At 33.4% G+C, this 144179-nt stretch overlaps 2 pseudogenes; one reads left to right on the top strand and one right to left on the bottom strand.

Annotated features, from left to right (window-relative positions):
* The first annotated feature begins 36588 nt into the window (after nucleotides 1-36588).
* Nucleotides 36589-130747, top strand: LOC149536432 (uncharacterized; annotated as a pseudogene).
* Nucleotides 127041-129549, bottom strand: LOC149536433 (uncharacterized; annotated as a pseudogene).
* Nucleotides 130748-144179: the final 13432 nt, after the last annotated feature.

Raw genomic sequence — 144179 nt, 5'->3', positions numbered from 1 at the left:
TTCCTGCCACTCACCATAATAGTTTGATAGCGATAGATCAGTATTTGGCACGGGCTTTTAGGGTTTGTCATGGGCCTTAGAATAGTAGGGAGACAGGGGCTATGGTATGGGCGTGGGTAGCAAGCAATGGAATGATATCTGGACCCTCTACCCCTCACCCTGCAGGGTGACCATAGAATAGTAGGGGTCCATTTGCATCTCAAAGAATCAAGAAACATAGGGTTTTCAGTGCATGACCCCCAACATCAGAGCTTTCTGTGCCTTTTTAAGAATACGGTCTACGCTGTTGAAGATTGATGCCGAGATCTACTCCAGATCCACCGCTTCAAGAAACTTCAACTCTTCTGTTAATTCTCCAGTTTAGTTTAAATAAAGCATGATTGAATACATGGAATAGTTTGGTTTAGTTTCATTAATTTAAGGCAATGAACATTGCAGTTAGGCTTAGTCAATGTAGTGGTTTTGAGAGTCTACTGTAGATTTGCATGAATAAAGGTAGTGATTAACGGCTGTTACAAACAGTCCATCTCTAACATAGGTTTTAAATAGACTTTTTGCATTTAATAAAGAGCAGATTATGTGTCATCTAACTACAGTAACAAGCAGTTATGCCTAGAATAGCCATCATAGGTTTCTCCAAGAGATATTCTCTTTGTATGTGTACTTTTAACTAATAAATACAGAATGCTGTAATATGTTTTTTGTAACCAAGATCAAGCTGCAACACAAATTTAGTGCTCGGCTGTGGAAAAACAGAATTATTCTCTTCTTTCTTATATTTCTTGTGTGATTCAACCATCTTTGTTTTATTGTAAATCAGTGCATTTATTTGAGTACTATTATTACTCTTTAGATCTTTCTACATTTGGTATCAGAGCTCAAGGTATTTGGAAGACAGTAGCATAGCAAACAATTTGCAAATCCCAGATTTTGATGGAGTTGATTACCAATATTGGTTAATGAAGATGAAGTCTTTTTTTATTGGAAAAGACTATTGAGAGATCATTGAATCTGGAGATGAAGAGCCTGTAGACTGGAATACTCTCCAATCTAATGATAGGAGATTGAAGAAAGAAGCTGAGAAGAGGAATGCAATGACATTGTTTCACATTTAGATGGCTCTTGAGAAGAGCTTGTTTCCCTGAATTGCTAATGCACAAACAGTAAAAGACACCTAGAAGACTCTAAAAGATGCTTACCATGGCAATGATCACATCAAGGTTGTGAAGCTACAAACCTTGAAAAGAGAATATGAGAACTTGAAGATGAAGAAAATAGAGAATGAGGGAGATTTTTGTGTGAGTGAAAGATGTGACTCATAAAATGGCCATTTTTGGTGAACCTATGACTCAAGAGCATGTAATACAGAAGGTATTAAGATCTCTAACCCCGAGATGGAATACTATATCAATTGTCATGGAAGAAAGCAAAAATTTGGCTACCAAGGAGTATGATGAGCTGGTTGGATCTCTCATATCACATTAGGATAGAATAAAAGGCATGTCTATGAGTGTTAATGAGAAGGCTTTTGCTTCCCAACTGCAAATTTCAAAGAATGATGGTGTTATCAGCAGCAATAACAATAACAAAGGCTCAGGAAGGGGTCAAAATCAGAATTTTTAAAGAGGATCTAGAGGAAGAGGAGGTGCTCAAGGAGGAAGACGTAGAGGAAATTTTGATAAAAAGAACATCCAATGCTATCATTGTAATAAATATGGACATTTTGAGAGAGAGTGTGTAGACTGAAATCAAGTAACAATAATGCAAATTATGCTAAATGAGATGAGGATCCTTCCTCAGGCAATTTATTTTTGTGTTATGGGAAAGGTGAGAGTAATGTAAATGATGTTTGGTATTTGGATTCTGGATGCTCTAACCACATGTGTGGTAACAAAGAAATATTTTCAAAGCTTGACGATAGTTACAGATCCAATATTACTCTTGGCAATAATAATATAGTGGATGTTATAGCCAAAGGAGCCATGGATGTTCAAACAAAAGAAGTTATGAAAAGTGTTCAAGATATTTATTATACTCCCAAATTGAAGCATAATTTATTGAATGTTGGTCAGCTATGTGAGAAGAATTATAGAGTGGTATTTGAGGACATGAAATGTACTATTTATGATAAGAATCAGAGAAATAAAGTGATTACAGTTGTTCCTATGACAAAGAATAGGATGTTTCTTTTGTAGTTTGGTGAAAATGGCAATCAACTTGTCAATATGGCTTATGAGGATAAAAGTTGGTTGTGGAATCTCAGGTATAGCCATTTGAATTTCAATAGTTTGAAGAATCTATTATCAAACGCATTGGTTCTTGGATTGCCTAAGGTTGAAGAGTATAAACAGATTTGTGAAGGGTGTGCAAAAGGGAAGCATGCAAGAAAATCATTTCCAAAAGGCAATGTATGGAGGGCCCAACACCCACTTCAGCTTATTCATTTAGATAGTTGTGGTCCAATGCAAACACAAAGCTTGGGTAAGTCATCATATTTCATTACTTTTATTGATGATTGCTCATAGATGTGTTTAGTATATATATTGAAGACTAAGGATGAAGCCTTTGATTCATTCAAGAGATTTAAAGCTCGTGTAGAGAATGAGAAAGGGAACATAATCAAGTGTTTGAGAACAGATCATGGAGGAGAGTTTTTCTCAAAAGATATTCAGAATTTTTGTGAGATGAATGGGATCAAAAGACAACTCACAACTACATACACACCCCAACTAAAAGGAGTGGTTGAAAGGATGAACCATACTATGGTAGAAATGGCAAGGACCATTTTACAAACCAAGGGTTTGAATAGTTTTTATTGTACTGATTCAGTTGCTATAGCCGTATATATTCTCAACAGAAGTCCTACAAGTGCTCTAGACAAGATGACACTATATGAAGCATGGTATTAGAGAAGGTCTAATGTAAATCATTTTTAAAAATTTGGTTGTTTGGCTTTTGTTCGCATCCCTGATTAGAATAGGCAAAAGCTAGATCCTAAAAGTGAATCATGTACTTTTGTGAGCTAGAGTGACGAAAGAAAATCTTATAAATTATTCAATTCTATTACTAATAAGATTGTTGTTTCAAGAGATGTGATTTTTGATGAAGGAGGAGTTTATGGTCATCAAAAAAAATATGTTGAAATGCCAAAATTAGTTTTGAATTATGATTTCATTGCTGATAATGATAATGAGCAGTTAACTAATAGTTCTATTTCAAGATCACCAAGCCCACCAAGAAACCCCTCACCAATCCCAAGAGCAAGTCCATCCTCAAGTCCTCCAAGAAAAGTAAGAAGATTGAGTGATATCTATGATAGGTGTCAAAATCAAGCACATGAAGAAGATCCAATAGCTAAGACAATAAATTTTACATTATTTGCTAAAGCTAATTTTGAGCCATCATGTTTTTAAGATGCATGTGCTAATAAAATTTGGATGCAAGCAATGAATGAAGAGATGGATTTCATTCATAGGAATGAGACATGGGAGCTTGTCGATCTTCCACATAAGAAGAAGATTGATACAAAATGGGTCTACAAGACCAAGTATAATAGTGATGGGAGTTTTGAAGGACACAAGGCAAGATTGGTTGCTAAAGGTTTCACTCAAAAGTATGGCATTGATTATGAAGAAACATTTGAATGAGTAGCAAGACAAAAAGCTATTAGGATGCTAATCTCTTTTGCAGCTCAAAAGAAATTGAGTATTCATCACATTGATGTGAAAAATGCCTTTTTGAATAGATACTTAGAAGATGAGGTGTATGTGGGATAGCCACAAGGTTTTGAGATTCAAGGCAAAGAAGATCATGTCTACAAGTTGAAGAAGGCTTTGTATGGCCTCAAGCAAGCACCACATGCATGGTATGCAAGAATTGATGGATACTTTTAGCAGAATGGTTTTCAAAGATGTAAGAGTGAACCTACCCTTTACTAAAAACAATAAGGTAATGATATTCTCATTGTGAGTTTGTATGTTGATGATTTTCTATATATGGGTAGCAGTTCAAAGATAAAAGATGAATTCAAAGTTGCTATGATGAATGAGTTTGAGATGAAAGACTTAGGTGTCATGAAGTATTTTCTTGGCATGGAGGTTTATCAAGGTAAAGATGAATTTTTTATTTGTCAAGAAAAGTATACAAAAGATATGTTGAAGAAATTTGACATGGTTGATTGTAAACCACTTTCCACTCCAATTGCTCATAAAGTTGCATTATGTAGAGATGATGGTGCTGAAATTGTTGATGAGACATTATATAGGAGCATTGTAGAGAGTTTGATGTTTTTAACTCACACAAGGCTTGATATTGCTTATTTATTTTCATTGGTTTCAAGGTATATGACAAATCCATTAGAGGAACATATGAAGGCAGCCAAGAGGATTTTGAGATATGTGAAAAGAAGAGTAGATTTTGACGTTCACTATTCTTCTAATAAGTATGAGCTTCTTGGCTTTAGTATTTTAGTTTGGGGAGGTAGTTTGGATGATCGAAAATCTATATCTAGCAATTGTTTTTATTTGGGTACTAGTTTAATCACATAGAGTTCAAAGAAGTGAAGTATGATTGCTCTCTCTTTTACAGAAGTGGAATATGTTGCGGTCACTTCAGCTGGCACATAAGCTTTATTGCTCAAAAAACTTTATGAAGAAATTGGAGAGATATAGATTCAGCCCACTGTGACTTTTTGTGACAACATAAGTGACATTAAATTCGCCAAGAATCTAATTCATCACAGCAGGACCAAACACTTTGATCTAAAACAACATTTCATTAAAGATTTGGTACAAAATAAAGTGGTTGAGTTGAAGTGCATCAATACAAAGGAGCAAATTGTAGACATCTTCACAAAAGTTGTTGCAAAGGATCAATTTCTCACACTCAGAGATCAAATTGTGAGTCCTCTCAGCATCAAGGGGGAGTATGAAGATTGATGCTGAGATCTCCTCCATATCCACCGCTTCAAGAAACTTCAACTCTTCTGTTAATTCTCCAGTTTAGTTTAGCTTAAATAAAGCATGATTGAATACATAGAATAGTTTGGTTTAGTTGCATTAATTTAAGGCAATGAACATTGCAGTTAGGCTTAGTCAATGTGCTGGTTTTGAAAGTCTACTGTAGATTTGCATGAATAAAGGTAGTGATTAGTTGCTGTTACAAACAGTCCATCTTTAGCATAGGTTTTAAATAGACTTTTTGCATTTAATAAAGAGCAGATTATGTGCCATCTAACTACTGCAACAAGTAGTTATGCCTAGAATAGCCATCGTAGATTTCTCCAAGAGATATTCTCTTTTCATGTGTATGTTTTACTAATAAATACAGAATGCTATAATATGTTTCTAGTAACCAAGATCAAGCTGCAATAGAAATTTAGTTCTCTGCTGTGGAAAAACAGAATTATTCTCTTCTTTCTTATATTTCTTGTGTGATTGAACTATCATTGTTTTATTGTGCATCAGTGTATTTGTTTGAGTACTGCTGTTACTCTTTAGATCTTTCTACAGCTGTTAGAAATCCGATTTGGATTTTGAAGAGCAGATTTTAATGAACTGAAGAGTTGGCTATTTCTCAATGCTGTGTAAATGATTAGATGCATAGCTTAATAAAGAGTTGTTACAAATATAGTTGTGAAATATAGTTAATTCATGTTTTAATTAAATCACTTGAGTATTTGAGTTGTGTTGTTTTTCAATATTGGAATTAAATGACTTGAATGGAGGGAGTGTCATAGTTTTGGGAGAGCCGTAGCGTTGAGAGTGTAAATTGGTGAATTAAGGTATCTCTCAACATTTATCTTCGAACTTTTGGTGCAGCCACAAATACTACCTGAAATTGGTATCAAAACCCTTGGGTCAAGGATTTAAGTCTCCCTTAAGGTGCTATTTCAAATTTTCGGTTATATAAATTTTGGAGCACCCACAATTTTGTAAGATTCTCCAATCTCAATTATTGCCGCTACTCTTACCTTCTCTGTAAACATCTGTAAGCGGATTTATTTTCCAGCTGTTGGGCTTGGCAAGAAAGAAAGAAAAATAGTTTTCCATGATTGCGTGGCTATGGCATGTTTTTCACTGCAGGGAAGAATCCATGGGTCTCTTTTCGGGCAGTAGAGAAAGAAATCTGGTAGAGAATAGGAGGTTATTCTATTCTTTGGACACCGTGCGGAATTGAGAAATGAACTCCAGTGGTAATTTTGAAAATAATCTTTCCATTCACAATATGTGATCTCTGGAATGAATAGGGCAAAGAAGATAATCGACACTGATACAGATGAATCACCTATATTACCATTGTTGCCTTAAATATATTTGTTCTTTTATCTTTAGGTAAGTCTTAATATAGATATTGCCTATCATATCTTGTCCTAACCCTAAGTTTCCAGTCGCCCCTATTCACCTGATTTGTTTTAAATTTTATTCTAATGAATAAAATAAGTTGTCAAATTTGTTGATATGGATGGGTTGGATAGACATCTCCATGTCATTATTTAATCTAAAGTTTTAGCAGCTAGAGTATCTTTATAAATTTTATCTTCATTTTATTTAGAAATTTTATTTAAAATTTCATTTCAAATGCAAGCCATTACAAACAACTAGCTAATCCAAATCCATAATTTCTTTATTATAATTATATAAACTAATTTAGCTTTTAACTTTAAAATAAACTTTTATAATTTATTTAGTTAAAAAATAACTAAGATTTCTTTTCTTTTAGAAATAGTGTACCAATTAAAATACAAGAGCAAGGATATAAAAAAGATATTTGAAATTATACCATTTCTAGTCATGGTCGTTACTTCATGTAAATTGGGTGATCTCATCCATCTCCATAGTAGGAGACTTCCTCTTGGATACTGTTGTTGTTTTCATTGTTATTGCTCCTATAGGTGGGATTATAAGGTCATCTCTGTAGAATGAAAAATCCTCTTGATTACTATTAAAACCAAAGCCACTAGTGTCCCTAGTCAAGTTTGCTCAAGTAACTTGGCAATTATGCTATTATTGTCTTCTTCCACAATATTAGGTCTTGGATCCTACTACCCACCATCATTATAGGAACTAGTACCAGGGTATGAAGCCACAAAGTTGGACATCTAAATGCCCTGCTTGAAAATGATCATGTGTCCTTCCTTGACTACAGACAAGGTAATCTCTCCTTTGACAATTCCAAAATGGTTATGACCTACAATTATGTGCTAAGAGGGTGTGTGTTTTAGAAAACTCAATAAGTCCCCACTTCAGGTTGAAATATTTTCCCATTGCTTTGGTTCCAGATGAACCACAACACTTCATTAGTAAGAGGAATCAAACTTATCAACCAAACCAACAAAGATTTTATGCCAAGACAGGCATTGCTCACGATTCCACTTAACAAGGTCACTAAAAGACAAAGACCAAATCTTGTAAGCAAAACTTCATTGAAAAAAATGTTCAAAGGATTCTAGACAGTACCATAAACAACAAGTAATAGGTTGGTTTCCCAAAGGGAAAAGAAAATAACTAACAAGAATTTTGTTGAGAAACAATAGTTATCTAAATAAAACATTTTTTGGGTTCAACACAAGAAGTCAAAACAAATCAAAGTCAAATTTTCTTCTAGTGCATGACCAACTAAAGCCCTAGGCTTGATTGATTCTATTAATGATAACCATATCATAATTTATCAAGTTATAGATCTTTTTGCAAGAAGAATCTTTTAAAAAATTAATTAATCAACAGTTATTATATAATGAATCATATTATTTAACTAACTAAAAACATTTGTCACCCAACAAAAATCAGAAAGGGCACATTTTACATCGTTTGTAATGGAAAAAATAACAAAATTCTATCAGCTATTCTCACCCAATTTAGGAATCAAGAAATGGATTACCCAATTGAATTCAGTATTTCCCTAGTCTAGGCTTATCTCGAATGAAAGAGTTATCCCCTTTCTTCAATCGATCAGCCTTGAGAAGCAAGAATATCACCACTCCCAAATTGGAACACACAAACGACCTTACACATGCAGAGGAAGTGGAATCGTGCAGAAGCGACCAAGAAATATAGTTTTGGATTTTAGTGATAGCTTCTTCTTTTTTTCCATTTGTTGGGGTAAGAAGAATAACTTGGTGTCCAAAATATAGAAGGATTTATAGGCATTTCATTGATCTCCAGCGCTTCTTGGATTCAATCTTCAAGCGAGTGATTTTTTTCCCTTTGTTCAAAAATTGGTCATTTGTTATACGATACTCATTTACCATTGTTGTTCAATAGCGTTCAATATCAAACTAGAGTAAGGTTGACACTAAAGGGTTAAGCGCAACATATGAAGGGGATAATATACAATGTGGAATCTACATTGGATCATCCATAGATTGATATTGAAAAGGTTAAAAACAACTTAACAAAGGTTTCAAATTTAATGTTTGAATCAACAATAGATCTACTTAAGATTGAGGCTGAAAAGGTTAAGCTTAACTTAAGAAAGATATTGAATCGAATGATGCATGTTGTATCATTAAATTATTTGGAAGTTGAGATACCTAAGCACAACTTGGAAAGGTTCCAAGTCTAACATGTTGGATGCTGCATCAGCTAAAACTAGCATATAGACTACACTGCTTAAATCAAAATTGAGTATGATAAAAAGTGATCATTTTTTCTGTGTTTGTGTTCATCATATTTAACATTCAATGAATTAAGTGTACAATAGTGTAAAGCTTTGCATTGGATTAAAACATAAAGAAGCAGTCTTGTGTGCAATCTTAATTGTTTATTCATAAAATGTTTATTTATCATATGATTGATTAGTTTTCTTTATATGTTTCTAAATAAACTAATTTGTTCAATTATTACCTTTGGCCAAGGAGAAAACTGAAGAAGTTGTTTCAATTATTTGGTTGTTGGTTTAATATAGTTCTAAACTAAAAAAACTTAATAGTATGCATTGATCAAATAAACACAAAAGAAGATTTGAATTGAAGGAAATATTTGATCATTGCTTAAAATCACAAGATTAACCAAATAGAAATGATTAAATAAAATAACAAATAAATAGTCATATAAATCATTAGATAAGTAGTCACCTATAATCAATTGAATTTTTTTTAACTAAATATAAGTCTTAAAATACATAAGACATTGTTTAAATATATTTTTACAACCTTGGAAGTGATCAAGTTCTAATAGGTGATAGTGATATCCATGCAATAAAAATAAAATTGCCCTTAAATTGTAGTGCCTCACTTGTACGTAGGCCTACCTATGCCCTTTTCCTCAGTGAACCCCATTTTTTAGGTTGATGCTTGTTCTTGTTCTTTTCCACCCTTATATTCTTTCCATGTGCCTAAATGTCTCAAAATCAATTTTTTTATGAATGCCTAGTATCCTACCATATTGGAGAAATGAACTTTTTCTTTGAGCACCTAGTCATGATGTCTTCTTATTCCCCAAATCTCACTTTGTCTTCTCCATTGGGACTTCCAATGGGTACACGTCAATATCTCTTCCATTATCTCCCCATGCCTTTTCAATATCTCTTGTCCCCTTTTAGGCTTTCTAATTTTCTCTTAGTAACATCCCTTCGACTCTTTCTTCCCAAGTCCTTAACTTCCCCAATTTTTCAAATTCTAGATGTTGATTTCCCAAATTGAATGAACTATGAGGCTGAATTCTAGGTGTGGCATACTACAATAGATGAGGAAATATGCATATCCTCGGTGAATTTGGCCAAAGAGGAAAATTTATGTACCTAAGGTGAAGGGCACTACATAAAGGAAATTTATCAAGCAAACACATGCAAAAATTAAGAGAAGAATGAAAAACCATCATAGGAGAATATATCAATGTGATAGTTTGAAAACCTTAAATACTTAGATCTACAAATAGTACATGCCAAATAGTGCTTGTTATGCTTCATGTTGTAATCACAAACTTAGGCTTCACTAAACTTTATATCTAGACATGCAACACGTCCAACAAGGTCATGGTCCATATATTCAAACACAAGATAAAGACTACAAGACATTCTCGATGTAACCAAACCCTCTAGCTTGACAACATTTCGATGACCAAGTCCATGTAGAACTTGTATCTCCTATGCCATGAACCAAACACTTTAGGATCCAAATTATTAAATTGCACCTTCTTTAGGGAAACTACCTTCATAATAAATAGCCACTGCCAAGACAATACCTAACCATTTTCTATCTAATCACTATTGAAACTAACTATTATCCCAAAATACAATCCTTATCACTATGTTGGTTTAATCCTTTTAGAGTTTGAAGACTCCATGAATGTGTGACCACCACATACCTTCCTCGTATTGTAAAGGTGTCATATATTACCCCATGTCTTCTTCCTAATACCCTTGGAGACTGCAACCATATTCATTCACATAAAGATAGTTTATTGTCACAGTGCAATCAAAATTTCCCTCATTCAAATAGGGATAGTCAAATGAATGATGCCTGTAGAGTGATTGAAATGGATCTATGGACTTCCCCTGGTATCCCTCTTAAAAATTTTAATCCAAAGACATATTACATGCCTAATTAGGTTCTGACCTTTTACTAATTGATGGCCAACACTACCATTTTTTGTAGAATGATAGAACTAAACAATAGATTCAATAAAGTTAGAGTTGAATTTTTTTAATATATTATAGAATTACTTATTCTCTAATATTTAGATGATGTATCTAACTATAGAATGCTGAAAGAATTTATAAATCTTGTCTAATAATTATATGTCCCTTTCTCAAAGTGCTCTCTATACTCCACTTCATATGATTTAGATCAGTTTCAATCACTCCTAATTGGTGGCAGCTATGAGATATATTCATCTCAATTACTTGTTTTAAAAAAAATCTACTTAGGATTGACTAACTTTAGAATGCTTAAAGAATTGATAAGTCATATTTTTTACCTCACTAAAAATCAGAAATACATCCAATCCGAAATAGAAGTGACTAAAGTCACCTAATTCTCTATCCTATACTTCTACCAACAGGATATCGGCCATATCTAACTATTGCTAGATTAATTAGTCACTCAAATAAAAGGCCCAGTCATTTCACAGTTGATAGAAATATAGATAAGCTACCTGCATCTAAAGAACAACATTACTAACTGAAAGATGGAATTGATTTTTGATCAAACTAATTTTTAATCACTTGGTTACAAGTTGAAAGAAACGGGATATTATATTAGAGGCTTAATTTAGTTTTATGTAAAGGGTATAGATTTATTGTTGGGATACGCTTGGACCAGCCAAATATTGCTAGAAAGTAATGAATTGAGTGATTTAAAATTTGGGTTATTTTTAAGCCCTTAGAAAACTAGTTCATTTTTATTTTTTTCTTGGTGATGTTCGAGCAAATTCTACATTTTTCTTATGGGTGCTCCGAAGGAAACACACAATTTTTAAAGTTAGAAAGAGAGGTGTTGTATTTTTCTTGAGGGCACGGGAAAACAAACTCTCAATGGTTGTGTTAAGGATGAGGTCACTATTCAAAAAAGAGGGAGGGAGAGGCAATTTTGTATATATAAGCTTTTTTTTCTTTTAGTTTTCTTTTTTCTTGAATTTTTTAATTGAGTGGATAATATACTTTTAAACATATCAATTGTTTACCATCCATAATAGTTCTTTCTATTATTTCTAGATTTAATTGTGAGTATTTTTGCATCATTCTTTTGTATTACACTCTCTAATCAAGAGTAATAGAGTGTTCAAGAGTATAATTTTTTTATGATAACCACAAAGTGAGATTCAAAATATTGGTGCAAAAGTACATATAATTGAAACCAAAATCACTAAAAGCAGTTATCTAAACTTGATATGATTAACTTGGTTTGAGGCTAAGCAAGTTTTTTTTAGTGTCATATAGTAATTATATTAATAACATCATAGTTTGATTTCATATCCACTGGAATTATGTGATACCTTTTAACTATGAGGTATCAAATTTCTCAAATAATGAAATTATCCATTGCACTTACTTTATAAACTCTTCTTACACATAGAAAACTTTCTTTGTTGTTGAGAAATATATAACTTATTTGGAAACTTATTTTTGCACTAAATTAACTTGATCTTTTACAATTCTAATTTATTTGATTTTCTTTTCTTCTTTTCATGTGCTTTCATATTCTCATTGATCTAGCTTTTTTTCTAGGGCTTCTTTTGATCTCTCTTTGTGCCAATTATCTAGTTTGATTGTGAGAAAATAGAAATTCACATTTAATCAAATGAGCAAAAAATTCAAAAAAATTGGGCAATTGAGAGATATCTATTTTTTTGGGTTTATTTGTGATTTAGGAGTTCAAAGAGGTGGTAATCTAGGACCTCTAGAATAGGGTATAATTTAGTGGCTAATATTTGTAAATTGGCTAATTTTAGAATTTTTTGGCTAGTATTTTGGCTAATAATTTAAGATTTGATACAACCTAAATCGCCATAGTTTTATAAAATTCAATTCTAAAATATTTAAAATCGCTCAATAATTTATTTTATTGAAAAATTTAAACTTAAATATTCGCCACAATATTCATTACATGAATAGATTTGAGTAACCTAAATATAATATATTAGTGGAGAAATTAATTATCATAATTATTAGTTAATTTAGGGATATATCACCAATATTTATTATTCACTATTGATTTAAAGTATATGTAACAATTCTCATAACATTCCACAAGGTAAAAAAAATTTCAATTTTGATTTGTAATATTCCATGGTTATTAATGTACTTCCTATTAATATTGAGATTCGTCAATATTTTATACAAAAAAAATTATGATTCAAAAATAATCGCCAAAATTAATCATATTTAGAATAAAAAATTGAGAGTTTCACCAATATAAATAATTCGCCAATATTTTATATCGTTTTTTGGAGGTGGCTTTCTTAAAGTTTACCCTGCTCTAGAATCTGGCTTAGGAACTATGCCATTCTAAGCATTATGAGATTGATTGATGTGGTTACAGCTAGTTGAGGATTTGAAAAATTTAAAAAGAAAAAAAAGGGACTTATTTGTTTTAATCATCATGTTTCATGTTTAATTGTAGGAAATTAAATCCTTAAGGGAAGGGTTGGTGGAATTTTATGGATTATTTTAAAAAGTCACTTTAGTGACTTGTTTATTTTTGTTGTTTAATAATTATTTATATCCCACAAGATGGAAGTTTGGGAAGTTATATTTAAAAAGCTTTATAATTAAAGGCACATTGGTAACAAAGTCCAAAATGAACTCTTAATAATATTATTGTGATTTTATATTTAATACTTTAAAATTATTATGCTCTTGATTTTCCACTATATGAATCATTTGTTTGGTCTTTGGTCTTTTGAAGGAAGTTTCTCTTTCTAGTGAGATATATTAGAATTGTGTAAGAGAAATGAAGTCTTGAGGAAAAGATGTACCGGATGAGAAGAAAGTGAACATAATCAAGAACAAAGATTGGAAAAGGGTTCACTTACACATTGCGTCACACAATAATTTCCCAACTATTGCCATCTTTGCTTCTTCAAGTGTTGGATCTGCTTGTTTAAGTTAAAAAATTATTCCTAATTATTGATTATGGTTATATATGTGTTAGATACTCATTTTCTTCCCTATAAACTTTTGTCTTATAAATGCTTGTGCTGGCTCTATTTCAGTTTATGGCCTTGCAAAGTTAATAGATAGTGAGGAAAGTTATTAGGGTTACTTTTAAGCTATAGCTCTATTAGTACACAAGAGTTGTCAATTTCTAGAATATTGCTTTAAACTATTTGTCCTTTCTTTGTTGCAATTTGTGACCTTGAAAAGTTAATGGATGTTAAAGAAAGATATTAGGGTGAATTTTTTGGCTATAGCTCAGTTAGTACACAAGAGTAGTCAATTAATATTCCTTACAAGTTTATAGAAAAGTGTTTAACACAACAAAGCCAAAGCCACACATAAAAGTATTGCTATAATTAGTTCCATATCACTATATTAGCCTAAACATAACTAGAAGTAATAAACAATTCCATGTGAAATCTACAAAGAACCATTGCATCTCCAAGTGCATCTTTGTTTTGTTTTGTGACAAGTGCTTTTGTTAGCTAATGTGGTACTAGGTTAAGTAAATTTATTTTTGCTACCCCATAGAAAATCCCTTACTAACCTCTAGTGACATTTTAATCTTTAGGACACATCCTATATATAGTGTGTTAGAAAACTATACATTCCAACTAACCCTCATTAAGTTGTTGAGGAAGGTTGCATTGAAAAACAATAAAATGAACAAACCTATAGTTGAGCTACACAATTTTTTTTGGTCTAGTAGTAGTATTTTTACCATTAAGAGAAGAACCAAGATTAGTTCAAATAATATAATTTGTAAAAGCCATAAAATTGTATGACTCAACATGTGCTTCTTTAGCTTCATCACTACAATTTTTTGATCCTTTCTTGATAGGACTACTAATTATTGTCCCATGTCCAATGGCTTGAATTTAAACCATAGTATGTTTCTATAGGAATGGGATGCACAAGCACCTATGTTGAAGACTTAGAAATAGTCATTGATAATAATGATGAAGAGATCAATTACCTTGGTGATATTGTGTTTTATCATAACACTGGTAGAATTCATTCACTTGAAGATTGTTTTGTTTCAACTAGTGAATCAATTGATGTAAGTGGTGAATTAGGTAAATTGTAGGTAATGATTGTAATTATGAAATGGGAAGAAAATTTATTCACATGGGCGACCAATTATGAAGATTATGTTGATGATAGTAGCCTTGTTGATTTAGATTCACACTTTTCTTTGTTGAGAATGGTAAGGGAGAACCACAAGTGACTTTAGATAGCTTTGAAGATCTTGACAATAGGTATGAGTCTATTTATGATTTTTACATGTTACTTAACAACATGTTCTCACCTATGTGTGATCATGATTCAAAAAGAAAGTTCTTGGTATGCACTAAAAATTGACAACAAATTTTATGGAGTTTGGATGGTGCACATAGGCAACTTGGAGACATAATCCAGAGTGCATCAAGAGGACTAAATAAGCTTAATATTTTAATTACTGTTTAGCACAGATTAAAGAACTCTGTGGAAAAAATTAAAATAGCCTCCTTAAACTTGATGCATACTAAGTATGTTTCAACCAATTTTGTAGATAAAACTCTCTTTGACTAAGTAGTTAAATGGTAGAGGTTAGTGAGCTCACCATTGAGCTTGATTCAGTTAGGCTTTCTTTAAAGAGCTCAAGAGGTACTTCTTGATGCGAGTGATCAACTCTATGAAACCAAATATTTTAAAGGACATAATAAAAAATTGCATTAGGAAATGGAGGATCTTGATTGCATTTAGGAGGAGTATGGTCTTGCTCTTTGTCCCATAGGATTAGAAAAAGTGACTTTGGAGAAGAAAAATGTTAAGTTGAAGCATAAGAATTATGATAGTAATAAGCTGATTGATAATCCCTCGATTGATGTAGATGCTGATATGACTTTTTACAATCCTCTCTTCAAGATGGATGATAGATTTTTTCCCGTAATTTTAATGACTGTAGTAGGGTTGATTACAGAGTTCGGGATTTGGGTTCAGTTTCTAGCAGTGAGTTGTTGATTCAAGATTGGAGTTGTGGCACGATTTTAGGGCTGGTTCATTTTTTCACCTTCCAATCAACACCTATAGGACTGCAACTCTTGGCTAGCAATGAGTTTGTGTGCATTTCAATGAGTTTGTGTGCATTTCAATCTAGCAAATTATTAGTGCACAATTGAGGATTGATGGTAGAGGAGATTTTCTTATTGGAGATGATTTTTTAGCCACTTCCATTTTAATGACTCCTATGTACTTCATGAGTTTTTTGATTAATCACCAATGTCTAAGTTTTCTCACACAGTTGATGGACACCTCAATTTTGGTATAGTCTAGTTTTGAACACTTGAAGTTTTCGGTACAACCATGGAAGATTCTCTGGACATAGTTCTATTATTTAGTAATTTTTCTTAGGATAGTGTAGGACATTGGAGTAATTTCATGGTGGCATGCATGGTTATTCAAATATAGAAACCCAGATTGACATGTCATTATTTATGCATTTAACATTAAATGTTTCTATATATACATATTATTTATTACTGCATTTATATCCAATTGAGGGCACATAAGAGGGTTGATAATTTTTTGGTTCTGAGATCAACTGGACATAATAGGTTTAATGATTTTGAATTTAGTTGTTACCCAATGTTTAACAACATGGTAGCACTAACAAAAATGAAGTGACCTAGGCCCTACATTAAAATTTGGTATAAAGACTAGGATAATTTATGGAATAGAAGTCTAATTTGTGACTTGGCACTTGTGGATATAGGTCCCTATTTTAGAAGAACAAATCATGGAACTGGTTAAAAAGTTATCCATTATCCTTCTAATTAATTAACACACTTTTGCATGGAACCTCAAAAGAATTTTCAAGAAACCAACAATGTCCCATCTTTGAGTTTTAAAGCTAAAAGCTAAACTAGATAGTGATTCTTTTAAGACTTAATAATGGCCCATCAATAAGAATATGATATGTATTCTCACTGATGTAGCATCAATATTGTCCCATCTATAAGTTTTGAAGTCAAACTGGATAAGGATGCTTTTGAGGTTGCTCAAGATCTCTTTTCTCTAAATAGAATTTTTTTAACTAAATATTACACTTGAGCTTTCCATTCACTATTTTAGTACTAAATCAAAGGATATTATAATATAATTCCTCTTGAGCTTAGAGCCCATCACGATCTTTCCTAAGCCATCGAACAAGATCATGATTAGTACGAGCCTTCATTATAATAGAATCCACACATCTCTTCAGTATAGGCAACCTTTTCCAATTATGGTATGAATATTTCAAAGCTCTACAAAGTTAATAGAGAATCCTTCCAGCTCCAAGGCACTACTTAGATGAAAAAACCCATTATATTTTTGTAAAATATTTCCTAAGCCTTCATTACATTAGAATCCACACATGTCTTCACTATTTACAACCTTTCTACTTGTGGAATGAATATTTCACAGCTTTGCAAAGTCAACAAAGAATCCTTCCATATCCAAAGCACTACTTAGATGAGAAAACCCATCATATTTTTCTAAAATATTTCGTTCTCTAAATTCCCCTATCATTTCCAAATAATGTTCAATATAGTACAAGGAACCTGTATTAATAGGTGTTGTAATGTCCTTTCTTCTTGATCAAATATTTTGATGCTAAAAATCTCTAGTGTCTCTTAAATCTATAACAATGACTTTTCTTCTTAATACTATTATTTTATAATCTACTCATTAAATATCATAATGACCCATGCTTATCTAGATTTGAAAGAAAATCTATATAGAAATATTATGCATACCTCTTGAAAAGACAAAAAATATATCCAAAAACACCACTAATTATGCCCTAAGAACATTATAACCCTTGTCACATATGAGCAGCACAATTTATGGCATTGACCTTTTTCGAGATGACTTTCCAACAACACTAAATTGCAGCACAAATGCAACCCCCTAGCCCATTTGTATAGCATGCCCATTCCATGGCATTTGTATATTAATTTAGTATATACTATGACCCTAAGCCACACACCATGTAAAAATTTAAATGCACAATGTATATTTAACAAAAAAATACATATTCATGCCCTAGCCTATAGTCCTCTATTTATTCTCTTCAAGCCCTTCAATTCTAGCTGTTGTTTGTGATCTATTCTTTCAAAATCTTCTACAAAGGTTTTCCAAACAAGTAGATGATAAATCATTTTGTTCAACAAGTTAGGTGATTTGGTTGCACAAGAATAAAACTATAACCTGAAATTCTTGGTCATCCACCTGTAAATCTAAAAAATTCCACCAGCAAATGAGTCATTCATATCAACTATTGCAAATACTCTAATCTCATATCATACTTCAACTAAAATAAGTTTGGTAGCTCAGCCTTAAATCCATCCAGTCTATGGAAATGACATTCTTGAACTAATTTCCTATACTAAACTTATGTTGTTCATATATTCGCATACAACATGTAGTATGTTTCTGTTGGCCATTTTTTCTCCCATTCAACCAATCAATGATAGTCAATCTAAGAGATCTTCAATGAGCTAGATTCTTTGTTTTCGATTAGCACGCTAACATTTTGTGTTATCCATTTTTTCCTTTTACCGAGTTAGCCTGAATTATTCATTAACCAGGCTATCTCAGTTTACTCTTTGCAGGTGACTTAGTTTTCACTCGATTCCTCCATTAACAAAGTTGGCTCAATTTCCAAGAAATTTTATTTTAAGATTAATAAGGAAAAATACTATAAATACATATGTGAGAAAAAAAAGGTTTAAATAAATATATTTGTATCTTACATATATAACTCTGATTGAAATCTATTTAATATTAATAGGAAAACATCTTTTAAATAAATATATTAGAATATTAAATAGATAACATGTCACCACACTTGAACGGGTCTAAACTAAAATCACATCGGCTAAATCACAATTTAAGCGTGAAGAAAAAGAGCTCAACCAGATCAATGCGAGATGGACAAATGCAAAGCTCTCTGAAAACACACACACACACATTCTAAATTTTAAGTGCTGGGTGATCTTCTCTAATTTTCCACAGAAAGTTGAGTTGCGGAAATGAAAAAGAAACTAAAAGAAGATGGAGATGATTAAAAGAAGTAGGAATTGATACCACAACATATACTTGAGATGTGCACATGTACTCTTCTTCTACTTCAATCAATTTTTAGTTTAAGCAAAGTTAGCAAAAATGTTGAAAATTGAACGTTGAGAGCCTGCAGGTTGTCCTCGAGCCCCATGTCCATCTACCTTTTCAGTTTGTTTCCCACAGGCATCCATGGATGGTAGACATTTATTTTGGTAGGTGATTTTGAAATTTGAACATTGAGAGAGAAAATAGAATATTACAAAAGGAATGTTTTCTAGATTCATTCATTCAAAGAGAGTTAGTTCAGCAGAGCAAAGAAGATAGAAGTTGTAGAGCAGAGAAAAGAAAAAGGAAAGAGATCAGTAGATCTAGTTGGCAAGTGTTTCCCTTGTTCACTCTATAAGTTTTCTATTTTTGGTTTTGTCCTGTTCAAGCAGTGATTTCTCCAGGCACCATTATATGCAGCCATTAGAGCTGCAAGTTTAAAGTTCATTGAAGTTTAAAGTTTTACTAGTTTAAGATTATTTTAAGATTTTCTGGTTGAAGCTGAATGCTCCTAGATTTTTTAATATTTTTAGTTAAATTGAATAGAAAGCAAGAAAGCATACTTGAATCCATTGCTCCTCCTCTATTCATTGTTTTATGAGAAGTTTATTATTGAATACTTCAGCTTGGCTCTCTGGTTTAAGTGATAAAAATATTAAGTATATGAAACAGAACACTTGGCATCCTCTCATTGTAGTGATAACTGAGCATTTTTCTTTTGAGTTCCAAGCTTTTCTTGTGTTGAGCTAACTCAACACCTACTGCCTGTCACTTGACAATAGTTTGTGTTGAGCAAACTATCACTCGACACCTTCATGTGCCAAGCACATTGCCACTTGACACCTTCATGTGCTGAGAAAAACTAGCACTCCACAATTGTTAGTGCCGAGAAAACTTTAGGTTTAGGGTTGATTGTGACATTTTGATTTATATTTCTCACATGGTATCAGAGCCTTGAAGCCCCACATGCAGAGTAAGTTAGGGCATTTATATTTTTTGAATATTTGACATTGTAGTAGATACAGGAAAGATATGGCAACAACCACCATCCTTTAATAGGCAAAATTATGATACATGGGAAAAGAAGATGAAAACCATAATGGTTGAAAATGATTTATGGGACTTTGTTATAAATGGGTTCAATGATCTGACAGACCCAACTAGTATGTTGCCCTCACAAATGCACAAAAAAATCATTTGAAAGAGTCAAGGAGGAAAGATGCAAAGGCATTAAGTTTGATTGAAGCAGCAATGATAGAGATAGTATTCCCAAAGATTGCAGCAGCAAATTATGCAAAGAAAGCATGGGATATCCTTGAGATGAATTTCAAGGGGATTGAATAAAGTCCTACTGTAAAGTTACAAAATATAAAGAGGGAGTTTGAGAACCTTTAAATGAAGGAAAATGAATTAGTTGCAGATTTCAGTTCAAGGACCTCCAATGTGATTAATCAACTGAAATCAAATGGAGAAGACTATCAAGAGCAGAGGATAGAGGAAAAGATATTGAGGAGTTTACCTCATAAATATGACAATTTGGTCATGACCATAGAAGAGGCAAAAGACCTCACTATTTTGACAATGGATGAGTTGATGGGTACTCTTCAAACCCATGAACATAGCATCAATAGATCTACATCTTCTTCTTCCAAAGAGAAAGCATTCAAGGCTCAGTCAAATCTAAGAGGAAGGGTGAGAGGAAGAAATGGCTCAGGCAAAAGCTCTAGAGGTAGAGACTGAGGTAATGGAAGACAAAGAAATGCTGCAGCAGAAAGCTCAGGAAGAACAGATGAAGCAAGTAGCTCACAAAATACTTCAAGAGGAGGTAAAAAAAATTGCAACTCAAATAAAAGTAATGTAGAATGCTACTATTGTCATAACTATGGACATTATGGAAGTGAATGCTGGAAGAAGCAAAATGATCAGTTAGGACAAGCAAATGTGGCTGATGTGAACATGAGAAGTGGAAACAATGCCACTGCCTTCATCATGTGTAATGTTGGTGAAGAAGGAAGCCCTGAAGTTTGGTACCTCGACAGTGGATGTAGCACCCACATGACTGGTAATGAAACCTTTTTTTCATTCATTGACAAGAGTTTCAAATCTAAGATTAAAATGGGTAATAATAGAGCCCTACCAGTTGTGGGCAAAGAATCTATTATGGTCTGCACCAAGCAAGGTGAGAAAAAGGAAATAAAAAATGTGTATTTTTCCCCTAGTATGAAGCACAACTTGATGAGCATTGGTTAGCTCATTCAAAATGGATAAAAAGTGTTAATAGAGAATGATAATTGTGTCATTCATGAAAAGGATGGGAGCAAGAACTTACTTGCAACAGTTCAAATGATAAAAAACAAAATGTTTCCCTTGAACATAGAGACATGTTTCTCATCTCAAGTTGGTGCTACAGCTCCCACACAATCAGATCTAAGAAGTGTGATTGAAGACCCCTCACGACTATGGCACCTAAGGTATGGTCATCTTGGTTATGCTGATTTAAACTTGTTGTCAAATAAAAGAATGGTAGAAGGTTTTCCACATATAGAAAATTTATGTGACAAGTGTGAAGTTTGTATTTTGGGTAAGCAACAATGGCTTCCCTTTAATTTTGGAAATTCTAGGAGGGCTAGATATCCACAAGAGTTAGTGCATACTAACCTAGTCAATCCTATGCAAGTTACTTCCATTGGGGGGAGTACTTATTTTATAACATCTATTGATGATTTCAGTCGTAGGACATGGGCGTATTTCTTAAAGAATAAATCTGAAGTATTTGATAAGTTTCTCGAGTTCAAAGCCTAGGCTGAAAGAGAATGTGGACACTATATCAAAATCTTAATATTAGATAGAGGAGGGGAGTATACCTTCAATTCTTTTGTAAATTTTTGCAGGAAACATGGTATAAAGAAAGAGCTCACAGCCAGCTATACACCACAACAGAATGGGGGGCTAAAAGGAAGAACAAGACCATTGTTGAAATGGCAAAGAGCATGATGAAAGAGAAAGGTCTCTCAACTAAATTTTGGGTAGAGGTTGTGGCAACAATAGTTTACCTAATAAATAGGTGTCCTACAAAGGCAGTTCGTAATAGAATTCCAATGAAAGCATGGCCATGAGGAAGATGGACAGTTGAACACCTAAGGGTGTTTGGATGTGTTGCATATGCACATATGCCTAAAGAGAAAAGACATAAATTGGAGGACAAAGGTGTGAAGTGCATCTTCACAGGGTACAACTTAGAATCAAAGGCATACAAATTGTATGACCCATTGAACAAAAAAATGATTCTCTCAAGAGATGTAGAATTTCTTGAAAATCAATCATGGTATGGACTGACTGATGAATCACCAAGAACCTCAAGTAAAGTGCCAATTATGAGTGAAGAAGATGCTAATGAATAGAAAGAAGGAGCAAATATAAGAAAAGACAAATAGCCTCAATCATTGCCAAGCTCCTCTAGGCATGATCGAGTATCAGTTCTGACTAATATTAAAAACTGAGCTGGTCGAAAAAGTAGCAGTAGTGAAGATATTGATCCCACACTCTCCTCCCTATTACCAAGAGAGACCAAGAGTCTTGGAGAGATATACCAAGATAAAAGGTATGAAAATTATGATGAGAGTGTTAATTTTTCATTATTTTCTCATAGTGATCCAATATATTTTGAAGAAGCTATTAAGGAGAAGAAATGGTGTAAGGCCATGGATGAGGAGATAGATCCTACAGAAAGGAATGAGACACGCGAGCTAACTAATTTCCTCCCAACAAGCAAGTGATTGGAGTGAAATGGGTATACAAGACCAAATTCTATGCTAAAGGCAAGATTGATAGGCATAAGGCAAGGCTGGCAGTCAAGGACTACAAATAGTGGTATGGCAGAGATTATGATGAGACATATGCCTAGATTGCAAGAATGAAAACCATGCGTGCTGTCATAGCAATTGCAGCTCAGCACAAATGGAAGGTATTTAAAATAGATGTGAAGTATGCCTTCCTAAATGGTATATTGAAAGAAGAAGTCTATGTGGAGCAGCCACCTAGTTATGAAATTACAAGTGAAGAGAATAAAGTATATAGATTAAAGATAGCTCTTTATGGGCTCAAGCAAGCTCCAAGGGCATGGTACAATAGGATTGACTCATATTTGATGAGCAATGGCTTTAGAAAAAGCAATGGTGAGCCACTCTTTACATCAAGGAAGAAAATGAAAATGTGTTGATTGTTGTCTTGTATGTAGATGATTTGATTTTTACTGGTAATGACAAGGCTCTAATTGGTGAGTTCAAAGAGGGCATGAAAAATGAATTTGAAATGATAGACCTAGGTCTCTTGAAATACTTTCTAGGCATAGAAGTAAAACAAATGCATGATGGCATCTTCATCTCTCAAGAAAAATATGTAGGGCACATCTTGGAGAGATTTAAAATGAAAAATAGTAAGCCAACCCCCACACCAACAGCAGTAGGTCTGAAGTTAAGCAAGGAAGACTCTAGCAAGAGAGTGGATCCAACACTATACAAGAGTATGGTTGGAAGTTTAATGTATTTGACTGCAACTTCGCCAGACCTAATACATGCAATAAGTTTGATTTTTAGATTTATGGGAACACCAAAGGACTCCCATTGGCAAGCAAGAAAGAGGATCCTAAGGTATGTGAAAGGTACCAAGGGATTTGAAATTTTGTATACTACAGCAAATGAATTCAAGTTGGTAGGTTATACAGATAGTGATTGGGCTGGAAGTATAGATTATAGGAAGAGCACTTCTGAATACATGTTTTATATGGGATAGGATACAATTTTATGCACATCCAAAAAGCAACCTATCATTGATCAATCTATAATAGAGGCTGAATACATAGCAAAAAATGCAGCAGCATGTCAAGAAACTTGGCTAAGGATGATCTTGACAAATTTGAATGAAAGGCAAGAGGATGGAACCACAATTTATTGTGAGAACATTTTATCAATTGCATTGTCCAAGAATCCAATCTTCCATGGGAGAAGCAAACATATTGAGATCAGATATCACTTCATCAGAGAGTTGGTGGAGAGATCAAGATAGAATTTTGTAAGTCTAAGCAACAGTTAGCAGATATTTTCACAAAGCCATTGGCATTGGAAGTTTTTTACACCTAAGAGAGTGTCTTGGTGTAGTTGATTTGGATCAACAGTGATCCTTATTTCTGTGTCTCAAGACAAAGGGGGAGTGTTGGAAATTAAATGTTGAGAGCCTGCAGGTTGTCCTCGAGCCCCATGCCTATCTACACTATTTTTTGCAGGCATCCATGGACGAAAAACATTTATTTTGATAGGTGATTTTAAAATTTGAAAGTTGAGAGGGAAAATGGAATATGATAAAAGGAATTTTTTCTACATTCATTCATTCAGAGAGAGTCAATTCAGCAGAGTAGAGAGAAGATAGAAGTTGTAGAGAAGAGAAAAGCAAAAGGAAAGAGATCAACAGATCCAGTTGGCAAGTGTTTCCCTTGTTCACTCTATAAGTTTTTGTTTTGTCCTGTTGAAGCAGTGATTTCTCTAGGCACCATTTTATGCAGCCATTAGAGCTACAAGTTTAAAGTTCATTGAAGTTTGAAGTTTTACCAGTGTAGGATTATTTTAGGATTTTCTAGTTGAAGCAGAATGCTCCCAAATTTTGTAATGTTTTTAAATAAAGTTAAATAGAAAGCAAGTAGGCATACTTAAATCCATTGCTCCTCCTCTATTCTTTTTTTTTTGAGAAGTTTATTATTGAATACTTCAGCTTGGCTCTCTAGTTTAAGTGATAAAAATATTAAGTATATGAAATAGAACACTCGGCATCCTCTCGTTGTAGTGATTGCCGAGCATTTTTCTTTTGAGTGCCGAGCTCTTCTTGTGCCGAGTTAACTTGGTAGCTACTGCCTATCACTCAACAATAGTTTGTGCCGAGCATCAGCACCTTTACATGCCAAGCACATTGCCACTTGGCACCTTCATGTGCCGAGCAAAACTGGCACTCAGCAATTGTTAGTGCTGAAAAAATTTTAGGTTTAGGATTGATTGTGAAATTTTGATCTATATTTCTCACAAAAAAATGGTATAAATTAGTGTTTCCCTTACCACAAGGAGTGGAAACCCTACAAGATGAAAATAGGTCTCGAGCATATGTTGTGTATGTAGTTAACTTTCCATTTTATCTGGTGGTGGCAAAACAATCCGACGAAAGATCTCTTTGGAAAATGGTTTAGAGGTGAAAGGAAGTTCTAAACATGGGAAAATTAGACAAATTGGTTTCATCAAATTTGAGATATCTTCCTACAATAGTTCCAACGGAAGAAAATTTCATCTCTTATTTCTCGCTGAAGAATCACAGTATGTTCATTTTTATTGATTCATGTGTAGAAAGTGATATCTCTACTAATAATCTTTATTTGAGCCATTGTCATTTGATAAAAGTATGGACCATTATTAAGGATATCTCAAGTGATATGTTGTTAATTGAGAAGTTAGACATTCAAATTCACTTCCAAACTATATGAAAATGTGAAGCATTCAATCTTGATATGAATATCTCTAGAATAAAATGGGTATAGACATTACATTAAATTAGCACTGATGAATATGCATTGTCACATTCCTGGTAAATATGAATGCACAAACTTGGAAAAGGAAATCTATATTACGATATTACAATTTGTTGCTTTTGTCGATGTATATGTATTATTTTGTGTGCTAATAATTTGGATATTTGTAATTTTTTTCTAATATTATTATTTGACCAAGGGATGGTCAGCATCTCCCTTGCATCAATTAATCATAGGCGACATTATGGGTGCAAATTCACCTAGTTAAAAGCCCTCTTCTAGTCCATCTCAAGCATAATAATAGCCTAAAATGTGATAGAATTAACATCGAAGACCATATTACATTGGTTAATAAGGGTAGGTTTTGTCAAGGCTATGGAGAGGAGTCTCATAAATCCCTATATCAAAAGAGGGGAAGGGTTAGCTTATGAAGGAGGATTATCAATCCTTTAAGGGAATCCTATGTAATAATATTATTAGGTAATACATTTTCTTGTTACCATATGGTGTCCTACCAAAGCTGGAAGCATTACTTTGGCTTGCTTTAAATGTAATTGAGTTCTAACTAGTTTTTGTCTTTAAGATATAGAAACTAATAATTATTTCTCCGTGACTTCATACCTATACTATATTATAGAAGGTATGAAAAGTCAGCCCAACTTAAGAAACATGGTTCTCATGAAGATGAAACTCTTATTTATAATTAGCTCACTCGGTTGTAGCATGAGAATAGTTTGCATTAGTTTACCACAATGAATGATGCATTCCCAATGTTTATACTAAGAAAAAATTAGGACTATCCTTCTATTCCACCTTGTTTTGTTAGTCACAAACTATTGCAGATTGAAATGTATTGGTAGATGAGTCAAATTAGAGATCAAATGACACTTCCTTTCCTATTGGCATTGATCATTACACATGTAACACACAAAAAATGCAAGGAGTATAGAGATCAATTCTAAAAATAAATTTGTACCCATACACTATGTAGTTCTTGATGACAAGAAAGGCTATGTGATCAATAAATTAAAGCCAAGTTTTGGATTTAATCATTTTCCATCTCTATAAAAATTTTTGGGAGATTATGAAGATGATTTTGAAGTAGAGAGGAGATTGGATGAAGCTTACCATAAAATAGGTGATAGACATTATGGTTGTTATTGATGTGATAGGTATAGATGATGATTGTTCATTGATTGATCCTTTCTATTATCAAAAGATTCAACTATTAGAGATTTCATCTAGTGACTAGTCTATTCCATAATTTAAAATGTTAAGGAGAGGACAACCAAAAGATTCAACTATTAGAGATTTCGCCTAGTGACTAGTCTATTCCATAATTTGAAATGTTAAGGAGAGGACAACTTGTGTCAATAAAAGAATGGAGGAATGGACAAAGAAGAGAAACATAAAAAATATGACAATCGTACCTCTAGGTAAAGAAAGTAACACTTCCAAAAGGAATAGAAATCAAGGATAATTGTAGATATAGGAAGATTTCTAAGAGTGTGGGGTGAATTAATAATCACCAACTTGAACAATAAACCTTAAACTCCAAATTATTTTACATTTTACTATAGTAACTCCTATTTAAGTATAATTGTATAATTAGCTATCTAAGCATTAAACATCCATTAAAAAAAAGTAGATAGACACACAAGAATAAAAACCATATTTATCTTGTGAAAACATGATTAGGTTCAAAACCTCAATGTGACATCAGTGTCCAAAAATTATTGTACTCTTCTAGAATACACTATCTTTGGAGCTTTCCCAGTTAAGGGTTAAAAAAGCACTATTATGTGCTAACTGATTAAGGGATTTCCTAAGAGACCCATTAGAGTTTTTACCCTATTAGGAATAAAATTATTAGAAGATTTAGACACTCTAATGATTCCATCCTATTAAAGGATTTATAATAAAATTGTTAGGGTCACCGAATTGGGGATTTTAATAGAGAGCAATAATTAATAATGATTTTTAGTTTGCACTAACATTATAAATCAGATCCACTGTAGCTCGTTAACATAATAATACATCATTACATTTCTCTAATAAAATTTGTACCTTTTTTATGATTGCAAAAACCTTTCTTCAATCAATTCCTTTGTTAAGTCCATATTATCTTCCTCTCACCACTATCCTTCACTTCTTTGTCACAATACTAAACTTTTTATTTCTTTCTCCTCCATGTAGAAAAATCCAAAGTGAAAGTGATGATGAATTAGGATTTGTAGTGATTAAAGAAGATGATATGAACAAGTTTGTTAAGTTCAAGAATCATGGTGCAGGTATTGTTAGAGTTGGTAACAATATAAACTATCACATTAAAAAGATAGGATCCATTACTTGTGATGAAAAGACTTACACTAATGATGTTTACTTTGTTGATGGATTAAAGCATAATTTGTTGAGCGTTGGATAGTTGGTGGACAAAGGATATCAGTTGCAATTCACATAGAGGACTTGTATTATTAAATATAAAGATGGTAACCTGATTGGAGCATGAACAAGATTTAGAGGTAATATATTTTAGATGAATCCTACTGAAATGACATCTTTAGTTGCAAAAGTGGATAACAATTGGTTATGGCATAGAAGCATCTTCCATATAAGCTTTGATAATATTGTGAAGGTTAGTAGCACATTTATAGTTAGAGACTTTCCTAAGATAACAAAGACTACTAATGTTGTTTGCAAATAATGTATTCTAGCAAAGAATAAGAAAGTATCATTTCCCAACAATAAATTCACTACTACAGAAAAGCTAGAGATTATATTTGAGTGGTCCCTCAATAACAAGGGGATTATATGGGGAAAGATATGTCATAATTTTTATTGATGATTTTATTAGAATGATGTGGGTAGCATTTCTTAAAGAAAAGTATGAAGCATTTGACAAGTTTAAGATATTTAAGAATAGAGTTGAGAATGAATCTGGTGTTAACATAAAATGTTTGAAATCATATAGTGGAGGAGAATTCACCTCTAGAGATTTAGCATATTTTGTGATGATAATGGAATCAAGAGACAATTATCTTCACCTAGGACACTTGAGCAGAATATGATTGCACCTAGGACAACTAAGAACCCCTGATACCTCCTATATGGGGGAGTATCTATAATGAGTTGAGTCATTGAGGAATCTTGGTATTTTGTCTTCAACAGTGTCTTTGGACACTTGAGTTGGTTGAAGTGGAGTAGTAAATTGACATAATGAGGCCTTTGTCATTGATGTCAATTGGGGAGAATATGCATAAAATACATCTCTTGAGTATGTGTATGGGGAGAAGAGTGCATGAAAATCTCTACCTTATTAGGGAGATTTAGAAAGATTCATGTAATAAAAGGAGGAATATCTCTATGGGGGAGATATACATCATGAAGATACAAATTAGAGAAGTGCTTTAGAAGATTTCAAATTTGATTCATGAAGAGAATTTGGAAAGATGAGAACAATAAAAATGGAGTATTATTTTTGTATTCTTAAAACTTAAATATTTTCATCTATGTTGTCATCAATGTCAAATGGGGAGATCATTAGGATGAATGCTGGTGGTAATACCTTGGGGGAGTATCCTAAGCATGAGAGAGTATTGACATATTGTATTCATGACTATGTTTGTCATTAATGTCAACATAGCAATAAGTTTGTGAAGACAGGTTCATAGTAAACATAGATCTTAGTTGTATGGACAATGTTTTTATTTCTGATGATGCATAATTAGAAAGTGACAGAGGAGAGTCTAATGGTGACATCAGCAAATATGTAATTGTTGAAGTCACACATTATGTAATAGTTTATATAGATTATGAGTGAATAGTTCTATTGCAATTATGAACTAATTAATTATCTTATAATTATTAACTAGGAAAACCAAGAGGTGGACTTAAGGAATTATTTGGAAGATATGGAATAAAGGAAAGATGCTTTCTTTGATTGTAGGAAATGAGATTTGATTGGATCATGCAAGATGATCAAGGAAGTGTAAAAAGGAGCAGAGTGTTTAATGAATGCGAGTAAGTGATTGAAGGGATTATTGGATACAAGATTTGTGATCTGGTTACAAGATCAGAAGGAGCATAGGTCTTATTGATAGGACTAAGAAAGAGGATGGAATTACAATTCATTTCTATTATTCTTCAAGGAATAATATAAAGATCATTTTAATAGTGAGTTCATTGGTCTTGCCCTTGAAGCTATTTGGATAGTGGGTCAATCTATCTTCCACAACTCCTAACAAGGTTTGAATCTCCTAACATGGATTGATATGTACTAAATTTATTTATAGACTACTAACAAGGTCCATCCTCTAAAAGGAAACTTTATATTAGTACAAAATTTTGTGAGTACCATCCCCATCGAGGTTTTCCCTCTGATCAAGGGTTTCCCTAATTAACATATCTAATTAATTATGGAGCTTGATCTAAGAAGACTGGACAAGTGCTAGTTGGAGATCTACTCGAGGTGACCTTATATATAAGAATCATTGCACATATTTTTGAGGAGAAGAGACTAAAAATAATTTAGTCTTTGGGGCAACGAGTGGTGAAGAAGCAATGAAGTTTTAGGAGCAGCAACCATTGCTAGTGAACTACCCTGGTGCTTAGCCACATTTAGCTAGCTTGATTTTTGAGACATTTAGATTTCAAGCTTGCTACTTACTTTGTAATAAGGGGTCCGACAAAGTTTTTTTGGAATGATCACATCTTGGGGGCATCTATGTTTGTGAATGCAACATCCTATCCATTATTACTTGTATCTATTTTCCACTCAATATATTAGATATCAGGGAAATTTCCCCACCATACATCTTGGTCCATGTTATTTCTTTTGGCACCATTTTGCATGCCTTTCTATTTAAAACTATTTTGATACAATTGACAGTAATCAGATCTAATATATAGGCATTCCACATTGACATTTAGGTGAAGGGATAATCTAGTATCTCACATGTGAGCTAGGCTTACATACTTATTCCACATGGGATAGCCAGTATTGCATGGGATTCTTCCTAAGTTTGCGATAGTTGGTATCAAAGAAAGTATGATCTTAGAGAATTTGGTCTTGAGACATTTCAAGTCAGAAATTTGATAAAGAGTTGCTCAACATTAGGTCTGGGAATCAAGCAGAAGCATGGACGATGATGATATTTGGTCTGACTTGGACTCGATACAAATTGAGCATCAAGATGCGAGGGGTAAGACTCTTAAACAATGGGATTGGTTGTTAGTGTATGATGCAAGGCTAGATTCTTTAGAGACTTCTAATTTGGAGGACAGATTAGAAGAGAAGATGAATACCAAACTAACTAGTCTTGGCTAGCATATAAACTCTTTGAAGGAAGACTTTTTTCCTTTAAAGAGATCCAATAGATCTACCATTCATTGATACAGGGAGGAGAACATGCAAATAAATCTTTTAGGATCAATAAGTATGATAAAGATTAGGATGAAACTATCCTATACATTTTCTTTTGGGATGTGGAGGAGTTTCTAATAGGTGCACCAAACATAACTAGTGAAGGTCAAGTCAAAGAGATGATGACCCACATGATTAGGAGTGCTAGGTTATGGTGGAGAATACATCAATCAGATACAAGTGCTGATAAACCTATCAAATAGATCAAGGCCTAGGAGGATTTGAAGTGGGCTTTCCAAGACCAATTTAGACTTGGTAACTTAGATTGGATCATTGAAATGAAGATGGAGAACTTGAAACAAATAGGCTAGATTAGAAATAGTGTCAAAGCATTTCAAGTGTTGGATTTGGAGTGCACCAAGCTAGACAATTTTGAGCATTTGTACATATTCACTAAGGGGTTATAACCTTGAGAGAATGAGGAGATCCAACATAAAAAAGTTTAGACTCTTAGCAATGAGATCACAGTAGCTAACAACCTACTTGACTAGAAATGAGATGTTACTAAAATATTTGGACAAGCTCATGAGAACAAGGGTAAATGGTTTCGCTAGAATGACAAGAAGGATGAGAAATCTCCTAATAATGAAGGCGATCACAAAGGAAAGAAGAAGAAAAACAAGACAAATGGAAAAATCAACAACAAGAACAAAGATATGGACCTATAAGAAAAGAAGAATTGAGACTTGGGTTGTTTCATTTGTAGCAAGGATCATCATTGGGAAAAGGAGTGTTTGTACAAGAGTAGGGTCAAAACAACTTTGGGAGAATAAGTGAAGATTTTTGACATGAGTAATTTTCAACTTCTCAATTCGATGCACAAAAAATCTAGTGCTTTTGCGACCAATGAACATGAGTTATACTATTTGGAGACTTTCTTTTGGGGAATAAATATTATAGCTATGGTCAACTCGAGGGTAACACACAACTACCTATTGACTAAGAAAGTCAAAAGATAGGCCTTAAAATGAAATAAACATCAACTCATTTCAAAGAAGTCACAACACCCATGAAGAGGATGGCCAATGAGATCCAAAAGGAGGTTATTGAAAATGGACCTTGGCAAGGTGCTATTGACATTGTAGCTATTGATGTGAATGAATCTGATCTCATCCTTGGGTAGGAGTTCATAAGAATAGGGTCATTAGCACTGGTGTCATACATGAGTTGCATTTTGGTACTTGATTTGGAGCAGCCTAATTTTATCCTGATGGTGAAGAGCAAGGATGGTGAAAAGGTTCTAAATACCTTGTGTGAAGCAGATTTATAGTAGTGACCAAGATGAGCTATACTTAGCTACATTGTTAGGTAGATGGGATGAAGGAGAGTCATTTAGGACTTCAACCACCTTAGTTTTCCAAGATATCTCACTAACGTATGTCGATCTCATGCTTGAGAAGCTGCCATCATTTTTTCCACCACGTAGACATGTTGATCATAGGATTGAGTTAGAGGAAGGAGCTATAATGCCTATGAAAGCCCCATACCATTTTAGGACCTGGCATGGTTGAGATGAAGAAGTAGTTGAAAGATCTTGTCAATGCTAACCATCCCTTGCTCAAATAATAATGTCAGAGAAAATTACAAATATCCAAATTACCAGTGCACAAAAGAATACATATAGATCAACAAAAACAACAAATTGTAATTTCGTAATATAGATTTCCTTTTCCAAGTTTGTACATTCATATTCACTAGGAATGTGTAAATGCATAATCATCTCAGTGGTAATTTAATGTTCGTACCTTTTTTATTCTAGAGATATTCCTATCAAGATTGAAAGCTTCATATTTTCATTCAGTTTGGAAGTGAATTTGAATGTCTAACTTCTCAATAACAACATATCACTTGAGATATCCTTAGAAACGATCCATACTTTTATCAAATAATAATGACTTAAATAAAGAATATCAGTAGAGATAATCCCTTTCTACACATGAATCAATAAAAATGAAAATATTGTGATTCTTGGCCGAGAAATAAGAGATGAAATTGCCTTCCGTTAGAACTATCGTAGGAAGATATCTCAAATTTGACGAAATCAATTTGTCTACTTGTTAATTTCTTACACTCTAAATATTAGATTAGTATTAGTTTATTTTTTATAGTTTGTTTTTAGTTTCGACAGTTTTGTATAACAATTTGTAACTGTTATTGTCGTCTCTTTTATAAATTTGTTGTATTGTTTTGATTGAGTAGAACATCGAATAATAAATGGCTTCCACTTTCTACATATTTTCATCTTATTTTTCAGTCTGTGCCTACAATGGCATGCGACCATTGGAATTAATCTATGTGCAAAGCTTATGAAGACTGGAGTGTTTTTGAAGAAGCAAAATAAAAGAAAGTGGATTCAAGTGCAATTGATTTAATTTTGATAATTTTTTTATAAATTGATTACATTGCTAAATTTTGGCAAGAAAATTTCAACAATCATTTACAATTTTTGCAAATTGTGTTTCTTTCTATATTCACAATGCAATCTATCGTTTCATTAATTGGGGAGACATTATTTGGAAAAGATAACTAGATGGAATGGCATAGAAAGGTGGAAAATACACTCATATTTAATGATTTATGGTTCAAAATATGTGATGGAAATACTCACCCTATAGAGTCAACTGATGCTAAAGAAAAAGAGATATGAATATATAAAAATTCAAAAGCTTTAGCTTTGATAAGGGATTTTGTTAATGGAGAAGTGTATCAACATATATAGGGATGCACACTTTCCTGGGATGCCCTTGGTAAATTGAAAAATTTATTTGATTCTCATTCAGAGTTAGAGTTTATTCAATTGCAGTTAAAACTATTCAATCTTGAATTGAAAAATGGTGATTTTATGAGTCTAGCTTTAGAAATTAAAGCTATAAAAAAAGATGTTAATGCTGCAAGTGGGAAAGTTGATATTTATCTCACAGCTTTTATTAAAGCACTTCTTCCAACACATTCCACATATCTAGAGTCTCTTCAGACAAGCAATTAATTAAAAACTATTACTTTTGATCTATTGGTTGAAAAGTTAGCAGAGCATGAGAAAGCATTTGGAAGGAAAATAGATAATCCAAATGAAAATGTTTGTCTTGATTATCAAGAAAATCCTATAAATAAAATAGCTTCAAGAGGTGATCATAATGATAGAGGAAAAGGCAGAAGTCAATGGAAGAAAATTGATAATCAGAATGATAGACAATTTTTTATATTGTAAAAGATGTCGTAAAAAAGGTAGTCATGAAGCACATGAATGCAAACAAAAAGATAAAACCAAAGTTTATAATAATGATAAATCTTCAGATGACAAAATTTTAGGTACAACTCAATTTTCTTGTGATAATGATGGTGATCAATATGTCCTTACTATTTTAGAATGTGCATCTACTTCCTCATGGTATGATACTTGGATTTTAGATACTGAAGCCACACAACACATGACATTTAGACATTATTACTTTGAGGAATTTAATAAAAGTGATTGTAGTCCAATTTACTTAGCTGATAAATCAAGTCTCAAACCTATTGGAAAAGGAACTATTCGATTTAAGTTGCCTAATCTTCTAGATTTTGTGCTTCATGATGTTTTATATATTCCTTAGTTACAATGCAATTTACTATCTCTTGTATTGATTCATCAACAAGGTTACTCTATTCTATTAAAAGATGCTTAGGTTGGTTCAAGAAAGCGATATAATAATCAAATTGTGTTGACTAGAAGTGAGGATGGAAGATTATTAAAATTAAATGGCACTCCCGCTCTTTCTAAAATTTTATCTTATCTTATAGAGGAAGGTAATCTATCTACTACTATGTTGTGGCATGCAAGATTAGGTAATATATGTTATGATAAAATTCATATCATGAAAAATAATGGTGTTGATGGCTTACCTATTTTGCCTAAATGTGTTGAAAAGTGTGAAGCATGCATTCTTGCCAAGCAACATAGAAATTCTTTCCCTTGATCCAATTGGAGGGCACAGAGAAAATTACAACTTATCCATTCAAATTTATGTGGGCCTTTACCAATAAATTTTGTGGGAGGATTTAAGTATTTTATGTTGTTCATTGATGATTATAGTCGTATGACTTGGATTTATTTCTTGCAGCAAAAATCAGAAGCTTTTGAAACTTTTAAAAGATTTCATGTTATGATTGAAAATCAGGCTCAATGTAAAATTGGTACTCTTTGAACAGACAATGATGGAGAATTTAGTTCTCTCATTTTCAAAGATTATTTATGTCAACATGGGGTTCAACTTCATCTCACTGTACTAGGTACTCCTCAACAAAATGGAGTTGTTGAACGAATGAATAAAACCATCATGAATATGGTTAGAGCAATGTTATACTTTAAAGGAATCAAGTTGTATTTTTGGGCTAAAGTAGTAAGAACTATAGTTTATCTTCATAATAGGTCTCCATCATCAGCACTTCACCAGGAAATTCCATATGAGGTTTGGTTCGGATATCCTCTTTCTATTCAACATCTTATAATTTTTGGGTCTACTTGCTATGCTTTAATTCCTAAAGACAAAAGAAATAAGTTGCAACACCATAGTTTTAAATGCATCTTTCTTGGATATTCTGAATCCTCTAAAGCCTATAAGTTGTATGATGAAGCTAATAAAAACCTCATGATTACATGTGATGTAACATTTTGTGAAACTTCTGAAAATGTTGAAGATATTGAATGTCAACATCTAGAAGAACTATCGAAATCTTCTCCTTGGAAAGAAACTTCCTATGAGATTATACATTCTAGGGGGACCCAACTTATTTAGCCTCAGCTTTAATGGATTCACATGTTGCATCTGTACCTCAAAATCAAGCTGATCCATCTATGAATGAACAAGAAGAAACTCCATCAATCAATGAGCCTGAAATCTCTCAACCTTTAGAAACTACTATAGCTTCTTTTGTGCAACCAAAATATTCTCATAAGTGGGAAAAACAACTCCAACAAACTCTAAAAGATGTAAGACCTGATGAAATAGGAAAAATAGGTACAAGAAGTTCTTACAAAGTGAGGCTAGCAGCTCAATCCAATGTTGTAGATAATATAGAGTCTATTGATGAACTCAATCTTGCAAGTGATTTTGAACCAACTTCCTATATTGAAGCTAAAGATAGTGAAGTTTGGAGGCAGGCTATGCATGATGAATATGATGTCTTAATAAAGAATGGTACATGGGAGTTGATTGATCCACCACTTGGTTGTAAACCTATTAGTTGCAAGTGGATTTTTAGAAATAAATATAAAGTAGATGGCACCCTTGAAAAAAATAAAGCTTGACTTGTTGCGAAAGGATATTCTCAAAAAGAGGGAATGGATTTTGTTGAAACATTTGCACCTATAGCAAAATGGACCACCATCCATGCTTTGTTAAGTCTTGAAGCTCAAAATGGGTGGAAAATTCACCAAATGGATGTCAAAACTGCATTCTTAAATAGTGATCTCAAAGAAACTATCTATATGACTCAACTTGAAGGGTATGTTAGCAATGAGAAAGAACATCAAGTATGCAAGCTCAAAAAATCTTTATATGGTTTCAAACAAGCTCCTCGGGCTTGGTATGAAAAACTTACTGAGCATCTGTTGAAGTTGAATTTCCAGCATTTTGAGTTTGATGATGCAACACTTTTTGTTAAAAAGGCTGATAACATTATTATCTATCTTGTTGTTTATGTGGATGACTTATTTATCACTGGTAGTGATGAAAATACTATTCAAGATGTGAAACAAAAATTGAAGTAGGGTTTTGATATGATTGATTTAGGTCATCTTCATTACTATTTAGGTATTGAGATGATTCAAAAACCTTATTCTATTTTTATTACCTAGCAAAAACACATTGGCGATCTTTTGCAAAAGTTTGGCATGGCTGATTGGAAACCACTTAGTGCTCCCATGGAGAAAAATATCAAACTCACATTAGATGACTTCTCAACATTGGTTGATGCAACTTTGTATAGGAAACTTGTTGGTAGTTTGATTTATTCCACAACCACTCGTCCAGATATTGCTTTTGCTATTGGAGTTCTTTCAAGGTTTATGCAACAACTCCGCCAAGCTCATTGGTTAGCTGCTAAAAGAATTCTTCAGTATTTGAAAGGCACACAACCTTATGAGCTGAAATACTCTAGAACAAAAGAGTTTTCTTTCATTACTGCAGGTGACCCAACAGATGGTAAATCTACTACTAGTTTTTTAATGCACCTTGGGTCTGGTGCAATTTTCTAGAAATCTAAAAAATAATTAGTCCCAGTTGTCTCTTCTTCTGAAGCTAAATATATTGCAGCATCTAAAGCAACTCGAAAAATTTTATGGCTTAGAAGGATTCTTGAAGACTTGCAAACACCACATATTTCCTCAATACCACTCCTCATTGACAGTCAATCTGCTATCAAAATGGCTAAAAATCTAATCTTTCATGATCGCACCAAGCATATCAACACGAAGTATCATTTGATTTGGCATCATGTAAAAGATGGCAGTATACAGGTGAAATATTGTCCCACTGCAGATCAGCTAGAAGATATTTTTACTAAGGCATTGGGCAGAGAAAAGTTTGAAAAATTTAGAGGAATGCTTGGTTTAATCCCTTCAGATTAAGGTGGGGATGTTAATATTAATCTTCAAGTTTCTTACACTTTAAATATTAGATTAGGTTTTCTTTTGTATTAGTTTATTTGTTATAGTTTGTTTTTAATTCTGGCAGTTTTGTATAACAGTTTGTAACTATTATTGCCATCTCTTTTATAAATTTGTTGCATTGTTCTAATTGAGTAGAACATGAAATAATAAATGGTTTCCACTTTCTACATATTTTCGTCTTGTTTTTCAGTCTGGGCCAACACTACTTTTCCCATGTTTACAACTTCTTTTCACTTTTAAAACATTTTCTAAACATGGAGATAAATCATCCTTCAGAAACTTAAATACCTTATTGATCCATCGGATTGTTTTACCACTGCCAGATGAAATGGAAAGTTACTATAGAAAGCTAATGGAAAGGGAAACACCTTTTTCAACAAGAAATATTTAAACAACTGATTGCACCTTCTCCGTAGTAAAAATGGCCTGAGAACTGCCCATGTGTATACCAGTTTATACAATTTTTTTATAACTCTGCTGAAATTGAAAATAGATTGAAGCGGAAGAAGAGTACATACGCGCGTCTCAAGTATGTTCATCATCTCCATCTTTTTCATAAACATGACTGGTAGTATCAATTCCCACTTCTTCTCTTCATCTCCGTCTTGTTTCATTTTCTTTTCCATTTCAACAACTCAATTTTCTGTGGGGGAATCAGAGAAGATCGCCCAGCACTTAAAAGTGTTGTATGTGTTATTTCAGAGACCTTTGCATTTGTCGATCTCGCATTGATCTAGTTGAGCTCTTTTTCTTCACGCTTAAATTGTGATTTAGCCAACGTGATTTTAGTTTAGTCCCATTCAAGTGAGGTGGCATGTTAACTATTTAATATTTAAATATATTAATTTAAAACAAGTTTTTTTATTAATATTAAAAAGAATTCAATGAAAGTTATATATGTAAGATACAATTATATTTCCTTATTAATGTTAAAATGCAATTTATAGCAAACCAAACAAGCTTGGATAATGGAGGAATCAAGCCAAAATTGAGTCACTCGGGGGAAGAGTAAATTGAAGTAACTTGGTTAATGAATAACTTGAGCTAACTCGGTAAAAGAAGGAAATGGATAACATGAAATGTTAGCTGTCAACTTTTAGCATGTTAATTCAAAACAAAGAATCCAACCCACCTCATCAATGATGGGCTCAATGGGGAGAAAAAATGACCAACATGAACATATTACATGTTGTATGAGAATATATGAACATCATAAGTTTAGTATAGGAAATTTATTCAAGAATCTTATTTCCATAGACTAGATAGACTTAAGGGTGGGCTACTAATCTTGTTTTAGTGGAAGTATGAAATGAGATTCATTTGTAATCTTGGATATCAATGACTCATTTGTTGGTGAAAATTTTGGTTTTTGCAGGTGGATGACCAAGAATTTTAAGGTACAGTTGTATTCTTGTGCCACCAAATACCCTAACTTATTGATCAAAATGATTTATAATCTACTCATTTCACAAACTATTGTAGAAAATGTTGAAATAATAGATTGCAAACAGTGGTTGAAATTGGAGGGACTGAAGTGAACAGATAGAGGGCTATAGGCTAGGGTATGAATATAATTTTTTTGATTAAATATACATTGTGCATTTACATTTTTACATGGTGTGTGGCTTAGGGTCATAGGATATACTAAATGAATATATGAATGTCATGAAATGAGCATGTTGCATAGATGGGCTAGGGGGTTGCATTTGTACTCCAACTTAGTGTTGTTAGGAAATCATCTTGCAAAGGCTGGTGCTAGAAATTGTGTTGCTCAAATGCCACAAGGGTTATAGTGCTCTTAGGGCATAATTATGTTGAGATAATGGGTGTTGTACACATTGCATAATATTGTTATTTTATTATTTTAATTTATTATGTAATGTTGTGCCTAGATGGACGTGCACCATGTAAAGATTCCCATGGAATATACTTGATGAGTTGTATTGTAACATTGTGAAAATATTTCATGTAATTATTTAATATTGGGAAAAATAATTAAATGCCCAATATTAAATGTGGGGTCAGTGGGTTAGGTAGCACATGGTTTTAGCACATGGTTTATGTAATACCACTTGGTGGTTTTGTGGGACTTGCTACTATATAAGAAGCCACAAGGGTAGTTGTTGTAGTGAAAGAGTGACAAAGAGTAAGAGTGAGAAAGGCAAGAGTCGAGCGGGACAAGGCTTGACAGGTTAGCCAAGGGAGCATTTGTGAAGGTTGAAAGCATGGCATGAGATGTGTGGATTTATGCTTGTTCACATAGTTTTCTCGGTTGTGGCTATGGCCATGAAGGCTTCCATGGTTGTATGGCAATGGTATTTTTTTCTGAATAATACATGGTGATGGATGCTTTTGGAAGTTGGGTTTTTTCTCTCAATGAGGGTTTCCCAGGGTATATCTTGTGTCACAATTTTGTGGGTATGTCATCTATTCTCTTGCATGTGGATTTTAATTCCATGTTTATTTCAGATCTATTATGGGTTATGTGGAAATAGCTATATTCTTTGTTGCCAAGTTTCCTTACAAGTGGTATCAGAGCTATGGTTTTATTATTGTAACCCTAGATTGAATCCATGGGAATGCATGAGAGGATAAAAGAAAGGGTAAGATATATGAATGATTTATTGCAGATCTGAGGGTTTTGGGTTTGCTGTTATGATGGGATGTTAAAAAATTTGGGCATGTGAAATTTTTGGACAAAAATATTTTTTTGGATGTTTCATTTAAATGAGGGTTTTGGGGGGTAGCTTGCATAAATGACCTACTGGGTAAAAAAAAAAAAACCTCACCATTGGATCCGGGTCAACATTTCCATAAAATTTGATATATAATATGCCCTAGCTTGGCCATGTTCAGAGGAAATGAAAGAGTTTTTTAGTTTCAGCCCATGATGGCCGTCAAATTTAATCCCGTCAGAATTTTCGTCACCGAAAAAATAAAAAATGAAAAATCGTACTGAAAATGGTAAAAAGACTGTCTTAATAAAATGGCCATAACTTTCTCTCAGAATATCAAATTTCAAAGTTCTTATCAAATTTCAAAGTTCTTATAGGCGTTGGAAAGCTAATTCAGAGCACTATAAGATGGTGTAGGTTTGGTTCTATGATTTTGAATTTTTGTCAGGTTTTAAGAGCCCTAAAGTCAGATGTTTTTTATTTTGAGCATGAATTGGGGCATAGCTTGGGCATATGGAGTTGGATTTTGGACTTCAAGTAGTCAACGGAAAGCTCTTGGAGAGCTCTACAAATTGGTTCAAATTTGGTGTAGGTTTGGCATGATATATTTGTTGATATATTGATCTGAATAGTTTATAGGTATATTTTGACTATGGTAACATTGTGAGTTTATGGCATTGAAAATTTAAGATTTGATGTCATTGTATACTCAGTTCATATTTCAGATTGGTCTCATGATGATATGGTTATCAGTGTTTGGTTTGGATATGCATGATGACTTGTTGGGTCTACAAGTTGTGCAGTGTTGTAAGCAGTCTATACTTATAGGTTGCATTTATAGCTTGGTTATGGGTTATCTTTGCCCATTGATCTTTCATTATTGATGCATATTCAGATTGGTGGCTTGGATTTGGGTTGTCTATGCCCTAAGTCACATGATTTACTATTTTCTTCATGTAGAAGGGATGAGATATTGTTACCAGGTACAGTCATGGTGGAGGATTGTGGTTGACTATGCTGACAGGTTGGACATATTGAGAGCCAGATGCTCAGTTCATGGATGTGATCATGGTGTCATGGATTTTGGAATGACATGATTGGTTATACAGGTACATCTTTGATGTTCACTAGCTTGGATTTTTTAATTTGGTTATGGTGGTATATCTTCTTGGTTGAGGATCATGGTTATTTAATTTCTTTTGAGGAGCTCATGAAGTGCACTTTGAGTTCTTTGATGGTTTGATGCCTTGGTTGATTCTCATGGTTAGAGGATGGTTATTTTTTCGTCATTATGTCATGGATAGCTTGGATACATGGTTTAGTAGGAGCTTGTGACAGTGATGGTATGACAGTGCAGGATTAGTTCCTGGTTTGGTTTGGATCTTCAAGTAGGAGATGGATTTTATGATGCCATAGGTAACTTGGTACCACAGTTGAGTGGAAGTTGTTGCCATTGATATATTTATTGAGTGTTTGCAAATGTTGGAGGTTTGTCTTAGATCCCGTTGTTGCAGAAGCGTCTTTGACATTTGCATGGTGCACTTGTTATCTTGATGGTGTGTGAAGATGGTTAGATCTTGAGGACTCATGGAGTTCTTGGTTATCTTCATGGTATGTGGAGATGGTTTTCTTCATGGTGCGTGGAGATGGTTGCATCTTGAGGACACACAAGGTTCTTGGCAAAGGTGTGGTTTATGCTTTTATTTGGCATGTTATCCTTGGGGTGAGGATGGTTTTATTATTATGTCATGGTATACTCTTGATACGCGTTTAGAGTTGTGACATGTTATGGTATGTTCATGTGGAGCATGTTATCTCTTTAGTTGAAATGGTAAGATCATGTTGTCATGTTTATGTTCCTAAGGCCATGGTTGGAACTTTGACATTGATCTTGGTTTAGTTTCTTGGTATTGAGTACATTGATCATAAGATGGATACCTCATGATATTGCTATGTTGCATTTGGAGTTGGCATGGATTGATTGGTTATAGGTGCTCATGGATACTTAGAGATGGTGGTGATGCTGATTTCTCTTGGATTAGAGAAGTATTTTTTGGGACGGTTGATGGTTTCAGTAGGAAGTCCGAGGGGCAGTCACCTGATATGGACTTGAGAGGAGATTGTTCTTAGATGAGTCTTGGTTGGAGACTTGGGTATCTTGATGAACATTCTCATTCCCCACTCTTGGTCTACTCGACAGTTTGCTACTTGAGAGGTATAGCCCATTGTTTTTTCTTAGTTGCATTATATTTATGCTTGTCTTTCATGGATATGGATCTTGAGCTATGGTACATGAGCTAGTTCTAGAGGGTTCATTTGAGAGATGGTTTAGCATTGGTTATCTCCATGTGCATATGTTGTTATGCTGGTTGAGTTTGGGAGATGGTTTTATAGTGGGCATTTTCCTTGGATTAGGAATGGTTATTCCTTGGTTTAAGAATGGTTTATCGAGTTTGATCTTCTTGTGAGATGCTTACATCCATGATTAGTTATATGGTATGGTTTGGGTGTTGTTGAGGCTTCTTGTTTGGGTTTAATGGAGGAGATCATACTTGCACAGTTTACATCTAGAGGTGTGTGTAGAAGGACATGATACAGGTTATGATTTGCATAGTTTCTCTGGTCTTGGTTATCTTCTTGGATGTTTAGTTTTTCCTACATTGGATTTGAAATTGGTTGGAGATTGTGATCACTGGTTTGTGCTCATGTATGTCATGTGAGATGTGACATGGTTATTCCTTTATCTCTTTCCTTTGTTGGTTGTGGAGAACTTGGAGACTATTGGAGACTTGTTATGAGAGTTTTTTCTTGCAGGATATTAGTTTATGTATTGTGGATGTCCTTGATACTACATGGATTCACTTCTTTGAGATGTGTTGAGTGGATTGGTTATAGATTTGACATTATCTTTTGCAGTGGGAGCTTCTTGGTATATATGTGGTAGGTATTGCTCTTGAGGCTTGTGATTGCAGTTTATAGATTGGATATGTCGGTGATATAAGATTCACTTGTTATACCTTTGAGGTATGGATAGTTGGATGGGTTTGGCACTTGTTGTGGGTGCTATTTCAGCTATGGATATTTTTGACAACTACAGATACATGTGATTACTTTTGGATCAGGTTTTTTGTGCTTGGAATTTTAGTTGGTACATGATTTTATGATCTTCTAATGCGACAGGTTGGGTGGCTTTCTCTTTGGATGGCTTCTATGTATGTCCAGTGGGAGTGGCATAATAGGAGGTGAGATCATTCATGTTTGAGATGCTAGATACGTTGATTTTGTTGCGGATACCAGGATGGAGCACTTGGTGTATTTTGATCCATAATGGTGGATGTGCTGGGAGGGATTGTTCCCTTGTTCATTTATGTGGCTACGGATTGACCCTATGCAATGTATATAACAAGTGGGAGATTGTTGAGATAATGGGTGTTGCACACATTGCATAATATTGTTATTTTATTATTTTATTTTATTATGTAATGTTGTGCCTAGATGGATGTGCAACATGTAAAGATTCCCATGGAATATACTTGATGAGTTGTATTGTAACATTGTGAAAATGTTTCATGTAATTATTTAATATTGGGGAAAAGAATTAAATGCCCAATATTAAATGTGGGGTCAATGGGTTAGGTAGCACATGGTTTATGTAATACCACTTGGTGATTTTGTGAGACTTGCTACTATATAAGAAGCCACAAGGGTAGTTGTTGTAGTGAAAGAGTGACAAAGAGTAAGAGTGAGAAAGGCAAGAGTCGAGCGGGACAAGGCTTGACAGGTTAGCCAAGGGAGCATTTGTGAAGGTTGAAAGCATGGCATGGGATGTGTGGATTCATGCTTGTTCACATAGTTTGCTCGGTTGTGGCTATGGTCATGAAGGCTTCCATGGTTGTATGGCAATGGTATTTTTTGCTGAATAATACATGGTGATGGATGCTTTTGGAGGCTAGGTTTTTTCTCTCAATGAGGGTTTCCCAGGGTATATCTTGTGTCACAATTTTGTGGGTATGTCATCTATTCTCTTGCATGTGGATTTTAATTTCGTGTTTATTTTAGATCTATTATGGGTTATGTGGAAACGGTTACATTCTTTGTTGCCAAGTTTCCTTACAAATTAGTGGTATTTTTAGATATATTTTTTGTGGTTTCAATGGTTATGCTTAATATTTCTATACAGATTTGCTTCCAAGCCTAGATAAGGATGGGGTCATTACAATATTTAAGGAATAGATTATAAAATAATAGTATTATGTGTTGACTTTGTAGAGTTGTGAAATATTCATTCCATAATTAGAAAGATTTCAAATAGTGAAGAAATGTGTGGATTCTCTTGTAATGAAGGCTCGTACTGACCATGATTTTTTTGGATTGCCTAGGAAAGATCATGAGGGGTTGTGAGTCCAAGAAGAAGCATATTATAATATCCTTTGATTTAGTACTAAAATAGGGAATGGAAAGCTCAAGTGTTATATTTAGCAAAAAAAGTTCTATTTAGAGAAAAGAGATCTTGAGCAATTTCAAAAGCATCCTTATCCAGCTTAATTTCAAAACTTATATATGGGACAACATTGATGCTACAACCTTGAGAATTCTTTATTTTTCTCTGTTATTCTATGCAAAGTGTGTAGATAATGGTGAGTACCTATCTATATTTTTTATTTTTCAAATTTCAATTTCACCAAATGAAATAAGTGCCATGTTTTCTTTAAATTTCAAGTTTGGGACATTGATACTTATGATGATACTAGCTCACATACATATCATGTGTGTAGATAATGGCGAGTACTAATCTATATTTTTCTTTTCAAATTTCAATTTCACCAAATGAAATAAGTGCCATGTTTTCTTCAAATTTCAATTTTGGGACATTGATACTTATGACACTGGCTCACATACATATCATATTCTTGTTAAGGGGTCATTGTTAAGTCTTAAGAAATCACTATCTAGTTTACTTTTTAGCTTTAAAACTGAAAGATGAGACATTGTTGGGGTAATAAACCTGATATTTCTTTAAAAAATTGTTGAAGTTCCATGCAAAAGCATGTTAAGTAATTAGAAGGATAATGGATAACTTCTTAAATCAGTTCCATGACTTGTTCTTTTAAAATAGGGACCTATATACAAAGTTTTTTGTAGGGCTTAGGCCACTTCATTTTTGTTAGTGTTACCATGTTGTTAAATATTGGGTAAATACCAAATTCAAAATCTCAAGATCACCAAACCTATTATGTCTAGGTGAGCTTAGAATTACAAAAGATTCAACTCTCTTATGTGCCTCATTTGATATAAATAATGACATGTCAATTTAGGTTTATATTTTCGAATAACCATGCATGCCACCATGAAATAATAGAACCATGTCTAGAGATTCTCCCATGAAACTAGCATGTATTCACCAAACTACCCAAGTTACATTGAGAAACTAGGTTAAAGATAAGATATAGTACACATGGATTGATTATAGTTATCATCAAGCACCTAGTAAAGGAAAGTTAAAGTTTAGTTTTAACTAAATAATTCTTTTTTTAACTAAATGATGTATTACACAAGTAAGTTCCAATGTTTACAAGTTTTGAACAAAAATGAAGAAAAGATTAATATGAGGACAACGTTTGAGGAAACTTAAGAAGTTTGAGAATTTCAAACGATAAGGTCAAATTTAGTTACAAGATCATGCAAAGTAAAAGAAAGAGTGTGAATTAGCCCAACAAAGATTAGAAGGAAGAAGATAGAGAAAATAAAAGATCAGAACAAGAAATGTAGTGTGAAACCTAGCAAAAAAATTGATTTTTACTTTCTTACCATTAGTGGAGATAAAATCTCTTAACCAAGTGGATCTAACAAGTAATGATAAGGTCTACATGATTTTTTAAAAAATCCTCTAACCAGGTCACACCAAAAATGTGCATATAACCTTTTAACAAGGTCAGCCCCCTAACATAGCTCACTTCAAAATAGTAAAATATTTGGATTGTAGGTCGAGTAGCTTTTCCCTTTACAAGGTTTACACCTTAAAATATTTGTGTCAAATATATGATTTCTCATATGTTGCAAGTTGATTTTCATAGTATTCTCTTATTGATAAAGCTCAATATAAGCTAAATTAAATATATGATACTAGGTAATCAATAAAATAATATTTTAATGCTAAAAGATTATAAGTTGAATTTGATAACTTAAATGAGGTTATCAATTCATTATAATGATAGTTTATTAAGTTTAAATAGATACAAAATTGTTTAAAATATCTATAAGATAACTAGGTATAACTGATTGAAACACCCATCAAAATTCCATATGTTTTACATTATAAGAAGTGTTCTCTACTCTGTAAAATACTGGAAGACTTGATTATATATGTGTTCATTGTTTTTACAAAGGTAGAAAGGATCTACATCTTATATGTGGGCATCAAGTTCAAGAGTCACGACCAATACCAATGACTCATAGTTGAGTCACATCTATTGGTGTGACTGTTATTAATGATAGGTAAGTTAATAAAAATTTAATATGCCGACACCCATAATATATCGATATAAATCATTTTATTCATAACTTATTTATTCATATTTTTATATTAGAATATCTGCACACACACATATGAATATACTAAATATCTCATACATATAGAATAATGCAAATATGAATATAAGAGTTATTAATAACATCTTAACTAATCTATGCATTAATACTCCCTCTTAGATTAGTAAGATAAACACACGTAAGAGTTCTTTGATCAAAAGACTTCTTTTGTATAATGTGAAATATAAGTGTTGATTAATATAATCAACTTATATATGACATCATATAATATGAGAGTTGGCCTATCAAAATATCAATAGCATGATATTCACCAAGCTCTCTAGAGAAATGGCCCATCAGAAACATCAAATTGATGATGATCACCAAGTATTTAGTATGGTACTAGCCTATTAGAATATTAGGGAAAGATATACACCAAGTACCAAAAACATATCTATAAAAGCAATTTGTAGATAATCAAATTAATGATATCAACTGCCTAGTTGTTCATTTATAAGATAAAGTCTTTACATGAAACACTTTCTCAAGAATGAATCATGCTACAAGTTATTATAAGGACATCACTTTACAACTTCTCCTAATACAAGTGAAATCAGCTTGAAGTCATCACTTCTTAATGATTATCATGGGTTTTATTTATAATATATATATATAAATGTAGAATAATCAATTTCTCTGAGACACGTCCTCAAATTTTACAACCATACCATGTTCTTTACAAAAAGACTCCATTTTTTTTTTAGCAAGTGGTTTGGTAAGAGTGTCTCCAATTTGATCCTCTATATTAGTATATTCCAACTTCATTACATCCTTCTCAACCATGTCTCAAACATAGTGGTATGGTATCTTGATGTGTTTTGATCTATTATGAAACATGGGATTAAGAGATAGCTTGATGTAGCTCTAGTTATCATAATAAATAGTAGTAGGTGGAAGTGGCTTCCCAAATAGTCCAAATTGAAGTTTCCTCAATCATATAACTTCTCTTACTCCCATAGATGTAGCTATGTACTCAGCTTCTATAGAACTCTATGCTGCTGAAGACTGCTTCCAACTAAACCAAGACATTGTTGAAACTAAGGTAAAACAACATCCTAACGTGCTCTTGCGATTCTCTAAATTTCCTACCCAATTGGAATTTGTATATCCTCTTAGATTTAGTTTAGATTTAGTGTATTTGAGACCATATCCAATTGTACCACAAAGATATCTGAGAATGTGTTTTTCTATTACTAAATGAGTTTGTTTAGGTTTGCACATGAACTGATTGAGAACATTTATGACATAACAAATGTTAGGTCTTTTATTTACCAAATACATTAAGGAACCAATTATCTATCAATATAGAGTAGTATTAACACTTTCACAATCTTTAGTTGCTTCTTTTAATTTTAGGAGGTTTTTTTTCATAGGAGTTTCCATTGCCTTGCTATTCAACATGCCAAATTTGTTGACTAGATCAAGAGTATACTTTCCTTGATTTAAGAAGATTCTTTTTGAATGCTACCATACTTCTAGTCCCAAGAAGTAGTGTGGTATTCCTAGATCTTTTATTTCAAATTTAGATATGAGATCTTGTTTACATTTTTCAATTAGATGATCTTCTCCTATAATCAAAAGATCATCAACATATAAAACCATGATTAGCATATCCCCTCGTATTACCTTGTAATATAAATTTGGATCTACAGTATTTTTAGAGAAGTTGAGTTTAGTTAGATGCTGATCTATCCATTCATACCAAGCTTTGGGAGCTTCTTTCAATCCATAAAAAGCCCTTTTTTAATTTTCATACATGATATTGTTTATTGTGTACTTCAAATCCTTCTGGTTATTCAAGATAAACTTCCTCTTCTATAACACCATTCAAAAATGTAGGCTTTACATCCATTTGATGAATTTTCCATCCTTTGGATGCAACAATGGCTAAAATAGTTTTGAGTGAAGTATATCTGGCTATTGGAGCAAAAGTTTCCTCATAGTGTATTCCTTCCTTTTGGTAAAATTCTCTTGCTACAAACCTTGCTTTGTACTTGTCAATACTTCCATCTGTAACATGTTTAATTTTAAATAGCCATTTTGAGGAGACAAATAATTTATTTTTGGGTCTAGGAACAATATCCCAAACATCATTTTTATGTATGGAGTTATATTCTTCTATCATGGCATCTTTCCAGTGTTGATGTTTTACAGATTCTTTGACATCAGAGGGTTCAGATTTGGAGATCACTCATTAATGCAATATAACTTGAGTATATATTAGGATGTTTCCTTTCCCTAATAAAGTCTAAGGGAATGAATTTGTTTTCTTCAATTAGCTTTCTGGCTCGTAGTGGTCTTTTCTTTTCCTCAGAGGTGTGAATAGTTTCCATGGGTCTAATTGATTTATCTTCCTCCAATAGAGACTTCCTCTCATTATCAGAGTTTTGTTCTTCTAGATTTTCTTCTAAATTTGATTCATTTTCATCTTTAGATCTTTTTTAGGCCAACTCTTCATCAAATATTACATCTTGACTTAGTTCAACATCTCTGTGTCAAAGGATATAGATGTGATAAGCTTTGGAAGTTTCATTATAACCTACAAAGATTTCTTTCTTTCTTGAGGGCTTTAGCTTGGTTCTTTTCTCTTTAGGAACATGTACATAGATAGGGAAACAAAAAATTATTAGGTATTTAAGATCAAGTTTCTTCTCGGTAAATACCTCTTCAAGGATCTTGAATTCAAGATAAGAGTGAGGAAACCTATTTTGAAGGAAAAAAATAGTATTTGAAGCTTCACCCCAAAGAAAAGTTTCAATATTTTGATTATGGAGCATTGCTTTTTCTGAATGAACTATAGATCTATTATTTATCACATCTATTCCATTATATTGAGGATTATAAGGAATAGGACACTTCCTCTTGATCCCAACAATTTTACAATAATTTATAAAGATGTCAGAAATATACTCTTTACCATTGTCTGGTATCAAGACTTTTATTTTCTTTCCAAAAAGGTTTTCTACAAGGGCTTTAAATTCTATAAATTTTGTTATGATTTCTTCAGATTCTTTACTTCTAAGAAAATAGATCCAAGTCTTCCTAGAGAAATCATCCACAAATATGATATAGTATAGATAACATCCTAGAGAAGGAACTAGCATATGACCACATAAGTATGAGTGAATAAGTTCTAGAACTACTTTGGATTTGGTTTGACTATTTTGGATCGTAATTTTAATAATCTTCCCTAGAGTACAACCTTTACAAGTTCCTTCGTGGTATGGATTAAGTTTAGGTATACCTATTACCATTTTTCATATAGATGGTAATAGAGACATCCATGCCTAGAGCCAATTTTGTATGCAATTTTTATGTTAGAATTTTTAGGCCAAGCTAAGACCTTTCCTTCCATAAATGTAATTCTGAATCCTTCATCTTTAAGAGTAGAGATAGAAAGAAAGTTCCTTTTTTATACTAGGTACATATTTTACCTTAGTAAGTTCAATTGTTTTTCTTAATTTCAAATGAATAGTACATATTCCTATTCTTATTATAGGATAGCTTGTATCATCTCCAATGGTTACTTCATCAAAATAGTCTTCTTTTAGAGAGTCTAACTATCCTTTAAAACCTCGAATATTTCAAAAGGCTCCAATTCAATTACCCAAGTACTTGATCTCGTTGATGCTTCACTGGAGAGTGCTGAATAGAAAGCATTATGTTTAGAATTTCCATTAGGATTTTGAGTGGTTGCAAATGAAGTTTGAGGCTTAGTTCTATCAAGACATCTAGATGCTAGATGTCCAGTTTTATCACACCTATAACATTGCATTTTGGAGAAGTTACTAGATTTCTTTTTCCTTTGAATTTCCTTTTCTTCTTATTTATTTGAGTTATGAGAACTTGACTTTGACAATTTACATACACTCTTATTGTATACAATCAACTTTAATTCTTTCAAATTAAGGTGGTTTTTATTGAGAGCATACCCCTTGTCTAAAGGTATCCCATGATGATGTAAGTCCTTTAAGAGCCATTATTGTTAACTTCTTTCCATCATATATGTGTCCTATGGAAGAGAGTTGATTTTGATGACTAGTTATTCTCATTAAGTAAGAGGAAATTTTCTCTCCTTTATTCATTTTAATATTTGACATTCTATCCTTTAATGTGATGATTTGAATAGTATTGTTTATCTCAAACATATTGTCAAGAGCATTGTACATCTCATGTGTAGTGTCTAGTTCTAAGATTATAGGAAGTAGATGAGTTTTAACATCATCCACAATAATTTTCATAGCTTTATTGTTGTCACTCTCCCATTTTTGTAGTTCATCATTTCCTTTAGGTGATGGGTTAGATTTTTCAATAAACTTATTTAGACCATGTTCTTTAAGTATAAGTTTCAGATGTAGCTTCCAGCCTGCAAAATCTAAATAACCTTCTAATCTGTCTTCAAGCCTCATACCATTCACCATTTTGTTTTAAATAATATTTGTTGCTTCTATAACCTAGATATTGATATCAGGATTACTTCTTTAAAATTTCTCTGATACCATGTTAAAGTAATAGACGGAAGACTTTATTATTATTTGAAATAACTTACTCAAGACAGGATATAATATAGAACTGAAGATGGTATAAAGATCTGGTGAACTGCAATATGTATATATATTGAAAACTAATAAGATGTGTTCTCTACTTTATAAAATATTGGAAGAATTGATTATATATGTGTTTGCTATTTTTACAAAGGTAGAGAGAATTTTCATCTTATACATGGGCATCAAGTTTAGGAGTCACGACCTATCATTAATAATAATCATGCCAATAGCCATGACTCATAGTTGAGTCATGTCTATTGGCATGACTGTTATTAATGATAGGTAAGTTAATAAACATTTAATATACTGACACTCATAATATATTGATGCCTAATAATGATTAGACATCAACTTATTAATATTCATGAAAGAGGTACTAATATATATCGATGTAAATCATTTTATTCTTAACTTATTTATTCGTATTTGTATATTAGAATATCTATAGACACACAAAGGAGTATATTAAATATCTCATACATATAGAATAATACTAATATGAATATAAGAATTATTAATAACATCTTAACTAATCTATACATTAACAATATTATTATCACTAACCTTTATATTAAAAATAGATTAGTTGATTTGAATTAATTGTTTTTAGCCATGTTTTTCAAAATTCTACTCATTCAAGCAAGGTAGCATGTTCTCTATTTAATATTTGAATACATTCATTTAATTTTGGATCATCCACATATAAAGAAGCACAAAGTATGAAGAATGTCATTGACCTATATACACAAGTTTCAGGTCAATGTATCAATGCAACTAAATCTAAAATTTATGTTTTTAATATGTCCCAATTGGTTTCTCAAAGAATAATCCATCTTCTTAGTCTTCCCCATGATCATTTACCTTCTAGTTATCTTTGTGTTCCCTTTTTAATGGGATTAAACAAACCCTCTTAGTGGAAATTTGTGATTGATCATATCAATGGTAGAATTAATACTTGGAGGAATCGTTGGTTATCCCTCTCAAGTAGAGTCTTGTTTATCAAAATTGTTCTTGCTGTCATTCCTAACTATTACTTCTCCATTCTACAAGCCCACTAAGGTATCATCTCTCAAAGCGAAACTTTAATCCACACCTTTCTTTGGTCAAATAATATGAATGGTCAAAAGAAAATATCACTAATTTCTATTCATGCAATGTCAACCCTTATAGAATAGGAGGTGTCAGACTTCCCAATATTACCAATAGGAATAGAGCTTTTGGTGATAATTTTTTTTGAAAAATGTATGAAAAATCCTTTTCCAAATGGTGTCACCTTTTGCAAGAAAAATATTTAGATAACTTAGAACCTTTTAGAGTTCTTGTTGTACTAGACTTGCCAAAGGGGTCTATCATTTGGGATTTCATGATGGCTTCTCAAGAAGTTATTATTTCATTCATATCTTGGCAAGTGAACAATGGGGATAGTGTCAATTTTGGGTTTGATTCATGGAATGGATTCCAACCCCTGCCATTATTGATTCTCTAAAGGATTTTTAAAACATAGTAACTCAAGCTTTGGGGACATCCTTTTCTACTTATGTCTTAGCTATTCATAGGTTCATAGGGCTAGCTATTTGGAAAGACTCCTCATCTATTCCTACATCCCATAATTAGGTTGCTTATTTTAAACAAGTACTAATTGAAAGGAATTCCTTTATGTCTAATCATCTAGATTGCCTCTTTTGGGTTTGAGCTAAAGATGGTAAATACTCTAGTAAACTAGGATACCTAGCTCTCTAACACAACCAATGTAATCAAGCCACATATCATGCTTTTGAATTTTGCTAGAATAGATTAGTTTTGACAAAAGTAGAATGCTTTGCATGGCTTGCACTAAAGAACCAAATTTTAACTAGTGATCATCTTCACAAATTGAACATTTCTAATCCCTTTAATTGTGTGCTTTGTATGCAAGTTATATAAACAACATATCACCTCCTTTTAAACTACCCTTTTGCCCCAAATTTTTGACATTTAGTCCTTGATAAACTTAATTTCTATATTCCATTACCTAATTCTCTATGGGATTTATTACAAGCATGGCCAATCTTATACTCTAAATCAATATTATCATGTCTTTGGAAGTGCATCCCCGCATCTATAGTATGGGCAATTCGATGGGAAAGAAAAAAGAGAATTTTTAGATAGATGCCATCTCCAATACCTCAAATTTTGAAAGGATTAGAGAGATCAATTTTTCAGCTTGTTAATGCTTTAGTAAGTAAATATAAGGGTAAACATGTTTTTTGACCTTGAGATTGCTATGTTATTCAGCAGTGGAAGGGTTTACTTTTTCCTTATCTTCCTGTTCCATTGTGCCTGTCCAAGATTCCTCTTATCTGAGCACAATCCAATTGGATTCCTCCAAGTAAGGATTTTTTGAAACTCAATTTTGATTGGGCCTCTAGAGGAAATCGAGGCAACTTTGGCTATGACATAGTCATTAGAGATTTTAAAGGTCATGTTATTGTAGCACAATAATCTTCTCTCCCTCAATGTACTAATAACAAAGCTGAGGCCTTGGCCTTGCTTTTTGGTTTGGAATTTTCAAAATCAATTTCTATATCTAAGTTACATGTTGAAGGGGATTCATCCATTATTATTAGTGTGTGTATTAAACATCATGTACATAATTGGTCCATACAGTATATATTACATCATGTATGGTCTCTTCTTGATTCAATATTTGAATGTTACATCATGCATACTTATAGAGAAGGCAATATTTTAGCTAATTGTCTAGCTAATTTGAGTACTAATGGGGTTTATATTAACTCTTTACTTTCCCCACTTAACTTTCTTGATCTGCACAACTTGGTAAATATTATGGCAAAAGAATATGTTTAGAATAAGGCTAAGTCCTCCTCATATTTATTTGATATTAAATCATGACTTCTCTATGATTTTACATGTTTTTTTCTTTTATGGATCTCACTTGTTCTTTTGAGATATTATATGTAGGTCAAGGTCTCTGATTACACTTGTATCAAATGGCTTTCTAATATCATGGTCTTAATTGAAGTTTTGGATATAGATTAGTGATGGTATCTCTATGATAGTTTTTGGTTGGGCTCTAGTTCTTGTCTTTGGCACCAATCAATGAATTGTATTCAGATGAGTTTTGGGCTCTTTTTAATTACTATATTATGATCTAGGAATCTCTAAGACAAGATTCATTAGTGTTGATAGATACTCTCTCTTCGTGCAATATTTCTTCTTTTGTATCCCTTTTTTGTATCAACCAATGAGCAAAGTTTTTCTTTTCTGGTTCTTTTCTCCAAGAGCTTTTTTGAACCAGTTATTATTAATATAAATATAATATTTCACCAAAAAAAAAAGCTTTCTTATTAATAATAAAAAATTCTCAATTAAAGTTATTCATGTTACATAAGAATATATTTATTTAAACTATGTTTCCTTATTTCTCACATATGTATTTAAATTATATTTCTTTATTAATCTTAAAATATAATTTATAGCTATATATATATATATATATATATCTGTGTGTGTGTGTGTGTGTGTGTGTATGTATGTAAAAGATATTTTCTTATGATTCTTCAAAGTTATTGTACTTGCATGTATTCACTATGAAGGATTAGTGAATTAGATTAACATCTTTCAATCAAGCATAAAGAATTAGTTTTTATTAATCAAATATTTATGAAGTTTATATATTAATTTACTAATCTTATTTATTGTTAAAATTAATATGATTGGTTTATTTGATTTGGTCTTATATGATTTGTTTTATAATGCACCCCCCCCCCCCCCCCCCCCCCCCCAATTTAGTTATGTACGGTTATATTTTTACTAGTTACAAAGTTTTATTAGTATTCGATATTTCTACCATTTCCATAAATTTTTTATGAAATTATTATCATTAGCTTTTATATTAACAATAGAGTAGGTGATTTGAAAATTTTATTTTTAGTATTGATCAATTTTTATTTATTAATTGTCATTAATGTAAAAGCAGGTTTTATTGTCTAATTAAAAAAATGGTGATCATATTTTTCCAAAAAAAAAAAAAAAACTTCAAATATGTACATTATTTCCCCCCAAAAAAATGGAAAACTAGGAAAAAGGGATTATCCATATAAACAAAACAATTAAGAACTTAAAGGCTCCCAAGTTCTCATGATGGGATCTTCTCATCCATCACTATTAAATAGGAGAGGAGAATCAACATTAAAATGTAGCAATAGCTTCATGGTTTTATCCAAACTCCGTCAAATTAGGGACTAGGAATTAATCAAAGCATCAAGAGACAAGTTCTATATCAACATATAGATTCGAAAGACAAGCACTAGACCTAAGGAAAAAGAAACTACAAAGATTCCTCCAAGAATCTCTAGAGCTCAAACAACAACTAATGAAGGATGGAAAATTGTGCATACTAAGAAGAAGGCCAAGGCACGAATCCCTGTACATTCTAAGGAGTAAGCCTCAAATTTTGATGTTGTAGCTTTAGATCCAAACCTTGAAGAGAGAGTCTAAAATACAAATCATAGTCACATCATCCTTGGAAAGGAAGATCATATTATAGAACCTACAAAGCATCAAGAAATTTCCTTCTAAAAAGATAAGTATGTAAAAGATGGATGGGGAAGACATGAAACACAAGAAATGCTCCAAGCAGATCCTCCAAACTACTCCCACAAAAAATGGTAACATATCAAGCAAGCCCCATCTCTTCTTTCCAAAACTTAATAAGAAAGATAGGCTTCCCAAATCAAACATGTCCTACCTCTAATAGGAGCCCTATCCCTAGCATATTGTGCCCCATGTTTATCTTTGAAGATAACAAAATCAAAATGTCAGGAAATCATCAAGGAAAATGTTTATATCCCTCCAAAAAGACAAGATCTTCCCCACTCAGATGGCCAAAAGATATCTGGATCTAGCACTGAATATAAAACTTTAGCAAATAGACCACCTAGAAGCACCTTTAATACACAACATAGTGTGAATCTAAATCTTGTAGTAAGTTCCTTTTCCCATTCAACATCCAATAGGAACTTTTATCTAAAGAAACTTAATCAAAACAACACAAAGAATACCTTCTTAATTAACACCAACTTTAGTGAAAATTGATGGATAAAGTGTGAGTAGTTGGGGTTATATGCCTATTGGAACAAGCCTAAAATCCAAAAGAACTCGTCTAATAAACTAGTTAAAAGTATACTACGAGGAACAGGTAATTATATCCACCATTTTAAAAAATTTGTGTATATTCAATGTAAAAAAAGTATTAGGAATAACTTTCTTTAAGTCTTGTACTATTTTTATAAAGGTTTCTCTATGGGAATAAAAATTTACTGACCCCTTGGCTAAGAAACATATAGCTCCTATTTGAGTCATCAAAAAAGCATTTCTTCCTAAGCTAAATCATATTCAAATTTTAAAATGAAAAGGAGAAGATACTAGATATCTCATAGGAGTAGAATCAAATTTTTAGATATTAGATGACATCAAATTTATGTTAAATATGGAAATATGTCAAAATAAATTTCTAAATTTTTTTAATAACCAACATATCAATTTACAACTTATCATTTAGTAAATATAAAGTAAGAATAAATAGAATTATTTAAATAAATCCAACAAAAAATCTAGACCATTAATCCATTAAAAGGATGTCAAGTCTTAAAGATTATCTTAAGATTGATTTGTATTAGAAACTTGAACCTTGACCTTCAAATCACTGATCCAAAGTGGAGCAAGAAATGCAACAAAATTCCTAGCAAAATTGAAAAAAGAGAAAATATAGAAGAAGAGCAAGAAGAAGGAGAGATATGAGCATTAAAAAAAAAATGAATTAGAAAATCAACTAAAAAATATTCAAGAACATTGAACTTTGGAGAGTGACAACATAGAACTAAAGAATGATGCAGGCCTAGGCAACTATAGCAACTTTGATTTTAGGATATCCATAATGTTGCAATATGATAAGTGTTTCAAGGGAAATCTACACATAAGAAACAATATAAACTATTATAATTGGTTATTTTCACAATCTCCTTCTAATTAAAATTGACATTCATGATCAGATTACTTTATGGAATCAATCCCACAAGGAACACCTCCAAAACTCAGTTGAGTGTAAGGATCAAGAAGATAGAAAAGAGCATAACATAGCAAGTGAAGAGACTAATACTCAAGGAGGATAAAATAAGACAATATCCCCAAGTAGTTAAGAAAAGACTCAATATCTAGAGGAAAACCAAAAGACCAATTAAAAGGTAAAGGAAAGTAAAACAAAGAGATCAACAATGATAGAGAATCTAGTTGATAAAATTTTAAAAACAAGAGAAGCCACTAGACTATCAGCAAATGAAAAAATAAAATTCAAGCCCATAATAAGATACAAAAGATAATCCAAGTAATAAAAAAGAGGAATTTCAAACAATGATACAAAACAAAGACAACATTCTCATAATAGTCTAAAAAGATTAGAACAAAGAAGGAAATTGGATAATAGAACAATAAAAAATAATGGAAGATAATTGGGCAGCCACTCCAATTTCAACAATGTGTGACAAATAGGAACAAAGGAGTGAAATACCTCATACAATATGGAACCAATGGAGACATGTAACTATCAAGAAAAGATGAAAATAACCCATAAGAAAAAAAAACAAATTCTAGCAAACTAATGAGAATAGAAAGGATCTATTTGAATCAACTCACTCAACAATTAGCCATAAGGAGGATGATAACACAAGAAACCATAGTAAAGATCTTATTTTGGTAGATGTTGGTACCTTCTTAGATAAACTTAATAAGGTAAGTGAAGGAAATATACATAAAAGCAAGGAGGAGGATATTATGGGTCAGCTGGAAACAAACATTGACCAAAATTGAGAAGAATTAAAATTTCTAAAGTCATTAGAACTAATCAAGGAAAATAAGGAGCTAGATGTAAAAATATGGAATACAAAGAACTAAATAATGCAATAGACACTAAAAAAATGAACCTAAGTGATTATCTAGTTAAAGAACTCACAGAAGATGAGGAGGACAATGCAAATGAATAAATTTAAAATAACATTAAAAATGTAAATGAGCACATGAAAAAACTAGGGATAGATAAAACACATGAAGGGATAGCTACACCAAGATATTTTAAACAAATTTAGAAGATAGGGAGAAAATCTATCATTAAGCTGAGAGCTGAAACTAGTAAAGAAGGGAACCAAAGGAAAATTAAGGATATTTTGAATGTAGTGAAGGGGAATTTGCTTGGATAATGCATTAGGATCAAATGCATGATGGGTTATATTGTGCAAAATACAAATGACATCTACAATTTTTTGAGGTGCCAATATGTCATCCTCCCTCATCTATTGGCATAAGAAGAAATATATTAAGTTAGAAAAAAATGCTATCAATACAACAATTCCATTCTTTACAAAGTTTTGGAAGAACCCAACAAAAAAAATTCTCTTAATAGTATCATGTATGATAATACAAAAAGTGTTGCAAAAATACAAATAGCTTGTCAATAAAATAAATAGACTTTCCTTAAAGGTAGGTAAGGTTACTCAAAATAAAACCTTTGCACCTTCATTGAACAAAACATCCCAAACATGCATTGTAGTCTCTAGTGGCATCCACAGGAGCATAATTATAAGACATGTGAAGAGTGTATATGGCATAAACATTGCACACAACAAAAACTTGACACTCCCTTCAGATGCTAAGCTCTTTACAAGTAGATAGAGAAACCATTATGTTTCTACAAGAGAGACATCAAATTCCAAATGCTCTAATTGTGCAGAAACTCTACCATAGGATCAAAAAAGTAGAAAAAAGAAGGATGCAAGTCAAGAAATATCCTAGGAAAAGAAGGTTTCTATTTTGAAAATTCCAATCATTATACAAGAGAGTTCATAATATTTACCTAGGCATTTTTTTGCTAGGAGGTCTCTAAATACCCTCTGTTCAACATGGCATCTGGATAGGTTTTCTCTATAGCAGTCATTTAATAATACATTCTCCAAAAGCATAGAAAGCATCCAAAATAAATCCTCCTTAGTTTAGCCTTAGTCATGTCTCCTAGAGCTTAGTAATACTAGATTTAAACTAATGACCAAATGCATATAGTAATGGTTTGTACACTTGACTGCTCAATGTTAGGATTTCAATTGTTGAGTAAACATGTGTCATATTATCACAAAACATATATTTATAAAATAATTGCTAATCATACATTTAAAACCTAATTTAGGTTTATGTAAATGATTCCAACTCAAAATAGTGCAAGACTAAATTTAGTAATGTCAATTGTATATCTAGCTATTCCAGTTCTCTGTCAAAACTCAACACTAGTATTTTTTTCAGAGACCTTATCTTGTAGATGAGATCTTGAACATTCAGTCATGTGACCATTTTTTTTGAAATAAAAGATGGTCATAATGTTTAGGAAGTATAGATGTAACAAAAGCTCCTCTAATTTTAATTTGTTGGCTAGCTTTTTATCTATTTTTTGTTGTTTGGTTGTTGTATGCATAATTTTTTTGGTACTATATTTTGTTAGAATTTTGAATTCTTTGTTAAGCTATTTGGATATTCTATGCAAATGTAGGTAGCACACAACCTTTAATTGAAATGCCTCTAACTTGGAGCTTAGAAATCATTAACTTCATCATGATTATAGTTGACTTCTGTTCACATGCTATTTAGAGTGGATCTATGATGAGGAGATATTTAGCTTGTACTTATTCTCTAATATATTTTTTATTCCTATGTGTTATGAGAGGGAACTGCTATTGCCAACAAGAGACCTTTTGTTGCATGCTTCAAGAATTTATTATAAGATTTACTACAACATGAGATGTATGCCTTTAGAAAAAATTTTAAAAATAAAGATGCTTTCATAACATGTTTAAAATGAAAGAAGCCAATAAGAGGGGTCACTCTCTAAATAAAAGCAAGAAAAGGGGATTTGATAACTAAACGGATGTCCTCAAACATACAATCTTTACATTTATGAAAAGATTTATCATATTTTCAATGCAAAGTATTTATTTATATATTTTTGCAAGATCTCCCACACACTTTCCCTTCACATCATTGGCTAGATAGTCTAGATGGACATACAACATTGTGCAAGGTGCTTGTGGGGTACTCTTTTCATGACTCTCTTGTTGGTTATTGTTAAGTATGGCTATTTTTTTTTGACTTTAATACTTATGTTTTTTTTGGAAATGCTAACAAGAACTATTTCCAAAAACGTGTAATGTTCCCAAGTAAATTTTAGTAATGAAAGTATTGTAAATATTATCTTCAAGATATACTTAAGGGAGAAATATTGTTCCTCAAATAGGGCTTGAATTATGTCGATGCACTTTTACTCCTTGTGATGAAACTTTTACTGCTTGTGATGAAAATTGAGGAGGATGTAATTTGGATGCTTCTCATAATTTTAAAGAATTTATTGGTGAGTGACTACTGCAAAAGAAATTTTTCATGATGACATGGTAAATAGAGGGTATTTAGAGACCTCCTGGTAAAAAAATTGCTAGGTAAAGACTAAGAACTCTCTTGTATAATGATTAGAATTGTCAACATAGAAACCTTGTTTTCCTAGGATATTTTGTGACCTATATCCTTTTTTTTTCTACTTTTCTAATCGTACAACAAAGTTGCTAAACATTTGGAGCATTTGGACTTTGATGTCTCTCTTTTACCAACATAATGGTTTCCTTGGAGCTTTTGGAACTTGATGTCTCTCTTGTACCAACATAATGGTTTCTTTGTCTATTTTCAAAGAGCTTGCCATCTAAAGTGAGTATCAAGTTTAAATCTTAAATTTTGTGTTGTGTGCAACAAATTTTTTTTATACCATATGTGCCCTTCACATGTGTTATAATTATGCTCCTATGGATGCCACTATAGGCTACAATGTGTGTTTGGGCTATTTTGTTCAATAAGGGTGCCAAGATTTTATTTTGAGTAGCCTTAGTACCTTCAAGGAAAGTCTATTTATTTTATTGAAAAGAAATTAATATTTTTCCAACACTTTTTGTAGTATCATACATGATACTGTTAAGAGAATTTTTTTGTTGGGTTCTTCTAAAACTTTATAAAGAATGAAAATATTGTATTTATAGGGTTTTCTTCTGACTCAATATATTTCTTCTTATGCCAATAAATGAGGGAGGATGACATATTGGCACCTCAAAAAATTAGAGATGTCATTAGTATTTTGAACAATATAACTAATCATGCATTTGATCCTAATGCATTGTTGAAGGTACAAAATAGTCCCTTAGGTCATCACAAGAACTGACATAACTCAACATGTCCTCTGTACATCTACTTTACATGTCTTTTTCTTGCTCTTGACATTGGTATTATTATGGTGATTACATTTTCTCATTACAAGAAGTGACTCTATTTTTGCAATGAGCACAAGAAAGTCTCAATTGTTGTAGAGACTATGAAAAGAAAAATAGCTAGTGGACCTACAATGGCATGCATATTATTCACACAATAATTCTCACAATAGTTCTTTTCCCTCAATTGCAAGTCAACTATCCATTTCTCCAAGCTTGTAATTCATCTTCTATAACTACTCTCAAATATCTTATAGAAAATGATTACATGATGTAAAAAATGCTTTCAAATAATCGCATTTGCTTTGAAGTTTTCTAAAATTTCAAGCCATTGCCTACCAAACTTTACTAGTCCATTATCTCCTTTTGTTATAGGTTTTTAAAATTTTTTTATCATAAATATATTATTTAGAGCTTTGTTACATTTATGAGTTGGCACCACTTTCCCTATTACTTGGAATAACCTAATTAGAGATCATTGATAAAAACTTTCTTTTCATTTTCCTTATTTTTATCAAATTCCTAGTTTTATGTTGTTTGTAGACTAAGGTTCAATAAATGTCAACATGAGCTATAATAAACATTTTTACCACCCACCTTAGCATAAGGAAGAGGAAATACTTGATCATTTGGAACCTCCATGTGTTAAAAGTGAGTATTTCAATTAGTTGTGTTTTTCAATTTTTAATACATTTGATTAATTAATGGGGTTTGATTTTTTTATTTAATGCAAAGGTTTATTTTCTTGACATTAATTGCATAATCATTTGTATCTTTTTCAGAGAAGTTAGCACAAGAAACAATATTTGTGTGTGGCCAAAGTGCTTGAAATTATATTTTATAAGAGTCTATCACTACAATAATTTAGAGATTTAGATTTTTTTCCATAATAACTAAAGCTTGTGTTCTTTGAGAAGAGTATATCATGTTACAGTGACCATTATCATGGTAGATCTAATGTTGGGAAAAAAAATTGTAAATTTTTTGCATTATTCTTTAAAGGGTACTAGCTGAAAGGAAGAGGAGCTACTTTACAAGTAGGAGGATGGTGTGTCGATTCTATCATGCTCTAATATGACTCAATTAATGACTAAATAAATTACCAAATAAACTACCAAACAAATTACCAAATAAATTACCAAATATATAACCAAATATACTACCAAATGTACTACCAAATAAACTACCAAATCAAATACCAAATATACAACCAAACAAACTACCAAATATACTACCAAATAAAGCACCAAAACTACCAAATAAACTACCATATAAACTACTAGGTAACAACAATAAATGACTAAATCAATGATTATAGTTTAGTCATAAATTTGGTTGGGAGATAAATGTTTGGTAACAAACTACCATTGATCACATGATCAAAATTAGTCACAAATCTGCAAGTTTTAGTAGTTTATTTAGTAATATATTGTTGTTTTTGTGCTAGTGTTGGAAATAACTAACTACTCCATGAATATACTCTACTCAGCACAAACTGACCATGTACACTTATTACAACTTGGCCTCCATTGTGGCTTTATCGTAGTGTAGATCGACCAACTTTGCCTTATGAATAAGTAAGTGTTTTGCACTAATATACAGTAATAAGATTGCCTTTAAGGTCAACATAATATTTTTTTGGTTATTAGCCAGACCTGTGGCTACTCTAAGTTCAATTAATAATTTCCTTCCACTTTTTTTGCTTTGTTTTCCTCATTTTGGGTGTTCTATGCCTTCCAAATTTTCTATAATACTAAGGTTATCTATATTTTTTCTAGTGTTCTTCACACTTGTAGCTATAGATTCATCTTCCTCTTAATTTAAATATTCCTTTTCTAATTCTTTCAAAATTTTGTTACTAATTCCTCTATCATCCCCATCCTTATGTCTATCTACTATGTTCTTATTTATATTATTTGTTCTATCTATTTTGTCCATAACTTGTTGATAGATTTTTTTTGTCCTAGATCTGAAATTCCTCCCAATTCTAGATTTTTCCTACTTTATTCCCATCTAGCTTATCCAAATTCTAATTATCTAGAAACATTTTTTGATTTATCAATTTACATTCTCTTAAAAATGTCTCTACTTGAATAGGAATATATCTACAAGATCCTTCTCATTTTTCTTAGTTTTTCTCAAAAGATTGGAATGGATATTGTTTTTAACTCTTTTATTATTATTATTATTATTAGTATTATTATATCTAGATGTTTACCTTCCCCCAATCTTAATTGAATTTCTAAGGTTTTATTTTTATCTGATATTGATACACTATATTCTTTATTCTTGCTAAATTGTGTTTTTCTATATTATCCTCTAAATCCTCATCAGAATCAATTCCTCCATACCCATTTTCGTGATTTTTTCAAGTATCCAACTTTTCTCCTTTATCACTTCTTCACTTTTTTCATCTTCTAATTTATAATCAAGGTCCCTTAAAAATTCTTCTTTATCTAAGTCAACTTCATCCAAAAGAGATTTTGAAACCATGTTAGAGTTGTGTTTTTCCTACAGTATTACTATATTGTTTTCCAATATATCTATCATAAAATCTATAGTTTTGAAATCTTTTTCTTATTATCAGGAAGCTTTGGAGAACTTATTTTATTAGTTATTTCTTAACTGTGATTTTTAAATCTATCTTTGGATTGAAAATGCTCACTTTTAGACAATCTCCTTTGAATGGCCATATTCTCCATTAATGTTGTATGGGTTTGAAATAATAGATTCTCTTTGTGTGCTTCCTCCCATAAAACTATTTCATTTATCAAATCATTTTGAATGAGAATTAAATCCTTAGTCAAAATTTTTATAAAGCTTTAGATTTCCTTTAATGTCTTCAATAAATAATTGTTGAGTTTTGCATTGTTCACACTATTGGAGTTTCTTGATATTATCTTCCAAGCTAGTGATTCCATCTTTCTCAAATCTATTATCACTAAGATTTTCCTTTCTTCTTGTGATATTTTGGAAATCTACTTGATCTCCCTCTTGGGATTTATTCTTAAGATTATTACGGTTAATTGAGTTATCATAGTTCTCTTTCTCTATTTCTTCCACTATTTCTCCCACTTAAAGCACTTCTTTCATGAAATATATTTCACTTGCCAGACTTCATCCTTTCTTGCCTATTTTTTTTGATCTGGTGTTGCATGATTATCAAAAGACTAAGATTGCATATTTCCTTGGATTTTTGTTGTCTTATCATAGTTTCTCTTGGCAGGATTCATGATATCTAATTTAATATTCGGTATTTTTCCTATATATGTGAATCTTGCATTATTGTCATTCCTTTCTATTAGCACTATGTCATGTATATGGCCTTAAAATTTCACTATTTGAAAGTTATGTTTAGATTGTTAGTAAATATTTTATGGGTTTAGAATTATGATGATTTAGTTTAATATAGACTAAAATCTTAACATCATTTTCTTTTCTTTAATTAGCATTTATGTGATGGAATTCTATGATTGTAGACCCTATACATTTGATAATTTAGAATTTTAGTAGTTTAATGGTATGGATTTAATTACCACCCAAGTTGGTAGATTATGGTGTTTGACAAAATCCTCAGCAAAGCTAGGGGACTATTATATATATATATATATATATATATATATATATAACTCTAAACCCTTTATAAATGAAAAGAGGACCTAACAAAAATTTGTCTCTAATTATTTCTACAATAAAAATAAGCCAGATGATTTGACATGGAGGATATACTTACCTATTGCCTACAGAAGATTTCTAGTCATTTTGTTAGTTTAGGATCCCTCATTTGAGGTCTATTGTAGAATGGAAAAAATGCCTTGGTCCTTGCACTCAAACCAACATTCTTCATTGTGTATATTGATAATGATTAGGAGATTCTCTTATAATTTCTTGTTAATGTGGTGTGATTCCTATCCTTTATTTTCATGATTGGAGGTCTTGGAGGATTATCTTTTGGGTTCTTGCACTAGTCTTTCTTTGAATATTTGGTTTTTATAAAGAAATTTGTTTGCTTTTTTATTGCATTGTCTTCCACTTTATTTTGGCTTAATGTAGTTTTATAGATGGAGGGATGAAAAATTATTGTTGTTTTAATGTTCTAGATAGCATCATCAATTTTTTGGAGAAATTCAAGAATTTTTATGATAAGGTGAACAATTTAGCATATTTAATTTTATTAAAGTATACATATGATTTCACATCAAAATTCTCTCTATCATATTATAGAGCCATTTTCCCTCTTTAGGTTATGTTTTTATAAGCATGTGCAAGAAGAAAATTATTTGATGTGTTATTGGACACCAATCTTGTAGAGTTTTATTTAGATGTATGTAGATTTGTAACTGTAAAAATGAAGTAGTGTAGGATGGATGTCAAAACTTTTTAATCATGGAATAAATCCTTTTAATGTGATGTTGATGTTTATATTTGAACTTTTTTTGGAAGGTATTTCCTTATAATCATGTGTCAAATTTGTGCTAAAATTTGTGTTGCAAAAAATTTCTATGATTATCAAGTGTGCATGGGTTACTCACAATCAATGGATCTGATTGTTTGCAATAAAACTATCTGTAAACTTCCCTAATTCATAGTTGGAGGGGTTTTCTTCTCTTTGTCAATGGGTTAGTGGCTATGTATAGAAATTATTGCTTATTTTTTGGATTACTTAAGATCACACATCCAATTAGCCAAGTAAAATAAATCATTTCTAATGTATATATAGTTTGACCGCCAAATCACTTTCAATGCTTTTTGTTCACACTTAGTTGTTGGTGGTACAGATTGAGAATATGTATTTCTTTCTTTTGCATAAATATGAAATTTATTCCAAACATAGAAGTTGTAGATTGAATATGCTACTAAGCCATACAAATTCATACACTAAACACTAAGCCGCTAGCCTCTAGATGTAATAACAGGTTGTGCTAGAATCTCATATCTCCAATTTATAGTGATTGCAAGCTTGAATTTTTGAAGCACTATCCCTAGGAATGACCATATACATTTATTGATCTGTTACCCTATCCCTACTAGAGAAGAATCACTTCTTAATTGGCAGAAAGCTAACTTTTTCGTACCATTTTATTCTTAGTAAAAAAAAATTAATATTTTTTTATCTTATCCATAAATAAAATTACTTCAAAATAAAGGTTTTTATCAATAAAATAATTTTAAAATAATAAAATAAAATTTAGCAACAATTATTTTAAATAAACTAAAAATTATGATTACCTTATATTTAATTTATTATGTATGAATAAAATGATCATTTTAAACAATTTCCATTTATTATCTATCTCAGTATGATGATTATTATTTTCTTTATAAATTATTTTGATTTATTAAAAATTTGATTGGTGGTTTCAAGAACAAATGCTACTTTTGGTTGGCCATGGTGGATACCCTTGTTCACCTATGTTTGTGGTTGCCTTAGTAGACAAAGCCCATCACTTCTCTTCTTCCCTCATTGACCCTCCTATCCTTCATGTTTTCTCTATTGAGAAGGTGTTGGGTATTCTCTTGCCTCCCTAGGTAAAAGCTCTTGTTGTCTCTTTGGTCATACCATCTCTTTTCCTGATGAGATTATTGATATAATAATGAATTATTTAGGGCTTACCCTAGTTAGGAAGTTCCCCCTATTTAGGCCTTTAGTGGAAGAACTCAACCAGTTGAAAACTTGACTCACTCCCTTAAATTGAGTTTTAACATTAGTACCCTAGTAAAACAACTATTTGTTTTCTCCTTTGTCTACCAAGAGGACCTCTCTTATATTCTCACAAAAAACCATTCGTCTCTCATAGGGAACCTAGGGAATATGCTTAATATTCACAAATGGAAACCTAAGATGGACCCAACCCTTGAGTTGGGAAATCATGCCCCACTGTGTAAGACTGCTAGGTTTTCCCTTGCAGTTGTGGAATAATGAGTTTTTTATAGGTATAGAAAATTCCTTCAAATCACTTCTAGAAGTTGAAAAAATCACCCAAACGAAAGCTTGTCTCTTATTTTCCAAGATGTGTGTTAGTGTCACAATTAATCAAGTTCTTCCTACAAAACTCACGATTGAATCCAAGCCAACATCCTATGTCCAAAGCCTATTCTATGAGAAGGCATATTTTTTCTATTTGACATATAAAAAGTTCAAAAATTTGGATGTGAATTGTACTGCCAAATTGTCTATGTTAGAATCTCCTACTATGGCTCTAGCTAATAGATCGAGGGAAGCTATTTCTAGCCCACCACTGTAGATGTCCCAACCTCAATGAGGATGGAGATTCCCCTTTTCCTAATTTCCAAGGTTTTCATGTCTATCCTTGCACCCTATAAAACCCTTAGGGCTCAAGGATATAATCCCAGGGACCATATTTCCTTACACTCTTCTAAGTGTTAGAACCTTCCCTTAAAAGGAGATAGATGTTCTTTGTTGATCTAGTAGACCAAGCCCATCACTTCTCTTCTTCCCTCATTTACCCTCCTATCCTTCATGTTTTATCTACTGAGAAGGTGTTGGGTATTGTCATGCCCCCCTAGGTAAAAGCTCTTGTTGCCTCTTTGGTCATACCATCTCTTTTCTTAATGAGATTATTGATATAATGATGAGTTATTTAGGGCTTACCATAGTTGGCAAGTTCCCCCTATTTAGGACTTTAGTGGAAGAACTCAAGTAGTTGGAAAACTTGATTCACTCCCTTAAAGGGAGTTTTAACATTAGTACCTTGGTAAAAAAATTATTTTTTTTCTCCTTTGTCTACCAAGAAGACCTCTCTTATATTCTCACAAACAACCATTGGTCTCTTGTAGGGAACCTAGGGAATATCCTTAATATTCAAAAATGGAAACCTAAGATGGACCCATCCCCTGACTTGGAAAATCATGCCCCAGTGTGTAAGATTGTTAGGTTTTCCCTTGGAGTTTTTTAATAATGAGGTTTTTATAGGTATAGAAAATTCCTTCATATCACTTCTAGAAGTTGAAAAAGTCACCCAAACAAAAGCTTGTCTCTTATTTTCCAGGATGTGTGTCAGTCTCACAATTAATCAAGTTCTTCCTATAGAACTCATTATTGAATCCAAGCCAACATCTTATGTCCAAAGCCTATTCTATAAGGAGGCATATTTGTTCTATTCGACATGTAAAAGTTTAGGAATTTGGATGTGAATTGTATTGCCAAGTTATCTATGTTAGAATCTCCTACTATGGCTCTAGCTAATAGATTGAGGGAAGCTATTTCTAGCCCACCACTGTAGATGTCCCAACCTCGATGAGGATGGAGGTTCCCCTTTTCCCAATTCCCAAGGTTTTCATGTTTATACTTGCACCCTATAAAACCCTTAAGGTTCAAGGATATAATCCCAAGGACGACATTCCCTTTGCACTCTTCTAAGTTTGAGAACCTTCCCTTAAAAGGAGATAGATGTTCTCTATTGACTTAGTAGACCAAGCCCATCACTTCTCTTCTTCCCTCATTAACCCTCCTATCCTTCATGTTTTCTCTATTGAGAAGGTGTTGGGTATTCTCGTGCCCCCCTAGGTTAAAGCTCTTGTTGCCTCTTTGGTCATACCATCTCTTTTCCTGATGATATTATTGATATAATAATGAATTATTTAGGGCTTACCCTAGTTGGGAAGTTCTCCCTATTTAGGCCTTTAGTGGAAGAACTCAAGCAGTTGGAAAACTTGACTCACTCCCTTAAAGGGAGCTTTAACATTAGTAACTTAGTAAAAAAATAATTTGTTTTCTCATTTGTCTACCAAGAGGACCTCTCTTATATTCTCACAAACAACCATTGGTCTCTTGTAGGGAACCTAGGGAATATCCTTAATATTCACAAATGGAAACCTAAGATGGACCCAATCCTTGACTTAGGAAATCATGCCCCAGTGTGTAAAACTATTAGGTTTTCGCTTGGATTTTTGGAATAATGAGGTTTTGATAGGTATAGTAGATTCCTTTAGATCACTTCTAGAAGTTGAAAAAGTTACCCAAAAAAAAGCTTGTCTCTTTTTTGCTAGGATGTGTGTCAGTGTCACAATTAATCAAGTTCTTCCTATAGAACTCATGATTGAATCCAAGCCAACATCCTATGTCCAAACCTTATTCTATGAGAAGGAATATTTGTTCTATTTGACATGTAAAAAGTTTGGGAATCTAGATGTGAACTGTACTACCATGTTGTCTATGTTAGAATCTCCTACTATGGCTCTAGCTAATAGATCGAGGGAAGTTATTTCTAGCCCACCACTGTAGATTTTTCACCTTGATGAGTATGGACATTCCCCTTTTCCTAATTCCCAAGGTTTTAATGTCTATCCTTGCACCTTATAAAACCCTTAGGGCTCAAGGATATAATCCTAGGGACCATATTTCCTTGCACTCTTCTAACTGTGAGAACCTTCACTTAAAAGGATATAGATGTTCTCTATTGACCACAATGCAATATATCGGCACCAGATACTTGTTCCAGCAATGTGTTGGAGGAAGAGAAAAAAAATTATATATATCAACATCGACTACTTCATTTTGTGAATCTATATTCACAAAAAATTTCCTACCATGGGAGTCGGATGCAGGAGCATCATGCATCAGCAAAAAAAAAATGTGGAAGATTTGTATGTTGGTTTCCTTGTCCTTATTGAGTTGGAAGCTTGTGGTGAAGATGAAGATGGTTCTATATCTTTCTTTTGGCATCAAAGTGTGGGACACACTTTTCTATCTACCAAGGGAGTCTGATGCAGGAGCATCTTGAATGGAAAAATTATTTATTCACAAAAAACAAAAAAAAAAGATAAAAGAAAAAAGAAAGGAAAAAAAAAAAAAAAATTGTGGAGGAGAGAGAAAGTGACGAAAATAGAAGGAAAAATAATAAAAATTGAAAAATGGAGGAAAAAAAGAGAAAAGAGGAATTTCTCTTTTCAAGGTGCATAGGTGGCATAAATAGAAAAATAAGAAAAATAATTGTCATTCCATTAATCGAGGTGTGTAGGTGAAAATTCTAGAAGATTTTGGATAAATCATGTATTTAAATTTTGGATAAATCATGTATTTAATATTTGTTGGGTGCTTAGTTGTATTTGAGTGGGAATTTAATATTTATTTAAAGGTAGTTGTATTTACCTTTTATCCCACATTGGTTGTGTTTGTAATGTCTTGGGTTAGAAGTGCCTATTTAAGCAAGGCTTATTATCATTTGTAATCAAGTTGGAGAAATAGAAGCTCTTCATGTAGAAACTCTTTGTATGTAATCTCTTGTAAGGAAGTTCGAGAAATGGAAGCTCTTCTAATGGAAGTTCGAGAAATAGAAGTTCTTGCATTGTAAGCTCTTCAAATGTAATCTCTTCTAATGGATTTCAAGTATTAATGGATGCTTTATGAAGCATTTTTTTCATCTCTCTATCTCCATATTATTGTGATCTTGGTTGTGAGTTTGTAAGGGTGGTGTTGGCCCTTCATCAGTGGTATCAGAGCATACCTTTGTTAGTGGTAGTAGAGCAGTCCTACATCATATTTTGGTTGGGACTTGATAGGATTCCTCTTTTGAATGTATTGGGCCAATAAATACCTCATCCCTTGTTGGATCACCTATTGGAAAATCCTATATTTCTATGGTTATCCCTAGGATAGTATCCTCTTTTTGAGTGCCATTTGGTGGTCACGTTTCCTCAAACTTGAAGGGACCTAAGCTAGTTTATCCTAACACAAGAATGGGGACATATGGTGATTATGATTCTACAATGTTGGAAGAGGCATTTTGGATAGTGGTTGACAAGAAAAACAAGAGGAATAAAAAATATGTGGGTAATGACAAAAGAGTGGAAAAAAACTAGGAGTGAAAGGACCTACTAAAGGGATGAGGGACCCTAGAGTATATTGATAGGCAATGGGGCCCCTCTTGGCTGTAAACCAAAAGTTTGGGCCAAAGGGTTTTGTTGTTTTAGAAACTAGACAGGTTTTCCTTTTGTTATCATGGTAAGAATACTTTTCTTGAATTTGAGAGGATTGAACAACCATGTTAAGTAGCATATGCTGAAAAGTGAATTAGTTGATTCTAAGGTTGATATGCTTCTCATTAAAGAAACTAAGCTGAGTAAAGATAATTTGGACAAGGCAATGCCCTACATATGGCCAATAGATTCTTAGGTCTCTTAGAAGGCCAATGGTGCTTCTAGAGGTTTGGCTATCACTTGGAATGTGAACAAAATTTCAAGTACTCTTTTTCACACTAATGTGAACTCAGTTATTTTAGTTTTCCATGATATTATTATAGGTTGGTACTAGAATTTAGTGAACATACATGCTTCAAACTCTAAGGGAAAAGGCAAGAAACAATAAGAATCCCTAGAAAATATGATGTGGAATAACTAGCATATAAAATGGATGCCTGGTGGTGATTTCAATATTCCTCTTCTCCTTTTAGACAAATTAGGGGGCTCTAAAGGCTTCACTAGTAGTATGGTAGACCTCAAAGACTTCTATCAAGTGTCTAATTTATTAGATCTAGACCACAAAAGGGTGAGGCTTACTTTGTCCAACTAGAGACAGGTCAAAAGCCTTATCTAGGTCTGATTGGATAGGTTTTCTCTATCACCTAATTAGAGTAATATTGATGACTTCTTCCTATAGGACAAACATAGAATAGGGTCAGACCATAGTGCTCTTCTTATTGAAAAGAAAGTAGGAAAAAAGAAATTTGACCCTTTTAGATTCAAGATAATGTGGCAATCCAATGGTAAGTTAAGAGACCTAATTAATAGATGGTGGAAGACCCCAACAAATTCTTCTCCTCTTTTAAAATTTAAATTTAAGTTGGATGTTGTTACAGATAAGGTTAAGAAGTAGAATAAATTATCCTCTGGAAATGTTTTTGAGAAGAAAAAGGACTTGCAGAGATACCCCTGATCTCCAAGAAGAAAGTGTGAGAAAATATAAATGACTTGGACTCCCAAAATTTGGAAATATCTTATAGATAACAATGGATCTCATTCATGGACAAAGAAGAAACTTTTTGGAGGAAAAAAATTAAGATCTAATGGCTTACTAAAGGAGATATGAACACTAGATTCTTCCATCATACAACATTACAACACAAGAATAGAAATATAATCAAATCCCTTAAAGTGGATTATGATAAGGTTGTTATAGATGAATTTGATATCAATAATGAAACCATTAATAACTTTCATCAAAGGGGTGGTCCTAATGATGGTGTTGAAGACTCCTATGATCTACTAGATTATATTCATGATCTTTTTTCTCCCAAGGAAAATAAACTAAAAAGGTTGAGTATGCAGAAGTCAAAATTGTTTATTTCTCCCTCCAAGGCTTTAAATATTTGGGCCATAAGGGGTTCCCTCTAGCTTTTTTTCAAGGGGACTGAGAAATTGTGGGAGAGGATGTTTTCAAATATTTCTGTCACTTCTTTAGAACTATTAATATAATTAATAAAACTAATCAAACCTACATTATGCTCATTCCAAAAAAAATGACCCCTGTTGTATGGAAATCTTTTTCCTAATTAGTCTCTATAACACTATTGACAAAAATATTGTCAAGGTTCTGGTGAACAAGATGAAATCAATCTTGAGGAAAGTCTTTTAAACATGCTAGAAAGGCTTCATTAATGTGAGGAATATTATCAATGTAGTTATTATGACCCATGAGACCTTACACTCTATGAATTCCAATGTTAAACCTATAATGGCTTTCAAGCTCAACATTTATAAAGTGTATGATAGGGTGAAATGGTCTTTCCTTGCTAAAGTGTTAACTAAATTTGGCTTCTTTGGTAAGTTTCACAAGATGATTATGACTTGTGTCACCTTTACTAGCTATGTTGTTCTTGTCAATAGTACCCCATCAAGATTTTTCACCACTAGTAGAGGCCTTGGACAAGGAGACCCCCTTTCCCCTTACCTTTTTATAATTGTGGCAAATGTCCTTAGTAAGAATCTAAATAGACTAAAACTCTCCAAGGCTATCTATTCTATCAAAGTAACCTCTAATATCCCCACCACTACTCATGAGAAATTTGTGGATTATACTATGCTTTTTGGAGAAGCTAATCGGAAAACCCTGTTAGATAACTATGCCAATTTTTCTAGTGAATGTATAAATTTTCATAAAATAAAACTCTTCTTTTTTAATACTCAACAATACATGCAAAGAATCATTTCTTCAAAATTGGAATTCCAAATCCAAAGTCTCTCATATATGTATCTCAACCTCCCTTTCTTAAAGCTTACCTTCAAAGAATTCTAGAGTTTACCTCCTATATTTTTCTATAATGCCTACAAAGTTGGAAAGTATCCTAGAAAAAATCAAAAAGAATTTTTATGGTCAGGAGTTGAGGAAAAGAGGAGAATGACTCTCATCAACTAGAATGATGTTTGTGAGCCAAATGTGAATGGTGGTATAGGTGTTAGATTTCTCAAAAGCATGAATAAATATCATCTCTAAAATAGGTTGGTTAAATCTTGAGGGAGATAAATAGTGGATGAAAATCCTAAGGGTTAAATATTCATCTTGTGAGCCTTCTTGTTCTTACCTCAACAATAATAACCCAATGGTAGTTCTGTACTATGGAAGAAGATTCTGAAAAGCATAAGCCTAGTTAGAAGAGGTAGTCATACCCAAGTAGGAAATGGTAGAAATAGCCTATTTTGGGAAGAAATTTTGAAGGATGAGGTTCCTATTAAGGAGGTAGTGAATAACCAATATTTTAAACTCTAGTTAAGCTCTCTTTTGGTAGCATGGATAGGAATTGATAATTGGGGATTGTTATTCTAGAATTACTATTCTAGAATTATTATTGTAGAATAGGAATTTGACTTCTCTATTTGGTTACACAAATTTGATATTAGAATTCACCTATCTAGGAGCCATTAAATATTTCAAAGTGATTGAATCATCTAGATTGATATATCCTGATCAAAACCTATCCTTGAATAAACTGGAATAAAACCCACTTAGGATTGAATCGAACAAAAATTTACACACAACATCATTGTACATTGATAATTATTTAAAAGCTTGGCATGAAAAGTACAAAATTCCTATCTATCATCTTTATATTTATTTTTTCCATGGATTACTTACTCCAAATCGAATCAATAGTAATCAACTTGGCAATTTTCTTGAAATCCTTGATCTATATGGTCTGGGATTTTATAGTGTCTCTAGCTACAAGATCCACAACCCAAAAAATCAATCCATTTGAATCCTTCCATAAAGAATCTATTCAACTATATTAGTATTTTTATTTGAATAAAATTTATATCTCTAATACCTACAATGATCTCCCAAATTGGGAGCATAAATTGTGATCATCACTGGAATTGTGACTTTAACATACCTGCAACCTCTCCTCTGATCAAAATAGAGCAACATGAGCATCACTATAGATTTAAAATTTTGATTAAATATTGAAATGAAAGTAGGAATGAAAGTTTCTAGTCCAATAACAAGTATTTTTGCAGAATTAACAAATGCTTTCTTTGGGTCAAAATGGGAAAATAACCTATAACCTGCCACAAAAAATAAACTATTTTTGGTGGCTTGTGGCTCATGGGAAAATCCTCACTTTCAATGTTCTACCTAAACATGGGATCCAAATTGGCTAACAGATGCACCTAGTATCTATATAATACTATATAATACTATACTACTCCCCATACATATATCTCATTTATACACATATCTGATAGATTATAGTATACTTCTTCTCCTTTACCAATACTACTCTCCCCTTTTTATCTTTAATATAGTATTCTTCCCCTCTTTGACATAAATGAAAAAGGTTAATAATATTTATAGGTTAATACCAAAATGTGACAAGAACTCAGAATGTACTTTTAAAATCAATGTCATTGTCTTGTCCCAATTTTCTTCTAATATATTTCTAGCATGAAAGGTAATCATAACTTCTGTTGATAATGCCATGATGTGGTCAGCTATGGAGAAGTTGTTGTCATGGATGAGAGTCTTTTCATGTGCAATTTTTTTCTACAATGCATTAATGTTGGTAAGAATCATGCCCTGAATCTCTATAAGTGTGGCCTTGATTCTAACTTCTTCCCTTAATAATTCTTCCTATAGATTTTTTAGATATCTAATCTTTGAGAAATGTGCAGAACTATAACTTGGGTCAAGTGATAGCTAGTGTACACTTTCCTTCATATATTCATCTATCCTGGATAGTTTATCCTTAATTCCTTTAGTGAATATAGATGTCTCACACAACTTAACAAATAATGAAATGACATTATTAATGGATGTTTCCAATGAAAAAAGAATAGTAGAATACTCTACTTCATTTATTGCAATTTTCTATTCAACTTGTTCCAATACTCTATTCTCAAATTTCCTTTCAGCCTTTTGTAGTAGCTTATCCTATCCATTTAGATCTTCATTTAATTTTTTTACAATTTCAGTAAGCTAATCAAGAATAGGTTGTGTACTATCAACCTCAATACTCATAGCATTTACAAATATGTCTTTTATATCCTCAAGAACTTGAGTTTTTTCCCCTTTTCTTTTCTAAGCTTTTGTTCTTAACTCTCTTTTGTAATAGTTCACCTACGTTATTCATTTGATTAGGTGCGAGGGTAGAGATATCCCAATTTAGAATAACTATGTCGTCATCTAGAATAATTTCTTCTTATTTACCCTTTTCTTTTAGAATGGTAGAAAAAAACTTATTTTCCTTTATCTAAGACTTTAATGCTCAATTGAGACTTGTTCTCAATTGTCACTATACTACTTGGAATAGAAACAATATTGGAAATAGATAGACTAGAAAAAATTGTAGTGATGGTATTAAAAATAAGAATTCCTTGTTGCTACTTGGTCAAGCCTAAAGATGGAGGAACTTGCTACTCGATAGATGAAGTGTTGGGAACTTCAATCAATGTAGCTCACTGAGTTGAATAGGTCCAAATCATGGCTGGATGCTTGGTGTAGAAGTGGTATCCACAACCAACTAGGTAGAAGCTCTCTCAAAGCCTAATTGCATTAAGGCTAGTCTTGGATAGTGAGGAAATGAAGCCATGAATGCGGCTATAATTTTATCTACATCTAATTCCTCAATACCTTGTATTTCTAGAAGGATTCTTCTAGCAGCATCCTATTCTTCCCTATCATCAAGTTTTACATCATCCATCTCATCATATTTTGTTTCTACTTCTTCTTCCTCATTATCATCATCCTTGTCATCAACATGCACAAAATAGTCATTGGGTTGATGCAACTAATAGATGTTTTCCATGTATTAGTAGTTGTCTTAACCATAAATTCAACATATTTAAGCAATATCATGTATGTGTTCAATTTGAGAGCTCATCTAATGAATACACTAATACATTTGGCATAATTTTGTGATGGCTATGTGTCACAATTACGACAGAAATGTGTTACCACTGCGAAAATCATAGACATCGCTATCTTTTAGTTGCAAATTATGATGTCTATCCTATACTGTCACAATCACGACGCCTATTTTCCACTATGCAACAACTTTATTGTGATAGCAACCCCATCACAATGCTTGTGGTTGATGTCACAATTGCAATGGACACCCTAGCAATTGCGATGGCAATTGGGCATCACCGCTACAACAACCCTGCCTCAATGCTTGTGGCTGATGTCACAATTATGATGGACATCTTGGAAATTGTGATGCTAGTTGGGAATCACCTCTATAGCAACCCCATCACAATGTTTGTGGCTGATGTTTCAATTATGATGGACACCCTTGCAATTGTGATGGCAGTTGGGCATCGCTACTATAACAAACCCATCACAATTCATGTGGTTGATATCACAATAACAACAGAGAAAAAGTAAAACAAAAAAAAAAAAAATTGCTAGCTTCCAACTATGTCAAACCAAATCAAACCTCGTAAACCCTATGTAACTTCATTTGGTCACATCTTATATTTGAGCAGGATGGTGTCTTATTGGTGCTCCTTCCATTATTTTATGATATATTATTATCAAGCCATCCAATCAGCTATAGGAAAAAGATGATTCTTGAACAATCAAATTAGCAATACGATCAATCTGCATTATATTTGGACACTTGGTTTGAGGTTCATCTCATCAATTCCCATTCATCAAAAGATCTTTATCCGATTAGACCTCGATAGAAAATATTGAGATTTCCTGAGCCCCAAGCTCAAATCATGCAAGCTTCAATCTCCACATATCATAAAGTCGACATATAGAGTTGACCATCCACTAGCTAGAAGCTTCACCTACATTAGCTCTCAGATGGTGTGAGAATGCTCAGCTCTATATACAAGCTTTATGATATGTGGAGATTAAAGCTTGCATGATTTGGGCTTGGGGCTTAGAAAATCTCAATGTTTTCTATCGAGGTCTAATCAGATAAAGATCCTATGATAAATGGGAATTCATGAGATGAACCTCAAACCAAGTGTCCAAATGCAATATAGATCGACCGTATTGCTAATTCGATTGTTCAGGAATCATCTTTTTCCTATAGCCAATTGGATGGCTTGATAATAATATATCATGAAATAATGGAAGGAGCACTAATAAGACACCATCCTACTCAAATATAAGATGTGACCAAATGAAGTTACGTAGGGTTTAAGAGTCTTGATTTGGTTTGATGTTGGAGGTAGTTGAGAATGACGTTGCTAGAAGCTTCATCTCCCTTGTCTCCTCCCTTTGCCTCACTTCTTCCCAAGCCTTGATATGTCATATTTATGTTGCTTAAATAATTGAGTATTAACGATTTTGCTAGAATTGATTCCTTAAATTTCTATTTTTAGAAGCTTTCTTATAAAGATAAACTATGATAGAAACAATCTCTTGAACATGCACACACTTTTCCAGCTATGGTGGATTAGGAATGTGCAATATATATTTTGTGCACTACAATATCATGTAGTGAAATAGATTATACAAATATAGAAGTAGTGAAACCATGGAAGCAAAAGCCATTAAAATTGGGAAGGTTCGATGAAAAAAATATTATGAAGAAAGATTGCAATGATGTGGCATTAGATTGAATACACTGATATATGTAATTGGATCAAATTTTTTTGAGATGTGCAACATCATAATTTTATAAGATGTATGTATTGATCTCATCATTCTTTATTTAATTAATGTCACTTGAATGATTTCAACAAAAACTTACACAAAATAATAAAGCTTCTTTGATTTTTAATCCATGTCACTCAGGTAGAAGAAAAATAGAACAAATTTCTTTTTTAATATGTATAGCATACCTAAAATGCACCCGTAAAGCCCCATCTCAGTTGATTTGTTGTCAATCTTGGGATGACAACATAAATTACTGGCATAGTAGGCTTGTACTTCACAATCAACCCGGGGAAAATAAAACGTAAATATCATGATGAGAATTAGAATGTGTAGATGTCTTATCTGTATATCAGAAAATCAAATTCAGATATAGAACAAACCTTAATTGCATCATGAAATTTATTTGAAAGTTCCAACCATTTCTATTGCCCTTCTGTTGAGACCTTTCTACATTCTTCCTGTCAAAAACAAAGCCTAACCATCAAACTATCATGATAATACTTTAAAAATTTACTATTTAGTTTTTAACTTCACATTTTAGAAGTTAAATCACAACAACAAAAAAACAAAAATCCATTTTGTGAATTTCATGAACACCCTTGAATCTAGAGGGGCATGCTTGGGTAGTAATTTGTTCCCTATCACCTTAGAACTGAAATAAGAAACTAGTTTGTGTTTAAAAGAAACATTGAGACCATAAACAGAAAGCATGACAAAATAACACAAAATTCAGATATTATAATTTATTATCATAGTTTGAAATAGCAAAATTTCATAACAACAAATGATTAGGGAGCTCCATGAAATTTGGCTTACATTTGCTTTTTTTTAAATGTAATTTTATATTAGCCCTTTGCAACTTTCACTAAAATAAATACACAAAACATATCAAGATACAACCCAAGCTAACTTCAGTAAATAAACAAGAAACAATGTTTAAGAAAGCCATGAACAATAATAGCTCTTTTAAGTAAAAGTTGTAAGAAACGGCTTGTATAAAATACCTTACTAGGAAACTATGGTGAAATTTAGAAAAAAAAATGAGGATACAATTCATAACTTTGTTGAATGCTAAGGATACAAATCTAGTTAGGATAGGCTTGAATGGGAAGATAGTTGGATCGAAAAGATTAAACATTGAATCCATATTGCAATATCTTGGACTCTCTTGGCACAAGCAGTAGTTATGCTTAGTGAACTGACAAAGGGCCCATTCGATATAAAATTTAGAGAGTATGGGTGGGAAGATTTGGAACTTGGAGGTAAGCTTTGTATCTGACCATGAACTCATGGATACAATTGATTTGAAGCCCAAGAGTTAGATATATTTTTTAGGAAAGCTATCTAATATGATCAAATCCTAATTCCCTTTGCTTAAAATAACCTCTTCCAAGCAACAGCATATTCAAATAACACAGTCCCAAGATAGTGCTGAGATCCAAGGATGCAATTAAAAAGCTACAAGTTTAGAATGTCATGATAGTTCAAAGCATGAAGCCTTAGATGCAAAGGAAAATAGTATAAACATAGGACAAAATAGAGAAATATTTAGTATCTTATTGAGCTTCACTTTGTTTCGAGAATATTTTAATATTCTCTACTAAACAGGGCCAACCATGTGAAGGTGGAAGGTCATTTGGCCCCACTCCCCTGCCCCTAACATCACTCTACATTCTCCATTAACATCTAACATTCATTCATTCTTTCAACCATTAATAAAATGTAACATTCAATCAATATCACATGATAACATTCATTAACACATTAGATTCATTAACATGCAACATTCATCAATATTTTGCATTAAAACATAATTCATGAACATTCATTAGCACATAATTAAATTCATTAAGACATAAAATTCAGTCATTATCAATTAAGGTATGTAGATGACAATCATTTCTTTTTTCTATGTAAGCTCTAAGAGGAGCATTAGTGTGATCATCAATTCCCCCCTCATTAGTTGTTTTGTTCTCTGTTCTTGATGATCTCAAATTCCTATGCTATTGTAAAGGGGGGTCCTCTGCACTAACAAATAAAAGAGTTAAGTTAAAAATAATTTATTATAATTGTTACAAGTATTTAATTATTTTAAATAACATACCTGTGGTACTCTTTACCTGATTTGACCACATCATTTTGTCTAGACTCAACATCAACTCGCTCATGAACATCGACCCTTCGATCCTCTACAACTGCTATACAAAATGTTAGGTTAATCCAAACACCAATTGCAATTACATATAAAAAATTTAATAGCAAATATATACCTCCACCACTGGAATGCACATCATGGGAACCTTCAACATCCATAGATTGTGTAGAAGGATTGGCAGGTTGCATTCCAACATCCTATGTATTGTTATCATTGCTTGCTTAAAATAGATATACTCACTTTATATTGGGACTTGACATCAAATAGACTAATTGGTAAAGTATTGAATTTGAAATAAATTTCATTTAGCTTATTTACCTATGGCTCAAATGCATCATTGTTAGAACCTTCCACATTGATTTCAGCTCGTAGCTGTTCAGCCATGCCTCTATAGCCTTGTTGGAAGCCAATTCTCTTATCCTCTTCTGTGAGGCATCTCTTGAACTCTGAGCCCTACATTTTTGTGTGGTATGGTAAATTTTACTTGCATTGTTTCATCAAACAATGGAGGGTAGTTAAAATATCAAAAGGAAATACAAAAGTTGCCAAAACACTTGGTGTCAAGATTCGGTGTATGAGGCCTTGAATGGTACAAGGGAGAAGTAACTAGTATGTAGCCTTATGTGATGAGTTGGGTCCATGAATTAAAGGAGTAGTTGTAATAGTAGATTACTTCCTTGTTTGAAGGTGAATCAAGCCTTGATTATTCTTGTGGAGAACAGGGGACTGGGGTGATAACTTGAATTTCTTAGTTGTTCCAAGGTGCTAGGAGTTTGTTGGTGCTTCCAAAGCATGTTACTTTGCATCATATATTGGTGTGGAGGAACACTGAGATCCAAGTTGAGGATCAAGAGCATAGACAAGCTAGTCTATCCTAGCATTTCCCATCACAATATATAAAATAATTGATATAATTTTTCATTTACTAATACTTACAACTCGTGCTTGAAGTTTTGAAAAACCACTAGAGTGGAGCTTGTGTGTCCCATTCTTTTTCTATTCTTACCTTTGTTTCCTTTGATGTGTTAGGAAATCTATGAAAAGTTTGAAATATGTTAGATAGTATAAATATAGAGGTTGATTAGTACATAATTACATTCTCAATAGTATCACATACCTTTCTGTACTCTCTACTGGTGTAATATTATTTTTCTTGTCAATTTTATACTTTCCATCAAAAATTCGAGCTTGCCACTTAGGCTTAGGAACATAGGGTAGATGCTCATACCTAGGGTTATTCTATAAATTTTTCTATACTGGTCCCTAATATACTTCAAACATGAACCCGCTTTTTCAAGGACCTTATTTCTCTCGAATGCACGAGGTCCAAAGAGTTGGGTCATGCTCTCTATAAGATCATCCTTCAACTTTTTGTCTTGGTTATTCCACCTTTTAAGTTAAAAAAACATGTTAGACTCATAAATGAAGTGAAGCTACCTTTAATATAGTTTAAGAAATGGATGAAAAGGAAAACTATTCTAGCAATGATATGAAATCAAAATAGTGGTTCGAGGTTTTAGTTAGGATATGATGTTCCACCAGGTACGCAGGGTGGGCCCAAATATTTGCAAACACTCATCACCAAGTTTTTTCCAAAAAACATCATTCCCTACAAAACAATCATGGGATCATTAGTTGATGAAGAGTGATCAAAAACTAAATTACTATTATAGCACTATAGAATAATAATAACTTTAAAGTACTTGGAATTTTGGCTACTTTTAATGGAATGCCTTCATTGTTTTTGACGATCAATATGACATCCTTCACCGTTCCTATACTAGGAACATAGGAACATCAAGGAAATGATGTTGTAGCTCCTATTACAAAAAGTTTCATAAGTTTCATAAGTCTTTGTCATGAATTATAAAAGAAAAAATGATAATTGATGTTAAAAAGTTTTTTTAAAAAATTGTTTGTTGCTATCATAAGATAGTTATGAAGGGCAGTTGTGTCCAAGGAGTCTTTTTTCAGTTTGATGAGTCAATTAGATGGGAAAAAGGCTTGAAAAACAAGGTCTTTATAAGACACAAGTGTTGTAGTTGAGAAAAGGGGTGTGCATGTACGAAGAAAAGATATAAATAAAAGAATTTTGCACTTCACTATCACAGGGATAGTTTTCTAACTTGCAAGATTCATACTGGTAAATCAATAAGGTTCTTGCCATTCAAAAGTTACTATTTTTCCTGTTGAAGAGATTTTCATGTTTGGTTAACTTTATGCAAGGTTTTTTTAAGTTATTCTCAAGAAAAACTACATTTTAGATCTCTACTGTCATAGGAAATGTGACAGTTTGTCACTATTTTGAAGTAATTTGGGAAAATGTGCCTCTCCCAATTTCTATGATTAAAATGTAACTTTTGGGAGAGGTACTAAGGCTTTTAAATATGATGACTTCAACATGATTTAGATGTAGGTGACAATGAACAAAGAAAGGAATGGCAAGGTGACTGTTGAACCAAATAGTGAAGGTGCATTTGCAAGGCACCACATAGTGAATATGATGATCTGAGGATTGGAATGACTAAATACTACTTGAAAACATCTGAGAGGGTTTGTTTAAAATTGTTTGAGCCATTAGAAAGATTTTATAAGTTGATTTAGGGCCTTTTCTAGGAAGCCCTAGGCTAGAAACCCTTAAAGGGAGGGTTAGATGGAAAAGTATCTAGAAATGCATGGAGGGTTAAACAAGTTGAGGAATCCTACTATTTATTAGATTCCTTAAGGTTTTGTAAAGTTTTGGGAGGTTGATAATAAGCACAAAAGGTAGTTTCTTTGTTAGGCAAGGGCTAATTAGGCATAATTGATTGTAGAGATGGCCATAGAAGGGTTCATCAGTCACAAGTTGAAAGGTTGATATTTGTAGGGGTTTAAGAACTCATTAAAGGGTATTTGAAGAGGTGGAGAAGCTACCATGGTGTTTGAGAAATTTGGAAGAAAAATGCAATTTTCTTGCAAGACAAGGCTAATAGGACAGTCCTACAAAAGGCAGTTTTGAAGATTGGTATAGAGTTGATGCTTGGTAGGGGTTGGAACTCCTTAGTTATGTTGTTTGAAGGTTATTGAGGCATTGGAAGGATCAGGAGAATCCTTGAAGATAGAGATTCAGTGTTGATTGCATGAAGGGTGAATTAGGAGTGTTCCTAATGAAAGGGAAGTTGAAACATGGACAAAGTGAATTGAAAGTTGTTCAAAATGAATCAAGGCAGTGAACCTATTATAGAGGAGTGTTTCGTTGATATCCTAAAGCTAGGGACTTCTTATTGATCCTTGAGTTGAACTCTAGTTCCTTGAGTGGATTCCAAGACATTGTTGAATCCTCAAGTAACTTATGAGGGTGACTATTGGGAAGACAGAAAATTAGATATAGATCAAAGCCAATAATTACAACATAGTTTTGGCAATGGATATATATATATATATATATATTGAAGATGATGAAAGAATTGATTACTACTAAGGAAGATCAAAACAAGACAACTCCATTTATCATGAAGTAACTCATACACATTAGAAACAGAATCATACTTGATGTAAGTTTATAAGGCTCATCTGAAATATCAACTACATCACTATAGATTTAGTATCCCATTAACCATTCTATCAAATCAAGGACATTATATTAGACAATTATTTCATCAATAAAAGAAATATTTATTCACATCTCATTGCATGATCAAGCACATGAATATGGTGCAGGGCACCTAACCTAAGAGGCAAGGGAACAAGTACCTAGGAGGCAGGAAACCTACCCACTCCATGGAAGGGTGGATTCAAGCAATTTAGGAAGTTTTAACAAGGTTTGGTCCATACTTTAGTAAGTTGGCCCATGTTTGGTAATATTTTGTAATAAAGGCACATGTAAGGCCCATTAGCACTTTGGTGTGGTTATAAACCGAGTGACTCAAATGGGATCAAAAGGCCTTAGAATAGGGTGTTTGAGTCAATATAGGCCTAGAGAAATAACCATGCACTTGTTAAGTTCATTAGACTTACCAACTTGAAAAAAATGCAAAAATTGCCTAAAAATTGCTGACAGCTTTTAAAATGTTGATTGGTAATTACAAAAAGTTGTTGTTTGTTTGTTTCATGGTTTGAAATGGCTATTTGGTTGTTCCAATGGTCATATAGGCCTACAAATATGTTATTTTAGGTCTCAATTGGAGGGAGAGATCAGGTTGTAGCAAATGCTTGGAGAAAATGAATAAAAACCTCTAATTTACTGGTAAAATTGTTGTTACAGTGTGTTGTATGGTTCTGTATAGTACTTTCATTATTACTCTACAAGTGGATTAGTGGTGGATGTGTGTTCAAAAGGTTTTGGATTTGATTTGATTCAATTTTCAATTGTGGTTTGTGATTTATTAGCATTTTTGTCCTGAGAGTTCTGAATAGCCATGTTTTCTAGGGCCTTGTACAAATGCATCCCTAACTTGAAAATCCACTGGTGGAAATCTTTGAAACTAAGGGATATGCAAGTTAAGGTACCTATCTACATGATTCTAGGAGTTGGAGGTGTGGTGAGTAGGGCAAGTATTTTTCCAAGCCAGCCCTAGGTCAAGCAAGACCATGTGCTTGAGTAGTTTTCGCTATTATTATGGTGACAATCATGTTTGGAGGCACTTCTGATCTATGTGAATGCTAAAGTTAGATACATTTAATGTGTTTAGGATTTCCATAAGTTATTGGGGTCTTTGGAACCCACCTAGTCCATCCTTCCTTGAAGCCCTAGCCTAACTTGATCAACTAGGCCTAGGTACCAAGCAGTAGTTTGGAGGGTGTTAGAAAAAGATCATCCTAGAAGCTTTTGGGATTCTAGCAAGTGTATTAAGAGGTGCCTGAAAAAGTGGAGAAGTCCCTATTCCATAGAGGGATAGTTGGTGAAAATACAAGAAAATGGATTGGAAAGGCTACAAGGATTGTAGGCCTAGAAGTGCAAAGGATTGTTGTGGATTTGGTAGATTCCAAAAAAACTAAGGATTATGGTTGGACTGAAGGTTCTAATTTCTATCACCGTTTCTTGTGTTAGTGAGTGAAGTTTTTGAAGTGGATTGCCCCATTTTGGCTTAGCAGGTTTGTATACCTGGTGTGGGTAAGAGGACTTATACCAAGTCCTAGATCCAAAAATTAGATTGTGAAAGCCTTCTGAAGGCTAGTAGAAGAGGTGGCTGCTAGACTCTACATCAGAATATAATTGCGATAATATACTACAAGAGAAGATGATCTTCAATATTACAATATTTCATAACTAAAGAAAGCTAATTGAAGTTTGACTTATAACATAACCTTGTATATCCAAGCTATGAATGGAGTCAAGTTCTTATGGTTTGGAATCATAAAATTGTGAAAAAGTTTAAACGTTGAGTGACTACCAAAGGGGGGTCATTACAATCTACATCGTAAACACATAACACTTAAACACATAACAAAAGAGAGAAAAAGAGGGATTTTTTTACCAGTAGATGGTGCAACAGTCGATGCCTATAAGCTATGTATTGTCAACTCAACAGTTGGAAAGAGATTTGTGGTTGTCCTGGATGGAAGCAGCATTGTCATAGGATACAATTGATTTGAAGCTGAAGAATAAAATTGTTAGAGCATGCATAAATATAGAATGCGTGGACTAGCACGGACAAGATTGTTAGAGCATTAAAAAAAAGGATTGTTCGAGCATGTATTGTCAATGATTATGATCATTCTTATATATATTTAGTGGAAAACACAAGTGGGGAATGGAACATGTGATCTACATGAACCACCTGTATCACCCTCATCATGGGAATGGGGCTTGAAATCATGCAAAAAACTCTATAAAGACAACACATCCATATTTTAATTAATGCCATAAAAGAGCATAACATAAAAACCATTATTGAACTATTGTTATAATTAAAAATTTCATTAATACTTGCTTTTAAGGTTTTAGAGGTGTGTAACAATTCAGATCCCCTATCTTTTATTCCCTGAGTAGTAGGCTTTATGGTTGGCAAATGTATAATTTCTCTATCAATTTTCTTTAGCACATTTTTAATCGAATCGATCAGTTCATCGATCTTTGCTAAATGAATATAGAAAGGGTCCTCCTCAGGGAGGGGCTATTGAGGGACTGTAGGTCCCTTTCCCTCCCTCTAACCACTGGCCCTCTGTGACAACAATACTATTAGTATTATCAAAATTGCTCCAAAACAATAAAGAAAACAACATTAAAAAAATAAAATTTTGCTTCTAGCTAGTTTGCACAATTATAATGAGTTTCACTTGCTCATGTGTAGATGAGCCGAGAACATCGCCAGCATCCCCTCTGAGTGGTTGCTCCATATTGTGCCCCTTTTCAAAGATCAAGTATAAAAATGTTAGCCAAAAATTTATTGACTAAATGGTATGTTGGAGTCATTGATTAGAGGTTGGTTTAATATTATGTACCACCCCCATGATAGTATCCTCGTTTGTATCTATGCATTTCAAATTGTAATCAATAAGAAGCTCTTCCCTTGCACGTATTGATTTTATCGCACAGATGAATACACGATTTCCCTTGCACACCTCAAATATGGAATTGGGTTGCTTTATAGTTGACCCAGGTCATGTACTACTTATAAAATTTGCAATATTCTTTGTTGCTTTTGGCCTTCCATCAATGTATATAGTGAAAATTTTACTTTGATTATTGTCTTGCTGTTGTATATAATTTTCCGAGAGGGAATACCTATGCATACCTTTTTATATTGAACAATATGCATCCAACTTTTGCAATCGTAACATGGTCCAACATACTCCATCAATTCAAAAACTTTTTTGTAAGACACCTTTATGCCATCCATAGAAAATAGGATCAAACCATGTAATGATGATGGTGCTATGCGATATATCCTCTCGTTAACACAAAAATCAATGTTTATTGGAGGAAGTTCCTTGGGTACCCAATGTTTTTGTAGATGTTGGTACCTCAAGGGCACCTCGATATTGCCTTCCATCTCATCATCATAAGAACATGACCCCCCTTGAGCAAGGAAAAATTTCATGCATTTATTGAATTTCTTTCTAGTCCTTTGACCTCTAGTTAATCTCACTGTTCTAGATAAAATGCATGTCTCACTCTCCTCTTCTATTCCTATATTTCCCTCACTTGAGGAAAACACTTCTGAAAAATACCTATTCACTGGTACCTAAAAATGGGAGAGATCTTAGAAGACATCAATCTTACTATTGATAAGTGTATTAAATAGACTATCTATAAGGAGTATTGACTTATACCTGTCGATCCATGAGATTGTGCAGGATGCTCCTGAAATGGGTTCAGTTCCCTGCAAATGTAATTCAATTATCATGAGCATAATCACATCATAATCATGATCACATCCATCATAAGCATCACATAAAAATTAAAAACATTAAAAGGTACACAATATAACACTTAAATCAGGCTCACATTATAAGCCTACTAAGGAAGTAGGCCTAGTGAAGGGCTAAAATTGGGTTTTTGTATCAGCTGATGAGTTGAGGGCTTAGTCACCTTGGGGACATGCTATTTGAAGTTGTTTGATGTGTGTGGAAGTTGAGGAAACACCTAGTTAAGATGAAGTCAAGTTTGGTGCCTATTGAGGCATTGTGAGTATTTGATAGTTTATTGATTAGATTTCTTGGATGAATCCATTGGATGGATTGAGGGACAGTCATGGGATTATTCCAAAGATGTAGAACCTAAGGTGACATAAGGATTTGGTGTGCACTCTGATAGGTTATGGATTTGGCTTTGATCAAGGAGAGGGATCTTATGAAGATGCTTGGTTGGTGTTGTGAGAACACTATGGAAGTCCCTCTTGTTATGAATGATTGCAAGTCCACCTAGGGTCTCTGCATCACCTATAGAGGTAGAATTATTAAGCAAAAAATTGGGTAAGCACTTATATTATGTTTTCCCTATGAATTTTATTCTAGGCACAACTCCCTTTTATAAATATTTAATGAACTCCCTTTTCTAAACTAAACACTTACAAATGCTTTTGACCTAAAAGAAAATAAGGCTCAATAAATTCATGCATCAATATGTGTTTTAAATAGTTTTATTTAATTAATTTAGATTAATAGTTATTTTAGATTAGTAGTATTCTATTTGTAGTTGACACTTGTAGCTTTTAAATAGATAATGAATAAACTATGTAACCATATAAGATAAATATATTTATATCAAGAAATGAATATTAAATAGATTAAGGATTGATGTCATACCTCTAAATTTCATCATCATCATCCTTGTCATCATCATCATCATCATTATCATCCTCCTCGTCATCATCATCATTGTCGTCATTATCATCATCTTCGCCATCATCATCATCATCGTCGTTGTCATCATTGTCGACATCATCGTCATCATCAACATCATCATCATCAACATCAACATCATCTTCGTCATCATCATCATCAGTAGCAGCATCATTGTCATCATCATCATCTTCTTCTTCATGAAAATTTGTGTCAGAAACATCATCTAATAACTCTCAATCATGATCACGATCTACATCATCTTCTACTTCTTCAGTATCTTCTTCTTCCATCACATTATACTTTATTAGCCTTCCTCTCGGTTCATGTCTAACAACAAATGACCAACCCAGTTTATGTGGAACCTCTGAGTAAAATACCTGCTCACATTGGCTTGGAAGAACATAGGGCTCATCCCCAACTGGCTCAAACAACATTGTATTAACCATTGTAAATCTATTATTATGTTCAATAATAGTTATATCAGGATCATTTGGATTAAGTTGTAGCCTGTACCATTTAACAATGAAGAGTACTAATTTGAAAGAACCAAAGTCACACTCAAGTATATCATCCAAAATTCCATAGTATCAATTTTCAGACTCTCAAGGATGTAAATTAGTTCTAGATGAAATATTAGTCACTTGAAAGCTTTCTTCATGTCATCCAAAACTTTGACATGAAATTTTTGACCATTACAGAACATAGCCTTGTGGTCTTTAACCTACAATAATATGTGAAACATGTCAAAATTATTGTATCATGAGTTGACAAACATATGAGTGATTAATAAATTTGTATGTACTTGGAAATCTCTTAAACCACATGCTAAATCTATTTTCCTTTGCGTAACATTGAAATCTCCATTACGATAAGCTTCTTTAACCAATGAAGATACACCTTCCCATGTTAATGTGCGACTAGAATGTTGAAATCATTCAACCCATACCATCATCCAATCAAGATTGTTTGCAATATAAAAATGTAGTGCATCCCACTCTCGAGCACCTGTAAAAAAAAAAAAAGACAACTTACAACCAATTTATTTTGAAGATTAAGAAATAATTTATTACAATAACATCTTATAATTTATTACCTCTCACTTTCCTCAATGTACCTTTCCCCATCAAGTACTCCCCTTCTAATTTTTTAAAAGGCTCAAGATCCCAAATGCAATCTACATGGATATTTAATGCAAACTTAGAAAGATATTTACTAATGTACACCATAGTCTAGTATACCATATATCTCTCTACCATAAAACCCTTAAGATATGCTCTTTGTCAAACCAAAGCATTCAAATATTTCAAGTGCCTCTCAACCATCCATATTGACCTAGTGTGTATAGGTCCACACAATTCAATCTCCTCAACTAGGTGTATGAGGTAGTATTCCTGTGCATTGAAAAAAGTTGGAGGTAGACACTTTTGCATTTGACACAGTAAATGAGGAATTCTTCTCTTTCAATAGTTTATATCTTCTTTATGGATTTCTTTAGATGAAAATCACCTACATCAAGAGATTCAAGTCATAAAAAATATATAGATACAAGACTTTACAAAATGATATACAATAGATTACATAGCAAGAAAAAAAAATCATGAATATAATAAATATATACAACAAATTAAACAGATATTACTACTTACCTCATGTATTTTCTAATATCGTATATCACTTGTTTGATGTTATTGTTGAAGTGCTCTGAGAGAGATAGAGGAAGCACACATTGCAGTAATTATAAACCAATCTTTTCATTGTTTTCTAACATAACATAATGAATAGTACACGTAGTTTATGAATATATTGTAAATATAGAAGAACATAACTTACCTTGATGAAAGTATGCCGATCATGCATTTTGAGCCCTGGCCAAAATTCACCTTTTTTTAATATGAGATTGTTTATGTTTGTAGAAAACCCTATGGGAAATTGAATTTTTTGTATGACTTCTTTTATGGCATCACTTTGCTGCTTTGTTAATAACCAAGGAAGGGCACTTATATTAATCTGATCTCTATTGCTATTTGAGCAAATGAAATTTTTCAATGCATGATTGGATTCATGAATGTCATTACAAATTTTGACAATTTTTTCTTTGTCACACCTTCCATCCAATATTTTCTACAATGTCTCTATTATATTCTTTCAAATATGCATAGTATTAAACAAATGCACAATTTGTAAGTGCTCATAGTAGGGCAACCTACTAAATTGTTTGGGATAGCTTTTTAGTCCCTTTGCAAGGTTGTCATTACTACCTTGATGACCTTCACGATCATCAATTACACAATTAGTAAACAAAAATCACAATAGAAATATATAAATTACAAACATAAACCATTAGGTGGAATGACATTACCTCGATAATTAATTCTATTATATTCCAACTTTTATAGGTGAGGTGTCATTCTTCGTGGCTTTGATGTAGTCTCTTCTTTCCCATTGAGAAGATATTTTTCCATACTTCAATACTTATGATTCCTATGGAGGAAGTGTCTACACTCATCAAACACCTGCTTTCCTAAACTTTTTGAATGACAAGATTTCATCTTTGGACCACAAACTAGACATGCAAATTTTCCCTTTGTTTGAAGACCTACAAGATAATGATATAATTGGATTATTAAATATGTTGATTTTTATAATTAGAATTATCGTGTGCAACTTGAATTCACTATAACATACCACAAAAATGTGTTAGCCCTGGGGCATCATGTATTGCCCATGTAAGTATTGCACAGAATTGAAATTGTCTTTGTCCTATTGGTCTAGACACATCATACATAGTGACACCATTCCATAACTCCACCAACTTGTTGATAAGAGGCTCAATATATACATTCATATCTTTTACTTGATGTACCTACTTGAATGAATACTAACATTACATAATTATTGTGACTATTTTACTACAAGATTTGTAAGTACATGTAAATTAATAACTATCAAATGATAAGATACCTGGAACAATCATTGCCAACATAATGTGCTCCCTCTTTATTGACATCCATAGAGGAATGTTATTGTTGATAACAAAAATAGGCCACATCGAGTAAGTAGATCTCATCTCTCCAAATGGATTGACACCATCTGCTGCCAATGAAAGCCTAAGATTGCGAGGTTCTTCTTTCAAGTGTTGCCACTTTCCTCTATGTGCATAAATGTCAAACAATTTACAGGGATTTGAATAATGTCATCTTGACTTCTATTGCATGTATGATAATCCATAAATTGAGCCAAGCTACTACACCTGAATAATTGTTGCATCCGTGGAATAATGGGATGTAATGAAGAACCTTTTGAGGTACCTTTTTTGTTAGTCGATCTATTCAATATCTACTTGTATAACATACAGGGCATTGTGTTGCAAATTCATGTTGTTTACAATATATAATATAATCATTGGGACAAGAATGTATTGCTTCATACTCCATTCCAATATCTTTCATAACAATAGATATATCTCGATATGAGTCAGGTAGAATATTTGATGGTGGTAACAGAAAATCACCTATCAATCTATAGAGAAAAATATAAGTTGTTAATATAAAAAATATTAGTGGTACATTATTCACCCTTTGTTAACTATAAAGACATATATGACATACCTTAACATACGTGACATTGTTATGTTGGATAAACCATTCATAACTGTTGTCACTTAGGATTGCACCCTTGTCCAAGGCCTATGCGCGAGGACAACCTAGTGAAACATGGAAACAACCTCCAAGCTGTGAGACTTGAACTGAGAGGTTGAGTCTCTAGAGAAGGTCGGCTTCCTCTTACTGTTAGGGCGTACCTATATATTCTCAGAAGGGAAAGGGAGAAAGAGAGCATTAAAGCAAATCTACCTAGTCTAATCTAAGGTGGTGATGCACCAAAACAGAGTGTTTAGACTCATTTCTGCCCATATATGCACTACGGAACTAGGGTAACATTCAAGGTCATACATTCATTTAGACTTATATCGACCAACAGCCACATACATATTAGGAGACCAATTGAATAACACCAGGAACAGAAGATTTCACTTGTATATTATTCAATAGGCCAAAGATAGATACAGTATGCAGACCACTGATCTCAACAATACATCAATGAGAGGCAAAATGCTATACATACACGTTGATGGCTGAAAGAGATGATACAGGATGTTTTATCTAGCTCAGAGACAAAGGGATTTTACACTGCAAGTCTGCAAGCAGCAGCCGAGAAAATTAGGAAGAGTCGACCCTTACAAAATGTACAAAATCTGCCTTTATAGTTCAGGCGTAACTGAGAACTTTTACTGCTGAAATGACCCTGCAACTACCTGCCATTAAGTCCTGTGGAAGACAATCATGGAAAAAATCTCAAGAAAATTTGATCTCTTTCGCCAATAATGTCCTGAGAAGATTGAAAACGGTGCCATAACTACGCTCTGACCTGGTAGACGGATCAACGGATGGATGGAGTGTCTTTTTGTGTTTTACATTTACTCTGGTAGGTTGAGATTGATCATGGAGATCAGATCGCATGACAAAATCAATTATCTTCGCTTCCTAGTTCATGAATCCGTCGAAGTCAAAAGGTCCACCAGGCTCCTTATTCGTCAACTAGGCCACGCTGGCCAATTGCATTTCTTTATTTTGCCACTTGGAGGTCCTCCCGCGGTTGACCACCCTTCATTGGACTAACCACGCCACCTTGAATACTATCATGGCTGTGATGGTTACACTAACTGCCAACTGCCATCCTCGATTGTGCTGACAGGACATGTGTCGACGAGGTGCTGTGTCGCCAACATAAACCTCGCACATCTTCACCATAGCGCGATGGTGGCTACCATCGATCGGCCTCGATCCAACAATCATGGAGACTCGTCATTTTGTAACCCCCTTCCCTTGTAAATCACTGGGCCCGTGACACATGTGGCACTTCCCTATTGGTCCAACAATCGCTTAATCCTTACTGCGCCAGCTGCATGAAGCATGGTTCCACCAAGACACATGGTGCCTAGGCGCTATGTCGTCAATGTTATTTCCTGAGTGATTCTCGATGGCAAGATAGTGCCAGCTGTAGATCCCTGCGGATCCAACAATCGTGAAGACTCGCTATTTGACTGTGTTGGTCAAACTAAGATTTGGTGCCACCTCATGTCTGCATTCTGATCCAGCACACGTGGCTATTCCTGATTCACCATAAAACTAACCACTGTCAGTACACCTTTTTGATGACATAGTCTGGCCGTCATGAGACTTTCAACCTGCCGCAAAATTTTTAATCTATGACTGGGCCCATTCTGTTTGGCACCACCTCAGCGACGCATCCTTGCGAGACTTGACACCACCGACACGTGTCGAAAGGGTGCCAAGTCGCTATGCAGAAAACCTTGTAGCTTCACCATGGTGAGATGGTGCCTACCACCGATCCATTTCCAATCTGATGGTCACAAAACTTGACCTCCAGCGACCCACCTTCTATATTAAATTTTTGAGCCCGCTGGTACATGGCGTCTCCTTGTTGGTCTATTGGCTACTTGAATCTAACTGCGCTGGTAGCATGAAATGTGGCCACACCAGGACACGTGGCACACAGATGCTATGTCACCGACGTTAACTCTCGGGTAGTTCTCGATAGCGAGACAGCACCAGTCATAGATCCCCGCGGATCCGACGATCATGAAGACTCGCCATTCATGCTGAGACTACTGGGCCCGCTGTATGCTATGCACTGACTCATACACATGGCACCTCCCTATTTGGTTCGATGAAACACTAGCTGGCAACCCAAGACCTGATCCGTAGAGCGACCATGTGTCAGCTAGGCGCCATGTCACTATGCAGAAATCGAGACCAAATTCCCATAGCACCATAGCACCCACTAACAGCATGTCCTAAGATTTACACATGTCCCCATCCGATTCACTATCCTGACGCTGGGCTGACAAATTGCGCTGCAGAGTACCGATGGGACCCATCTGCCTGATCATTCGTTGCCACAGTGAACCTTTTGTTCGGGCGCTATGTCACCATCAAAAAATGCATTGGTTTTCCATTGGCGCCATGGCGCCTCGCCGGTTTTTTGAAATCTCCAGGCCATGAACTTGTTTTCCCACCACCATGAAACTTTTGACCTGCCGTACTCTGCGATCTGCGACTGGTCCCATCCCTCTTGGCACCATGTCTGCAACTGCACTGCACTCTGGATGACACCTGGCAATCCTTGGTGAGACCTGGTCCTGTCGATCCACGTGGTAGATGGTCGCCATGTCACTATGATAAAATCTGCACATCTTCGCCATAGCGAGATGGCACCATCCATTGATGTGACCCAATTCGACGATCGTGAGGACTCGTCGTACCTCATGCTTTTTCCCTCCATGTTGATAGACCTGGCATCACCTTGAGACATAGCCCCACCTGAAACACGTCACCAGGGTGCGATTTCATTGTCATAACCCTCACGCAACTCCTCCATAGCGTGATGGCGCTTACCATTGATCTGAGCTGATCTGACAGTTGTGAACGTAAGCCCCAATTGTGTTAGCTGTGCCGATAAGAACTCTGACCTGGCACATGTGGTTCCTTCTGATTTGTCACCGCAACACTTGATTTTGTCAGTCATTGAAACTCGTCGCCGTGACTATTTCCGCTAGGCGCTATGTTGCTATGGAGATTTTTTGGCCGATATGCCATAGCGACATAGCGCCAAGAGCATCGAGGACCTTTTCTGACCTGTGGAACGTCGGACCTACCCCTGCAACGTGTCGTCAACGCATCATCGCGCTGTAATAAATATTGTGCATTTCCTCTATAGCGCGATGGTGCCAACCATCGGTACCGCTTAGATCTGATAGCCAAAAACTTGCAGGTTGTAACATTAAAATACTTATTCGAGACCAACCGCTGCACGAGCCACACTTTCAAATTTAAATTCTTGGTGATAAAACTAGAGGTAACACTTCTGGCGACTCGCAGGGGGCATGAGCTTGCTCAATGCATGACCAGTGCCTGAGAATGATCCATTGGGCCATGGAGTCGAAAAGAGGGCCTGGAAGGTACAGAATTGAGAGTTGCAAGAAACCCTAACCCTTAATGAGGAAATCAAAACATTAAAAACCCTTGAACTCTAGCTCTGTCTCTACGACTTGGAAACAAAAACAAGACCTCCTCAGCAACTTGAGACTTGTCAAAATTTTGGGAACTGGCGACTCAAGAAGTGAGCCATGTGCACGCGCACTTATTGTAAAAAAGGAACAACAAGAAGAAACTAAACTAACTATGTACATGGATTCACAACTTTTTCAGAAATAGGGTTTCAGATGGATCCCATTGACTAGAATGGGCAGAATTTCACCATTTGGCCTACTTAGCTGGAATGCATTGGCCTGTTTGCAACTGGAGATAAGATAAGGGCCACTCCATAGTGGATCAAATTTGGAGTGCCTTCCTGGTTTTGCTCTGTCTGAGTCCCACTTGAGAACTAAATCTCCCTCTCTGAAGATTCTAGCCCTTGCCTTCTTATCAAAACTCTTCTTCATCTGCTGCTGGTGTATCTCCAGGGTTTGCATAGCTTTGTTTCTCTTTTCTTCCAGTTCAATCAACTCTGCCATTCTTACTGACATGGAACTATTTTCAACCAATTCTAGCTGATGAGCCAACTCCAAGGATGGGAATTCCAACGAGATTGGAAGTCTAGCCTCCCTACCATATATCAGCACAAAAGGTGAATTCCCAATAGATTTCTTGGGTGTTATCCTATCAGCCCACAGAGCAGTCCTTAATTTTTTTATGCCAGACCCTTTGATTGTCTTCTATCGTTCTCCTTATGATTCTGATCAGATTTTTGTTGGAAGATTAAGCTAAACCATTACCCTGGGGGTAGTAATTTGATGATGTGCTCAGATAGATATTGTGACTCATTGCCCATGCACAAATCTGGGTTCCAGCAAAAGATTTGGCATTATCTGAGATGATAGTAGAAGGAGCTCCAAACCTAGATACAATTCCATCAAGGAATTCAACAACTAATGGCTCTGTAGCATCCTTCAAGGCAACTGCCTCTGTCCACCTAGTGAAATAATCAGTAGTAGCCAAGATCCATTTATGACCTGCACTAGATGGAGGATTAATGCGGCCTATAAAATCCAACCCCCACTGGGTGAAGGGCTGATCCATCTGAATAGGATGAAGAGGAAGAGCTGCAAGTCTCTGTTTGCCTGAGAAAAAGGCACATTTCTCACATTTTCTCACATACCTATAACAATCATGGAACAGAGATGGCCAGTAATATCCAGCCCTCATGATCTTCATGGTGGTTGTTCTTGCAGAGAAGTGGCCACCATCAGGGCCATCATGAAGTTCTTTAATCATCCTCTCAACCTGATCCTCTTCAATACATCTCAACAGGGTCCCATTAAAATCCCTCCTGAATAGGATATCATCAATCACAACATAGGGAATGGACTACAGTCTATATTGTCTTCTTTTAGCTCTATCCAATCCCTGAGGGTGTCCATTCCCTGATAAAAAGTTCCTCATGTCATCCATCCAGCTCCTTGGGGCATTAACATTTCTTTCCTCCTGCTGCTCTGCAATTACCATAGCAGTCCCTTCATATGAATCCTAAACTGATAACATTTCTTTGCATAATCCTCTCCCTCTTACCAATTTGGTAATTTGAATATCAACATCATATTCCATTACCCTAGCGATCCATCCAACTCTCTTTTCACTGATGTCCTTGCTTAACAAGAACTCTTTTACACTCGCATGGGGCACCAACAAATGGATCCTATTGTGGGATAAGAGGTGTCTAAATTTCTTCAAGGCTCTAACGACTGCAAGGGTTTGCTTCTCAACAAAGCTATACTTATCTTCATATTCCTTGAGTCCTTCACTAAAGAAGGCTATGGGCTGCTCCTCATTCTTGTCATTTGTCTGAGTCAAGACAGCAAAAACACTTGACTCACTACCTAAAGTGTAGAGGATGAAATCTTTCTCAAAATTTGGGTTCATGAGAGTGGGGGCTAAGGCTATGGCTGCCTTCATTTCTTCAAAACTCTCCTTCCCCTCCTTGGTCCATGAGAAGACCATATCTTTCTTAAGCATGGCTGTGAGGGGTTTCACCATGATGGCAAGATTAGGAATAAACTTTCTTACAAAATTTATCCTACCAAGGAAACTTTGCAGCCCTTTCTTGTGTTTAGGGAGAGGAAGGGCAAGTATTCCTTTTGTTCTTTCTAGATCAATGGTCAACCCATCCTTAGATACAATGTGTCCCAGTAATTTTCCTTAGCTTGTAGCAAAGACACACTTGGCTGGGTTGAGGGAAACCCCAAACTCTCTACATCTTAGAAATACATGTCTCAAATTAATCTTTTGAAAGCCACCTCCATTGCCTTTTGGAACGTGGCACCTGCATTTGTTAGTCCAAATGGAATCTTGCAATAAGCATAGGTGCCCCATTTAGTAGTAAATGCTGTCTTATATCTGTCAGATTCTTTAACCAACACTTGGTTATAACAAGAAAATCCATCAAGAAAAGAGAACCTCCTTGACCCACTGACCTTGGATAGAATTTGCTCCATAGAAGGGAGAGGATGGTGATCCTTAAGGGAAGCCTACTTAAGATCCCTAAAGTCCACACACAATCTGATTTCTCCATTCTTCTTCCTTACAGGGACAAGGTTAGCCACCCATGATGAGTGTTTGATAGGAAAAATTATGTTAGCTTCAATCAACTTGGATAGTTCCTTCCTCATTAAGGGTTCAATCTTGGGATTCACTGGCCTCTATTTTTGCCTTACTGGTTTGACCCTATCAACTAAATCTATGGTATGCTGAAACAAACTAGGGTCAAACCCCTTTAAGTCATCATATGTCCAAGCAAACACATCATTAAATTCTTGACATAGATGAATGAAATTTTCTTGCTCCACTTCAGAACATACCTTCCCCATGTTAAGAGATTTTTCATCTGCAATAGTAACTGGGGCATGATCATCCTTTTCTGTAGCTAGATTTATTCCTTTGCCTCTTGTTTGATCATCAGAATTAAAGAAACTCTCCAAGGTAATGAGACCCTTGGGCAACTTGTTGGAACTAAGGTGAATGATCTGATCACCATACTGATCTTGTAGTCTTTACTGATTTCTTTTTGAAAATTCTGCTTCATTCTGCAAGAAACTCACAATCTGCTCATCAGACTCAAACACCTGCCAATGAGTATTATTATTAGGAACAGCAGGCCTTACTACCACCCTTATTTGTTGCTTCTTCTCTTCCTCAAGATTCTTTGGCACATCATAAGATGCACCCACTACTGCAAGTCTATCAGCATATTTGTTTTCTTTCCTAGGAATGCTCTGGATATTAAATGCTTGGAAACCCTCAAGCAAATCCCAGACTCTATGTTTGTAAGACTTGAGTAGGCCATTTTTGGTGATATTCTGATTTCTCACTTGGTTCACTACCAACTCACTATCTCCGTATACTTTCAAGACTTGAATTCCCCTCTTTTGGGCAAGTAGGAGACCTTGGATCAAAGATTCATACTCGGACACATTATTGGTACAATTGAATTGGAGCCTAAAAGAGAAGTAGTATCTTATTTGTGTAGGAGAGATCAACATAACACCAGCCCCTGCTCCATTTCTATTCATTGAGCCATCAAAGTACATACTCCATATTCCACTTATGTCATCATTAGCTCCAACAAGATCAGGAACTTGAGCCTCCTTCTCTATTATGCAATATGTACTAAGGCATGTCTCAAGAGTTTCTGACATAGGCTCAAACTGACATGTATTTTCCCACTCATCTAAAAAGAAATCAAGAATCTCTACTATAGAGGTGGCAGGCTCATTTACTATGTCATTTTCATCCATCTCCAAAATAGGGCAATTCATATTAATGAAGTTGGGAGTGTAGGGTTCAGTGTGATGAAGGGCTTGAGGTTTTTCTCTAATTGAAGCCTTGGCCCCATATCTGGTCTTAAATGACATATAAGACCAATCAGCAGATATGAATCCACCTATTTGGGCAGTGAAGTCTCTTGAAAGACAAATGGAAAAATAGGGCTTGACTTCAGCAATAGATATGCCTTGAATCACAATACAACCAGGGCATGCATGTAGGGCCATTTCCACATTCCTAAGGATGCCTACGGTTTTGACAGTACTCCCATCTAGTTGTAACACATCCCTATTAATGGGCTCATATTTCATTCCTAAAGCATCAGCAACACACCTAGGCATTACTGAGCTACTAGCCCCCGAATCTATCATGCAATTATGGACTAACTTGCCCCCTATAATAAGAGAAACATAGAATAGAGGAGGTCTAACCTTTTTATTTGTCTCCACATCACCTAATGGTTGTACTAAACTAGTGTCACTCTCCATGGTAGATGACTGATCTTTGGGTTCAATCTTTTCCAATTCTTGCTGCAGCATCCTTTTCTGCATTGGTATGGTGGCAACTGCATCCCACATGGAAATGCTTACATTAGTTTTCTTCATTTTTTCTACGACACTCAAGGGTGCATTAGGAATTTTGGCAAAAAATTTGGGAGCTGTACCCATGAGAGGTTGAGATGGAGCAACACAGGGATCACTTGCATCCTCCTTTCTTGGACCTTGCCTTTGCTATTGTAAAGCGTTTGTCTGCTCATTTTCTTTTTGTGTATGAGGTATAACTCGAAGTTGAGGCCTGCTCAGGAGAAAGGGGGGCAGTATGTTCCATAGCTCTCTTCTTGCTTCTTGTGTTATGAGCAACAAAATCCTGGTTTACATTACAATGCTCCTCCATCTGGTGATTCATAAAAGAGCAATCACCCTACCTCTGAACATATGAGGCCTCCTTGGGATGATCTTACTTGTATGAAGGACAAAAGTCTTGATCTTGGGCTAAGACTTCTGATCTTAGGCTAAGTTATTTTGAGGAACTAAAGCTCTATTCTGATTTGAGCTTGAAGCAGCATCATGACTATTTTGCCTATTCTGATCAAAAGAGCTATTCCAATGATTAGGAGGCCTACCACCACTTGGAGCCTAATGTTGTAATTGGGGGGGTTTGCCACTTTGGGCTTGCTACCTTTCTAAGGCCACCACCTTGTTACTCATTTTTTGTATTAGAGAAAAACTATCCTCTAATCTCTTCCCTTGGTCCTTCAACTCCTTCCCCTGCTCTTGCAATTTTTTATGCAGAGTCCTGTCTCTTTTATCTGTATTCAGCACTAGACCTTGGAGCATTTCCTTGAGTTCATCTATTCCATTTGAGGATGTGGAAGCTTGGGGAACTGGAGTAAGCGCTTGTGATATAGAAATTGTAGGAAGGGGGGCTATCACTGGTTGGTGGTTGGGAACATCAGGAAAGAAAGGCATAGGAGGCCTAGGAGCCAACTTTCCTCCTTGTATTAGGATGTTCTTAGCTTTTATAGCTATCTCATAAGCATTCGGTAATATATCCCCTCCCATAGTTTGGATTGTAGTGGCAATGTCACTGTTGAAAGCTCTAAGCTAATGCAAGAAGGCATTACCAGGGGTAGGTTTCACTATAGTAGGTATTCTATCCCATGTCTTTTGTGTTGGGTGATGCGACACGCTCCCCTGCCCACAAGTGGTTAATTATGTGGTGTTCCATGTTCACTAACAGTCATGGCTTTTGGTGCAATGGAAAATGGGCCCTACAATTGGTATCAGAGCTTGGTTTTGGCCTGGTCATGGGTTCAAATCTCCCCGGTGCCTTCCTGACTCGTGTAAGCACCTGGTATGCGCATCAAGGGGGAGATTGTTGGGTGATGCGACGCGCTCCCCTCCCCATAGGTGGTTAATTATGTGGTGTTCCATGTTCACTAACAGTCATGGCTTTTGGTGCAATGGCAAATGGGCCCAACATTTTGGAATCTGTAATTAAAATCAGTCATACATTAATGGGGGGCTCTTTTTATTGTAGTCAGCTTCTCTAGTAGTGACAAATGGTCACTCTTATCCTTAAAATGTTTGCATAATCCTGCTCCTAGCCCATCCCAATCAGTTATGGAACCATGAGCTAAGCCTCTATACCACTATAATGCTTTTCCTTTTAGGGATGAGGCTAGAAGTCTGACGGCAACATTGTCTTTTGTGATACCATAAATATTGCAGACATTCGCTACCTCTTGGATATGCTCTAAAGGGGAAATAGAAGTTTCACCAGTAAAATCAGGTATACTTTTTAGTGCAGATACTGGTATATCATGTCTTTGGGCTAACAACAGAGGACTTCCACCATTAAAGGTGGCAAAAGCATGAACTCTTGGATGTGCCATATAAACAAGTGTTCAATTGATGAGTGTTGATGGCAATCTAGGCTGAGTTTGAAGAGTAGGGGGAGTAGAGATAGATCTTACAGATATATCAATTGTTATTCTACCCCTAACTGGTGATAATGAAGTTCTAGTCCTTCTTCTCCTAGGATTTGAAAGGGAAAGCTCTTGATATTAAAATTTACCTCTAGAAGACGCCCTTGTTTTAGTCCTAGGCATGAATTACTGCAAACTTGGTCTGGAACCAGACTTTTTTGATGTTTAGATTCACCAAGTACTTGAAGAATCAGCCTCTTAAAGGCTCGAAAACGGAAGCCATCACTACTTCTTCAACATTTATCTCTAGAATTCTTTCTTCTTGACACCAGTAGACCTAAAATCTTCTGATATGAGTCCCACCGGGCATGCCAAAAATTGTTGTCACTTAGGTTTGCACCCTTGTCCAAGGCCTATGTGCGAGGACAACCTAGTGAAACATGGAAACAACCTCCAAGCTGTGGGACTTGAACTGCGAGGTTGAGTCTCCGGAGAAGGCCAGCTTCCTCTTACTGTCAGGGCGCACCTATCTATTCTCAGAAGGGAAAGGGAGAAAGAGAGCATTAAAGAAAATCTACCTAGTCTAATCTAAGGCGGTGATGCACCAAAACAGAGTGTTCATACTCATTTCTGCCCATATATGCTCTACGGAACTAGGGTACCATTCAAGGTCATACATTCATTCAGACTTATATCGACCAATAGCCACATACAGATCAGGAGACCAATTGAATAACACTAGGAACAGAAGATTTCACTTGTATATTATTCAATAGGCCAAAGATAGATATAGTATGCAGACCACTGATCTCAACAATACATCAATGAGAGGAAAAATGCTACACATATATGTTGATGGCTGAAAGAGATGATACAGGATGTTTTATCTAGCTCAGAGACAAAGGGATTTTACACTGCAAGTCTGCAAGCAACAGCCAAGAAAATTAGGAAGAGTCGACCCTTACAAAATGTACAAAATCTGCCTTTATAGTTCAGGCGTAACTGAGATCTTTTACTACTGAAATGACCCTGCAACTACCTGCCATTAAGTCCTGTGGAAGACAATCATGGAAAAAATCTCAAGAAAATTTGATCTCTTTCACCAATAATGTCCCGAGAAGACTAAAAACAGTGCCATAACTATGCTTTGACTTGGTAGACGGATCAATGGATGGATGGAGTGTCTTTCTGTGTTTTACATTTACTCTGGTTCATGAATCTGTCGAAGTCAAAAGGTCAACCAAGCTCCTTATGCGTCAACTAGGCCGCGCGAGCCAATTGCATTTCTTTATTTTGCCACCTGGAGGTCCTCCCGCAGTTGACCACCCTTCATTGGACTAACCGTGCCACCTTGAATACTATCATGACTGTGGTGGTTACACTAATTGCCAATCGCCATCCTCGACTGCGCCGATAGGACATGTGTCGACGAGGCACTGTGTTGCCAACATAAACCTCACACATCTTTGCCATAGCACGATGGCACCTACCATCGATCGGCCTCGATCCAACGATCATGGAGACTCGTCATTCTGCAACCCCCTTCCCTTGTAAATCACTGGGCCCGCGACACATGTGGCACTTCCCTATTGGTCCGACGATCGCTTAATCATTACTACACCAGCTGCATGAAACATGGTTCCACCAGGACACGTGGCGCCTGGGCGCTATGTCGCCAATGTTATTTCCCAAGCGGTTCTCGATGGCGAGATAGCGCCAGCCGTAGTTCCCTGCAGATCTGACGATCATGAAGACTCACCATTTGATTGTGTTGGTCAAACTGAGATCTGGTGCCACCTAATGTTTGCATTCTGATCCAACACACATGGTTGTTCCTAATTCATCGTAAAACTAACTACCGTCAGTACACCTTTTCGACGACGCAGTCTGCCTGTCGTGAGACTTCTGACCTGCCACAAACTTTTCAATCTGTGACTGGGCCCATTCTATTTGGCACCACCTCAGCGATGCATCTTGGCGAGACTTGACCCCACTGACATGTGGTGAAAGGGCATCAAGTCGCTATGCAAAAAACCTTGTAGCTTCGCCATGGCGAGATAGCGCCTGCCGCTGATCCATTTCCAATCTGACGGTCACAAAACTTGACCTCCCGCGACCCACCTTCTCTATTGAATTGTCAGGCCCACTGGTACGTGGCGTCTCCTTGTTGGTCTATTGGCTACTTGAATCTAACTGCCCTGGCAGCATGAAATGTCGCCCCACCATGACACGTGGCGCACGGATGCTATGTCGCCGACGTTAACTCTCGGGCAGTTCTTGATAGCGAGACAATGCCAATCATAGATCCCTGCGGATCTGACGATCATGAAGACTCGCCATTCGTGCTGAGACTACTGGGCTCGCTGTACACTATGCACTGACTCATACACATGGCACCTCCCTATTTGGTTCGACGAAACACTAGCTGGCAACCCAAGACCTATTTCGCAGAGTGACCATGTGTCAACTAGGTGCCATGTCGCTATGCGGAAATCGAGACCAAATTTGCATAGCACCATAGCGCCCACTGATAGCGTGTCCTAATATTTATACGTGTCCCCATCCGATTCGCTATCCTGACGTCGGGCTGACAAATTACGCTGCAGAGTACCGACGGGACCCATCTGCCTGATCATTCCTCGCCACGGTGAACCTTTTGTTTGGGCGCTATGTCGCGATCAAAAAATGCATTGGTTTTCCATTGGCACCATGGTACCTTGCCATTTTTTTGAAATCTCTAGGCTGTGAACTTGTTTTCTCACTGCCATGAAACTTTTGACCTACCATACTCTGTGATCTGCGACCGGACCCATCCCTCTTGGCGCCATGTCTGCAACTGCACCACACTCTGGATGACACCTGACAATCCTTGGTGAGACCTGGTCCTGTCAATCCATGTGGTGGATGGTCGCCACGTCGCTATGATAAAATCTGCACATGTCTGCCATAGCGAGATGGCGCCATCCGTTGATGCGACCCAATCCGATGATCGTGAGGACTCGTCGTACCTCGTGCTTTCGCCCTCCATGTCGATACACCTGGAATCACCTTGAGACACGACCCCACCTGACAAGCATCACCAGGGTGTGATGTCACTATCATAACCCTCGTGCAACTCCTCCATAGCGCGATGGCGCTTACCGTTGATCCGAGCTGATCTGACGATGGTGAACATAAGCCCTGACTGTGTTAGCCGTGCCAACAGGAATTTTGACCTGGCAGACATGGTTCCTTCTGATTTGTTGCCACAACACCTAATTTTTCCGGTCGTTGAAACTCGCCGCCGTGACTATTTCTGCCGGGCGCTATGTCGCTATGGAGATTTTCTGGCCGATATGCGATAGCGACATAGCACCAAGAGCATCAAGGACCTTTTCTGACCCTCAGAACGCCAAACCTACCCCTACAATGTATTGTCAGGGCATCATCGTGCTATAATAAATATCATGCATTTCCTATATAGCACGATGGCACCAACCGTCAGTACTGTTTAGATCTGACGGCCAGAAACTTGCAGGTTGTAACATTAAAATACTTATTCGAGACCAACTGCTGCACGAGCCACACTTTCAAATTTAAATTCTTGGTGGTAAAACTAGAGGTAACAATAACCTTCAAGTTCAACAACAACAATACAACAGAGAGAAGAGTTGTTTGGGAGTCTTTGTATATGGGCTTGTATGCCTTCTCAAGTAGAGGTACATCAAGGCTATCATCATCATCATGATCAGATATGCTTGGACTAAATGTGTCATGGATCAATGTATTTATACCATCATCTTCAATTATTTTTTCTAGTGCATGATTGTCATCTTCCATGGAATCATTATCTTCACCTTGGATATTCACACCTCCATGTTCCTCCACTTCGAAAACCATATTCTTTGGATTGTTGTGGTTCATATCATGTACTTCCTTGGGGAGATCAACCTATATAAAATTGATTAACATAAATAAACCATGATCATCAACTCATCATCAAGTGATTTCATATGTATATAAATTTTTAAAATGATATAATAAACAACTTACCAGTGGATGATAGTTATGCCCCCCTTCAATGTGACCACTCTCCCTACAATGTCTCTTAACTATTTTTATTAGTAGTCTTCTACGGTTTAAGCCCTTACAAATTTTGCAAGGACAATAACATTTTCCATCACTTTTTCTTTTGAAGTTAAACCATAATCTAGTGATTGTCTCCCTATTTTGTTCTTCACTTATAATATCTAACATGATCATTCTTCGCAGGAAGCAAAAATTGGGCTATAAAAACTTTGGTCTACAACTTTCACAAACTAAGCAAAACTGTCGAAAGTACACAAATCTTCTTAGACCTAGTTAAATACTTTAATATTTTAAAAATATATTCTTTGACTTTATTCCTAAGACATTTAACCCCATCACCTTTTATAACATTCAATCAATTGCTCTAGGCAAATTTGTGGATAAGATTATTTGTAAAACTTTGACCAACCGCTTGAAGGTCTTCTTTCAAGAGACCTTAAAACATTTAGCCACTAAAAGCAATTTCAAAACATATAAGCTAAAATTCTAGTTAAAATATACATTATTTTATAAAATATACAATTTTCATACCTGAGCAAGCGGCTATAACTCGTGAAACAACATTCTTGCTTAGCTGGAGAAGCTCTCTAACAATCAAATTATACAAGCTACAAGGCAGGACATATTACATGACATGGCAAAAGGAACAAAATTTACAAGCTTTAGCAAGACATATTAAATGACATCATAGTGCTAGAGAGATCACAATTATATGAGTCAAACATAGTCATGAAAAAGCACATAAATTAGTTATTATATACAATTAAAAGATATATAGTTAGATAGGGACATCCATAGGGCATATTGAAGAAATGAAATGGTCATATAGATTTCATATAGGATTTTGAAGATGATAGTATTCTAAGACAAAGAATCCATTCATATAACCATAATGACATTAAATGTTTAAGCATGGACAATCATCAAATACCAAAATAGAGTAGCAATAAATCATTAGCAATAGTATTTTCTTGAAATTTTCTAAAGCCTTTTCAACAAATCCATTTTGTACATATCATGCAATCATGGCATTCCATGATACCACACTTCTTAGATAAATTTGTTCAAAGAGTTCATGTGCCTCATTTATATTTCCACATTTTGCATAAATGTCACAATTGGTTTTGGTTCTATGATGACTACTAAGGGGTATGTTGGTCTCAACACAAGAACTAGAGGTACCATAAAGAAAAATGATAAGTGTGGTGATAAACAATGTCAAGACCATTAGGAACTTTAACAAAACTTCCTCCAAGTGGAATTGGAAGCTAGTAGTACCCTCAATAGAGTTAATATGTGATCAAAATCTTTTAATTATTCTCATGTGATCAATGCATACTTATCTAGCTTTTATTTGATTAGTTTATTGTGTTTTCGAAGTTTATTTGGTAAAAGGCGCCTGAGAAAAATTTTACATCGTTAGATTTCTAAAGATTTCTATAAAGGAAATGTTGACAGTATCATATGTTTATTTTTTGATGTACTTCTCCTTATATGCTGCACTCATTCTTCTTTATCTATTTGATCATAATGTAAACATTGTTGTATATGTTTATTTGTTGATGTACTACTCCTTATATGCTACACTCATTCTTCTTTATCTGTCTGAATATAATATAAACATTGTTGTATATGTTTTGGTTATCTAGTTGGGGTTTATTTTAAGTAGCTAATGCAAGAAGACTCAAACTCAAAACATATATTCTGAGTTTTAGCAACATGATTAAGGCATCTTTCTAAAACTCAAAACACAAATGTTACAATGTATATCAGTGTACTCTGTCGAAAATGTTTCAAAGAAGCATAAGCATTTGTCTATGGGTAGTAACACATGTATCAATTATCTTTTTCATGAATTGGAAACAAATATATAAAATTATGTTGTCTTGTCCCTTAATTTACATTCTAATAAAGCAAAATTATGAATATATCATCACATAACATGACTATTCATAAAACATAAATAGAAAATAATTAACTTAATCCTAGGTCCTTTATGGGTTTCTTAAAGTCGCTACCTAAGTAGTGCTACTATAACATATCTAAACCATCTAGGTACATTAATGAATCACATAATAAGAACCTTAAATATCATTTTCTTAAATTAAAGGTTCATTTTATAGCACCAAACCCAAATGTTCCTAGATTCTTTTCATTGTCATCATGTAATGACGTAGTTCACTAACTCTAACTATCATTTAATGATTTCTTATCAATGTATCAAATAACTATGCAACAAAAATAATTACAATATCATCTTATCCTACCATTACAATTTGTAATGGCATAAATTTTACACCCCTGTGTAGAATGCCTTTTTCACATCTAGCCAAACACAAAAACTCACCAACCCATGATCCTTGTCATTTACCAACTCATTGCTTAACTCAAAATCCTGCAATGAAGCCGTAGTAGGGAGACATTCATGCAACATGCTCCTATTCGCAAATCTATAAATATGTAAAGGGTTATTAAAATCAGTAGTTTACATCATTATTTGTTAGGCATTTATTTTTCTCTATATCTGTATTTATAAATGGAAAAAATGGATTACATCAGCCGAGAGTTTGTAAAAATATTGCATTCCAGATAAACGTGTAAAATAAATTGAGTCAAAAAAAGGAATAAAATAATATACTATATTATTTTTACGAAAATTAGTAGTTTTTAAGAAATCAATTTGGAGGTTTTCAATTACCATGAATTGGATTGAGAAAGCTTAAACACCTATATCTTATGAGACTACATATAAAAGGTGTTAGGAATCTACCTCCAGTCAAACAAATTAGAGGTTCCTACAAGATCCTAGGAAAGTATAGAGAAATTTTTTACAAGTTTTTGTAACCACCTTATAAAGATCTTTCTCCTATATTTAATATCTAAGATTTGACCATGTTCAAATATTTTATGTGTAAATGTGTTAAACAAACATATTCAACTCTAAATGATGAAGACTAGGTGTCTGAATTACCATTGACAAAGGAAACATAGATTAAAGCTATTGTGGATACTAGAGAATCCAAAATGACAAGGCACAAGGTGTAATGGGAAAAAATAATTGATAATGGATCAGACTATAAAACTTGGAAGCCACATGGATGCTAGAGGAAAAAATTAGGAAGAAATGTATTGATTTGGATCAATTTTTCTCTAAGAGGACTTTAGACTTCTTCTCTTTAGGAGTATCTTGCAAGAACACCTCAATCTTAGATTGAAGGCCAAACCTAATTAAGTTCCCAGAAGGGCATAATAAGTATAATAAATTACATTGATAATTTAGACCAATGATGTAATGGAAAATAATATTTTTAAGCCAAAGTTGGCATGGATTTATACTTTAGGACCAACTAGGAAGCATTGTGTATATTTGGTCAAAGAGAGTCGAATGTGATAATAACTATATCATCATGTTTTTCATGATATTCAAGGTCATCATCACCATTTTATATTTTCTTGGGCCTTAGAGTGCTTATGAATCTTCATATTGCAAAACTACAAAAATGTTACGATGTTGTCAATGATAACATTGAAAATATTTGTGTTGGTCTTCTGGATCCTGTTGGCCTTTGGGATTACGTTGGTGTTGAGCTTTCTACAAAGGCTAGAGGTGATTTTCCTAGGGTTTCTCTACCTACTGGATCTATGTTAAGGGTTGAGGCCCTAGCTGGGTTTGTTGTTTCAACTAGGGTTAATTCTAATGCATCTTCTCCCTGGGATTTTTCTTCTATTCCTGTGTTATCATATTCGACTATTGGTGTGACTAGGGTTACTATCTCTGCTAGTGACTAGGGCTTATTACCTGTTACATTGGTGCATCTTTAGAGAGTTTGACCAGAAAATTTGCAGAATAAGATTTTAACTTAATAAATTTTCTATACATACCTTTCGCTACAGATCGCAGAGATGGATTTTGAATGTACAATGCCTTGGTTTTGCACCACAGACTGTAAAGATGTATTCTGAAAATACAAATTACCCAAATGACCAACGCACTTTTTTTTCTTATATCCCATTAATGTTGCAATTGTGATGTTGTCGGGTTATAATTGAAAAAAAAAATCCAAAACCACATTACATTTGCCCATCGTCGCAAATTGACATCGCAAATTCACCCCTAATGTATTAGTGATACTTCCATTTTACCAACTTTATCATGATGATATCCTCTATTTACTTTTTCTCAAGATATTAGACTTCTAATGTAGGAACCAAAAGCTTTGACACCAATTGATGAAAATCTATTGTAGACAAGTTACTGAGAAGGGAGGGAGGAATCAAGAACCAATAAAACTTTTGCACTTAATTTACCAATTAAAATATCATCACATAATATGATCTGGTTTCATGCATGAAAGAATAAAAGAAATAAAACATTCATAACACTTTGACACAAGATATGGTGACCTAGAAACCTTCCAAATATAAAGTAAAATTAGGGTGGGGATGATACCCACAAGCTTTAGTACTGTAGTATGAAGTTGTCTTCTTAAGGCTTACAATTGATCACTTCTAATGATCTACCCTGTTAGGAGCAATAGGACTGCTAGGTCCACCTTGTGAAAGGATTTGCAAAACATACAATGAAGTACACACTTGGTTAAGAGATTTAGCAAAAGACTATTAAGTCTAACCTATTAAACGATTTAAATGATACACCTATTAGGATGAACTAGTCACTAATCTCTAATCTATAACTTTGGTTTTCTAGTTGAAATTTCTTGAAATGAAATGATCACTTGGATGTGATAGATATAACTTCTTTGTACCATATACTACTTGTAGCCTTCAATTCATACTTACCTACTTCTTGTTCCTTCTTATATACCTTAGATGGGATATAATACATTACATATATATCAATCCAATTAACAACTTACTAGAGTTGGCTATATCACCAAATTAATCATAATTCACAAAGTTAGTCCAACTAATGTAGCTTGGTTCAAAAAATGGACTTGGAAAAGTTCTAACACTCGACAACCACTATCAAAACTCGAAAACTTCTAGCACTCAGTTCAAGTAGATACTTAGTCCATACTAATCACTTCAAGTAGTAATAACTTGGTCAACACTGTATAACTTGGTGAACACTAAGAAACATGACATATACGGAATCACTTAGTTCACACTCCATGACTTAGTCAACACTAGATTCACATTGTTAAAATTGAGAGCTCAGTAGACACTATAGAACTTGGTTAATCCTAGAGAAATTGGTTAACCTTATAGTACTTGGTTAACACTAGAATCTCCATCAATTTCACTAAGTATCTTGATAGAAATTGCTATGCTTGGCATGAACTATACATTGCCTCTAAATCTCAGTAGCAACTATGTAGGTTGGTAGTAATTGTGATTTGACTGCTCAGCTTAGGAGAAAATGAAACACTTGGTTAATATTATTGGATGAAAGATAATCTTTGTAGTAATTGTAGAGATTGATAGAAATGTAACCAATTGAATAAGTGTTAAGTCATTGACAGACAGATTGACCTTAATGTCAACAACATCATCACCAAATTCTTTAGAATTTTGTAGCAATATGAATTTGAAAATCAAGTTTTCTTAAAAATATCTACTTTTGTGTCAAACTTTTCGAAAAAGTGGGAACCATTACCATATATTCCTCCTTGAAAAATTAACTCATATATCCTTATTCTCCTCCAAATCATTGTTTTTTCTAGGTTCTGTATGTTTCAACATGCCACCCATGATGTTTTCATTATCATACAACCATATATTTTTCTTGGGGCCCAAGATAAACTTGAAAACTCCTTTGTTCGCAACCTTTCTCATCATGGACACTTTCTACACAACCTGAGGTCTAAGGATGATATAAAGAAACTTAGAATGTAGAGTGGAACTTTTTGTTTCTAAGTAAGGGTTACAAAAATAATGATACTTAGGAGTTAAAAATATCTTGCCACAACTCTTTCACTCATTGCCAGCTCCATACTTACTCGTACACCTAGCTCTTTTTGTACCATTGAGGAGATCAATGAAGTAAATCAAGTTGACATGTACTACAACTATCATAGTTTAGTGGGGTATGTTCTAACTTGGTAGCTTAAATATCTTACAACCATATAATTAACTACCTTGGAGAATAAAAATGATTGATATGAGTTAAGATTCACATGATATAAGTTTATAATTAAAAGGATATGGCACTTTCTTTCCATCTTTGTGAGAGATAACTCCTTATTAATGTGATAATTATATATCACATTCGAACACATTACAATAGTATTGGTACCTTTTATAATCATGTGCTTATGATTCAACAGACTATGATTCTTTCTCAACCATCTAGCATTTCTAAATCTCTTACCACATACCATTATTTTTTTTGTAATAATTTAAAACAATTTGATTTAACTCTTGCATCCCCTTCACCCTAATCACCATCTTCCATTCTTCCCTTCTCTAAGGGTGTGCTTGATTAGCATATTTATGAAAGATGAGATTCTTCTTTTTCAATCTTCTATTATAGGGAAAATACTCCATTTGCACTTGACTTTATTTAAAAGAAGGTGAATAATGAGCTTCAAGTTGCCCTCCAGTTCAACTTTGACCTCTCCATGATCTTGTATAGTTTTAATATTGAACCATATAGGTATAGCCTCAATATAATTATTGGACTTATATCTAGTTGCTTGGTGAAGGCTATGGTAATATCACCTTTCTAATCTCTCATAGTACCTCCTACTCTAGCTTCCCTCGAATTTCATTAGGAGCAACCATCCACATTATGTTTCAACCATCACTTCTAAGGTGGGAACCAATAGTATTTTCTCTTTTTCCAAATTTTCTGCTAGTTGATATCAATTAAGCTTTATCTTGCATTCCAATTTTTTTTTGGACTTATATCAAGGAGTTTGGGGAACAACATTATTTTAGGGAAATGAGCACAATTTTATTATCTTTGGTGATATTTTTGATGATGTGGAAGATGGATCCATCTTCCCTCTTTTTGTCTCTATAGATTCTATTATTTCTTTCTTTCCAGACAAACTAACCATAGGAAATATAATTCCCCAATTATTGGTCAAGATAGGATGGGGGAACATTGACATCTTCCATTGTAAGATCACGTCCTTAATTTTTGCTGGGAAAACCATAGAAAGATTGCACTCCTTGAGCACTAGATTTCAAATCTCAGTTGTGAACTCACAATGTAATTGGATATGATTAATAGACTCACCATTCTTTTTATACTAGGACATATGTTAGCCAATTTGGATCCCATGTTTAGCTAGGTCATTGAGAGTGAGGATTTTCTCATGAGCCACAAGCCACCAAAAATAGTTTATTTTTGGTGGTAGGTAATAGGTTTAAATTCTTTTCCATAATATATCACTAGAAAAGGATTCCTCAAGCACTCTCTAGGCCAAACTAATAGAGAAGAGGCCATTGCATTTATATCTCTAGAACCATTTATCCTCTAGATCCTGATTAAAGAGAATAGTGTCAGGGAGGACATTTATAAGGAAGATAATCACCTCTTAGCTAACATGTCTAATTATTTTGGCTTCCCATTAGACATGCCAAAAGTTAATAAGGTCCTTCCATCTAATATTACCATTCTCCCATTCTAACTAGTTTTCGACATTCTTTCCCACATAAATCTTTAGGGCCCATTTGGTTACTAAAATTGAAGTGGAATAGGAATTGTCAAATTCCTCAAAAAAAAAAATCTCATTTTGGTTTTGTCCAATTGGAATTCATATTCCCATTTTGACCCAAAGCAAGCATTTGTTGACCAAAATACTTGTGATTGGAATAGAAATTTGTATTTCTATTTTCTTTTCAATATTTAATCATAATTTCTAATCTATAGTGATGCTTAGGCTGCTCCATCTTGATTAGAGGAGATGTTGCAGTTATGTTAAAGTCACGATTCTAGTGATGATCATAGTTTATGCTCACAATTTGGGAGATCTCTATAGGGACTAGAGATATCATTTTTCTTCAAATAAAAATAATATTGTACTTGAATAGAAACTTTATAGAAGGAGCCAAAAAGATGAAGGTTTTAGGTTGTGGGTCTTGTAGTTGGAGGCACTGTGAAATGCCAAACCACATAGATCGAGGGTTTCAAGAAAATTTCCAAGTTTCTTACTATTGATTTTATTTTGAGTTAGTGGTCTATGGATGAAATAAATATAAAGATGATAGATAGGAATTTCATGCTTTTCATGCCAAGATTTTAGATAATTATCAATGTATGATGACTTTTTTGTAGATGTCAGTTCAATTCAATTCTATGTGCGATTTATTCTAGTTTATTCAAGGATAGGGTTTGATTAGGAGATATCAATCTAGATGATTCAATCAGTTTGAAACCTTTAATGGCTTCTCGATAGGTAAATTTTAATTTCTATTTTGTGTAACCAAATAGAGAAATCAAATTCCTTTTCCATAATAAGAATTCTTGAAAAGCAATTCTAGATTAAGAATTCCCAGTTGTCAATTCCTATCCATGCTACCAAATGAGCAGTTAACTAGTCAGTAAAATCTTGGTTATTCACTACGTCCTTAATAGGAACCTCATTGTTCAAAATTTCTTCCAAAAATTTTCTTTTTCTACCATTCCTATTTGGGTATGACTACCTCTTCCAACTAGGCTTATGGTTTTTAGAATGTTCTTCCATAGTACATAACTACCATTGGAGTTATTGTTGTTTAGGTAAGAACAAGAAGGCTCACAAGATAAATATTTATCCCTCAGTATCTTTGTCAACTCTTTATCTCGCTAAAGATTTAACCAACCCATCTTAAAGATAAGAGATTTATTCATAGTTTTGAGATCTCTAACACCCAGGCCACCATTCACCTTGGTTTTGTAAACATGATTCAAGTTAATTAGAATCATTCTCCTCTTTTCCTCAATTCTTGACCACAAATATTTCTTTTGTATTTTTTCTAATATTTTTTTCCATCTTTGTAGCCATTAAAGAAAAAGTTACAAGGTACACCAAAATACTTTGAAGGTAAGCTTTAAGAAGAAGGAACTTACTCCCAAAACTCAAAAGTTGTCCTTTCCATCCAACCAGTTTCTTTTGAAATTTCTCTATGACACTATTCCAATAGTAATGTTTGGGTATTTCATCTAGGAAAGGGAGGTTGAGATACATATATGAGAGACTTATTATTTTGCATTCCAATACTTTTGAGATTTTTGACACCTAGGACACCATTCCCGTATAATTCAAAAATATGATTCTAGTTAATGAGAATCATTCTCCTCTTTTCCTCAATTCTTGACCACAAAAATTTCTTTTGGATTTTTTTGAAGACATTTTCCAAATTTTTAGCCATTAAAGAAAAAGATAGGAGGTACACTAGAATACTTTAAACGTATGCTTTAAGAAGAAGGAGCTTAGCCCCAAAACTCAGAAGTTTTCCTTTCCATCCAACTAGTTTCTTTTGAAATTTCTCTTTTACACTATTCCAATAGTAATGGTTGGCTATTTCATCAGAGAAAGGAAGGTTTTAGATACATATACGAGAGTCTTAGGATTTGGCATACTAGTTCTATAGAAATGATTCCTTGCATGTACTGCTAAGTATTAAAAAGGAAGAGTTTGGTTTTATGAAAATTTATATATTGACTAGATAGATTGGTATAGTTATCTAATAGGGTTTTCCAAGCCTTAGCTTTAGAAAGAGTAGCTTTTCTGAAAAGGATAGTATAATCCAAAAATCTCTCATAAGTAATGGTGTGTATATTAGAGGTAAGTTTGATAGTGAAGATAGTCCTAGAGAGTTTTATTATGTTCAGATTCCTACTTAGGACATCTTCCATAATTATAAAAAGGTAAGGGTAAAGGGGGTCTCCTTCTCTGAGGCCTCTACTAGTGGTGAAAATCTTAAGGGGGCAATATTTACAAGAACAACATAGCTGGTAGAGCTGACACAAATCATAATCATCTTATGGAACTTACCAAACAAGCCAAATTTAGTTAATACTTTAGCATGGAATGACCATTTCACCCCTAACATACACTTTATAAATTTCAAGCCTAGGAAAAATTGCAAGTTTAATATTGGAATTAATAGAGCATAAGGATTCATGGGTTGTAATTACCACATTCATAATATTCCTCCCACTCACAAAGTCTTTTTTTTTTTTTTTTAAGATTTTACCCAAGATTATTTTCATCATGTTCACCAAAGCCTTGACAATAATTTTTTCAATAGTGTTATAGAGACTAATAAGGAAAAAATATTTAATACAATTAGGGTCATGTTTTTTGGAATGAGCACAATGTAGGTTTGATTAATTTTACTAACTGTATTACCAGTTCTAAAGAAGTGACAGATGTCTTTGAAAAAATCCTCTTCCATAATGTGTTACTTCTCTTGAAAAAAATTCAGAGGGAGCCCATTGAGGCCTAGAGAATTAAAGCTTTTGAAGGAGAAATAAACAATTTTGACTTCTTGACACTCAACCTTTTTGGTTTATTGTCCTCGATAGAAACAAGCTTAGGAATACAATCTAGAATATCATGGGTTCTTCAACACCATCATCAAGATCACCCCTTTGATGAAAGCAATTAATGGCTTCATTGTTGATATCAACTTCATCTATAACCACCATATCATAATCCAATTTAAGGGATTTGATTATATTTCTACTCTTGCATTGTAATGTTGTATGATGGAAGAATCTTGTGTTCCTATCTCCTTTAGTAAGCCATTGGATCTTAGATTCTTTCCTCTAGAAGGTTTCTTCTTGGGCCATGATTGAGAGCCATTTCTATCTATCACATATTTCCAACTTTTGAGAGTCCATGTCATTCAGATTTTCTTCCACTTTCTTCTTGGAGATCATGTGTTTTCTCTCCAAGTCATTTTTCTTCTCAAAATATTTACAAAGGATAATTTATTCCACTTCTTAACATTACTCTAATAACATCCAACTTAAATTTAACATTTCAAAGAGGAGAAGAATTAGTCGGGGTCTTCCACCATTTATTAATCAAGTCACTTGACTTACGATTGGATTGCCACATTATCTCAAATCTAAAAGGGTCATGTTTTCTTTTTCTTTCTTTCTTTTCAATTAGACGAACATGGGGCCATACCCTATTCTAGGTTTTTCCTCAAGGAAGAAGTCATCAATATTACTCTATTTGGATGATAAAGAAAATTAGTCCAATCTAACCTAGATAAGGTTTTTTCCCTATCTACAGTTGGACCAAGTAAACCTCACCCTTTTGATGTTTAGATCCAATGAACAAAACACTTGATAGATGTCTTCAAGGTCTACATACTACCAGTGAAGTCATTTAATAGGCTAGTTATTACACATCATATTTTCTAGGAATTTTCATTGTTGTTTTCTTTTCCCCTTAGCGTTTGAAGCATGTATGTTCACTAAATTCCAGTACCAACAAGTAATAATCTCATGGAAAACAAAAATAATGGAGTTCACATGAAAGTGAAAAAGAGTACTTTAAATTTTGTCCACATTCTAGGTGATAGCCAAATCTCTAGAAGCTCCATTGGCCTTCTGAGAGACTCAAGAATCTGTTGGCCAGATGTAGGGCATCACCTTGTCCAAATTATCTTACTCATATAAGTTTTATTAATGAGCACCATATTAACCTTAGAATCACCTAATGAACTTTTCAGCATATGCTACTTAACATGATTATTCAATCGTCTCACATTCAAGGAAAGAATTCCTACAATGATAACAAAATTGAAATCGGACTAGTTTTTGAAATGATTAAACCCTTTCGCCCACACTTCTAGTATACACCCAAGAGGGGCCCCATCACCTATTAATATATTCTAGGGATCCTCACCCTTTTACTAGGTCCTTTCAACTCCAAGGTTTTCTGACTCTTTTTTATTTACCCACATATTTTCAATTCTTCCTTTTGTTTTTCTTATCAACCACTATTTAGAGTACTACTTTCAACATTGTAGAATCATAATCCCCATATGTCCCTAGCCTTGGGTTATGGTAAACTAGCTTAGTTTCCTCCAAGTTTGAGGAAACATGACCACCAAAGGTCACTCAAAAGGAGGATCCTGACCTAGGGATAACCAAAAAAATATAAGATTTTCCAATAGTTGATCTAATAGGGGATGAGGTAGTTGTTGGCCTAATATATTTAGAAGAGGAATCCTAGGAAGCCTCAACCAAAAAGTCTAGAATATTTCATTGCATTGGGGTCAATAGAGAACCTTTGTCTTCTTTTAAGGGAAGGTTCTCACAACTAGAAGAGATCAAGGAAACATGGTCCCTATGATCATATCCTTAATCCACTAGGGTTTAATAGGGTGTAAGGATAGACATGAGAACCTTGGGAATCAAGAAAAGGAGAATATACATTCCCTTATTCCTCATCAAGGTTGGGATCTCTATCTGTAAGGGTGGGTTAGAAATAGCTTCCCTAGATCTATTAGCTAGAGCCATAGCAGATTCTGACTTAGACAACTTGGCAGTATAGTTCACATCCAAATGCACAAACTTTTTACATCTCAAATAAAACAAATATGCCTTCTTATCGAATAGGGTTTGGACTTAGGATCCTAGCTTAGATTTGATAGTGACTTCTATGGGAATAACTTGATTAACTACCACACTGACACACATCCTAGCAAATAAGAGGCAAGCTTTTGTTTGGGTGACATTTTCAACTTCCAAAAGTGATCTAATGCAATCTACTATACCTATAAAACCTCATTATTCAAAAACTCCAATAGAAACCTAAAAGTCATGCACACACTAAGGCATTGTTTCCCAAGTTAAGGGTTGAGTCCATCTTGGTTTCTATTTGTGAATACTAAGGAAATTACCTGGGTTCCCTCCTAGAGACCAAAGGCCATTTCTAAGAATATAAGACTGGTCCTCTTGTAAGACAAAGGAGAAAACAAATAATCTATTTACTAGGGTACTAATGTTAAAACTCCCTTTAAGGGAGTGAGTCAAATTTGCCAACTGCTTGAGTTGTTCCATTAAAGGCCTGAAGAGGGGGAACTTTCCAACTAGGGTAAGCCCCCAATAATTCCTCATTACATCAATAATCTTATCAGGAATAGAGATGGTATGACCAAAGATGTGACAAGAGCTTTTACCTAGAGGAGGCACAAGAATACCGAACACCTTCTCAGTAAAGAAACCATGAAGGATAGGAGAGCCAATGAGGGAAGAAGATAAGGGATGGGCTTGGTCTATTTAGTCAAAAAAAAATAGAGGTGAACACGAGTAGCCAACATGGCCAACCTAGAGTGACATTTATTCTTGCAACCACCAATAAATTTTTTAATAAGTTAAAATAGTTTCTGAAGAAAACAATAATAATCACAGTGATATAGATAATAAATTGAGATTGTTTAAAATGATCATTTTATTCACACATAACAAATTAAATATAAATTAATAATAGTTTTATAGTTTATTTAAAATAATTATTATTTAGTTTTATTTTCTTATTTAAAAATTATTTTATTGACAAAAGCTTACATTGGAAAGTAATTTTATTTATGGATAAGATTAAAAAAATTAATGTTCTTTAACTAAGAATAGCATGGTACAAAAGAGTTGGCTTTTTGTCAATTAGGCAGTGATTCTTCTCTAATAGGGATGGGTCATTAGATCAAGAAGGTGTGTGTGGTCATTCTAAGGGATGGTGCTTCAAAAATTTAGGGCTGCAATCACTATAAATTGGAGATACAATATTCTAGCACAACCTATTATTACATCTAGAGGCTAATGGCTTAGTGTTTGGTGCCTACATCTTTACAGCTTGGTAGAATATTCAATCTACAAATTCTTTGTTTGGAATAAAATTCATTTATACAAAAGACAACAATACATATTCTTGATCTATAACGACCAAAAATTAAGTGTGCAAAAAAGCATTGGAAGTGATTTGGTGATAAAACTCTATATACATTAGAAATGATTTATTTTTGAACTCTAATCCAAAAAATAAGTAGTGATTTCTACATAAAGCCACTCACCCATTGAAAAATAGAAACAAACCCCTCCAACTCTTAGTTGGCAAAGTTTCCAAATAGTCTTATTGCAAACAAGAAAATCCATTAATTGTGAGTAATCCATGTGCCCTCGATAACTACAAAAAAATTTTGTCAACACAAATTTTAGGAAAGATTTGACATAGGATTAGATATTAATTACCTTCCAAACCAATTTCAAATGCAAACATCAACATCACATTAAAGGCATTTATTCCATGATATCAAAATTTTGAGATCCATCCTACACCACTTCAATTTTAGAGTTACAAACCTACATACATCTAGTTCAAACTTTGAAAGATTGGTGTCCAATAACACATTAGATAATTTTGTTGTTACACATGCTCATAAAAGTATGACCTAAAGAGGGAAAATGGTTCAATTTGAAAGAGAAAATTTCAATGTGAAATCATATGGATACTTTAATAAAATGAAATATGCTAAATTGTTCACCTTATCAAAAAAATTCTTGAAGTTCTCCAAAAAAATGATGATGCTATTCAAAACATTAAAAGAATGAAAAAAATTTCATTCCTCCATATGTAAAACTACCTTAGGCCAAAATAAAGTGGAAGACAATTCAATAAAGAAGCAAATCAATTTCTTTGTAAAAATCAAATTTTCAAAAAAAGACAAGTGCAAGAACCCAAAAGATAATCCTCTAAGACCTCCAATCAAGAAAATAAAGGATAGGAATCACACCATATTAAATAGAAATTATAAGAGAATGGCCTAATCATTAGCAATATACACAATGGACAATGTTGGTTTGAGTGCAAGGACCAAGTCATTTTTTACATTCTGGAATAGGCTTAAAATGAAGGATCCTAAACTAAAAAAATGATAAGAAATCTTCTACAAATAATATATAAGTATATCCTTTATATCTAATCATCTGGCTTATTTGTATTGTAGCAATAATGAAAGAAAATTTTCTTTTAGGTCCTCTTTTTTTTTATAAAGGGTTTAGATTTAATTATATAAAATAGCCCCCTAGCTTTGATGAGGATTTTGTCAAAAACCATAACCTACCAACCTAGGTGGTAATTTAATCCATACCATCAAACTACTAAAATTCCAAATTATCAAATGTATAGGATGTGTAATTATAGAATTCCATATCATCAATCCTAATTAGAAAAAATAAAGTGATGTTAAGATTTTATTTATCTTAAACCAAATCTTCACGACTTTAAACCCATAAAATAATTACTAATATATTTACATATAACTTTCAAATAGTGAAATTTTAAGGCCATATACAAGACATAGTGTTAATAGAAAGGAATGCCAATAATACAAGATCTCTCTCTCTCTCTCTCTCTCTCTCTCTCTCTCTCTCTCTCTCTCTCTCTCTCTCAGACACACACACACACACACACACACACACACACACACACACACACACATGTGTGCATGCATGTGTGTGTGCGCGCACACACACACACACAAATAGGAAAACCAAAAAATATTAAATTAGATATCATGAATCCTCCTAAGAGAAACTAGGATAAGATAACCAAAATCCCAAGAAATATGCAATCTCAGCCTTTTGATAATCTTACAATATTAGATCACAAAGAAATAGGCAAGAAATGATGAAGTTTGGCAAGTGAAATATGTTTCTCGAAAGAAGTTCTTGAATTGGGAGAAATAGTGGAAGGAATAGAGGAAGATAACTATGATAACTTAATCAACCTTAGTAATCTTAAGATGAAATCCTAAGAGGGAGATCAAGTAGATTTCAAAAATTTAAAAAAAAGAAAGGAAAGTGAGAGTGACAATAGATTTGAGAAAGATGGAATCACTGGCTTGGAAGAGAATATCAAGAAACTCCAATAGTGTACCCAATATAGAACTCAACAATTGTTTATTGAAGATATTAAAGGAAATCTAAACCTTTATAAAATCCTAACTAAGGATTTAATTCTCACTCAAAATGATTTGATAGATCAAAAAAAAATATTAGAGGAAGCACAAAAAGAGCATCTATTATTTCAATTCAAAGGACACTATCTAAAAGTGAGCATTTTCAATCCAAAGATAGATTTAAAAATCACAATAAAGAAATAACTAATAAAATAACTTCTCCCAAGCTTCCAAATAATAAGTAAAAAGATTTCAAAACCATAGATTTTATCATAGATATATTGGAAAACAATATAGTGAAACTCCATGAATAAAACAAATCAAACATGGTTTAAAAATCTCTTTTGGATGAAGTTGACTTAGATAAAGAAGAATTTTAAAAGGACCCTAATTATAAATTAGAAGATGAAAAAAGTCAAGAAGCAATAAAGGAGAAAAGTTGAATACTTGAGAGAATCATAGAAATGGATAAGGAGGAATTTTTTTTATGAGGATTTAGAGGATAATATAGAAAAACTCAATTTAGAAAAGAATAAAGAAGATAGTGCATCAATGTCAAATAAAAACACAACTTTAGACCTTCAAGTAAGAGTAGGAGAAGATAAACATCTAGATATAATAATAATAAAAGAGTTAAATACAATATCTATTCCAACCTTCTGAGAAAACATAGAAAAGAAGAGAAGGATCTTGTAGATATATTCCTATTTAGGTAGAGACATTTTTAAGAGAATTTGAATTGATATATCAAGAAGAGTTTCTAGATAATTAGAATTTGGATAATATAGATAAGAATAAAGTAGGAGAAATCTAGAATTGCGAGGAGTTTGAGATCTAGGAAAAAAAATCTATCAACAACTTATGGACAAAATAAATAGAATAAATAATATAATTAAGAACATAGTAGGTAGACATATGGATGAGGATGATATAGGAATTAGTGCAATTTTTTTGAAAGAATTAGAAAAAGAATATTTAGATTAAGAGGAAGAAAAATCTATAGCTGAAAGTGTGAAGAATGCTACTAAAAATATAGAAAAACTTGGTATGATAGAAAATTCACAAGGCATGGAACACCCAGAATGAGGAATACAAAGCAAAAAAAGTGGAAGGAAATCATTAGTTGAACTTAGAGTAGCCACTGTTCTAGTTGGTAACCAGAAAATATTATGTTCACCTTAAAGGAAATCTTATTATTGTATATTAGTGCAAAACACTTACTTATTCATAAGAAAAATTGGTCAGTCTACACTACGATCAAGGCACAATGGAGGCCAAGTTGTAATGAGGATAAGTGCTCATGGTCAATTTTTGTTGACTAGAGTATACTCACCAAGTAGTTAGTTATTTCCAACACTAGTACAAAAACAACAATATATTACTAAATAAACTACTAATTATTTTGGATATGTGACTAATTTTGATGACGTGACCAATGGTAGTTTTTTGCCAAATATTTATCTCCCAACCAAATTTATGACAAAATTATTTTAATCATTAATTAAGTCATTAATTTAGTCATTTATTATTGTTATTGAATAGTTTATATGGTAGTTTATTTAGTAGTCTTGGTAGCTGATTTGGTAGTATATTTGGTAGTTTTTTGGGTACTACGTATGGTAGTTTATTTAGTAGTGCATTTGGTATATATATGATAGTATATTTGGTTATATAATTGATAGTTTATTTGGTAATTTATTTAATCATTAATTGAGTCATATTAGAGCATGATAGAATTGAACCACCATCCTCCTACTTTTAAAGTGGGTGATCTTCCATTGAGCTAGTACCCTTTAATGAATAATGCAAAAAATTGACAAATTTTTTCTCCCAACATTAGATCTACCATGATCATGATCACTATAACATTATATACTCTTCTCAAAGAACAAAAGTCGTAGTTATCATGAAAGTAAATAATCTAAATCTTTATAAAATAACAATTCGACAGTTTTAAATTCTTGTATTGAAGCATTTTAAAATTATATTTCATGTTAGTTACACATCTCTAAATTGTTGTAGTGGTAGACTCTTATAAAATATAATTTGGAACACTTTGGCCACACACAAGAATTGTTTCTTGTGCTAACTTCTCTAAAAAAGATACAAATTATTATGCAATTGATGTCAAGAAAGAAGACCTTTGCATTAAAAAACCATCAAACCCCATTAATTGTTCACATAAAAACCATGAAACAAAATCAATTCAAGTACTCACTTTTTAACATATGGAGGTTCCAAATGATCAAATATTTCCTCTTCCTTATTCTTAGGTGGGTGATAAAAGTGTTCATTACAGCTCATGTTGACATTTATTGAACCTTAGTCTACAAACAACATAAAATTAGGAATTAGATAAAAATAAGGCAAGTGAAAAGAATGTTTTTATCAATGATCTATAATTAGGTTATTCCTAGTAATAGAGAAAGTGGTGCCAACTCGTCAATGTAAAAATCAATTAATATTTTAGAAAACTTTGAAGCAAATGTGATTATCTAAAAGAACTTTTTACATCATGTAATCATTTTCTATAAGATATTTGAGAGTAGTTATAAAAGAGGAATTATGAGCTTGAACAAATAGATAGTTCACTTGTTATTGAATGAAAAGAACTATTGTGAGAATTTCCATGTGAATAATATGCAAGCCATTGTAGGTCTCCACTAGCTATTTTTTCTTTTCATAGTCTCTGCAATAATTGAGACTTGCTTGCATGCATTGCAAAAATAGAGTCACTTCTTGTAATGACAAAATTTAATCACCATAATAATACCAATGTCAAGAGCAAGGAAAATTCGTGTATAGTAGATGTATGGAGGACATGTTGAGCTGTGCCAATTCCTATGATGACCTAAGAGACTATTTTTTGTGAGGAAATTTTTGTGAGAAAAAAAAAGACTACCAACACAATTGATCCAATAGGCTTCAACTCCAAGAATAAAAATGCAACCAAATTTCTTGTTAGGTTGTAATTCCATTTTGAGAAAAGTCCAAACTCATTACAAGATTTGAGATGTGAATGTGTTGAATAACATCTATTGAAGCTTTGGCTCAATTAATTTTTTCAAATTCATTGGAACTATATGTTGGAGAATAAAAAAAATAATTAAGAAAAGAAAATATTAACATCATATTTATACTCTATATGAAAAAAATCTTGAATTCTATTTTTACATGGTTAGAAGGTGTAAATAGGGTTCATTAAATAAAAAAATGAAAAAAAGGTTCAAGAAATGTAAGCTTTGTTGACACAAGATTCAAAACCTTGATTCAATTATTATTATCCTAATAGGAATATTAGGGACCATGAAAAAAGTCTCCCCCTAAACATCTTGTATTACCAACAACTCCTTAGCCCTCCATGCTACCACAACTGAACAATCTAGAGAAAGAAAAGCAATATGACTAATTCATTATAAAACTCGTCAATGTTGAGGCATGAAAAAATTATAAGAAACAAAGATTTGAGAATAAAATATGCTATCTTACATTTGCAAGAGATTAATTTACTAGGAGTTTCCACAAGAGATAGAATAACTTTCTCGTCTCTACTTTGAAAATTTTTGTTGAAAGAATCAATTTCTATTCCACTCTCTATTTATATTCTTCAAACAAAAAAATAGAAGAAAGCTTTTTTCTTTTCTTCTAATTTCTTAACCTTAAAATATTTTCTTTACCAATATTCAAAGCCCTTGCACATAAAATCTCTCATCAATACATTGGATGACCATAAAACATAAGCGAAGAAGAAGGATTATAATCCTTTGATATTACTCTTCAACAATCAAATATCTAGATCAAACCAATCAGCATAAGAACTCATTGCAAGAGTAAAAATCAACATTCAAGAGGAAAATAACATCAAATAAGATCCATTTAACTTACAACATCAGACTGAAAACATTGTCATAGAACCACCTCAATAAGAAACTCTTATCATGAACAAAAATGATTGCAAGTCATGTAGCAACGAATAAGAATAAATAAGTCTAAGGAAGAAATGTTAAGTCAATAATCAAGTGAAAAGAAGCAATGAATAGACTAATAATAAAAACAATAACAAATAGAAAAGGTAATTATAGTTGTTAAAAAACATGGAAAGGTGCAATCAAGAAAAAGGCATAGGTAACTAAAGCATGAGTCCTTACAACTATAGAAGAAATCATTTCAAAAAATAAAATGATATTTTAAAAAGTATCTAGGTAATTGACTGACTAGTACACCTGATTCAACATTTGACATGGCTTTTAAGTAGGTTGATGTGACATATCCTATCACTTCGTGGGGGACTTCAACAAAATGAGCAGAATTGAGCAATGTGTGATCTAGATCCAACACTAAATAGAGTTTTTTTTTTTTAGTAACTTCTTCAAATCATTATCACATAACCATGTATATTCTCTATCTATGAGCTCAAAACCCTAGAAAATATTTACATAGGAAATGATTTCAGTTAAAGAAACATATAATTAAATTTTATTTGCTAAAAGATCAATGCAGGGAATTATACAAGGAAAATTTAAGACTAGTTGTACTATCTACAAAAAGTCATTTTTAAAAATATTTAAGAAAAGGTTATATTTTATAATTTAGTCACAATTCAAAAAAAATCAAACAAATAATTAAATTTTGGTATTTTTTCTTGATATTGAGTGTACCAAAATAGATGCAAGCATTATGGCATTATTTTTGGAAAGAAAGGTTATTGGTATGGACACACCATTGAATAGGGATAGATTCACAATATAATCATTAAAAAGTGATGATTTATCATTCATTTCCCATGGAGTTGAGCCATCTTGATCTCTCATCCAATTCTACTATGATAGCAAGTTCTTTCTTTTTACGTTGTTTTTCAATTGTGTTTGTGGTCATAGAACTAATTTTCTCAAAGGCTACCTATTATTTAGAAATAGAGAGTGATTTGTGAAATTTTAAATCAAGTTAATATGAGACAACCATGTTTCCCATAATTTTCCATCATATAGAAGGATTATAGAGAAGTGTTTAGAAAGATAATATTTGATTCTTTAGTATAGACTTGCATGGTTAAAATAAAAAATTAGGATCAAATGCATGATGGGTGGTATCATTGAAAATACTAATGAAATCTCCAATTTTTTGAATTTCCAATATGTCATCCTCCCTCATCTATTGGAATGAGAAGAAATACATTGAGTTAGAAGAAAACCCTACCAATAAAAAAATTTCATTCTTTAACAAGTTTTAAAATAACTTAACAAAAAAATCTCTTAACGATATCATGTATGATATTATAGAAAGTGTTACAAAAATATAAATATCTTGTTAATAAAATAAATTGACTTTCCTTTATGGTAGCTAAGGCCACTCAAAATAAAACCTTGGCACCCTCATTGAATAGAACACCTCAAACATACATTGTAGTCTATAGTGGCATCCATAGGAGCATAATTATAAGACATGTGAATGGTGCATATGGTATAAACAAAATCTATTGCATACAACACAAACTTTATGATGAAAACTTGATACTCACTTCATATGGAAAGCTCTATGAAAATAGATAGAGAAACCATTATGTTGCTACAAGAGAGAGATCGAGTTTGAAATGCTCCAAATGTGTAGTAGCTCTTCCATACTATTAGAAAAGTAGAAAAAACAATGATACAGATCATGAAATATCCTACGAAAAGAAGGTTTTTATGTTGACAATTCCAATCATTATGCAAGAGAGTTCTTAATCTTTACCTAGCAGTTTATTTTCTAGGAGGTCTCTAAATATCCTTTGTTCAATGTGACATTGTGATAGGTTGTCTATGTAGAAATCATTGACAAATAAATTCTCCAAAAGCATGACAAGCATCCAAAATACATCCTCCTTAGTTCACATGACAAGCAGTAAAAGTGCAGTGACATAATTCAAGCCCTGTTTGAGGAACAATATTTCTCCCTTAAATATATTTTGAAGATAATATTTATAGAAATATCTTTATTTAAATATATTTTGGAACATTACACATTACTGGAAATAGTTCATGTGAGCATTTCCAAAAAACTATAATTATTAAATTAAGAAAAATATAAAACTAGCCATACCTGACAATAACCAACATGACAGTCACAAAAAGAGTACCCCACAAGCACCCTCTACAATGCTCCATGTATATCTATACTATATAGATAGGGATGTGAAGGGAAAGTGTGTCGAAGATCCTAAAAAAATAAAGAAATAAATACTTTGCATTAAAAATCTGATAAATCTTTTCATAAATGTAAAGATGGTATATTTGTGGACATCCATAAAGTTATCAAAGCCCCTTCACTTTCTTTTATTTAGAGTAAGACCCCTCTTATTGGCTTCCTTCATTAAACATGTTGCAAATGCATCTTTGTTTTTAACCTTTTTTCTAAAGGCATGCATTTCATGTTGTAGTAAATGGTATAAGAAATTCTTGAAGCATGCAACAAAAGGTCTCTTGGTAGCTATAGCAGTGCCCTCACATATCACACAAGAAGAACAAATATATCAAAGAATAAGTACAAGATAAATATCTCCTCATCATAGATCCACTCTAACTAGCATGTGAATAGATGCCAACTATACTCATGATGAAGTTGATGATTTCTAAGCTTCAAGTTAGAGGCATTTAAATTAAGAGATTTGTACCGCCTACATTTGCATGGAAATGCTAGATAGCTTGGAAAAGTATTCAAAATATCCATACTATTATGCCTTATCATTTATGTTTCTACAACTATTGCTTCTAAAAGAATGCAAAAAAAATGACTACAAGAAATTATAACAAAATATAGTACCCAAACAATTATGCATAAAAAAACCAAACAATGGAAAAAGACATGCACTATTTATCCCTTGTAACATTAGTCAAGTTTAGAAAAAAACTCTGACAGATGAAAAGCCAGCCAACAAATTAAAATTAGAGGAGCTTTTTTTAGATCTCTACTTCCTAAACATTATGACCATGTTTTATTTCAAAAAACATGGTCACATGACTAAATTCTCAAGGTCTCATCTGCAAGATAAGGTCTCTAAAAAAAATACTAGTGTTGAGTTATGGCAGGTAATTGGAATAGCTAGATATACAACTGATAGTACTAAATTTAGTTTTGCACTAGTTTGAGTTGGAATTATTTACATATACCTAAATTAGGTCTTAAATGTATGATTAGCAATTATTTACTAAATATATGTTTTATGATAATATGACACATGTTTACTCAACAATTAAAATCCTAACACTGAGTAGTCATCTAGAGAAACCATTGCCACATGCATTTGGTCATCAGTATAAATCTGGTATTATGAAGCTCAAGGAGATGTGACTAAGGCTAAACTAAAGAGGATGTATCTTGGATGCTTTCCATTCTTTTGGAGAATGTATTTGTCAATGACTTCTATATGGACAACCTGTCAAGATATCACATTCAATAGAAGGTATTTAGAGAGCTCATGGGAAAAAAATTGCCAGGTAAAGATTAAGAACTCTCCTGTATAATGTTTGGAATTTTCAGCATAGAAAAATTCTTTTCCCAGGATATTTCTTGACCTGTATCCTTGTTTATTCTACTTTCTTGATAGTATGGAAGAGTTGTTGCACATTTTGAGCATTTGGAATTTAATGTCTCTCTTGTAGCAATAGAATGGTTTCTTTGTCTATTTGTAAAGAGCTTTCCATTTGAAGTGAGTATCAAGTTTTCATCTTAAAGTTTGTTTTATGTGCAACACATTTTGTTTATAACTTATGTGCCCTTCACATGTCCTATAATTATGCTCCTATGAATACCACTAGAGACTACAATGCATGTTTAGGATGTTTTGTCCAATGAGGGTGCTAAGGTTTTATTTCAAGTAGCTTTAGCTACCTTCAAGGAAAGTCTATTTATTTGATTGACAAGCTATTTATATTTTTGCAACACTTTATGTATTATCATGCATGATATCATTAAGAGATTTATTTCTTTTAAAACATTGTAAATAATGAAATTTTATGTATTGATAGGGTTTTCTTCTGACTCAATGTATTTATTCTTATGCCAATAGATAAGGGAGGATGACATACTAGTAGCTCAACAAATTAGAGATGTCATTATTATTTTGAATGATACAAACCATCGTGCATTTGATCCTGATGCATTATTAAAGGTACAAAATTTAATTGTTATGTTTCATTTTAAACATGCAAGTCTATACTAAAGAATCAAATATTATCATTCTAAAAACTTCTCTACAATCCCTTTGTATAATGGAAAATCATGGGTAACAAGGTTATCTCATATAGAATTGATTTAAATTTCACAAATCACTCTCTATTTTTTAATAACAGGTCAGCTTTGAGAAAATAGGTTCTATTACCACAAACATAATTGCAAAAAAATGGAAAAAGAAAGAACATCTTGTCATAGAAGAATTAGATGAGAGACCAAGACATCTCAATTCCATGGAAAATGAATGATAAGTCATCACTTTTGAATGATGAGATTGTGAATCTATCCTTATTCAATGTTGTGTCCATACTAATAAGTTTTCTTTCCAAAAAAAATGCCATTACACTTGCATCTATTTTGTCTATTTTCAATTCTGTCATTTGCATTTGGTTTGACAATTTTTGTGTATCATCTTGAGCTAGAAAAGAATTCAAAAATTAAATATGATCTTTGTATTAGCACTAAAATTATTTTTAATCATTTCCATTTGACTTACAAGGATTGGTGTGAAATTCAGTTTTGGTTAGTAGATTGAAAGAGGCCTCTTTTTAATGGATTAACCTATAATGTGCTACATCCTTAGACTCCTTCACATTCTTTATTTTCCTAATTTCATAAACTGAAATATAGAATCAAGTGGTGGATTTGCACATAGTATAATTAGTGCTTCTCTCCACTAACCACATCCATCTTCAGTATGAGAATCTAGTAGCAATATTTTTTTTTTAAAAATCCCGAGGCCTTCTAAGTTTCCTATGGTTGATTTCCTTGGTGATTTTGCTATATGATTGTATAGAAGGTGTAAATTTCACTTGAACTACAACTTCACATGTATTGGAATTAGTGCTAGACATTGTCTTATGCCTTTGGATGCTTGACAAGTTAGAACTTGGATTGAGGGGTGTGAAAATTCTTCTTCAAATCAAATTGAATCCAAATTTTGTTGACTTATTCAAAGAACAAGATTACATTAAGAGTTTGATTTGGGGTACCACTAGAGGAGGCCACGCTTTGGAGGGAAATTCTTAGAATAACCTCTCATTTAACTTTCATTTCAATTGTAGTTGCACATTAATAAAAAGGCTCTCTTGCATACTAGATAAGAATATTTTGTTTTCTATGTTTATCTCAATTAAAGAGAGTAACTATGAAATGGGTAACTGAATTTACAAGCCAATAGCTTCAAAAGTTATTATAGTTCTAGGTTCATAAGGCCTCTTTGAATCATCTTATCCTTAGCAAAGGTCTATGAAAGTTTATGGAATTGTGTTGCATTTCTTTTCCATACATAAGATACTCCATGAAAACTAAACTAAAGGGATAGAACATCACATATTGCAATGTGAAATCCAACTTCTACAACACCACCATGTTTCTTACTTAGTGAGCACCATCCTTTTTTAAAATAAAAAAGTAGTAACGCTATGGCCTCTGCAGCTCCAATTTTGGCACAGGCAAGAGTATGCCAATATAGGTAGCAGAATCTTGCCTTAGGCCTACCAATTGCATTTTCTATAAAGGTTTTTATGACTTTAAATAAATTTATTTTTTACATATTGTAAAAAAAAAATCTATTAAAGGTAAGGTAACATCTTGGTAGCTCAAATCTATATTCTTGTCAATTTTCATGCCTTAATATTCATGGGAATCCTATTATTGTCTTTTCTCTGGAATGTTCGGATAAATATATGTTGGTAATAAAAGATATTTAGGGTGAAACCTTTTAAATGGTCCCTAATATTCTTATTAGGCTATTAATGATTTAGCTAAGATCCTGAATCTTGTATTGGCAAAGCTTACATTTCCTAAACGTTTCTTTTTCATTTTGTTTTTTAATGAACCCTATTTAGTGCTTCTAATCATGTTGAATAAAATTCTATATTTTGTTCATATAGATTGTAAATATAATGTTAATATTTTCCTTTGTTGATTAAATTTTCTATTCTCCAACATATAGTTCCAATGTCTTTGATAAAATTAATTGAACCAAAGGATCAATAGATGTTATTCAACAAATTCACATCTTGGATGTTTTAATAGGTTTGGACTTGTCTAACAATAGAATTATAGGGGGGTAAAAGCACAAACCTATGTCACCCTTTTGTAAAAGAAAAGGCTAACAAATGTATAATCGTTTACCTTCAAAGACATAAAATTGGTATTATTATTTTGAATTTGAAAATTAAGTGAACTAATGAAATGTGTAGAAATGGATGAACTTTAGGATTATAATCCTTAACAATTATTTGGAATAAGAATTGACATATTTTCATAATATTTATCTATAATTTTTTAGGAGCTGAAAAATGTTAAAAATTAGGGATCCAATTCCCACCACAGAACTATATGGAAATAAACTTATTCCCTTTGACCTAAGACTATGTTATGGATAACATATATAGCTAGAAAAACTAAAATAAAAATTGGCTTTAGACCTATATTTTCTCGTTTATAATAATTCGAATTTGAACTCTCTTGAAATCAATATTTTTCATCTCCCACCACATTTTTCAAATCAAATCTATTCTAACCAAGAGAAAAATTATACATTCTAGAAGAGGACTCTCTCCTCTAGAACATCATATAATTTTAAATATTTTTTGATATAATTGAATTTTTTTTCTTTATCAAAACTGACATCTTTCTGATTGTTAGAATATGTTCTTATATAGGGACAACGTAAGATACACAAGATCGATAAATAAGGTAAATAGGGTAAATATGGGAATAATATGGTGAGAGTAGAGAGAGAGAGAGAGAGGGAGATAAACATGACCTAAAGATATATTGTTAGTATTAGAAAGAGATATTATGAGGGAATGAAAAGGGATAAAATAAGAAAGGGAAATTAAGAAGGGATAGAGGGAGTCATATGAAATGGATCTTAAAAAGGTACAAATTTAGGGATAAAAATTGGTACAAATGGTGACTCGCAACCTTTAATCTATTTAGAAATTAAATCATTCTTGCATTATTTATTACCAAAAATGTTATAAGAGAGAGAGGAAGGGACTATGTAAAAGTTAAATTTTTAGTTAAATAGAACACATACTAAATAATTTTTGTTAAGTACAAAAACTATTTTATCCAAAAAAATATAGCATATTTAATGGGTGACTGTAAGAAGTTGGGTCGCAATTTCGCGAAAGTCAAATCTGCAGAATTGTACTTCTCAAAAATGGGTACCCAATTTTAAAAAAAATGGGTACCCAATTTTAAAAAAATTGGGTACTCATTTCTAAAATTAAGCTTCGAGCACCCAAGATGAATTTCAAAAATCGAGTACCTAATATTCAAAAGTAGATCAGGTGCCTAAGGCGCTCAAATATCGGGTGCCTGAATACTTTTAAAAATTGAGTACTCGATTTGGAAGACTTTATTTAACCCCCTTTTTTGGCATTTGTGAAGTCATCTTCATGACCTCAAAAATGGAGCCCGATTAGAGACGCATACGGGAGCCCAATTTTTAGCCCTACCGACCACCCCCTTGTTGTTAGTTTTCTATATACTAGGTATTTTAATATGTTTTTTACTATTTTACTTCATTTTTTTCAATTTTCAATTTAATATGTATGTTAATTTATTGTTTTTTTCATTTTTAATATACGTAAAATTGTAAATTTACATTGTCAATGAGTAGATGTTTAAAGTTTTGTATTTGTTAATTAAAATATAGTTTCATAAATGTTTATTTAAAAAATTATTATTTTAGATGTTTTGAAATGTATTTAATTTATGTATTTATTACAATGTTGAATGATTAGATTAGATGTAAATTCATTGTTTAAACATGTAATTTTACAAATAAATATAACCTCAACCTAGAACCATATAACCTTGACCTTGTTTTAACTATAACCTCGACCTAAATTCATTGTTTAAACTATAATCACGACCTAACCATATAGTTATGTACAATAAAACTCTAAACATGCATAACTAAGTACTTAATCACATAACAGCCCGCTAAGGGATCCAAACAAAAAACTTAGTATTTAAAATGATTTTACTTAAATTGTACTGTACTTTGTTTCATGGATCGAAAATGGATTATGTAAACTATTTTATAAATGTATATTCTTTCAGCCTTTCATAACCTGTCAAATGTATAGTGGATGATTGTGCATTCCGAATTAATTTGCCAAGTGGCATTCAGAACAAATGTATATATTATTTAAATGGATTGAACTAAAGTAGTTAATATTCTTTCATGTGGATGTGTTATTTATTTTATGTTTAGTACTTTAAATTATTTTAAAATGAAATGTAAATGTGCTCATTAAGGAATGCAATCTCATATGGATTTTATAAATGTAAATTATTGTATGTATGTTATTGCTTGCTTAGTAAAACTTTTGATTAGTTCTTTGGATCCCTTGGTTGGGCGTCATTTAGGATTAAATATAATGTCAATTTGTATTGAATTTAACTCTAATCATAACCCTTACTATCATCTTAACCTTAATCTTAATTTGCTAAAACCTACACCAGGTAATATATAAATAATTAAATAACTTTTTTATCTTACCTTGAGTACTAATTTTATAAATGTCATGTACATGTGAATCTAAAAACATGTGTACATATCTAATTACATCATTTATTGGATAAGAAGGATTAAAAAATTTCATTATATATATTATCCATGCATAATGTATCAAAAGAATCATATAGATATATGTCATTTATGACATGTACATCATAGATAATCAAGAAGGGTACTTAGGTAAATTTATATATATTTAACACTATATATTATAAGAAAAGACAAACACCATATATAGGAGCATCACATGTACATAAACTAAAAAAAATTACCATGACACATGTAATGAGATCAAATAATACTTGTAAGATTCATCGCATATAAGTTATCAACATGTATAGGGGTGATATAATCAAAATATCAAAAAATGAGTGATATCAAAGCATTATATCTTAATATTTAACACTAAAATAAACTAACCCCTGGGTAACCCTAAATCAAATTGAATATATCAAACTATATTGAAAGGTAACACTGGCCCTTAACTAATTAATATTATACTTATAAACCAAATTGAATTAAACCATGATCATAAACCTAATTATATATCCCAACTTAAGAGTAGAAACCTTGAGTTTAACCTTAAATCCTTTCCCCAACCATTAACCAAATTGAACCGTTACCCTAAGATTAAAGCAAGTTAAACGTTGACTTTAAGACTAAACCAAATCACCCTAAACTAGAACTCAATAATATATTCAAAACTTTAAAACAAAATTCAAACCTAACTTTTTTGAATTAATGTTGGTTTTTAATCTAAAAGCTCTAACTATAATTCTATATCTAAAACCAAATTTAGCACTTTAAAACTTAATTCAATTTATTAACTCTTGTCCTAATTGAAACCTAAGCATGTAAACCTAATCAAATAGTACAAACCAAATGGAACCCTAATCCTAAAACTAATTAAACATTGATATCAAGGTCTCAAAATGATACATCATAAAAAAATTATAAGCGACTTGAATGAATCATGCATCTAATTAAGTAACCCTCCCTCACCATCAAGAGGTGGAGGTGTCCACATTAGTGTGAGTAGGAGCCTAGACTACACCCTTGGATGCCAATGAATATATCTAAAGAAGTGAATAACTTGTCTTTCCACTGGATGTCTAAACCTTTATATCCTAAGTGATTATTCATCATGTAATATCTAATTAGGAGGGTATTGAAGCACTTTAACACCCCAATCCTTGACTAGATAATTATGTTAGGGTGGACTAATTTCTATTTATCTTGGGTTGGAAGTGCCTAAAAGTTTTTTTCTGGAGACTGGAGATTCCCCTATTTGTTTCCTATTTTCCTTTATAGGTAGCCTAAATGTTTTTTACCTTTGCCGAATGGAAGGCCACATAACAAAATATTGCCTTATTCTATAAAAATAAATACTCACCCCCTAGTGATATATAGTAAGATCTTTTTCCAAATTTTACTATCAATTTTTTTGGTTAGAAGATGATGATAGTTCAAAATGATTTAGAAGATAGGGATAAAATGAGAACCATCATTCCTAGATTGAAGATGCATTATTCCTTGATAAACCCATTTCTATCATAAATCAGCTCCTCCATCCAAAAAATTAGTAATGAGAAATCCCTACGTCAAGTAATCAATGTAGGGCTCATAAAATTGATCAAGTGATCAATCAAGGGCTCATAAAATCCTTAGGTCAAGTAATCAATGGAGGGCTCATAAAATTGATCCCCAAGGGAAGATAAGAATCTCATTAAAAATTAGAGACGGGACACTCCTAAATACATATCATACAAAATTATTGCCAAGGTCTTAGCCTCTAAACTAGAAGATATCCTACCCAAGAACATTAACCCTAAACAAAAGTGTTTTCTTAAGGATATTTATGCATATTGGAGAACTTGATAACCTATTGGAAGACTTTGGATTGGGAAACATTTCTAGGATAGAGTGTAGGCATGCTCAAGTAATTGATTATGAAAATATCTACAAAAGGGTGGAATGGAGTTTCACTATGATGATGTTGCAAGCCCAGGATTCCATCCAATATTATGTCAAATGGTGTCCTCTCTTATGATTGGTGTCAGGGTTTTAGTAAAGAAATTAATGGGGTTAGATTGTAATTTTTAGAACTCTCTAGATCAATTATGAAAGGGTGTCCTCTTGCATCCTCTTTATTTTTTATTGTTGTTGACTCATTACATTATCTCCTTAGAGATAACCAGTTGTCTCTAAAAGTTAGAAGATCTACTCTCCAACTAATTAATAAGTATCTAATAGATAGTTTGTTGATAATATTTTTATTATTTTTAAGCTAGAAGAGTGAACACGAGTCATTTAATGATCAAATTGGACCTCTTTTCTTTGTATTGGGTAGTAAGATTTATGTCTCTACATCTATCTTATTGGGGCTAAATATTGAGTCCCCTACCTTAAGTAGTAAATATGGTATTGGATGGAGATTTCATAATTAAGTGGTTAGGTACCTAGGGATTCCATTTTTAGTAAACCCTAACATATAAATAAAATGTGTCTTTATATCAACAAGAAAATCTTTGGAAAACTCAAAAACTAGAACTCTAATTATCTCAGTTTGGTTGGTATAATTCAAGTATGTTAAAATATTTTCTCCTCATATTTGGTTTAAGTTTCTCTTCTTCCTACACATTTTATTTAAATCAATTTTCTCTTCTATATAAATCTATTAGGAACATTTTGTGGTCACATGGAAAAGGAAATATGAAGAATTAAACTACCAAGATTAGTTCACATAAAGAAAGTAGATTAGTACGTTGGAATGAAAATTTTAAGAAAGTTCAAGGGATTATGCTGGCAATAAAATAGATAGCCAAAGCTTCATAAGGTAATGAATTATGGATTATGATTAGAATTTGGATTATTACATGGTTAGGGATAGAGTTCACATGTATTAGTTCATTACCTGACATGATCTACACTTATAGTTTGCATTAAAAGGTGGATAATATTTAGGATTCAAACTACAATCATAAATATTTTTTAATCAAATCATAATTCTATCTCTAGGATTTCATTCTAATTTTAACCTTAACTCTCATCCTAACGCCATCTATTATATATGCTATAAACAAAGGACCATAATAAATATCCAAAACCTAAATATAATTCTAACTAAAACCATAATCCTAGGTAAGTTCCCTAACATTAAAGGACCATAATCATTATAATAATATTAAGCTTAGCCATTATGAAAACCGTTAACATAACAAAATTGTAAACCATAACCTTGTCATAATCTTAACTTTGTTTCATCCTAAGATGAACATATAATCCATAATGAGTTCATACAATCCCCCAATGTCACAAAATAAGTGTACATGAAAGCAAAATTAGCTTGGTGGCTCCTATTTAAGAAAAGAAACCTTGAACTAACCTAGATATTTTTTTTTGGACTATTATCTTATGATTAGACTTAATAATTCAGTACTTAATGTTTAATTTGACTTAAATGTTTAACTTTATTTATTTAATTGATATGATTTTAATAAAGATATGTACATTTATATAGATCTAGTGGATAAATTTTATTAAATAGTAATTTTTTCATGTTTTATGTTTTATGTTGTTTAAACATATATGCAGATTATATATGATGGACCCACCGCCACCCCCTCCCCCTCCCATACCTCCACCTCCACCCGCTCCACCTCCACCTCCACCCACACCCCCACCACCCACTGTAGATGAGCTCCTTGAGACCATGAGGCGTAACCTCAACGATCTCATGTGTGATATAGAGGCTATCTGACCTGAGAGGCACCCCCCCCCCCCCCCCCCCCTTCACCTACTATGTCTTGTAGATAGCATGCAAGGCATGATTGACTCAATCCATCATTTTAATTCAGAGATTGATTCATTTAGATCATGGAGGGAAAGCATGCATGCCTTCTACTCTAATAGCTTATCATACAAAGAGGTTTATAACCTGCAAATAGGTAAAGGGAATTTTCAACATTATTTTGTAAACCCTAAGATGGGTGAAGCAATTAATGATAAGAAGCCTCACATTTCCATTAGGTGGTGTACACATCCACATATGGCAGCACATTTTTGGGAGCGGTGGTGGATGGTATTTGACCATCCACCACACGCTAACCATGAGGTGCCAATGTACTTCCTTAGGAATTTATGGGCTGAGTTTGAGTTGGGTTTGAAACCCAACTATTTTGATATGAAAGCATTTTAGGGGGTTGGTAGAGGGATGCCTAAGGATAGGCCTAGGGAAAAGCTGAGTGATAGAACGAGAAACTGTAGGTGAGCTAAGCCCCTTGTACCTCTTCCTGTGCTTGTTGTGCCTACTCCTCACCATCATCAAGAAATTTTATCTTCTTTTACCCATTTGAGTGCCCTTTTGGGCAATTTAGTATAGTAGTGGATGCAGGTAGTACATGCTCCTCCACTTGGAGATGTTTGTACTAGCTATGGAGGCATATGCATAGGCCCCCAAAGTGACCCTGGTGTAGCACACAATGGCCATTATGCTGAGGGTATAGATTTTGATGATGATGTATACGATGCCCATGGTGATGGTAGTGATGAGATAGATGTGTCATCATTTGTTGACCTCATGCAGCAAGGAGATCCTAGAGAGAGTCAAGAGCAGCAGGTAAAATTTTAATTTTAATATAAATATAAAGTACACATAACTATTTACTTTCTACATACATATGTAATTTTATTAACTATATTAATTTGTACTTTTCAAATAATAGAGGATGGATGATATTGTTCCTCCTAGGAGGCAATATAGTCTTTTTCTGAGACCTACTGATGTTGGTGTCCCTTATATAGTATGCACTTTGAATTACATTGTAAAAATGTACATTCAAATTCGAATTGAATAACATGTGCTGATATGTTCTTTTTATTTGATTTTGTAGGGATTGTCTGCATCTACACAGATTGATGTTAGTAAAATTCCTACTCTAGTTACCACTGAGGCATAGCCTCAAATACATGTGGTATGAACTTTTGACAGAAGACAAATAATTTATATTATTTTTATGTATGTACATTATTATTAACTTATAATCTGAAATTTTTTGACTCACATGTATATATATTCTATGTGTTTTGATTTTACAAACAAAAGCCATATCATACTCATCAATACAGGCCTCGGTATAGTCTATTTTTGACTCCATCTTATGATTATCATGCTAGCATACCTATAGACACATCTGTGACATTGAATACCACTCAGGTATGATATATATATTATATATACTAGCGAGATTGGATACAACTTGTTTTAAAGACTCATTTTTATTCTTGGGTTTTGCATACATTCCCAACCTTCTCATTACTTTTTGCATTTTAGACATTTTAATTAGTTGCAACATTAGCTAACATTGAAACCCAAATTTCTTATTATAAGAAAAATGCCTATACAATCTATTAGCATGCATCCTAATTTTTCTCCATGAAACCAATCCCTCAAGATTATTTAACACATAATTAGGAATATGAAAATTATGTTCAGACACTTTACTATCATCCAGACATGTTTGTTTAGTAGTTGGTGTTTCTATGTCTACATTCATGCAATTTTTATTTTCAGACACTTTACTATTTTCACTATTATTTGGGATTTGAATATCATTTTCAAAATTTCTTGGTATTTCTTTCAGGGCAGGCATTTCTATTCGAGAGTTTTGTGCATGATCATTTGATAATTGCTTCTCATGAAGAAAATCTAAATCATTTAAATCGTAACCTGCTTTTAAAAAATCACCAATTTCATCACGAGAGATAATTCAAGAGTTTGGAGACACACCTGTATTGAATGCATGATTAGAATGTGCACCTAAATTTTGTTGTATTCGGTTCTCTTCTTTGACCTCTTCATCCATCATGGTATCCTCAATGTCTTTCTCCTTTGAAACATTGTTCAAGTCTCTAATTCTTTGTCTTCTCTCTCATTGATGTCGTGGTTCATTCTCTTTATTTGCTGCAATCTCCTCATCTATCAAAACTTTTTCTTTCTTCTTTCTTTGTTGTTTTGATCCCATGTTTGCACTAATTTTGAATTTGAATCAGTAGCTTGCAAATTGTATAAGAGGACAAGAAAATAGAATAAGCTTGATAGAATTCATTGTTGCAAATCAAAACTGTTATTCAATCATTTCAATCATTGAAAATTAGTCTATGGGGCAGCTTTTGGGGCCCAATGGGTACATTAGAAATGGGTAACCTATTTCATAAAAATCGGGCACCCGATTCTTTAAAAATCAGGCACCCAATTCTTTAAAAATTGGGTACTCGGTTATAAATTGGGTACCCGATTTTAAAAAGAATCAGGTACCTAATTTTTAAATAGTTAGGTACAACAATTGAAAGCAATAATGCACCCAATTTTTGAATTACAAATTAGGTGCTCGATTCTTGAGACATGAGTGACAGTTTGGTATGGCACCCAACCTTTGCATGGGGTTTTGCCTTGGGGAAAGGCATGGCATAGGCTTGGTCTCACCAAGCCATGCGTTTATGGTCCTTTTTTTTTCTAAGGCATTTAATCGACAATTTTTGGTATTGTCATAATATTTCTATAGTCGTTCCCATTGAATTTATTGATGAGACAAAAACCCATTATAGGTCTTACTGTTTTGATTTCAAAAATGTAAATTATATAGTGTTATTATTTTATTTTCTATTTTTCCATTATTTATTAATCAAAACTATCTCCTAAACATTGAAAAGTGACATTCACTAAAACTTTAATAACTTTTTTATTTTATAATTTTTCTTAAATTAATTTATATATTATCAATCTACATACAATTATTTTGATGTTAGAAAAAATGAAAAAAGTGAGATTTTGATCAAATTATGTGGTTTGTACATGAGAGGTTTAAAAATTTATCTTTATAGCCAATTAATAATTAATAATAATAAAATTATTCAATAAAATATAAAGGAAAAATATTGTCATCAATCTTAGGTGTATTAGGTAACTCACTTTAAAAGGATTTTCAAAAATTCATTTATTTGTGTCAAATTATGGTGTCCGTACATGAGCATGGTATGGTCTTGAAACAACCATTTTGAAAAAGTGGTTTTTAAAGATCCATACCCAAAAAATAATCTATCATATGGGCACATAAATAAATTACATATTCAAAAACTAGATTCTGAACACTAAAAATTTTATTTTAGAGTTTTTTTATATTCCATATCTAAATACCTCAAATTTTCATATCAATTGACAAAAAAATTCAAAAATAGGAAAAACACTTCCACTTTTTGGCCAAAAGTGAGACCCAACTTCTTGCATTGACCCTAATAATTATGGTTAGTTATTGAAATAAATTGGATTAAATTTAATAAGCTAGATAAGATCAAAATGATATTTCTAACATTTAATAAACTAAAACCTACACCTACAATATATATTTATGTGCATACATAGAACACAACCTTCCATCTAATTAGAAATTAAATCATTCTTGCATTCTTTATTACCAAAAAATTTATAAAATAGAGAGGAAAGGACTTTGTAAACATTAAATTTGCAGTTGAATGCAATACATGAACTATAAAAAAAATAAAAAATAAAAAATTTAAATACATAAACTATTTCATCCAAAAAAAAATTTAATAAGTAGAGTGGTACAAAAAAAATAACATAATTAATAATTATGGTTAGTCACTGCAATAAATTGGATTAAATTTAATAAATTACATAAGATCAAAATGATAGTTCTAAAATTTGTGTGTGTGTGTGTGTGTGTGTGTGTGTGTGGTGTGTGTGTGTAAGAGAGAGAGAGAGAGAGAGAGAGAGAGAGAGAGAGAGAGAGAGATTTTAAAATACACGAACTATAAAATAAAGCATATTTAATAATTAGAACCCCAACTATTTATCTAATTAGAAATTAATTCATTCTTGCACTCTTGGTGAGCATAGGGAGATGATTAAGAGTTAGAGAGTGATAGGGTAAAAATATGGTGAGAGAAAGAGGCTAGTATAGGGGGGGAAAAGACTATAAAAAATAATAATCAGGGGTATATAGATGTATATGTGTAAGATAGAGAGATGGGGAAAATATCATGAAAGGAGGGTGAGAGAGAAAGAGTGAGTGGAAGATAGAGAGAGAGAGTGATTAATTATAGGGGCAAGACAAGATAGAATGGGGACAAGGTGAGAGACATGATAGAGAGAGGGGGGGGGGGGCAATAAAAGAGAGGAATTTGGGGGATATAGATGTGTACATATAAGAGATATAGATGGGGAAGATATGGTGAGAGGAAGGAGCAAGAGAAAGAGTGAGTGGAAGATAAAGAAATAGAGTGAGTATTTAAAGGTGGTAGATAAGAAAGAAAGGGGACAAGGGGAGAGAGAGAGAGGTGGGGGGGAGAGGAGGATAGGGGAGACTATAAAAGAGATTAATTAGGGGGGTATAAATGTGTATTTTAGGAAGATATGGTGATAGAAGGGAGTGAGAGAAAGAGTGAGTGCAAGATAAAGAGATAGAGTGAGTAATTATAACTGGTAGATAAGATATAATGGGGACAAGGTGAGAGACACAAAGTAGATAAAGAAGGTAAATAGGGGGAAAATATGGTGAAAGTAATGAGATGATAAAGTGTTAGAAAGAGAGGGGGAAGTAGAAAATAGATTAATTAAGGGGATATAGATGTCCATGTATAATAGATAGAGATGGGGAAGATGTGGTGAAAAGAGGAATAGGAAAGAGAGTCAGTAATTATAGAGCATAGATAAGACAAAATGGGGACAAGGTGAGAGACATGAGCTAGATAAAGAAGGTAAATAGGTGGAAAATATGGAGAGAGAGAGAGAGAGGGTGGTACAGGTGGGCTAAACACTATAAAAGATAATAATCAGGGGGATATAGCTTTGCAATTATAAGAGAGAGAAGGGAAAGATATCGTGAAAGGAGAGTACAAGAGAAAGAGTGACTGGAAGATAAAGAGAGAGAGTGATTATTTATAGGGGTTAGACAAGATAGAATAGGGACAAGGTGTGTGTGTGACACACACACACACACACACACACACACACAGAGAGAGAGAGAGAGAGAGAGAGAGAGAGAGAGAGGAATTTGGGGGATATAGATGTGTACATATAAGAGACATATATGGGGAAGATATGGTGATAGGAGGGAGCAAGAGAAAGAGTGAGTGGA

The sequence above is a fragment of the Cupressus sempervirens genome, chromosome 10 (assembly GCF_028749045.1).
Source record: "Cupressus sempervirens isolate cs-2001-9-10 chromosome 10, ASM2874904v1, whole genome shotgun sequence".
Classification (NCBI taxonomy): domain Eukaryota; kingdom Viridiplantae; phylum Streptophyta; class Pinopsida; order Cupressales; family Cupressaceae; genus Cupressus; species Cupressus sempervirens.
This window is presented reverse-complemented; position numbering and strand designations above follow the sequence as displayed.